Here is a 137091-nt window from a genome sequence, read left to right as displayed (position 1 = left end):
AGAGTCCTAAATAGTAAACAAATATGGCGTACTTCCGACCACAGACAATAGAGTACTATTGTAAGTATAGTAAAGTGACACAAAGAGCAAATGAATGAACAATATTAATAAACCATAGACGAATATAAAATCCATTTTATGTTCAAATATTTAACGCTAACATAAGCTAAAATTATTTCAAAACCTAATAATATATTGAATATTTTTGCTAAGAATTAGTAGAGGTACAGAATTACGAAAAAAAAAAATATTAATCGAGCATCGAGCATAAAAGCAACAAATTTATATTTCGTTTATGTAAAATGGTCGGTAAAAAAGACGTCAAACATAAAATTTACAACAAAATAGGGCCGCCTGTGTGTAGAAAAAAAAGTCGACCCTATTAGTTAATATATATATTTAAATGTATGTTCGGGGATAACTTCGTCGTTTATGAAAAGATTTTGATAATTCTTTTTTGTTGGAAAGGAGATGTGCCTGGTGCGGTACAATGATAAGAAAACCAGGATCTGATGATGGGATCCTAGATAAATCGATGGAGACTCTCGAAAATCCGCATAACTTTTTACTGGGTGTACCGATTTTGATGATTTTTAACTTAATCGAAAGTCGGTGTTTATCATGTGGTCATATTTCATCGAGATCTGATTACAACTTTTGGAGTAATCTTCGATAATGCGTATTTCTTGACTATTTTTTCGTGTACCTACATTGTATTACTTGTCGATGTAACTGAAGTCGATTTTTTTTCGTTTGCCTGCAAACGCAATTATTAATAATGAATTAAAGCAAAATAAAAATTAAAAAATAACGATAAATTAAAAATGATACAAAATACAAAGGAGAATGATACGATTCCATACATTCTTGGGCCAAAATGTAATGAAATGAAAATGGTATCAATTAATGTATTTAGGCTTATTGCTTCCTCGCTGAAAATTATCTATATTTTGGCTATCTGAGAGTGGAGTTATTAGACTTTTTGTAAAAGTGAGGTTATGTTACAATGTCTATAAAAAACGCGATCACTAAGTTCTTGTAGCATTAATATTTGTTATATTTAGTGAAGACTGTTTGAAAACTCACTACGAATATTGATATACACTTGAAACCATAAATAAATATCAGGAATGGACTCAGAATGCATCGGAAAACAGTAAACACGAAACGAGTGACGGACACAGTATTATTGTTAGTCAGTTTTCAAAGCTGTCATTAAAAATATGATTTATTTTAAATCGATATGAAATCGATAATCATTTTGGTTTATCAGATATTAATTGATATTGTCCATAGTAATGTAACTTTATTTAAATGCACTTTATTGTTTACAGCTTTAATTGTGCATCTAAATATCTTGAATTAATTAACTAGTGCAAACCTTTTTTTTTTGAATTCTGAAATCGATTATAGTTGAATCGATACCCAAATAATTTGATGAAAACTATCTTTCTCAATTTTCTCCGCTTCTAGATTCAGAATTGAGCTGATATTTTATATTTTAAAATAAAAAAATATGACCAATTTTTTAAACAATATCTCTACTCATTACATTTTGGCCCAAAAGTCCCATTCTCCTTTACAAGATTGAGAGTAATTGCTTCTCAAAAACTGATAGGTGCTCCAACAAATCGTGTTTTTTTTTTTTGAAAATCATATTTAAATACGAATTACATATTTATAAAATATGAATAATATTTTTTTTACCGACAAAAATAAAAAATTTAAATAAATATAAAAAATCAAAAATAAAATATAATTAAAAAATAATAATGATAAAATATGAATAATATTTTTCGATTTTACCGACATAATAATAAAAAATAAGAACTAACTATTTAAATAAAAAAATAACGAGTGCAATTAGAAAAAAAAAAGAAAAAAATATTGATCAGGGACATGGGGATTTGAACCATGATCGTCTCGGTTTATCCCGACCGGCCGGTTTCCCACCGAGCTATTGCAACTGACAGGTGCGAAATTTACCTTCGTACTCTAACGATATTTTTTCACTCCCTAAAAACAGGAATAAAACGACGTTTTCTAAAAATGAACCCTAGTTAGATGGATTTATCTCCCCCGAAACCTCTTATATACTAAATTTTATGAAAATCGTTCCAGCCGTTTGCGAGATTCAGATTATATATATATATATATATATATATATATATATATATATATATATATATATATATATATGAATAACATTGATATTAAAGTATAAGAGAAGTGATTTGGCGATTCAAATACGTGACTCGTTACAAATCGATTGTGGTAAAAGTTAGAAATACTGTTGCAAGGCAGATATTGTTGGTACAAAATGGGTTACTGAACTTCATTGTATTTTGTTTCAAACGGCTCGTACGCAAAACGAATGGTTTTCTAGATATGGAAACCGATAGATATAAGCTACGTTTTTTGTCTCAGTCTAATTATAAAAATATTAGAAGTCAGAAGAGTCGCATGTCAGAAGTGAAACTTCTTTGGTAAACTGTTTGATCTGTAAAAATTTTGCCCCATATGCGTCTAAAGAGTTTCACTTCAAAATTAGATAGTTTTGACATAAACATAACACAAGTTATATCAAAAACTAATAGTAAGCAAAATCAGGGATAGGTTAATAGTTACCTTAAGGTTTAAAGATATGTCATATAATCTCGTAATACCCAAAGACCAAATTTAAGGATAAAAACATTTAAACGTTGCGGCCCAATAAAGTTCACAGTATCATGAAATGAACAAGTGACCTAAAATTATGACACATAATGTAAACCTATTGTTTAAAGATACCCAAAATGTATATAACTTCTACAACCTTAAATCTTTCATTTTAACAGTGCCAACTTGCCATCTCAAAATTAACAGTCTTGGACTGCAACTACTATAAGCTAATTTTAGTATGTTGGATTTTAATTCATAACAGGTTATTTCTTAGGTTGGGCCTTATGAGGATAATTACATAGTTGTAACATCAATATGTGATTTAGGTTAAAGTTTGTTTCCTAAATCCCCAATTATAATTTAGTCCCTGGTTAGTTACGAAATAACACCTTTTCCTACCATTTCCCTTAAAAACATCATTATAAAAAACTTCCAATAGTGCTCTATAGTGCGTTCAACGAGCCGAGATACCAAATGTAAACAAACCAAATGCGAGGTCATTCAACTATGCAGGGTTTTGTAACTTTTTTTTTACTTACACAAAATTTTTAAATGTAAAATATATTTATATTTTGTAATTACTGAATTAAATATAGTTAATTAAATATAATTATGTATTTGAGATTTGATATATAAATAATCTTAAATAATAATTATCGAAATATAAAAATCACCCGAGCGCTTGAGGACACGGAATGAAATAAAAATAAATAATACAAATGCAAAGGGCCGTTAGCGGTCCGATTGTTTTCAAGGCCAGTTAAAATATCGTTCGACCTTGCAGAGAGACGTGCAGCAGATAGCAAACAAACAAGATAGAAAGAGATAGGCTACATTTTGTTTGTTCCGTCGTCGCTACGAAAAAATGATTTGCTTTGTTTACATTTGGTATCTCTTCTCGTTGAACAGACTTTATAACTAATATTTCTCTTACAAAATTTAAATATACAAGAGTGTTGTACGTTTTTTTACCTATTTATGGAAAATATTTACCATATAATTATTATATAAAACATTAGAAATCCTTCAGTCTTAGCATAAACTTCACAATTTTAAACGGTGGGTTACCACTGTCTTATATTATACGCAGGAATAATTTTCAAAAGTAGTCAAATTTTGCGATACAATTTCCAGATTATTCTACTGAGAATTGGAAGCATTTTAATACCTTTAAACCCAAGTCTAATAAAAGAAAGGGGCCATCCATAACATGTCACGCAAAATTTCACCATTTTGGACCTATCCCTCCTTTCCATTAGATTTTTTTCCCTTCCTAACGAATATTACGTTGTTTGACCATATTTCAAAACTATAGCCTATTAGAAGTGGGTTTACCTTCTAGTTTTATCGAAAAACTGGACTTGACTTTTGAAAGACACTTCCTGACATAATATTTGTATACGTGTCAAATGTAAACAACAGTATGACATTGACTGGACTGATTTAGTTGAAATTTCTTATGTGTATTTCAATGGGTTTATGGATAGTTTGAAAACATTATTCGACTCGGTAGGTGGCGTTACACACATTACATAATTTCTAGCGGTACTTTGTATTGCCTACAAAAAATGTCCAGCTCCTGTTCCTAGGAATACTTCTGCACGACATATACACGGAGAATATACATAGGATTTCCTATGTTCTTTCAAATGGGCGGTTCTGTAGGTGTCGAACATTCTATATATATATAAATTTTTTGAACATTAATTAGGTTTTTCTGAAATATAGTTGTAAATATATTAAAAAAAAAATCCTACTTCTAATTAATACTATTGTTTACATTTTCCACAGCATCAAAATAATAACTTTTAGTTATTTTCATGACAAAATACAATCTTAAATTAAAACTTATCAGCAAAAAGTAGTTTTTTTTTAAATCTATTTACTAATTCATAGTAGAAAAATATATGTTTTACAAAAAAATATCTAGGTGGGTAAAATTAAAACGAAAAAAATAAATGGTTGTTATTATGTCAGTCATTTCTTAATAATATTACTAAAAAGTACAGTAATACCTAATTTCTTAACACGTTTAATGCCACGGGGGACACCAGTTGGGCCTCACTTATTTAGCCGTTGGAACTAGCCTAAAAGTGCTTATTTACAAAATTTTAATGACTCACTAACAGGAGCACAACACTGCTTGTATTATTTAGCTGTGATGTTCTGTAAGGTCGAGGTCAGTCGGGCTGCTCCATATTTTAAGTAGGATATTTCCTGCTGTGCTACTCAGTCCTGCTGTGCTAGTCAGTGTCCTACCTCAGTTAATAGAATAGTGTCATATAATAATTTAAAGGTATTACTGTACTAATAACCTATAGCTTATTCCCGTTAAGAAAATTTTAGCTCACTGCTACTTAGCTTGATCGATACGTAAATAAGAATGTCGTGTCCACATTGACCAGCTGAAATAAGTTAGAAATGCGTTCTAATGTACTAGTCAAGGGGCAATATGTCGATATTATTATTAATAACATAAAAGAAAAGAAAGAAAGAAACAAATTATAATAGAAAAAGGGAAAAGGAAGGAAGAAATTATAATAAAAAAGAGGAAAAAAGAAGTGAGAAATTATAATAAAAAAGGGAAATAAGGAAGGAATAAATTATAATAAGAAAAGGGGAAAAAGGAAGGAAGATATTATAATGAAAAAGGGGGAAAAGGAAGGAAGAAATTATAATAAAAAAGGGGAAAAAGGGAGGGAGAAATTATAATAAAAAAGGGGAAAAAGGAAGGGAGAAATTATAATAAAAAAGGGAAATAAGGAAGGAATAAATTATAATAAGAAAAGGGGAAAAAGGAAGGAAGATATTATAATAAAAAGGGGGAAGAAGGAAGGAAGAAATTATAACAAAAAGGGGGAAAACGAAGGAAGAAATTATAACAAAAAAGGGGAAAAAGGAAGGATGATATTATAATAAAAAAGGGAAAAAAGGAAGAAATAAATTATAATAAAAAAGAGGAAACAGGATGGAAGAAATTATAATAAAAAAGAGGAAAAAAGGAAGGAAGAAATTATAACAAAAAAGGGGGAAAAGGAAGGAAGAAATTATAATAAAAAAGGGGAAAAAAGGAAGAAATAAATTATAATAAGAAAGGGGAAAAAGGAAGGAAGAAATTATAATGAAAAAGGGGGAAAAGGAAGGAAGAAATTATAATGAAAAAGGGGGAAAAGGAAGGAAGAAATTATAATAAAAAAGGGGAAAAAGGGAGGGAGAAATTATAATAAAAAAGGGGAAAAAGGAAGGGAGAAATTATAATAAAAATGGGACTTGACTAAATGACAGCGATGCTTCACAATTTTCTTAACCGGACTATTAAGTAATTATTTTTATAATTTAATTCTAGTTAATCTAAGTCTTCATTATCACAGATAGTCGTTCCCTCTGAATCTGTATCATAATTATTATCATTGTCATTTATCTTAGAATCGAAAATAGTCTTCAAATAGTTCTCCATGTTGGCTGTAATGGCTGCCATCATTTGATTCTCTATAATTTTCACATTTTGCGCATTCATAACACCGTCAGATTCCTCTACAGACGTCTGAGGTTTGTCTGATTTGAGCAGATTTGCCAGAATGGGATTTGCTTTTAACATTTCATTCGTATCTAGTGTTTCAGATTTTGTATGACATCTTTGGTGGAGAAGGAAAACGTCTGGATCTTTGAAGCATTTCAAACAAAGTTCACATTTGAATGTGTGTGTGTCTTTGTTTAGTATTCTAGAAATTTCTTGATATTCCTTTGCTTGGGCATTATCGTTGTTCATTTCTAATTGTATTGCAGATTTTACTTCATCGGATACTGAATTTTCTATAAGTTATATAAAGTAAGGTTTTTTATTATTAAATATTTGATATTGTTATTGTATCTTTACATAAAAAATTAAAACAAATATCAATAACAATATAAAATTTCTCATATCATTAATAAATAAATAATAGCCAACATCTATAGGAGCGCTGGCCACCTTACTCATCACAGAAAGAAAACACAACTTGAGAACAGTGTTATTTTCTCATCTTCTGCAAGGTTAAGACACTTCCCCAGTCAGGCTGCTCCAGATATTGAGCAGGATATATTCTGTGTCTACCTCATCATCATCACTTCAGCCTATCACAGTCCACTGCTGGACATCGGCCTCCACAAGTTCGCCCCAAAAATGGCGTGAACTCATGTGTATTGCCCAAAGTCACCACGCTGGGCTGGCGGGTTGGTGACCGCTGGGCTGGCGGGTTAGAAACCGCAGGGCTGGCTTTATCGCACCAAAGACGCTCCTGTCCGTCTTCGACCTGTGCATTTCAAAGCCAGCAGTTGGATGGTTATCCCACCATCGGTCGGCTTTTTAAGTTCCAGGGTGGTAGTGGAACTTGTTATCCCTTAATCGCCTCTTACGACAGACACGGGAAGAGTGGGTGGCTATATTCTTTACAGCCGTAGGCCACACAGCCTGCCCCTACCTCATTAATTCTAATATTAGTTTGAATTAAATGCACAGAACTTACTAGTATTAAGGGCAGATATACTAGCGGCTTGCATAGCCAGCATTGTCTGAACGTATATTGCTTGAGCCATCTGCTGTTGCATCTGTAAATATATATAGTAGTTTTTGTTCTTAAACAAAACAAATAACCGACTTCAATTTACGTCGACAAGTATAGTACAATACACATTAGGGACAGCTCAAAACTAGTCAGATGTCAAATTTATATGGGATCACACTATAAGCATTAGCTTTTGAATTAAAAATCATCAAAGCCTTAGTACAAAGTTATGGAGACAAAACATTTAAAAAAAAGTTGAAATAAGAACCTCCTCCTTTTTTGAAGTAGTTTAAAATTGTACCCAAAGTATTGATTACTAGAAAATATTACAAGCTTAGTGGCAACTGCTTTGGTGCAATGGTGATCTCTACCGTGCCTCAGAGAGCATGTTAAGCTGTCGGTCCCGGTTGTCATCATATACACCTGATAGCGATCATTACTCATATTGGGGAATATATCCGTCAACTAGCAGTAGAGCAGTGTGATTAAGCTGATCTTTCTCCTAGTTGGAAAAAAGGGACGTGCCCAGCTGTGGGATGTTACAAGCAAAATTAAATCAATATTATCTGTATTCTAAGCTTATATACCCCAGCCTCTGTTATTGTAGATTGTGGAATCCATGATGAGTCAGTTTTCTGGTACGACCGAGGTGACTCCATTGGTAGGTTCTGGGATGGTATAGCATCTTTCCTTAGTGTTCTCCATTGTCCTGAAATTATACATATTTTTGTAAGTATTACAAAATAAACATTAAACTTCACATTTATTTTTTCATAAAGTTAACAAATTTTAGGCTATATTTTACAAACAACAGAATTGCAATAGTCCAATCAATAACTTAAAATTAAAATGGTATTATCAATCCTTATTTTTATTTATTATTTACTTTATTTTTGCTTGACTTGCAGAGTAAGTTGGTAAATGCGTGACGAAAGCGTTACGAAAAGTATGATCAGACGAGGCGAACGGAGCGAAAGTCTTCAACCAGTGTGTTGCCAGTGATGACATATGAATCCGAGACGTGGTCGCTAAATTTGGGCCACATAAGAATGCTTAAAGTCGCTCAGCGGGCGATGGAGAGGGCAATGCTCGGTATTTCCCTACATGACAAAGTCAGAAATGAGGAGATCCGTAGGAAAACCAGGGAAACCGACATTCCTCGAAGGATCTCTTCCTATATTTTGCCTTGTATAAAATATATATCATACGAAAAGGCACCCCTAAGATTATTTATCAAAAAAACTAGCAAAAAACCATAAACATCCTTATTCGAACCTCACTCATAATTTCTCATATATAATAATTCATCATTTTTGCCTTTCGTGCTCCAGACATTTTGAAGAATCTGTGGCTTTGTGATTACCTCTGCAGAAAAGGCAAGAGACATTGTCATTTGAGACAAAGAGGTTGAACACATTTGTAACATCAGGGAATGGAGCGGCATTGGCCCTTATTATGACCAAAGCTTAAATGCCACCCAAGAAGACATATACCTACTAGCACATGTTATATCTCACATTGCTAACTACTCATCATCAAACATCAGCTTATCAAGCTGCTTGTCTATAAATATATATAAAGAGTATCCTCTTTTATCTCTAAATATTTAAATTTAGTATAGTTCGCGTCATGTAAAAAGAACGCTGGCCTTGAAGCTGCGCAGAAGCGATTTATCGGTCTATTTGGTGGTAAGGGGTAGGGGGACGGGAGTGTTTATCACGTGTCGCATGCTTGCCGGTGTGCCATTGGTTGACAGCGGTTGACAGTTCGACGTCGACTCAAATTATTATCGCGCACAAAAGTTTTAAATTACGAAATAGTTTTACATAGAGAAGTGAGAAAAATTATTTATAATATATAATTCGCGTCATGTAAAAAGAACGCTGGTTGTCAAAATGCGCAAAAGGCGATTTACAGTGCTGCCAACTCTTGAAAAAACTTTTTCGTACTGTCCATTTTTTGAAACAATCTTATTTGGTAAACAAACCACTGTTAATCGTAATTCACGTTTTTTCCGCATTTATCACTTACTTTCACAACACATTAGCACACGGACACTTGTAAAGCTCCATTTACTATTTATATAACTAAAAAAAAATATCATTTTAAATACATAAAAACTATTAAGATACGTATATCGAGAGTACAGATAATTAATATTTTTGAATACGACATTTCAATAACAAAAAATTTTATTAATGCTTTTGTTTGAAAAAAAAAATGTAATTTTGTAAAGTGATAATTATTATACTTATTTAGTCCGAAGTATTCGCACCGGTATTTTTATTATTTTTAATGTATCTACCAATAACCATTATAGGAAGCCGCGAGTGAAAGCCTAATTAAAAAATAAAACAATAGTACTTTTGTGCGCGAGTATACGCATGCGCAAACGCACCCCCTCCATTTTCCTTCAGGGTTCTTTTTACATGACGCGAACTATATTTTGAATTGTCATTGCAGATGACATAAAAAAAAATTCTGGTTTTAATCATGCAATCGGCTGGTAGGCCATGAGCAGATGCGGTGTCGGTCTATCATGTGTAGGGTGCAACTCCCATCGAAGTTCAGCCATTTGCGTAGTAGTAGTATGCCATTTTGCGCTCTTTGTAGTACCATCAAATTAGAGACGCTCGCTACTTTAGGTTGATTGCATCCCTTTTCGTTAGAATGTGTTTCTTCCAGGTGAGTCTTCGGTCAAGATGCATGCCTAGATACTTGACAGTGTCATGGTGTGGGAGCTGTGTGCCATTCAGGGTGACCGGTGGACAGTTCTCCTTGCGAAGCGTGAAGGTAACCTGAATGGATTTGGTGGTGCTAGCTGACATTCTTCATTTGGCCAACCATTCTTCTATCTCGTTAAGAGAGTTTTGGAGTATAGATGACGCCTCAGTCGGGCTTTCACTCGACGCCAATAAAGCTGTATCGTCCGCGGTTGCAACAGTAACGTCCGAGCCCTGTGGTAAATCCGACGTGTATATAGTGTACAAAACTGGTCCCAGGACGGAGCTTTGCGGTACGCCTGCCGTTATCTCGTAGAATTTCGATGTGGAATCGTTCTCTCTCACCTGAAATATTCTATCAGAAATGTATGATTTCAGTACTCCAAAGAAAGGGTGGGGCAACAAAGACTTTATTTTGCACAGCAACCCCTTGTGCCAAACTCTATCAAAGGCTTGTTGTATATCCAAGAAGACAGCTGAACAATATTTGCCCCTCTCAAATGAAGATTTTATTTTTTTGCAAACTCTGTGGACCTGTTCTACGGTTGAGTGTTCTTTCCGGAATCCGAACTGATGGTTGGGAACGATACGATTTTGCAACAGAACCTTGCTAAGTCTCTGTAGAAAACATTTTTCAAAGAGCTTTGACATAGTCGGCAACAAACTAATAGGCCTGTAAGAAGCGACTTCGTGTGCAGGTTTGCCAGGTTTGTGTATCATTGTAATCAGGGATACCTTCCAGAGTTCCGGGAAGTGTCCCACTCTCATGATGGCATTAAACAGCATGGTGAGGTAGACTATTCCTTTACGTGGCAGTTCTTCAAGGACCCTCCTATCAATGAGGTCGTAACTCGTGTTGTTCGCTAGACATTTGATTTGCCGGGCTATCTCTCCCGGCGTAACCAACTTTAGATGGCGATTAAGTTGGAAATCCTGGCTGAGAATAGCGTCAATGTCCGACTCGTCTGCATCAGGCATATTATTCGGCTTAAACACTTTGCTTAGATGTTTTGCGAAGGTTTCCGCTTTGCTTTGTGCGGTCCTAGCCCAGCTTCCATCTTCCTTTCATAGAGCAGGCTTGTGGTGTAATGGTCTATTAAAGTTTTTGCAAGCTCTCCATAGCGAATATTTAGTAGCTGTGAGATTTTCTATATGTGTTTGCACAGTCACATCATTGGCCTCCGCTATTAGGACCTTTAACTCTCTGCTTGCTCTATTGAGGGCTCTTTTGTCACTTGTATGTCTGCTTGTATGCCATACACGCTGTAGCCTCCTTTTCTCCTTTATTTTTGCCCTTACTTCTTCAGAGTATACTTTGCACTGAGATGGACGTTCAGTAACTTCCGGCGTACAAACCCAACAACACATAAAAAAATAATAAAGATATAAAAATATGGTGTTTGATGAAAACGCAAAATAATAATAAAATATAATTAATACAGTAAGAATCATAAATAATAAACATAAATTGTCGTTTCTCTTATTTTCAGGTGAGAGTGCCTATAGATTTAAGTGATTTTACTTACAATGTAAATTAAAATTTAACGAAATAAAAGCTCTTATTTTCAGAGCAACGCAATTTGTTTATTTATAAAGAAATACCTTATATATAATAATAATACTTCCCCAGATGGGCTGCTTCAAATTTTGAGCAAGATACGTCCTACTTAGTCCAACCTCAATAGTAAAAACATACGTAATGTTTAAATTAGTAGTAGTCATAAATTAGTAACCAACAACTTTATGACATAGACCATATCCAGTTCAAGTATATTTAGTCAATAAAACACAACAATATCCATTTAATACATGTTTCCTTGTTTATCTAAAATATAAATCAAAAACCTCAGGAAAAAATTATAGATTTCGAAATATCTAAGTGTTAGCTTTCTTATGTAAAAAGAGACAATGATTTATCATAAAAATATGAAATACTAAAACCGATAATTTGATTCCCGCGTAAAAAAAATAATAACACATCCGTCCATAAAAAAAGCTATTTACCTTTATTTCGTTGTCCGCTCGTAATTGTGTAATCTTCTGGCTTGAAATGTAAGCTGCAAACTTTCGAATATTTTGTATACGGTTTGCCTCGTTTGAGTATTTTATTCCAAATATTGGCTAAGTCTTCGTCTCTAGGAAATTGATGAAATGAGACATCTTTAGCTTTACCGGCCATTGAAGTACAACGCGGCACCGTACAGTAATAAGGCATTTTGTTATAACATAACAACCTTTCATGAACGATCTAGCATATCTTTTGCTTGTAAATTATACTTAATTACAGTAGATCATTACGAAAACAAACAAAGCAGTGCATAAACACAAAGCTAGCGACATGATTGAAGTAAAAATGAAAACAAAAATTATTGCTAGTGTTGCTAGCTCTAAAAATGTTACGTCATTGTCTGTTTTTTTTTTCAAATTTCAAAGTAAATTTGTTAATAAGTGCTCCCACACACATACAATTAAGTTGGCCGAACGCCATTACGACTAAATCGCAGAGAATACTAATAGTTATAGTGACATATGGAAGCCCGCACATATTCTCCAACTACGTTGTCCAACTAATTAATTGGATACCGATCGTATCAGAATCGAAATTCACTTCCGATCGACGTACAATTAAAAAGTTGTCCAACTGTTCATTAGCACGATTACCTTATACAAATTACAAGCTCGCTGACTATCTCCAATTTAGTTGGTCAGTCGTACGGCAAAATGGAACACGACTACACGTGCGCGTGATTTCCCTACGCCCGGATCTTCGTCGACGGGTACGACGTCTGTGTCCCGATTAGTTGTTGCAAACGAAAAAGTAGAAGAACTTATAGATGAACCTTAATTTAAAAAAAATTGCATGTTTTAGAAATAAAACAGGACATGGGTTTCAAAAGCCCGTGGATATATATTAATTATATAAAAAAAAAAAAAATATTTCCTCAACGGCTATAGCGAGTCGGAAAGGTGTGTCCTGTTTGATTATTGCTGGCCCAATTAAATACACGAGTTCATTGTAGTATATATTTTTAATAGCACGTAGTTTCGTTCCTGCTGATGTATAATAGCACAGTTATGCATTAGCGTTGCTATTTACTCCTTTTCTAGGCGACTGATTTAATTTTTGGAATACCCTCGTATTGTATTACGTCGCGGTTCACCTTAGGGGGTAGTAGTGTCGCGTCGCGCTGGGTTTGCTGTATATAAGCCTCAGGGTGAGGGTGTGCGGTCTCTTTGTTGGATTCTCTCGTCGACTTAAGATCTGGGTGCAATTTATTGTGGGTGAGTCATTGTAGTTCCATATGGTTTAGGCTTTGCATTTAGTGTAAATTATTTTGTGAATTTTTGAAATTTGTTATAATGTCCTGGCTGTGTAATTTTTGTATTGACTTCTTGTTTACTTATTGCTGTGTAATGGTAGGGTGTGCTTTGTCTCTGGTGGGCCGTTTCCTTTGTCAACCTTTGTTTGGAAAGGCTCACCGTTTTGGTGTGTCCTTCCAGGGTCCTTGGTGTGGCGTTTGCGGCGGCGCTTGTGGATGGAGAGTGACCTCGTGGCGTCCTTCTGAAGGGCCGAGGACCTCACATTCCGAGTTCTCTCACAACCCGAATCACCCACAGCCCGAATTACCCACAACCCGAATTCTCTTCAACCCGGCTTACATTAAACTGCTTCTGGAAGCGGGCCAACCGACGGCGAGACGACTGTTAAGTTAAGTTTTTTTTAGTTAGCCAATTCTCCAGCCACTTTTTCAAGAAGTAGGCAAATTATGTACTTTATTTATTTTATTCTCCCCGGAGTAACTTTAGATTATATTCAAAATAAATTGTTAAACTTGTTATTTTTTTATTTCTCTTCATCCATAATTAATTTAAGATTCTGTAGGATTTTTTTTACTCTCTCTCTTGTAGTCGCGTGTTAGGAATTGTGGGTGACTCTCCAACTCAACAAACAATTCGTTAACACGTAGCATCATCAAAAGACGAAATACTCATTCTGTAGAATAAAAAAAATTTATCTGGATAACATCTGAGTTTAGAATGCAATGTACGATGCTTCCCATATTCTAATCTATTACTTAATATAGGTGCATCCAAAATTTTCTTTTTTGTTTTCGTTTTCTTTTTATTATTAGAGCAATTAGAGCGTTTTTTTTCCGCATTTTCACGCACACGTACCGCGCTAGCAACACTGTCACTGATTAAATCGAATAGTCTGCGGCTAAGTGCTCCCGCACACTTACAATTAAGTTGGCCGAACGCCGTTACGACTAAATCGCAGAGTATACTAATAGTGACATATGGAAGCCCGCACATCTTCTCCAACTAAGTTGGCCAACTAATTAATTGGATACCGATCGAATCGAAATTCACTTCCGATCGACGTACAATTAAAAAGTTGTCCAACTGTTCATTAGCACGGTTACCTTATACAAGCTCGCTGAATATCTCCAACTTATTTGGTCAGTCGCACGGCAAGATGCAGGGCGATTAATCTTAGTACAAAAAACTGGGGACAGCAATAGGTACAATGATACAAAATCACGAAGTATATGTAGTCCCTCTACAAAATAGATTTAGACGTGTTTTTTTAATATTGTCGCATTATAATCGTAAGAAAAATGACAACTATAAATAAGAGATGGCAGTTTTAAAGCATGTGAATTATAAATTCATATACCTAGATGTCGCTAAACACAAATTTTATTGTGTTAAAGTCACACAATACAATTCTCTTTGATACAAATTACAAATGTCTGCTAGTTTCTGACGCTTGCGCCGGTTTTTTGCGATATTTTGTTTATTTTCGTGATCTTTCTGTGTTATGTTATGCGTTTGTTGTTGAGTTGAGCTAATGTTCCTCCGACTAATTCATATTTGTGATCAGAAGTAATTTTGTGTGTGGTTGTGTCTTCAAAATTGAGATAGGACTCCAGTGCACACAGTGCAGGTTTTGCAGGTGTTGCAGGTGCTGCAGGTGTACCAGGTGTTGCAGGTGTTCCAGGTGTGCAGGTGTTGCAGGTGTTGCAGGTGTTGCAGGTGTTCCAGGTTTTCCAGGTGTTCCAGGTGGTGCAGGTGTTGCAGGTGTTCAAGGTGTTCCAGGTGTTGCAGATGTTCCAGGTGGTGCAGGTTTTGCAGGTGTTCCAGGTGTTGCAGGTGTTCCAGGTGTTGCAGGTGTTCCGACCGTTGCAGGTGTTCCAGGGGTTCCAGGTGTTCCTGGGGTTCCAGGTGTTGCAGGTGTTGGGGGTGTTGGGTGTTGCAGGTGTTCCAGGTTTTCCAGGTGTTCCAGGTGGTGCAGGTGTTGCAGGTGGTCAAGGTGTTGCAGGTGTTCCAGGGGTCCCAGGAGTTCCAGGTGTTGCATGTGTTCCAGGCGTTGCAGATGTTCCAGGTGGTGCAGGTTTTGCAGGTGTTCTAGGTGTGCAGGTGTTCCAGGCGTTGCAGGTGTTCCAGGGGTTCCAGGTGTTCCAGGGGTTCCAGGTGTTGCAGGTGTCGGAGGTGTTGGGTGTGTTGGAGGTGTTGGGGGTGTTGGAGGTGATTGGTGTGTTAGGGGTGTTGGCGGTGCTGGAGATGCTGGAGGTGTTGGGGGTATTGGAGGTGCTGGCGGTGTTGGGGGTGTTGGAGGTGCTGGCGGTGTTGGGGGTGTGGGTGGTGTTGGGGTGATGGAGGTGTTGGGGGTGTTGGAGGTGTAGGGGGTGTTGGGGGTGTTGGTGGTGCTGGAGGTGTTGGGGTTGTTGGGGGTGATGTGGGTGTTGGGGGTGTTGGAGGTTCTGGAGGTGTTGGTGGTGTTGGGGGTGTTGGTGGTGTTGGGGGTGTTGTGGGTGTTGGGGGTGTTGGAGGTGTTGGAGGTGTTGGTGGGGGTGTTGGAGGTGTTGGAGGTGTTGGGGGTGTTTGGGGTGTTGGAGGTGTTATTCCTTTTTTTTTATTTCAACATGCATCGGTACTTCACTGCAACTTTAGAAAACTTAATAACTAGTCTTAGAATCTCTAAAAGTCAACGCGAGTCCACTGACCAAGACTATTCTGCAAATTGTTTGTTTTGTTTAGTTTATAGTTATTATTTAGCCATTTTTCTTTTCCTTGAAATTGACATTTTTTGTTTGTAATCACAAAATGTTCACTAGGTACCCCAAACATAACACAGAATTACCGAAACCTTTGCCCTATAAAGTTTTACACTCAATTAGATGTGTATATGAATGAATACCTTTTTTATTTTCAGATAAAGGAATTCTACCCATGGAATGCAAGGAAACTGCAGATCTGCTCTTATTTATGGACAACGTCTTTGACTCCGTCAATGGAAATCATACTAAAAATAAAAATGCTAAGCCACTACTCGGCCCAGCTACGCTAACGTCTGGCCATATAAAGGCATGGACAGAAGCAAAAAAAGTTTTTAACTCATTCGATGCAGTTTGTGACTTCTGCTGGCAGGGTCGAAATTGTTCCGACCATAAAAAATTGGGGCTTTAGTTCTGACTATAAAATACAGATGGCGCTAGTTTTTCAGGCTCCTTTTTATGGAGCAAGATTGGTCTCTATTCCTGTTTATATCATAGTACTCTGTGGCAAGATGGAAGACGACTACACGCGTACGCTTGATTTTCCTACGCGCGGATCTTCGTCGACGGGTACGACGTCTGCGTCCCGATCAGTTGTTGCAAACGAAAAAGTAATAATAATAATAATAATTGTTTATTTGCAAGAACATGGTGTTGAAGTTGTACAGGAATTAACATTTGTATAGTCCAAACATGTTCTACCCTACGGTGTGCAAATATTAAATATTAATGTGGTTATTATACAATATTTTTAACATAAACTGTAGATTATTTATCTTTGAATTATTTATATATTATTAAATTATTTATAGATTATTAATATATGATTTACTTTCTTCCTAAAACTATACAACCAATATTAATATAATTGAGAAAGAAAAAGTATTAAATTATTTATACATTATTAATATATGTTATAATCTCTTCCTAAAGCTATATAGTTAATATAGCATAATTGGAAAAAACAATTATACATTATCAATATGATTGTTATATAATTTGTTCCTAAAACGATATAATTAATACTACCATAATTGATATGTTTCTTAGATGTGACGTTTAATTGACTATCTTTAAGGTCATTAAATTATTATCCTAAATTCCGTGCACTAAAAAGTCATTAACATCGTAATACATTTTCTTCAACAGCAGATCAAATATTTTTTTCTTAAACGTTGCAGTTGTAAGGTCTTTTAAGCTATCGGGCAATGTGTTATAAATTTTTATAGCCATACAGTATACATTTTTTTTATAAAGAGTTAGTTTTTGAAATGGTACATATAACTTTTGTGGATATCTTGTTGTTCGTGATATCATATCTGAATTAGCCTTGAAGAGATACAAATGCTTTTGTTTACGAAAGCAATTTGTATAGTAGAAAAACTTATAGATGAACCTTAATCAAAAAAATAGCATGTTTTAGAAATAAAAAAGGACATGGGTTTGAAAAGCCCGTGGATGTATATTAATTATATTTAAAAAAAAATATTTCTTCAACGGCTATAACAAGTCGGAAAGGTGTGTACTGTTTGATTATTGCTGGCCCAATTAGATATACGAGTTCATCAAAAGACGAAATACTCATTCTGTAGTATGAAAAAAATCTATCTGGATAACATCTGAGTTTAGAATGCAATGTACGATGCTTCCCATATTCTAATCTATTACTTAATATATGCGCACCCAAAATTTTCTTTTTTGTTTTCATCATCTTTTTATTATTAGAGCAATTAGAGCGTTTTTTTCCGCGCTAGCAACACTGTCACTGATTAAATCGAATAGTCTGCGGCTAACCAACCAACAAAATAAAGTTGATCAACTAAGTTGTAAACGTCCTCACACATACGCAATTTAGTTGTTCGGTAGTCGGCCAACTTAATTGTATGTGTGCGGGAGCACTAAGTTATAGTTTAAAAAAAGTAAAAAAACACGCTTTTATAGCTAATCGAACTAAAAAGTAGAAAATAATTTTTAATTACAAAGAGTTTATATTACAATAGTAGAAGATCGAACAATCAATCATAATTACTTTAAAATAAAATTATAATAAATTGATTCAGAGTAAAAAGCGTGGGTGCTTTTTACTATATTGTCATAACTTTTTACGAAGCTTTTTATAACTCTCTGCACATAGATAGTTGCAAGTAGAATAATTGTTAATTAATTTTAGTTAAATTTAATTTTATTCACATACTCGATATATTTTATATATAGTAGTTATGTACAGTAAGTAACTTGTGATTGTACAAGAATATCATTTAAAGCTAAAATTTATTTTACTTATTCCCAGATAAGTAATAAACGCACTTAAATTTTAATAGAAAAACCTTGAATATCAAAGCGAATTTTAATTACTTATTTAACTAATATATATGATCATGGGTGGCTCTAGCCCATGTAAAGCTTATATGCGATTAATATCGTGTCTCCCTCATGCATCATGCGAAACCCGCACGTTTTCGGCTGACCTTTTTTTCACATATATTAGATCGTTCAATAAGTCCCGAGACTAACCTGGAAATGGTGCATATACTAAAAACTCTTTTGATTTTTAAAAAGTACTGGCTATCAATACAAGAATATGTGTCAAATTTTTAAAAATGGAACAATAAAATTATTGATTTTGAAACGTTTAAGTGACGCTACGGTTGTAATTTCGATACAATGGAAAAAAACGAGTTTCGCGTGTTGATAAAACATTGTTTTTTAATGGGAAAAAATACCGTTGAAGCACAGCAATGGCTTATAAAATGTTATGCAGGATCAGCTCCCTCTAAAGCAACCATTTGTCGGTGGTATGCCAACTTCAAACGCGGTCGCATGGACACCAATGATGGGGAACGCTCAGGTCGTCCAAATGAAGCAGTGACTCAACAAAATATTAACCAAGTCCTCAAAATCGTATTGTAAGATCGGAAGGTAAAAGTGCGAGAGATAGCCGAGATAGTGAAGATTTCAGCTGGTAGTGTTTTCACTATTTTACATAAAAATTTGGCCATGAAAAAGCTTTTTTCTAAGTGGGTGCCGCGTTTGCTTACAACTAATCAAAAGGAACAACGTATCAATGATTCAGAGCGATGTTTGGCGCTGATGAATCATAATAAAAAGGATTTTTTACGTCGGTATGTAACAATGGATGAAACCTGGATATACCATTTCACTCCGGAATCCAATCCGGAGCGATTGAAGTAAACGGCCTCACATGAACAAAAAGAAAGTGGTGTTTCACCAGGACAACGCGCCTTGTCACAAGTCCGTGAGAACGATGGCCAAAATTAACGAATTGGGCTTCGAATTGCTTCCTCATCCCCCTTATTCGCCAGACTTGGCCCCCAGCGATTACTGGCTGTTTGCAGACCTCAAAAAAATGCTTCAGGGTAAGAAATTTGACTCAAATAGTGAAGTTATCGCAGCAACGGAGGCTTATTTTGAAGCCAAAGACAAATCGTTCTACACACATGGGATAGAAAAGTTAGAAAAGCGTTGGAGGGACTGTATCGCTCTTGGAGGAGACTATGTTGATGAATAAAAATTAATTTTATAAAAAAGACCTTTTTTTAGTACTTAGTCTCGGGACTTATTGAACCACGTGTTACTTCCTTTCGCCTTTGTATGTTAAACAAGCTTAGTGTAGTTTTTTACCTTTTGCGAAATTTTCAATAACTCATTTCCTCTAATATTTTTCCTGAGCTATGGAAACTTGTGTGTTTCATTAATAATCCTAAGCTTTTCAACCTTTCCTTACACGTACATTCACTTTTACACGTACATTCTATTCTTTTTCCATACGAAACCATACTCGTATTATAACGCTTTCAGGCAGGAAACGAATTGTCTATAAAGCCCTGGATCACTTCACTGCATACGACGTCTTTATAAACTATATAAAACTAAAAGAACCCCTAATGACATGACTGCCAAAAATATCTGTAGCAGCGGTTCCCAAGCTTATTTTGTCTACTGCCCACTTTGAGAATAAATTATTTTATAGTGCCCCCATTTTTTCACTTACTTAAAAACCACTTCAAATGAAATTAATTATTGCGAGCTATATTAGCGGATGCTGTGTGCTTACGGCATCAAAGAATATAGCCACCCCTTCTCTTCCCGTGGGTGTCGTAAGAGGTGAGTAACGGATTTATTTATTCAAGGCTCATCAACGCAAGGTACACAGCAAACTAACTAGCGTACGTACATTTTGTTAAAATGTTCGTGTACCCGCAATTACAGATGGGCACAGCATTAACAATAATGACGCTCGAATAATCAATCAAATAGTAATACATATTTTTACAATTAGTCACATTTAAATATGATTGTACAATAATGTTAGCAAAGTATCAAAACGTCGCATTTGTTAATTATATTGGTACAATAAAATTATTCTAGATTAAAAAGAATTTACAGTTGGGCTAACTTAATAATTTAACAATTTCTTAGGTCTTTAAGACAATGATTAAAAAAAATTAGTAATAATTAAAGTAATAAATAGAAAAGATCAAAAGTGCAACATAGTCAATAAATGAACAACTGTACTTATTTGATTAGTAACAAAGTTCCTTATTACAGTTTCACATAACTAACACAGTTCCACTACTACCTTGGAACTTAAAAAGCCGACCGATGGCGGGATATTCATCAAACTGCTGGCTTTGAAATACACAGGCCGAAGATGGGTCGGTGCAATAAAGTCAGCCCTGCGGTCACCAACCCGCCTGCTCAGCGTGGTGACTATGGGCAAAACACATGAGTTCACGCCATTTTTGGCGTGAACTTGTGGAGACCTATGTCCAGTAGTGGACTGCGAAAGGCTGCTGTGATGATGATGATATAAGCGGAGGTCATAACATTAATTCTAAACGAGACTTTTAGTATAACCTGCAAGAGTTAACTTAAGACCTGAGTACAGTAGGTAGTAGACAGCTGCACTCAAGTCTCGAGTTAACTCTTATGGGCTACACCTGCCAACGAGAATGATTATTGAAACGCAACTTTATAGTATTTAGACAGAGTATCTTAAGGAGGAGCAGCTAAATAAGCTTGAGCGCCTCCAGAATCTCTGCATACGGTTCATATTTGGTCTTCGCAAATATGACCATGTATCCGATTTTCGTAATCAACTCAAGTGGCCTATCCGCTCTCGCAGGAATACTCACATCCTCTCTTTGTTTATTGTGTGCTTTTCTATCCAGATACTCCTCTTTACCTAAAAAATCGCTTCGACTTTCTCTGTGACACTCATGAGCGTTCACTCAGGTCATCTTCAACCTTAATACTCAAAACTCCTTCCCATACTACTTCCTTTTATTGAAACTTCTTCTCTGTTAGAGCTGTACAACTTTGGAACAATCTTCCTCTTTTTATTAGGCAAGCTCAATCTCTATTCTGTTTTAAAAAATATTGTTACGACTACACAAAGAAGCTAGCGCCATCTAGCGGCAACCGTTGAAACCACGCAAAGACAGAGACCGCATGAAACTCTCTACTCAATACTAGATGGCGTTAGAGGAACAACTGTGGAACTATATAGAAGTATAGTCTCGAAAACCGGGTACATGGGCGACTTCAAAAGTGAAAACTAGTGATCAAGAGTGGTACCAGCGAAACATACGACCTTGGCTACGACTTAGGACATCGTTAGTGCTTAGTGTTTGAACCTAGTGCTTTGTGTTGGACCTAGTGCTAGTGAATAAAGTCTTGAAAAGAGTCAGCAGGTTTTTCTCTCCAAATCCTTCGAACCCTTACACGTAACATTATTATATTATCTTTTTTTCAAAATAAAACAAACATAATTTATTCTAATATAAAAACTACAGTGAAGGATGATTTAAATCGCCCCCCAAGCCTCTACACAACGCCACCATTTTTTTCTGGGCCCTTACCCACAAGCCCACAAGGGGGCGTAATGGCCCACTTTGGGAAAGGCTGATTTGTAGGTACTCATTATAATGAAACAACTTTTTTGGATTTTATCACGGTTTATTAAGTTTTTTAAATGCCCGACGTTTCGGATACTTTACAGCAACCATGGTCACGGGAGGAAAACCCGAAAAAGTTTCATTATGATGAGTGAAAATCGCGTAACCATCAAATCAATCAAATTGTCCGTACTTGCTACAGAAACTTCTGCAATAATTAGTTGAGGAAAATAAAGACTGACTTTGAAAATAACGAACTCTAGAAGACTGGCAAAGGTGTGACTAATATATCTAACGAAAAAACTAAAACTTCAAGTCCTTTCTTGAAATTATCTAATGATTGCCGACCCAATGCCCAACCCCAGGAGCTCCGGTCACCTTACTCACAATCAGGAACACTATACTGCTTGAAAACAGTTTTATTTAGCTGTGATCTGTAAGGTCAAGGTACTACTCCAGTTGGGCTGCTTCATATTTTGAGAAGGAAATTCCTGCTTTGCCCTACCTCAGTTAACTGGCGTTCCACTCGTGCAACTTAATGCCAAATGTACCTAATATAAATAATACAGTGTTTTATAGGCATATTAGAATAGAAATAATTTTATGTAGTATAGTATAGTATTTAATATAAAGAAATATAGGGTATAATTTAATGTATTACTATTAATACTATGAAGTTCTGAAAGAAATTATGTTGACTGTTGTTGAAATAATTTCTACATTTCCTTAAAAATAAAATATAATAAATGTAACAAGACACTGTAATTAATATAGTCAAATAAATGAAGACATCAAGAAATTTTAGGTAAGGTAAGCTATGCGTATTTTGTGTTGTTGTTAATAATCTGTGTAATTTGTTTACTCTATTCTCTATGTACACGAGTGGCCATTTTTCTGAAAAAGTGGGAAGTGGGGAAGGGAAAAAAAGGTGAATACAATACATGTCAAATATTTCAAGGCTGCCGTGTGATGATTTCAATTTTTATAAACGTGATTAAGATTGAAACAAATAAACCGTTCTGACATTCCGCTGGACAGTGTGTCCTTTCCGTTTTTTTAATGATAAGTTCTCACGAGTGCAGATCGACCGCCAAAGATCATAACAAAGGTTGGTCAGTCGGATACTAAGATGGGTTATTATTGTACTGTGCCACAATGTACATCGCTTGCCGGCAAGACGAAGAACGTGAAGTTCCATCGTTTTCCCCGTGATGTGCTAATGGCAGACAAGTGGAATTTGATATTGAAACGCGGCAAACCTTACACGAAGTACTCGAAAGTTTGCAGTCTCCACTTCACTCAGGCCGACTACAACGTCACAACAATGGGTAAGAATAAAGGTATAAAGGTTTTTCCATGTCAGGTTACCGTAGTGTAGCGTTTATCATCAGTTTTCACTCTCGCATGAGTCATTGTAGTGACTGGTAGCGTGATTCTCTGCGTCAGGGAAAACAGTCGCCGGAAACATTCCGAGACCGGAATATGCTCGTAATCTCGTAAAAACATCTCGAATGCCCTTTATCTCGAACGTTTGACATTCATAAGTCCTATTTTTTATACTATAATGTGAATTTTTGTTAAAATAACCTTGTTTTTGTGCTAATGTATCATCACAGTTTAGCAAGTTTTCATATGTATATATATTGAGTTTATTTTTAAACGAAGCTTCTCTGTATGTTAATTAAATTTTAGTTATCTATGTAATTATTTATTAAGAACTTTTGTGTATATAACAGAAAAAAAATATGAATGTTATTGACTTATTATATATACGGGAAAAAATAGTGATATTAACATGAACCAGTGGATATAAGGAAGGCCACTATGTATAGCATTCATATACGTGTGTTAAACATTATACGATTCAATAAAATTATATAATAATAAGTGAAAATATTGTGCAATATAGATAAAGCAATTAAATAAAAAGCAATTGTTTTTACTTGTTAAATGTATGTTTCTAATTAATAAACTAAAAAAAAAACTTTCTACATATCCTTAGGACTAGTATTTTTACTGTCATTTATAAAACAAAAGAAAAAAAAAATGAAAATTATATTCAATTAATTTTTAATTATAATAAATATTAAAAAAATGTCCATCATTATTATTTTTTCCAGTGCTTTTTGTGATAATAAACAACAAATATGTAATACAATATTAGTCTCTACTATTAATTATAATATAATAGTAAATAATACAAGATTCCTGACAGTCAAAAATAACGATCTAAAAGTATGATATTTTTAAAAAATTCTTTGTGTTTGCCTTAACAAGTATATATTAAAAACGAAAAATGTAATAAAAATCTAAAATTATCTATGCTCACAAACAAAAAAAAAACTGACTTCAAGTAATGTAAGTCGATGAAAAAATTGTCAAGTAAATATGCAAAATTAGAGATAATTTAAAAAGTACTTGTTAGATCTCAATTAACATAAATGGCACCACATGACACACACCACTTTTTGATTAAAAAAAAACATCGAAATTGGATCACCCAGTCAAAAGTTCTGAGGTTCTGAACATACATAAAAAAATTGTCAAATTATTTAATATTGACTGAAATTATTTCTTTTATAGAAAAGCCCTAATCTTGGTAGTTAAAATTCCTAAAAATTATTAAACCTTAAGACGACTAATTAAAGAATAAAGGCTTTAAAACATTGTGCTGTACATAAACATGAGTAATTAGTTGTTCATAATTATGTAGGATACTTAACATAATATAAAAATACTCTTTATTGTACACCAAAACAGAAATAATACGTATCAGATTGATTTTAACAAAGTATCATGAGGTACAAAAGGTAGTCTTATCGCTGAAAACAGATCTCTTCCAGGCAACCTAGGGGTAGAGGAGATAGTATTGCGTCGGTGTGGGTGTACAAATTGTAATATAACATTTAAAGTAAGACATAAACAACTTGACATAATTCTTTGTCAATGTTATAGAATGGAAAAGACTTGCTTTTGTTTACTAACAGTTTAATTTCTTTCTACTCACTTTCTTTAGGAACCTTCTATAAATAATAGACCTAGGCAATTTATATATTAGCTCTGCTTGAATTTTTTTTTTGAATTCTCAGAATGGAATTCTCTTTATCAAAATTACCAAAATTCATATAATATGTGTGTATTACAGACAAACAGATGGAAATCAATATTTATATAAACACACAATCCACGCCAAACGGAAATTGAACCTGCAATGGCCTGTTTTTAGGCACCTAGACACGCTTGCTAGTCACGCTAGACAGGCTAGACAGGATAGACAGGCTAGAAAGGCTAGTTAGGCTAGTCAGGCTAGACAGGCTAGACGCGTTAGACAGGCTAGCCATGCTAGACAGGCTAGACACGCTAGACAGGCTAGACACGCTAGACAGGCTAGATAGGCTAGACAGACTAGACGGGTTAGACGGGCTAGACATGCTAGACGGGCTAGACAGGTTAGACACGCTAGTCGGGCTAGACATGCTAGACAGGTTAGACATGCTAGACGGGCTAGACACGCTAGACAGGCTAGTCACGCTAGACAGGCTAGTCACGCTAGACAGGCTAGTCACGCTAGACAGGCTAGTCACGCTAGACGGGCTAGACGGGCTAGACGGGCTAGACAGGCTATACAGGCTAGACAGGCTAGACAGGCTCTTAGTTAAACTTCTTGTCATATTTAGACAAATGAGGTATCATTAGAAGTGGCTTAATTGTCCGCTTGTAGCTAGCTATATAGTGTTACAATATATTGAATGTCACGCCCTCTATAGGACATAAATTGATGTAATTACTTTTTTTGTAGTAGTCGGGTTTGAGTTTTATACTTATTTCTTCTTCATATTAAATGAAGAAGTACTAGTAAAAAGTATTTTCGACATTACAAAAGAGATAACACTTAAATATTATATTAATGAATGTGTTTTAAAAGCTCAAGTTATTATGATCTTTCATGGCACAATTAATTACAATTTTTTTTTTAAATATATAAAAAAACCTAACATCATAACTACCATCACACCAGACTGGTCGTCACTTTGCCAGAGCATGTTGTTGGTTCTGCTTGTCGATAGTAGGGAATATATCCGCCATCCCGCAGTAGACCAGTATGATAGATTAAACTCCAAACCATCCCCTATATCGACACCAGCAATTTATACTAAGCTAACTCATAAAGATAAACTTTACAATAGAGGCTTACAAAAGGGAAAAACGTGATACCTTTTATATTAATTAAGAAACTTATTTGAAATTTGATATCTTTAATAGTTAATTTATTCATTGCAATTTCACAATTTTTATTATTACAAAAAAAAAACACATTTATTCAAGCTGCATTAAGAAAACTAACTTATCGAAAATTCGAGTTGGCGTAGTATAAATTGTTGGTGTCGATATGTAGAAAGAGGCCTATGCACTGCAGTGGAATGTTATAGGTTGAACTATATTGTATGTGTGTAGTGTATGTGTAATTGCTTTCTTTTGGTAGTATAGATAGATTTCACTGGGAAATTATTGTGTCCAAAATTTGGGTACAGGAACGTACCTCAACCTTTCAGATGTTCAAAGCAAAAAATATTGCTCTCAAGTTGTATTGGGATCCTGTGGTGAGTAAGGAAAAATAAGTATTATTTAGCTGTGGTCTTCAAAAATTAAACTAACAAAAAAAATAATTTTTATAAATAATAAAATCGTACATATTAAAAATAGCATGGTGTCATCTCCTGTCAAAATTTTCATTGTAATATGAAACTTTGAATAGTTACGGGTCTCTGTAAAGAACTCACTATAGACGGCGCTACGGTTCGCTTAAACCGAAAATAAAAATTATCATATCAAAAATTTCGCTCTAGCGGGTACATCGTTCCATAGCTTAATTGGCTAGAGCGCCGACACGGTCAGTCGGAGACACGGGTTCGAATTCCGCTGGAGCGGTCAATTTTTGATATGATATTCAAAAATGTTTAGAATTCCTAATGTGTGGGTAACACAAAAATAAAATCGTACATATTAAAAAAAAATAATGTTAAGGATAAACGTTATGGAAGTCATGCATTGATGGTGACATTTTTATTAGTAGCGTTTTGTTGAGTCATAGTCCTAATTGTCTGCTGTAGTGTAATCTATATAAATTGAAAAGTATGTATAGCTAAATGTGTTGCTAAGAAAATTAATTTATATATATATATATATAATATAATAAATTAAGCATAGCTCAAAAAAATCTTGATCAATTTGGTTACATTTTTATAAGTTTCACTGGCCATGCTCCGCGGTTTCACCCGCGTTAATTTGAGATAAAAGTAGTAGTAGTAGTACCTCTACTACTACTACTAAAATGCCAAAAGGACTATCTAACACAAACATTTTTTCAATTCAATACGTATGTAGTACCAGTACGTAGTTCTTGAGCTTTATAATATATTCAAATTTAATAACCAAAATAACTATATGATGATAATTAATGTCATATCTTTATATATCTTTTTCTCTGTTAAATATGCATCATTATAGTTTATGGAAGAAAGCTCTGCACAAAATAAATTTCTGAATGCACGCAAATATTTTGACATCCAATTAATATATATGTCAATTCTTTTTAATATATCACCAGATATATTGTTAGGTGACAAAGTAAGAAAATTGATAAAAAAATAAGAAAACTTCAAAAATGTAACTTAAAAAAATATAGAAAAAATAGTCAGTTATAGACTGCCGATAGAAGTGAAAACTGAGACCTTTAAGTATTAAAATTTGTATGTCGCCGACGCGAACGCACGAAATTTCACCAATCCAAAAAGCGTCTAACGCGCTCAGTACACGGCCGCTGCGCGTGCGCAAGCTATGAGCATATCAGTGACACGAACCCTTAAAATTTGTGCCTATTAAAAAGTGTGGGAACTTTTTGGTATTTTCCCCTACCAAAAAGTGCCCAACGCGGCTAAAAAGTTTTCACAAAAAAAAACCGTGTATGATTATTTCAAATTAATATTTTTCATATTGTCATTAATTAAATGAATTTGTTACTTAATTAAATTTAAATATATAATTTAAAGCTTATATTTTTATTTGTACCAAAATTACACAAATCTTTAACCCCAAACTTATTAGAAAGAAGATAAGATACGATAAATCCAAAGTCAAACAGCTCTGATAATTATGGATAAAGTTAAAATATTGGGTAATTTCCCTATTAAACAAAACAATACAGTTATACCCTAAAAAGTCATTTTACATATAAAAAATATAAATTTGCTAAACCTACCCCAAATGAACACGAAATTATGAGTTACATAAAAACAAAATATAATTAAAAGTTGCTATTGAATGTTTTATTTTTTATTACCTCAAAACAAAATAAACAAAACTTCGTAAACATTTATTCAATAAGTGATTTTAAGGACATAATAATTTGCAGAAATGTAGGACAGTTAAAAAGGCTATGGGTCATATGGTCATATCCTCAAGACCACATACATAAGAAACTCATTTTTGCATAAAGAGTGTGAAACATGGAAGATGCTCTCAAATATACTTTACGTCAACCTATATAAGCCTGTATAGACCAAAGGATGACTTGGAGTTAAAGAAGGTTGTGCACATAGAAGTATAATACCTTAGGATGCTTGGTTGGAATGAAGAATCATCGGAGTTCAGAATAGTGAAATATTTGATATAGCGTACAGATCTTGAGTTCACGTTTTATAATGTTTGAACATTATAAAAAGTCAGCTGAGCCCGATTGAATATTGGTTCAAATTCAAATGTTTATTTGTAATCCAATTGTACACATAGGGTATTTATTAGAGCCTGTTTGACCGATCGAGTTTAAAGTTTCGCTGGTTTATTTAATTCGTCAGCAGTTAGCTGGAAATATCTTGTTCAAAACCTGGAGGAACCAGACTGCGGAAATACATCGACCTTACAGAGGACCACCGTCAATTAAAACTGCCCTAAATTATGTTATGTTGGGTTAGTAAGATGGCTAAAGCTTTTGAAGCTTGTGAAGCTGTGTTGATTTAGGAAATATCAGAACGATATAAAATTATAGAACGTTAACTGAGGTAGGGCACAGCAGGAATTTCCTGCTCAAAATCTGGAGCAGCCCGACTGGGGTAGTACCTCGACCTTACAGAAGATCATAGCTAAATAATACTCTTTTCAAGCAGTATTGTGTTCCTGTTGGTGAGTAAGGTGACCAGAGCTCCTGGGGGGATTGGGTTGGCAACGCGCTTGCGATACCTCTGGTGTTGCTGGCGTCTATAAGCTACGGTAATTGCTTACCATCAGGTGAGCCGTACGCTTGTTTGCCGACCTAGTGATATAAAGTACTATGGTGAGCGAGCAGTGTGACGGATGAATTCCGAGCTTTCTCTTATATAGGAGTAAGATTGACGAGTTGTGGGATATTTATAGCTCATTTGAGTTAGTTTAAATATAAATAGCAAAATAGTCTAAAAATTATTTAGGAAGAGTATAGAAAGAAATATCTTGTTCAAAATCTAGAGCAGAACGACAGGACATACCTCAACCTTACAGATCAATTTAATCAAAAGGCAAATCTCTCAAGTGTTTCTAGGGTCAAGAAGATCACAGCTGCTGAGTATGCGTTGTTTTGATAGCAGAAGTAGAGTTGCAAAAGCGCCTACTCTGCACATGGTATTGCATGAGACTATAGCTTACGTTAATCGCTTACCATCAGGTGGATTGCAAGTTTTTTTTAAATACAATGATAGGCTTGCGTTTGACCACTGTTTCACCTGATGATAAGTGAAAAAGCGGTCTAAGATGGAGCACGCTTACCTAGAAGTAATCTATTCACTCGCGACTTAAAAATCTCTAGATTATAGTTTTCCGGAAACACGACGCTGGTAGAGAGTTCCATTCTTTGGCCGTACTGATCAAGAATGTACTAGCGAATCGCTTAGTGCGTATAAGGGGAATGTCAACCATATAAGGGTAGCGTAATGCAGAATGTTTGGTTGTACGATGATGGAAGAGGGAGCGGGGAATCAGGTCATGGAGTTCCTGCGCACACTCCAAAGTGTATCCGATAAAAATCTGACAGGCCGGCCACCCTACGCCGATGATGCAAGCTTTGCAGCATTGCGGCGACCAGTGCATCATCACCGATGAGCCTCCTGGCTCGTCTCTCAATTGACTCAAGAAGCTTCAGCTGGTACTTGGCTGAGCCATCCCAAAGATGAGAGCAGCATGCAGCACTCCATGCATGATTGAACTTGTGCTCGATATAAATTTAGAAGCTGTTCCAGAGTGAAGTACTGTCTCACCTTCGAGAGGACGCCCAGTTTTTTTGCAGGTGTTTAAGCCTTTGCCTCTATGTATGAGCCAAAATTGTTTGCTAGTACAATTATTTAATAGTACCATAACAAAGCTATTCAAAACGTGTACAAGGATGATGGAAAATTAAGGATACTAGGAGACTATAACATACTACTAGCGATGATACTAGCGATAGGATTTATAAAGAATGATTTGTAGAAATTTGCATTTTGAAATACTCTGAAATTTTTTCTAAAACCTCATGCCACATATCACCAAAGAAGAGTAGGTCAAGAAGTTGCTAGAAACATCATGAGTTTTTTTATATATGACTAGTTCGTGTAAGAAAGCGCGTTACAGTTGTAACCTACCCCGACCATTCCCAGGAGCTTTCTACCTTACCACAGTCTTTTTTTTTAAACCTCACGTGGTTCATGGACGACACCTAAAGGCAATGAAATAAGTCATTTTTAACTGACTTTAAAAAAAGAGGTTTTCAATTCAGCTTTATGTTTGTAACGTCATAAATTTTTATTGGCTGTATTAACATTAAGAATTATTTTTTTAAAAGTAAAACTTCTTTACGCACGCCTGACGCTTGGGGAGTAAGTTGGTGAATGCGTGATGGGAGCGTCAGTGATATACTCATAAGTTAGATGGAGATATAGAAGTTTTACTTCAGTCGTGTTGTCGAAGGCACACTCGTTTTTTTTTTTTTTTTTTTTTTTTTTTTTTCCAATCGAAATACCTGCTTTTCGCGTAGCCGCGATAAGCGAGATCTGACGAGTGATTTTTCAAGTTATCCCCAAAAATGTGTATTGCACTACTTGCCGATGTAATTTCTGATCGAATTCTTATAAATTAACTTAATCTTTTAGACTTTGAGCTATGCATGATTCACGTTTGACGTCGATTCTTTATTTTGATAAATTTGATTAATCGAAGAATGACCGGCTAAAAATTGTATTTTAACGTAAATATATAAATATATATATATTTTAGTGTATGTTCGGGGATAACTTCGTCGTATATCGTCGTCGTCGTATAACGTCGTTTATGAACCGATCCTAAGTGGATCTGATGACGGGCTCCCAGGGAAATTCCGCCCTCGAAAATCCGCATAACTTTTTACTGTGTGTACAGTGTGTACCGATTTTGATGATTTTTAATTTAATCGAAAGGCGATGTTTATCATGTGGTCACATTTAAATTTCATCGAGACCTGATTACAACTTTTGGAGTAATCATTGATAGCGCGTATTTAGTTGACTATTTTTTCGTCTACCTACGTTGTATTACTTGTCGATGTAATTGAAGTGGTTTTTTTCGTTTGCCAGCAAACACAATTATTGTTACTTATTTTATACAAGAGTTAATTTTGTTTTCAAAATAAAAGTAAATGAAGTAAAATCTTTTTATAGAGACGGAACTTTAAGTTTCATGTTGTATTTGATCAATTTATATAGCTTACTCTTCTGTCAATAAACCTTATTATACCAAATTAACCTTATCCAAAACGCTCCATTACGTCCAATATTGAAAAAAATGTTACGCAAATAAAAAGTTGTCATCATCTTCGCGGGGTACGATTATACACCAATATCTTTTTACAATAGAAACAAAAAATAAAATAAAATATAACGTACGTTTTTTCGTGGTATGTATTATTATACCCCGATAACTTAGAATATAAAAAAAGTATACCTATGGAGTCAAAATTTACCCCACAATTGTATTTAGTCATGATTTACTAAAGCCGTAAAAGTTACATCGTTTAGTTGGATTTTTCTAGAATTTAAAACGTGAACATTGAACACATATGACTGTGAGTAATGAATATGTGGTTAGGAGACTTAGGAGTAATCAATAAATTATTTAAAAAATAATAATTACCATGTGATTTACAGCAAAACCCACTAAATACAAACCACACACCATTGTTAACGAGTTATGATAATTTATAAAATGCTAAGTAATTGTTTTTCTTCTGGACATGGTTTCGATGCTGTGAGTCACAATGTGACGTATTATGGCCTAGTGCGGCGTGTTGATACTATGAAATAATTATTTAAATTCCATTTCAATAAGGAAAAAAATATACTTTTTTATAATGATATTTTATTGTCAAAAATGCTTATTTTTAAATATGTAAAATCATATAAAAGAATATATTGAGATATAAAAAAAATATGTAAATATTGAATAAATAACAAAATTAAACAAATTTAAGTACATAAAAAACGATCATTAAAAAACAATAAATCAATTTTTGTTGAGTGGCTAAAGACGTATGTGGTCGGGCGTTATCGTGATGAAAGACAAGTGTCATCAGCGGTTGATAGTAGAAATCCCAATCGGTGGTTTTGCCCGGCGGTAAAAAAGCTCATAATGATCCATCCCTAACTCTCAACATGACCTTATTGCGTGTCAACCAGGATTTTGCGATAATCTGTGCAGGTTGACCGATCTTTGACTACGATCTCTTTGGTACATTACTATCTTAGGTGATCCACTTATCACCAGTGATCAATCTCTTCAGAAATGGTTCGATATTATTACGTCTTAACTTAAGACATAATCGCAAATGAGTACACGGTCCATTAGGTTTCTTTCAGCGAGTTCATGTGGCACCCATATGTTGAGCTTATTTTTTGGATAGTCAGCTTTTTTTCAAATGTGTCCATACTGTTTCATGGTAAATTCTCAGATCTTCAGCTATATCGTAATTACTCAAATGTCGATCTAGCTCCACTTTTTCAGAAATTTTGTCACATCCGTAACTGGGCGACCAGAGCGAAATGCATTCTTGATATCAAAACTTCCTGACTGCAAACGCTTAATCCAATATTGTGCTATTAGGACCATAGATGTCACAATTTGTTTTCGTAGTTTGAGTTGCATTTTCACCTTTTTAAAGTAAAACTTTAAAATGTACCGAATTTTTTCGTTGAGTGCACCCATTTTGGCGGTCATACAAATGAAAAGTGGCGGGAAACTGTTTTTACTTTTTAATTTTATTTTTAATACGTCACCTTTTTACAGTATCAACACCAGTCAGTTACAAAACCAAAATGATTTTAATGCATCTTTTTACTAGAACATACGAAATGACTTTTTTCCCCACCTATATTATATTTATATATATTGAAATATTGTAAAAAATAGATATGCACCAAATGATAATCGATTAATTAAAAATTAGTATTTTTCCATAATTTTTCAAGTTAACCATGGCTTATGGCTCTTTTAGGCCGTCTGAGGAAGTAGCCTTGGTTTGAAATTCCACACAAACAAAAATACACTTGTATAAGCAATAAAATTGCAAGACGTATAAAAAAGGCATGGGGCACTACGAGCACGTAGACTTAGTAACAATATTAAAAAAATATGATTCGTATTCGTAAAATGTTCTTGTAAACGTTCCCCATTTCCAGGACAATGGAAGACGTTATCAAAAGACGCAGTACCGTCACAGAATCTGCCGAAATTGAACCCCGATGGCACAGTAATGGTGATTAGGAAGAGTCGCACGGTCAAATACAAGGAGAGCAAGAAAGATGATATCATCGGGTAAGTTATCTGTAGTGTTCTTCTGTTCTGCTTCATCATTTACTAATATACGCGTTCAACGCCGGGTAATATGATGCTGTGCTCGCCGAGATAACAGACGTCAAATTTAAATAAAAAATAAATTTATTCAAATAGGCTTCATAAACACTTTCGTATCGTCCGTTTAAAACTTAAAATGTTAATTATCGTTGAAACTAAAACACCACCGATTCGGAATGTAGATTCTGGTCAGAAGAATAGGCAAGAAAGCCCGCATTTATTCATAAAAAAAAAAAAAAAAACGTTGACGTCCACAGATATACAGACTTATACAAACTGGATTCACAAATATCTTTTTTTTTGCGTGAGGTAAATCCTCACGGATACTCCTCCTGTGCGAGGCACCGGAGAGGTTATGTTAGACTTTAACTGACCAAAAACCACCACGTGTCGTAGTCATGTTCAGCAGTCATCCGCCTGGGTGGGGCTAGATGGGGTCGCGCTAGGATTCACAAATATCGTTCCCTAACAATTACTAACTACTATTCATTACAAATTATCCTACTTAAAATAAAATTGTAATAGATTCGATTCTACAAGTTGAAGATATTTTGGAAAAAAACTTTGGAGAGTAGTCTGAAGCCAAAATTGTAACATTTTTTGTGTACCTGTTCTCAGGTAGTGTTTTGTTCCTCTAGTAAGTAAGGTAGCTAGAGCTGCTGGTAATTTGGCAGGTTGACAGTAGTGGTAGTGCGCTAGTGTTTCAGGCGTGTTTAGGCTACATTAACCGTTTAGGCCGAGAGTTGTTGAGCTTTTATAAGAGGTGGGGAACATCTTGCGTAAATGTTGTAGTAGTCCGACTGGGGAAGTACCTCGACCTTACAGAAGATCACAGCTATATAACACTGCTCACAAGCACGCCGCGTTGGCGCAACGGTCACAGCCATGGATTGTACCCGTTGTGCTGGCAGTTGCGGGTTCGATCCCCGCACATGACAAACATTTGTATTGGCCATACAGGTGTTTGCCGTGGTCTGGGTGTTTGTGCAGTCCTTGTGGGTCTCCCCACCGTGCCTCGGAGAGCACGTTAAGCCGTCGGTCCCGGTTGTTATCATGTACACCTGATAGCGATCGTTACTCATAGTAGGGAATATATCCACCAACCCGCATTGGAGCAGCGTGGTGGATTAAGCTCTGATCCTTCTCCTACACGGGGAAAGAGGCCTATGCCCAACAGTGGGATATTACAGGCTGAAGCGACAAGCAGTGTTGTGTTCCTGTGTGAGTAAGGTGGAGAGCGTCTGGGTAGGGTCGGCAACGCGCTTTTAATGCTTCTAGTGTTGCAGGTGTCTAAGCTACGGTAACCGCTTACCATCAGGTGGACCGTGCTCTTTGCCCCCTAGTTGCACAAAAAATTAGAAGTAAAGACCTGGAGATCCAGAAAAGCACATAGGCATTTTTTGTCCCAATATTTAAAAACTGAGGTACAGCTAGTGAAAAATTCTTGTTGTAATGATTCTTGGAAATATGCTAATGTTATATATATTATTGCGTCATTGGATATCCCCTCATTATTGATATTTGATATGATAAAATTATTAAAATGTAAATTTTTGTCAAGTTGATGCTTTTATGTAATATAAAGTATAAATAAACTGATGAATTCTGTAAATTAATCTCCTGGACAAAAATCACTGTCTCTCTGTAGAAGGTTTGGAGTTTCAACCGCTACGTTACTTCCCAGCGTACTGACGAATAAAACCAGAGTACCCATTTTTATATTTGGCAAACGCAGTGTGTGTCCTCCGGCCTACTGGTCCGACGATCTACGTAAGATTGAATGTCTGGCGCGAACTTTGGGAGGCCCATGTCCAGCAGTGGACTGCAATAGGCTGAACTGGCTGACTGACCCGTTTTTATAAGGTGTTTATGATAGCAAGTGAGACTGAAGGTTCTATGTGTTATCCGAGCTGTGAAGCAGTATTTTTCCACCATTTATTTTTTGATGGACCATATACCTATACCAGGAAAAAATTCAAGTATGTTACGAATCGGACCCGCGTTCGTCGTAATGGATCTTTTGGGACCCACCACAAGGGAATTTTTTTAAAAATAAATTTTGGTTTTGTAATAAGGTTTTAATGTTAATTTTTTTTATTAAAACAATAATTATGTGAAAATTTGTTATTTTTTTTCGTTAAAAATTTTAAAGTAACGTAAAGTATTTTTCTTTCAGTGACAAAGTTGACAAATGGTCAAGTATCAGTCAAACAACATTACCGCTGACAACGGACGTCTTAACAACAGAACAACAAGACAACAATGTGAGTAGACCGCTTAATAATTGTGTTTGCTCGCAAATGAAAAAAAAAAACATTTACATCGAAAATTTATAAAAAAATGAGATGACTAATACAAAGTATTAGGGATAACTTAAAAACTACTTGTCAGGTGACGATCAAGTTTAAATGGGACTACACGACAACCAACAGCTTTCGAATAAGAAAAGAATCATCAAAATCGGTACACCCAGTAAAAAGTTTTCAGTTAAAATATACAAAAACATACAGTCGAATTTAGAAACTCTTTTTTTTCGGCTAAAACTAAACTGATAAAAAGTGGACTTAAACCTGAGGTTTTTTAAAGGAATTATAGTAATAAAGAAATAGGTGTGAAGCGACCGTTCTGCTTCGGAGCTTGTGGGGTTGATTTCTACCCCGAGTCTGTGCATTATATTATATTATTACGTATATTCTTCTGAAAAGTAGCCAACGCGAATATAAAATACTTTATAATGTATTCTATGTCGTTCTCTCCTATACGTATTATGTGTTTGTCTATCGTGACTCATTTTCGTTTCATCGAGTTTCAAATCACAACTATTCTAAGGAGGTTTCATTATTAAAAATGTAGCTATATCAATCAGCTTGTCATCATGTCATCTAATTATATCTGGTTTTGCTTACTCATTGGCCTTAGTCCATCTATTGCAGACGATTTAGACAGTGTCAGACAGACAGTGTGTCGCCCAGGACACTCTTCAGGAAAACGCAGAGTTGCCTAAGCTCTGCGCTACCCTTTCGACCTCACTGGTTAGGCCCACAGGAACGACGAATCGATATATGTGGAGCCAGTTCGGCTGCATGAGTCTTTCGCATTTTAGAGCTATGCCACGAATGCTTGACGGAGACCCCATTCCGGGTTTCAAATGAACTTTTCCCTTCTCTAGGACCCCGATGATTTTGAGCCAGTTTTATCCCTCGGTCGCCTTTTACGACCCTCACGGGAAGAAAGGGGGTGGTGCCGTTCTACTCGGCCGACACCACACGGCATTTTTTGCTTACTAGCGATAGGGTTTTAACACAATTTGTATAGAGCTTACGTCACGTTTCACGTTTACGTTCTATCTCTGGTAAGCAAATCCAAAGATAGAGTATTGAAACTGGCTGTAAGTTGCTTTTAAGAACAGACGATCGTGTAAGGTATATTAACAATTTTTCTGGTGTTGCAAGAGTCTATAGGCTACGGTGACCGCTTACCATCAAGTAGGCCGTACGCTTGATTACCACCTTTGTAAATTTGTAATATAACAAAATTACTTTCTGACAAATATATATAGTATTAATAATCGGCGGTAAATAATGAACTTTTAAAACCAAAATATAGAGTTTGACCTTTAAATATATATAAATATTTTTTAGGGTTTTTCCTGGTTACTATTCGGTTGAGTAAAAGTTGTGTCGGAATTTGTGACTAAGTGTTTTGTTGAGGATAAATTTATAATTTATTTCATCATATCGTCATATTTGATTTTAATATATATATTTGTTTATTTTCTATGTCCCCAAAATGAAATTAATACGTTTATTTCTAATTCTACTAGTCGTCCAGTGGTCGAAATTCGAACATAATAAATTTAAGTTATAAGTTTGAATATTATTAAGGTTCTGTTGTCAAAGACTATCTATAACAATAAACAAAAGAGTATAAATGTGTGTTCCTGCCATATATATGGTAGTGTGTGTAATGTGTTTTTGAATGATTTAATTTATTTTTATGCATAACTAGCTGACCCGGCGAATTTCGTATCGCCTAACAGTCGATTCTTTAATTTTACTATTTTTTTTTTTTTAGAATTTTTCTCTCCGTAAGAACCATCCTCGTACTTCAAGGAATATTTTAAAAAAAGAATTAGCGAAATCGGTCCAACCGTTCTCGAGTTTTACGCTTAGCAACATATTTAGCGACTCATTTTTATATTATGGATTAAAAATAGCATTCTTCACTCATTCTCTACATAAACTACAAGTGTGCGAAATTCTATACTCATAATAAAAGGGTAACAAAGTTTTTGCTTCACGTAAGGTATAACAGGTATAGTTTCAATTTAAATCGACAAGTTTTACAACGTGGGTAGTCGCAAAAATGAGTTAAATACCCATTATTAGGTATAACTCAAAAAGTACCCTCCAGATCTTGTGATGAACATATATTCATATTTTCATTTTATTATTTACAAGTTTTCCGGACACTTCGTTCTATCAATAGTTAATAGTAAAATTAATTATTTATTTCAATTTTTTTTACTATTAAAATTAAAATCTTCCGTGGGCCTTAAGGAACATACAAAAAAATAAATTAGCCGGATTGGTCGAGACATTCTCGAGTTATGCACTTAGCGACATTATTTTTTTTATATATACGAGTAGATTCATTAATTTGTGTATATTCATATTCATCAAAATTCTATCCTTGCTGAGGAATCAGCAGACATTTAAGCCCGGTTACTATATTCATAATTTTGTTTGCTCGCTAACGAAATACGACCGAATTCAATTACACCGACAAGTAATATAAATTACGTAGATTGATCGATTGATTGGTTTAAAACAGCCAATTAAATTATTAAAGAAAACTCAAAATGTACTCGTCAGATCTCGATTGTGATTAAAAGGAAACACTTGTCATGCGCCAGCTATCGAATAAAAAAAGAAATATCAAAATCGGTACACCTAGTAAAAAGTTATGACGTAACAACCTAATAAATAATCGAATCGAGAACCTTCTCTATTTTTAACCGACTTCAAAAAAAGGAGGAGGTTACTCAATTCGACCGTATATATTTTTTTTTTTTTTTTATGTATGTTCGGAGATAACTTCTTCGTTTATGAACCGATTTTGATAATTCTTTTTTTGTTGGAAAGGAGATATCCATAGTTTGGTACCATGATAAGGAAACCAGGATCTGATGATGGGATCCCAGAGAAATCGAGGGAAACTTTCAAAAATCGTAAGGGTGACTAGTAAATTTAATCATGTTTTCATTAAGTACTATAAACCACTACTATTAAATAAAGGTCTGGAGTCGATCTGATGATGGAGAAGAAAGATAGTCGAGGGAACTCTTCAACAATTTATAGCAATTACCTGCTTTTTGAACTTAATTCGTTTCTATTGATGAGAACTTTGCACCTGTATGAGTTATAAGTGCTATTACAGTCTGATGATGGAGACAAAAGATAGTCGAGGGAACTCTTTAACGATTTATAGCAATTACCAGCTGTTTGAACTTAATTCGTTTCTATTGATGAGAACTTTGCATATGTATGAGTTATAAGTGCTATTTCAGTCTGATGATGGAGACGAAAGATAGTCGAGGGAACTCTTCAACGACTTATAGCAATTACCTGCTGTTTGAACTTAATTCGTTTCTATTGATGAGAACTTTGCACCTATATGAGTTACAAGTGCCATTAAGTCTGATGATGGAGACGAAAGATAGTCGAGGGAACTTTTCAACGATTTATAGCAATTACCTGCTGTGTGATCATCTGTGTCGCAGGACCAGGTTTGATGATGGAGCCCATAAACACTCGAGGGAATTTCTCAACAATTTTCAGCAGTTATACCTTTTGTTGTTTGACGACCGCTTTGATATAACGGTGCATGTGCCGTGTCGGCGGCGCTTAAACACCGACGGTCGCGGGTTCTATTCCCGCTCGGAGTGGATATTTATGTTTATACAAATATTTATTTTCGGTCTAGTTGTTAATCCTTGTGGTTCTCCCAACCTAGCCTCAGAGAACACGCTAGGCCGTCAGTCCCGGTTGTTATTATGTACACCTGATAGCGAACTTTACTCATAGTATGTCGACGCGTTAGCGCAGCGGTCACAGCACCGGCTGTTGCGCTGGCATTTGTGGGTTCAATCTCCGCGCACGACAGACATTTGTATTGGCCATATAGATGTTTGTCATTGTCTGGGTGTTTGTGCTTGTGTATTGTATATGTTTCCGGACCCCCGACACAAGAGAAAAAGCATCCTTGTTAGGTCTACCCATCACTAAAAATTGTAAAATAAAATAATTTTTAACAAAAAAAAAAAACCGACTTCAAACAGGAAACTAAAAAGTGAAAAATAAATTTACTTAGTACAAAGTAATTCGTATTTTGATTTAGTTAATCAGAAATGATTAAATAAATATTTTATAATTTTGAAGTTGGTGCCAAGTAAATACTACAACAACCTGGCTACAATAACAAATACAAACAACACACACACAACAAACAAGTACAAAAAATACTATTAGATATGTCAAAACAATAACAGAATAATAACAGTATTCAACCTAATAGTCAATGAAACAAATTATGAAAGAAAACTGAATACAACTTACGAGTAGATACCAGAGTAGTTGTTTTACTTGGCACCGACTTCAAAATTATAAAATATTTATTTAATCATTTCTGATTAACTAAATCAAAATACGAATTACTTTGTACTAAGTAAATTTATTTTTCACTTTTTAGTTTCCTGTTTGAAGTCGGTTTTTTTTTTTTGTTAAAAATTATTTTATTGAAGTTAACAAACTTAACAAACAGCGAAGCCGTCTAATCAAGAAATTGATTTGAAAAAAAATAACCCTATATAAAGAAAACTGACGCCGCGTTGGCGCAACGGTTACAGCCATGGATTGTACCTGTTGCGCTGGCGGTTGCTGGTTCGATCCCCGCACATGACAAACCTTAGTATTAGCCATACAGGTGTTTGCCGTGGTCTGGGTGTTTTTGCAGTCCTTGTGGGTCTCCCCACCGTGCCTCGGAGAGCACGTTAAGCCGTCGGTCCCGGTTGTTATCGTCTACACCTGATAGCGATCGTTACTCATAGTAGGGAATATATCCGCCAACCCGCATTGGAGCAGCGTGGTGGATTAAGCTCTGATCCTTTCATGTAGGAACATGGGGGAAGAGGCCTATGCCCAGAAGTGGGATATTACAGGCTAAAGCGAAAGGAAACTGACGACATTTTATGGGCTATACAGCGTGCCGTTATCTGGGCGCTTGTTCTTGTGTGTGGTGTGTTTCCAGACCCCGACACAGGAGTTAATCCTAGTGGGGGGTCGTTGAGTTTGAGGCGTTTATTATTGTTGTCATGTTAAGTACACATTGCAGCAAGCTTGTAACGTCTGTCGGTTTAGCTGTAAACTTAATGTATGTAATTTTCCAGTTAGCGTACCGTCTACAAGCGTTGAACTCGATCGCAAACAACATAACCCCACAGAACATACAACAGGATCAAATGACCCAAATCAAACCAAAAAAACAAGACGCAATAATGCAAACAGACCCAATACTGTCAGAGGAAGATGATAATCCGCAAACTTACAGCGATACAGAGAAATCGATAAATCCAGAAATTGACTACAATCAGTTTAAAGATTCGTATAATTCCGATTTAAATAAATATGACGTGCCAAAGGACTTCTCAAAGTTATCCGACGATTATATCCCACAAACAAACGAGGAATACAACAAGGAGGCGGAGAAATACGCCCTGGAAAGGAAATCCCATCCCAATTACGACAAAATGGAATACCAGAAGCCGATTCTGGAAAACGGTTTTCAAAAAATACAGGAAGTATATGGATATGAAAAGGATTACCAGGCTAGACAGGATTTAGTCTACCAGAATACGTATCAAGATAGTGTTGAGATACTAAGGAACCAACAGCATAATTTGCAGATATTACAAGAACAGCACAGGATTAATGAGAATCAGAATTTCTTTAACGAAAATCACATAAAGCAGGAAATTGATTTCAATAATGAAGAAGAGAAATTTTTGTATGATCGGAATAAAGAACAGATTGGTATGTACTTTTTTTTAATTTATATACCTACAAAATATTACGTAATATTACAAAGAAATTTATTGTTTCTGATTGAGTCGAAAATGACTGAGCACTGAAGACGCTGCTGCCCGTCTTCGGCTTGTGTATTTCAAAGCCAGCAGTTGGATGGTTATCCCGCCATTGATTGATTTTATAAGTTTAACTAGGCAGAGGAAATGTTATCCCTTAGACGCCTCTTACGATACCCACGGGAAGAGAGGGGATGGCTATATTTTTTACTGTCGTAAAAATAATAATTTTTCCTATTGTTGTGCCGGTCAATGTTCTATTAGCGAAGAGTTTCGACCAACATATCGCTTGACTGTCTTGAAGGTTCGGATTCAAAAGGCAGTGTTGCTTGAAACGGCTCGCATCCTGGACCTAAATACCGGCGGCCTGGGCCTCAACCTGCCATCGGAGGGCTACTATTTTTATATTTTTAAATATTTTTATTCGCCTTTTTTTTTATAAATATATTTAAAAATGTAGGAATAAGGATATATGTTGAATAAAATTAATAATATTTCAAAAACGATTGGTCGATAGATCAGATGCCAGATTTGGTTGGCAACGATTATGGCTTAGATTTCCATTTATCTTTCCAAATAGATTAAGCTAAAATTGGAAGATTTTCAAACGAGGAAAAAGATTTGCCATCTAAGGAGATTTTACATTATTATTTTTATTAAAAAAAAAAAAAAAAAAAAAACGAGTGTGCTTTAGACCACACGACTGAAGTAAAACATCTTTAGCCATAGGCCTGCACTGTGTCTTATATATACCAAACTTAACTGGCTATGAGAGAGAGAGAGAGAGAGAGAAAGAAAATGTGTCTCGTACCTCTTTCTCTTGCTCCGTTTGCCTTGTGAAATGTTGCACAAACATCGTCAAGCGACCTCCCATCTCTGTAACGTTTTACAAGACCCCTCTCCTCGCAAATTGCGGTACGCAATACTTGAACGCCTAAAGCTGATAGCAATTGTTACTCATAGTAGGGAAATTATCAGTCTACCTCACTTAAATAGCCTGATGTATTCAAGTCCCATTTTTTCTTCTCGGAAAACTAAGATAGGAGAGAGGAGACATCCAGTTTTTATCTCGGACACTTTTGATAATACACTTTAAGATAATAATATTATGTCTAATATTTTTTCCAGATCAAAACGCAATGTACGATAGTCAGAGGAGGGCAATAGAACAGCAGAGGATCTTAGAACAAATACAGCAACAAGTTAAACAGGAACCGGACACTTCGAGTGGTAAGAATTTTTTTATTTATTTATTTTGTAAAACAAAAATATAATTGTCAATACATACTGAGCAGCTAATAATTGAAGCTATATACATATATATGTATATATATATATATATATTAGCTGACCCCGCAAACGTTGTTTTGCCGTCATCATCATTTCATAATCATTTCAGCCTATCACAGTCCACTGCCTGACATAGGCCTCCACAAGTTCGCGCCAAAAATGACGTGAACTTATGTGTTTTGTCCGTAGTCACCACGCTTGGCAGGCGGATTGGTGACCGCAGGGCTGGCTTTATCGCACCGAAGACGCTGCTGCCCGTCTTCGGCCTGTGTATTTCAAAGCCAGCAGTTGGATGGTTATCTCGCCATCGATCGGCTTTTTAAGTTTCAAGGTGGTGGTGGAACTGTCCTTGTCCTGGTGATTCCTTAGTCACCTCTTAAGACACCCACGGGAAGAGAGGGGGTGGCTATATTCTTTACTACCGTAGCCACACAGTGATTGTTTTGCTGTATATGTTATAAACCCCCGGTTCTTAGAGCTACCCGGTATGCACACAAAATTTCATAAAAATCGGTCCAGCCCGTTCTTTTCGGAGGAGTATGGTAATATACATTGTGACGCGATATATATGTATATATATAAATTTGCTCTGCGGTTTGCGGTTTTGATTCCCACCTGAGTCTGGGTGTAATATTTGTATCTATTATTTTAATCGTCGGTTGTTAGCTATAACACAAGCATTAACCCTTAATTAGGCGCATTAAGAAAATCACACAATTAGTCGCATGGGGTCTTGAGTGACCCCAAAAACAAGGTTGAAAAAGGAGTGTATGAAATAAATAAAAGAAAGATTGGATTATATAAAATATTAGTGTTCTTTATTATCTTTAACTTTCAAAAACACAAATATAGCTCTGACTTACAATTTAAGCAAAAAATGACAAACTTCTAACTACTCCTAAAACTACATAATTTTTGGCTTAGCCGATTCGCTTATTTAAAAAAAAGTAATCAGTCTCATTAGCCGATTATTTTTATCTGCAATCGACGCAGTATACTCTAAAGTGTTGGTGAGAAACAAAATTACAACACTTATGACATTTGGTTGGTACTTTTTTGTCGTTCTTCCTAGGACTCAATAAGCAACGTCTGCGCTTAGATATTGACTGATGCGCCGTCTTTTTTATATTATGTGCTTCACGGAGCCATTTTTTTGTTGACGCAGGGACAGAAAGCTGCTAATACGATGCTTTTAGTGACTTTCTACAAGTGCTGCTGCCAATTAAAAAAAATCTGTCTTGTTTGTGTAATATTCTTATTAGCATTCGATTTGAGTATAACAAATGCGTTGATGCCAGATAACTTCAGAAGATGACAAAATATAGCCAGTTTTCTACTTCTCTTTCAAAATTATAACTAGTGCAAAGTTGTTCATTGCAATCGACATCACTTTTGCCACCGATGATTCAGATGATATAACTTGACTATCTGCGAACTCTTCAATTTTACTATCAGAATCATGGGAACTATTCACAGCGTTGCCGTTTACTAATTTGTCTTCCGAAGCAGAACTAGCAACATCTTGCTCATCGTTGGAAACCTCCAGCTATTCCAATAACTGCTTATCATTAGTCACTTCAAAAATCAATAAACTGAAAATAAAAGAAAAAGTCTGTGCAAATAAACACAAAAATAGGTAAATTAAATAGCTGGTATATAAATACATATATACTAATATAAAAAATTACTAATTTACGAATATAAACGAAGTAAAAACATAAAAATAAAAAATTACCTCCGCAAAAAAAAATCACGTAAGTGGTCGCATGGGGTCAGCGCTCTAGAGAAAAGCGACCAGTGCATATGCGTAGATGTTCTGGAAGCGACTGATTTGCGTACCCTGAGGGAAGTTAGGAAGCTAGAGTAAGCGTGGGCGCGCTCAAATCTCTCAAAGATATATATTTTTCAATTTGAAATGGCAGTGACCCCATGCGCCTAATTAAGGGTTAAGTTACTTACCGTAAGAACAGATGATCATGTGTGTATGTTATATGATAAAAATACTGTATTTTCCAGGTTGTGAGAATGTCATGCAACCCCAGAGCAGTCCATATTACCAGGCTAATAATGTTACAGGTAATATTTTATATCCAACTTGCGGACCTGGTACACGTAGTGCTGCCCGGAATATCAGCAACAAAATTTTATTGTTGGCTTACCGACAGTAGCGCCACCTACCGGGTCCGATTGTGTTTTCAAACTATCCGTGAATCCATTGAAATGTACACACGAAATTTTAACCAAATCGGCCCAGCCGTTTAGAAGCTAGGTGGTTATAAAATTGGCGTCCTTCCGTTGAGGGCCATATAGAGATACTGGAGGCATACTATGGCCGAAATTATACGTAAAAGAAATGAAGCAGTAGAAAGTCAAGCTCATTACTACATTGATGTGTGCTGTCGCGTTGTGCGGTGTGCACTGCGCACGTCGGTTGAGTGACGTTTCATTGTAAATGGTTATATTTCAAAACATAATCTATCGTCCTGCCTTTGGCGGCTGTAAATTTAAAAGAAAGCGCAACCATTAATCCGACGTACGACTACTGTTGTTGCACGACCTGTGTATAAGACCGTGGGTGACTGTCATTGACACGACTAACATACACACGACGGCGACGGTAACTTTATAAATAACACTTATTTATTTAATAATTAATTTTATTATTTTTATGAAAACATAAGTTGCATATTTAAGTTACAATATTGATTCTGATATCGCAGTTATATGGAAGGACGAAAGCTTAATAACACGTATATATTAAGAGGCTCCCCTTTCTCCTTGAGCCTTAGTCCTTGAGCGTTTAGTCTTTGCCACACCCCACCCACCTTCGGTGTACTTCACCTGATCGGTGTTACGTAAAGGTTATTAAACTCGGTCATCTACCGGCTCTAGCTTGTACTACTAGGATATGCGATTAATCCGTTTCTAAGTCCAAGAGCTTGCGTACAAGTTGTGATATCCATAATTATTATTTAATTCTTCTTCTTGTCGTGTCGATCATTTAGGCTCTAAAATTATATTAATTATTAGCTAAGTTTTACTAAATCCATATAAATGTGAATGACTAGCCCGTTGCTGCATTTGGTTGTAATCCTTTCTACTCATAAGGCCTGTTTAACTAGCTGAGAATTTATTTATCTATTTGTAATGCAGCAACCAGTGCAGAGGGCAGTGCGAGGCCGGGTCCCGAGCTACTGATCGCCAAGCAAAATGCTTTAGCCGCACACACGCAGCTCTGTGAGTACACACACAGGAACCACTCGCTCATGCACACGCACACACGCACACATGCACACAAGCACACACACATAAACGCACACACATAAACGCATACATACACTCACACTTAGTAACAAAGTCAGTAATGTAGTAAAAATTATAATATATATTTCAGGGCAAAATACAATGAAGCGGCCATTTTTCTACAGTGAGAGCCCGCATTATAATTCTTCCCAGCTTCTGCACAGATATGAGGTAAAAATAAATACTTTAAATTAATTTGAAGAGGAAACATCCTGTACAAATCTCAAGCAGTCTCCCTGGGGAAGTACGTCGACCTTACAGAAGATCACAACTAAATAATACTGCTCTCAAGCAGTGTCGTGGTTCCTGTGTGAGTAAGGTGGAGGTCTCCCGGGCAGGGTTAGGGTCGTTTCTTTATTTTTCTTTCCGTGAGAACTTAACTTCTACAAAGTATTAGGAATAACTTAAAAAAAAAAAATACCAAAAATACAAAGTTGGCGTTTCTCGAGTTTTAAGCTTAGAAATTGCGCTCTTTTTTACCGAGCTTAATAGCTAAAATCGAAATCTGAGAAAATTCAGTTCAAATTTTTGAATTTTGACACCAACAATTTATACTACGCCAACTCGAATTTTCGATAAGTTGGTTTTCTTAATGCAACTTGAATAAACGTTTTTTTTATTTGTATTAATAAAAATTGTGAAATTGCAGTGAATAAATTAACTATTAAAGATATCAAATTTCAAATAAGTTTCTTAATTAATATAAAAGGTATTACGTTTTTCCCTTCTATAAGCCTCTGTTGTAAAGTACATTTTTATGAGTTAGCTTTGTATAAATTGCCGGTGTCGATTTGTGTGAACTAAATATAATATGTAGACAGAGATATGAGAGAAAGAAATGTAATTTACATCAATATTTTACCCAGCAGTGGGACCTTAAAGGCTGATTTATTAACAAATAAGTTTTATATTATATAATTAATATATTTTTTTCAGGATTTAAGCAGAATCCTACAGTGATGAGAGACATTCCAAAGTTGAAGAGAATATTATAATAATTAAATATAAAATATTATTATAAACAAATGAAAATAATTATTTTCTAAGCGACGATAATCTCTCGTTTCTTTTAAGAGAAAGTGTTTATTTTATATTTTTTTAATATATTATATATATTATGTATTTTGTAAATAAATATATAGTTATTGTGTTATATAAAAAAATAATTTTACCATTTGACGTTTATTTTGGCGGCAATTTTGACATTGTTTTTTTTTAAAGTATAAAGGCGAATGGTGTAATGTATTCAGCTTTGATAGCACATTTAAAACCTTTTTTAAACCAGTATTTTTTATAAGTATATTTTATGCCATTAAGGAGGTTCGTGCTTTGGTTAAAATTATCAGGGGGGTAAATGACTACTTGTTATCATTTTGACGTATGAAAATTGGTGTTTAAGCTTTTGATAACACAAAATTGTTATTATTTTTTTAAATCAAATTTAAGAGCGATTATGTCGTCCTGGTTAGGAGACTTAGATTAATTATTACATATACATAACTTCAGTTCTCTTATCCACTAACTTATACAAACATTCGGGCCAAGTCTGACTGCAGGGTCAGTCAGAATACTATTTACATCTTCCTAACCCATTAATAAAAGAACATCTGTCTCTGATGTCCTTGTTCCGGGCACATTCCAACAATATGTGGTAGAAGTCATCAACAAAATTACAGACGGAGCAATTCGGAGATGTAATTTTCCGCATTAGAAATGAGAATTTATCGCATGGAATGTGTCCGGAAGGAAGCCTCAGTGTCACAGTTTCTGTTCTACTCAAACATGATTTTTCAATACACGGGGGTCGTGCAGGATGTGGTTGGATCGTGCGATACCATATACATTTCTCCTTAGCTTTATCTTTGGTTAAAATATTCTTTAAATAGGTACATATAGGTGAAAAAAAATATATTTCTTTTTTGGGTAAGTGGGGATGGCAGCTTATGTGTAAAGGGCGTCACACACGGCGAAGATACTATAATATTTTATCTTAACATACAATATCGCTCGGTATACATTTTGTATGAACTATCACACATGGTTAAGATAATATATATTTTCATATTACAGTATCTTTACCATATCGAGCGATATGGAAATATTATATTATGATACGAGATATGTATTAACATGGTAAAATATTATCTTAATATGCGAAATGTTCTAACATGGTATCTTAAGACACAAAATATATCGCAATATCCTTACACAGAGTGTGCCCAGAATGCGGGGTGCGGGGTGTGTTTGTGTCGCTTTTTCGTATTTTGTTTCTTGATATCGTCATTAATCAAATTATGAATAGTAATAAAAATCTCCTTTGATTTCTTAAAACATATTTGAAACATTTTTGACGATAGTTCTTCGTAGAGTTTGTACTCACCGCGGTCTTTCTTATACTTAATATGATTTTCTACCCAAATCGTTCGGCACTTAGAACGTGCGGCAGAAATTTTTAAGTCATATTCGAAATCAGAATTATCATTCGATGAGCTATCTAATAAATTGAATAGTACGGCCGTATTATATTATTAGATCACCATGTATATATATGCAGTGAAGAAAGGTACGTGTCGACTCCTCCCCTAGTGACGAAAGAATGATTCGAGCGAATATATTATCGTAACTTAACCGTGTGTGATACATTAAGATAGTATAATATTTTATATCTAGGTATCTTAAGATAAAATATTATAGTATCTTCACCGTGTGTGACGCCCTTAAGACTTGATCGTTGTTTTGAGGTAAATTAAATCAGTTAAAAATTTATTAATCTCACAGTTTCAATTACCGCTCGAAATAGATATTTCTATTTGTACGAATATTTGTTTCTGGTTGTCTGTCCTAGTGGGTCTCCCCACCGTGACTCGGAGAGCATGTCTGTTGGTCTCGGTTGTTATCATAAACACCCGAAAGCGATCGTTGCTCATAGTAGGGATTTTATCCGCCAACCCGCAGTGGAGCACCGTGATGGATTAAGCCCCGACACTTCCTTCATGGAGAAAGCGGCCTATTGCCAAGTTGGATGTTACAGGCTTATTTTGACTGGAACAACTTGACTTTAACAAGGCGTCGAACCCCTTAAATATAAAATTATGGCAGCTGATTACCGTTTCAGTGATATTTTATATGTAATAGTACAAAACAATATAAATAAATATAATAATAATTATTTATGTGTTTAAATGTGCTGTGAGATTTTTTTCTTTTTTTTAAAGTACAGATTAATAATAATGTTTGTATTTATCTTATTTTTTTAATGATAAAAAAAAATTGTTGCCATTTTTTATTCCAGATTTTATATGTATATTAAAAAAAATCAGAATGTTTTTTATTCAATAAGTTTATGTATAGTTTTGTTTTATTTTATTTTTTTGCATAATTTTAATTATATTTATAAAAATATTAAAATATGGTTACCATTTATTTCAATATCGCATTTTTGAATCAAAATCGACACGGCGACTTTACTCGGGGAAATTATTTTTTTTTATACATTGCTGTGTCGATTTCGATGAAGCTAATATTATCGTGTAAACGTTTAGGAAAGTGATATTGTATCGAATTTACGTGGCAATTATTAATATGAAGTGTAGTGTAAGTTTTAACTGTCATTTTTTTACGTCACAATCGGTTAATATTCATTTTTATGTATCTAGATGTAGACCTTGCCAAAGTTTTTATTATTTTTGTATGTGCACGAGATGGACTTGTATTAATGTTAACTTTGTGATTGTTACTTTTAACTAAAAATCTCTTTAGTATATGAGTTATAAAAGAAATATATATAATTATACATATGGATTACAAGCGAGAGGTATTCAATTAAATCACATATACTACATACAGTTTCTAAGCATTTCACTAAGGTAGGGTACAGGAGCCTATGGCAGTCCACTGCTGGACATAGGCCTCCCCAAGTTCGCGCCAGATATCCCGGTCTTCCGCAATCCTCATCCAGCCTACACCGGCAATCTTACGTAGATCGTCGGTCCAACGGGCCGGAGGACGTCCCACACTGCGTTTGCCAACAGGAGGATATATCCTGCTCAAAATCTGAAGCAGCCCGACTGGGGCAGTACCTCGACCTTACAGAAGATCACAGCCAAATAGTTCTACTTTCAAACAGTGTCGTGTCCCTGTGGTGTGTAAGCTGACCAGAACTCCTGGGGAGGGTCGGTCCTGGGAGGTTTAATCGTACTTATTGTATACAGAAAAAGATACTGGCTGGTGTGCATCGTTGCTGCGTTTTATTAGTAGTTAATAGCAATTTTTCCACCTCTTTCAGCCTTTTATTTTGCAACGGAAGGTAGCCTCTGTCAACTCCCAAGGCCTACTTCATCTCTGTACGAAATTTCATTAAAATCTGTCGAGTGGTTCAGTCGTAAAATATATTTACGCTAGGGCCAAAAGGGCCATGGCCCGGGGCGGCATTCTGCGAGGGGCAACGCAAGCCAAGCATTGTTTACTGGGATTGTGAAAAAATAATCGATTTCAAGCAAAGGCCCTAAGACAAAAAAAAAAATGTCAGCCGCAACGTTTAAAAATAAATCGATCGATAATTTTATTCATGTTATTATGGGGCGGCAAATCTTAAAATACGCTACAGTGTATATGTTGGTTTAATTTTAACGCCTCTCGCTTATAACTATTTCGTGTAAATTTTTTTTTTATTATTCATGTCAAAATCTGTTTTTTTTTTCTTTTTTTTGTTATTTAAAAGGTCAATTTTTTTTGTTTTGTTAAATTGGTTTTAAAAGTCTGTATTTTCGTGGGCATTATATATATATAGAGAGATAGAGATAGCTATGTATTTGTTATTACGTAAATATAAGGTCTTCGACTCCTATGGGTCCTTCAAATGGGGAGGGGGGATTCTGTAGGTGTAATAGTTCACGTTTCGCGCGAAAAATAAATCCTAGCCCATTTTTAAATTTGACTTTGTCTTAATACTATTTTTTCAATACTATTTTTCTGAGTTCTAAAAAACGTCGATTAAGTGAATTAAAAGAAAAAAGAACCGCATGGAAACGAATTATTTTTGTCATCAGTCAGTCAGTTCAGCCTATTGCTGTCCACTGCTGGACATAGGCCAGACCATAGATATGTTTTTATTGTAAATTATCGCTGTCTTAACGGAATGTATCATGCGGGATGAGTCTATCGAAACTATTTACACAAAATCTCACCACTGAAATAATAAGGAGTCGAACAACTTATGTTTATGTTTTAGTCATCCGTGCATGTAAACTATGTTACAGTTTTTTTTTAATATATATTAATTTATATAGTTTTGATTTATTTTGGTGCTATAATATACTTTGAAGAATTTTCTTTGCATTTTTTCCTTTTCAATAAACGAGTAAATTTTTTATATGGAAATTGTTTCGTGACGCCCATTTAGAGAAAACGCTAGTTCGTCGAAGGAAAAACATTTTTTTTTCTTAGTTTTAAAACTATATTTAGATAGTTTTTAAGATTTTTGAAAAGCGGGATGGTGGATATGTAACGGAGCGCGCGAAAAAAAATTCGATTAAAAAATCTTTATTTCGAATTTTTTTTTCAATTTTATTATAGTTTTTTCGATATCAAAATTATAATGAGAAAAATATGATATTTTTTATCTGTGCGCTCTTTTAGACCAAAGCTGTGAATATTGTAAAAAAAGATTAGGAGATATGCTTAGCGGTACTATAGTTGACACTTTGAAAAAAAAACAATGTGATACGTTCTCACCAAGCATTATAAAAATATGTATTAAAAATATTATTTTTTTTAATTAAAAAAATAAAAACCCTAAGTGGAACTATAATATCGAATATGCAGATTTTTGTGAATATCCCAAAAAAAAAGAAAAAAAAAATTTATCTAAAAAACTTTATTTTTAGTACTTAAACATTTCTTTTGTACTATAACCCGGATTTTTTTGGGATTTTTACAAAAAATTAAAAATGAAATCAACAAATTTTTAGATTTTAAGGAAGAGAGTTAATTGCTAGGTACATTTTCTTTATATATTTTTTACAGCAGTGGCCATTTCAAATAAAATAAGTGGAAAATCGTATTTTGGTTTTATTGTATTTCCTGTTTTAATTTTTTTTGTGAAATATGCGTTTTTTTTTTTAATTTCTTGTATACAAAACCCTGCCCTGACAATAAACATCAAACACAAAAAAAAATTTACGATTCGGTGCAGTCGTTCGAAAGCTATGGTACATACATTTCGATAATTTATTTTTATTTAAAATTTAAAATTAAATTGAAAAGCCATAAATGAGAACACCTTCAACGTAATTGAAGTGATATAAATGCGCTAGATTACCAAAAATTCGTCGAATCTCGATCAAATTTTAGCGGGACCACATGACAAGCATCAGTTTTAGATTAAAAAAAAAAAAAAAAAAAAAAAATAAAACGTCCTATATACTTGTGATATTCCCCGCCCTATAAATATTCACAATATTTGTTAATGTTGGTGTTTAGTCCTTACTGTATAGTTCTTTGCAAATATTTTGAAACAAAAATAAGTTATTAATAAATCGTGTTTCCGTCTTAGTGTAAATAGTTTATTATAATTTAGATAGTAACAGCTGTAGCTTTAGTTTATCATTGAATGCTTGTGTTGTTTTACCCGAGTAGAAATTTTTTCGTGTTCCCTTAGAAGGACCGGATCGGGCATGCTTGATCTGGACCGGATAAGGTATGTAATGCAGAAGATATGTCTGGACCTGATCAGGATGAGATGAGATTTCCTGATAGGGTCCAGATCAGAAAATATCATCTCATCCTGATCAGCCGGTTCGTTTCGGTCCTTTTAAAAAACACGAATGTATATCTAAGATTTTATTTTTGTGTTACCCACATTAGGAATTCTAAACATTTTTTGAATATCATATCAAAAATTGACCGCTCCACGGCGCCACGGTTCGCTTAAACCGAATATAAAAATCATCATATCGAAAATTTCGCTCGAGCGGGTACATCGTTCCATAGCTTAATTGGCTAGAGCGCCGACACGGTCAGTCGGAGACGCGGGTTCGAACCCCGCTGGAGCGGTCAATTTTTGATATGATATTCAAAAAATGTTACGAATGTATATTCTTGAAAAAATTGCTTAATAAAAAAAAGCGAATTGATATTATAAATATGTTACTTAACATTATTTATTTCCGTTTATTTTTGCTAATGTATTATTTATATGTTTTTACTTTAAATATCAATTATTTTTATTTATTTTTATATTATTAATTAACTATTGCTGTTAATTAAATTTTATTTATTAACTTCTAATAATTAACTACTAATTAACTACTTCTTACTACTTACGAGTACGATTGCTCCACTGTGTAGAAATGGACTCCCTGCTAGACTGTTCTGATAACTGTATATATACTAAGTGCACTTAAAAACGTTGGTAGCGCGATTCAGGCTCAGTTCGCGTAATTTCTTTCAGGCTATCCTTATCTGGACCGCACCGGGTCCTGATCCAGTATGCCTTACCATACTAGATTATATTTTACATCACGCTGTCCTTATCTGGACCGGACCGGGTCCTGATCCAGTATGCCTTACCATATTTGATTATATTTTACATCAGGCTATCCTTGTCTGGACCAGACCTAGTCCTGATAAAGCTTGCCGGATCTGGCATGCCTCATTCTATCCTGATCCGGTCCAGATACATAATCTGATCGAGCCTGACCTTTTTTCTAGTCGGGTAGGTTAAAGTGTAACAACGGTAGTTCAAAATTAAATTGAGACGGTTATCTCAACCGCATCGACCAATTTCCTTCGTGTAGTGGTAGTAGTAGTTACATTAGTATAAATAACTCCATCAAAGTTTTGTACTAACTAGTGGTCGCCCTGAGGTCGAAATTCGGCCATAATTAAAAATTTAAATTAAAGAAAACCGAAAAATAATAAAAGTAAAGAACATTTTTTATAAAGTTTGAATAAATACTGGCAATCAACAAAAATATGCGAATGCAAAAGTATAATATGCGTTTGTGTCTAATACATGGTAGTGTGTGTAATGTTTTTATTTATTTATTTAATTTTTATGCATAATTTTACAAAAATTATTAGCATTCTGCACCTACTATCATCATATATCATATATAAACTATCATCATCATCACTTCAGCCTATCGCAGTCCACTGCTGGAAATAGACCTCCCCAAGTTCGCGCCAGACATCCCGGTCTTCCGCAATCCTCATCCAGCCTACACCGGCAATCTTACGTAGATCGTCGGTCCAACGGGTCGGAGGACGTCCCACACTGCGTTTGCCAAGACGCGGTCTCCACTCTAGGACCCGTCTAGTCCAACGCACTGCCACTTCAACTTGCTAATTCTGTGTGCTATGTCGGTTACTTTCGTTCGCTTGCTTAGAAAACTTAGAACTTTTAGTATTGAAATATGAAATTTCATAATGTTTGAATTGAAATTATCAACATGAAACATGTCAGTGACGCGAACACACCAACACTGGTACACCAACAACGCGCACAGTACACGGCTGTGTGCCCGTGCGTCAGTCATGAGCATGTCGGATACGCAAACCCACTACTGTTTGTTTATATTTTGGTGTACAATAAAGAATATATTATTATTATTATTAACCCATAAGATTTTCCCCTACCAAAACGTGCCCGTCGCGGCTGAAGAAGTTTTCACTTCAAAAATAGGGTAGGCTCCCCCCTGGAATGTTTCTGTACCTTTGACCTGTAGGGCTTGTAGGTGACATAAAGGAAAAACAAATTAATTTATTAAATTCAAAATCAATATTCAAGACTTCAATGACCTTTTACTTTATAAACATAATAGAATTTAAATTTTGTAAAATTATTTATTTAAACGTACGACAATACTGGTTAATTTGCATTTGTTTAAATAATATTTTACTAAGCTGATGCGATAAACGTCGTGCTTTGCGAACGGTCAAACGCGTGACGCGTAATGGTACATTTTTATTTGAGATTTGCTGAATTATTTTTTTTGAGTAAAAACCTACAAAGTATTTATTTATTGTTTGTTAATATTTTTTGCATATTAATATATAATAGAAACAATTAATAAAATGCATCAGATGCAATCGGTGGCCTTATCGCTAACACAGCGATCTCTACAAGGCAGCCATTGGGCAGAAGACTAGCACAAAAATGTATGGGAAGCATGGTTGTATCCAGATTTTTTTTAAAGGTGGGATTAAACACATAAATGTAAAAACTCGATACACATCAGCCTGTAATATCCCACTGCTAAAGGTGTGCAACCAAGCGAAGCTACCACCGATTCGGAATATAAATTCTGTGAGAAGTATCGACAAGAATTGACCGCTCCAGCGGGATTCGAACCCGCGTCTTCGAGTGACCGTGTCGGCGCTCTAGCCAATTAAGCTATGGAACGATGTACCCGCCAGAGCGAAATTCTTGATATTCCCACACATTAGGGATTCTAAACATTTTTTGAATATCATATCAAAAATTGGGTATACACAAAAATAAAATCGTACATATTAAGAATAGCATGGTGTCGTCTCCTGTCAAAAGATTTTCATTGTAATATGAAACTTTGAATAGTTACGGGTTTCTGTAAAAGAACTCACTATAGACGGCGCCACGGTTCGCTTAAACCGAAAATAAAAATCATCATATCAAGAATTTCGCTCTGGCGGGTACATCGTTCCATAGCTTAATTGGCTAGAGCGCCGACACGGTCAGTCGGAGACGCGGGTTCGAATCCCGCTGGAGCGGTCAATTTTTGATATGATATTCAAAAAATGTTAAGAATCCCTAATGTGTGGGTAAACACAAAAATAAAATCGTACATATTAAGAATAGCATGGTGTCGTCTCCTGTCAAAAGATTTTCATTGTAATATGAAACTTTGAATAGTTACGGGTCTCTGTAAAAGAACTCACTATAGATGGCGCCACGGTTCGCTTAAACCGAAAATAAAAATCATCATATCAAGAACTTCGCTCTGGCGGGTACATCGTTCCATAGCTTAATTGGCTAGAGCGCCGACACGGTCAGTCGGAGACGCGGGTTCGAATCCCGCTGGAGCGGTCAATTTTTGAAATGATATTCAAAAAATGTTAAGAATCCCTAATGTGTGGGTAAACACAAAAATAAAATCGTACATATCGACAAGAAACTCCGCAGTTACTCTTGAATAGAAAAATACTTTGTTTTGTTATAAATTTAGTCATATCTTGCATGAAATACGCTTCAGCCTATAATACCCCACTGCTGGGCATTGGCCTCTTTCCCCACGTAGGAGAAGGATAATAGCTTAATCCACCACGCTGCTCCAATGTAGGTTGGTGGATATATTCCCTACTATCAGTAGCGATCGCTATTAGGTGTACATGTTAACACCGGGACCAACGGCCTAACGTGCTCTCCGAGGCACGGTGTGAAGATCCACAAGGCCTGCACAAACATCCAGACCACGGAAAATAGCTTTATGGCAATACAATTTCATGTGCGGGGATTGAACCCGTAACCGTCAGCGCAACAGCCACAAACCAGTGTTGTGACCGTTGCGCCAACACGTCGTCGTCATGAAATACAGCACCACTAAATTCACACATCTTTAGCATTACCTGGAATCAAATAATATGCTATAACTATTATTTTTAAAATAAACATTAAGTAAAGTTATTTTCTGGCAATTGTAAAATCGTTTGTGAATTTCGTTATTCATGCGAACATCATACTATAACTTACGAATGAGACGTTTACTTTATGTAGTCTAACTAAGAGCTACAACTTTTTTGGAGTCATATTTAACCAAATCATTTAGTAAAAGTTTCTAAAAAGAAGGAAACTAGCTTTTACCCTTTTGCTGGCTGTGAAATACACAGGCCAAAGACGGGCAGCAGCGTCTTCGGTACGACAAAGCTAGCCCCGCGGTCACTAACCCGCCTGCCCAGCGTGATGACTATGGGCAAAACAGTTCGCGCGTTTTTGGGCGCAAAATTGTGGAGGCCTATGTCCAGTAGTGGACTGCGACAGGGTGAAGTGAAGCTTTTACCCGCGGCTTCTCTCGCATTCTATTTCCTTAAATAAAAAGTATCCTATGTTACTATTAATATCTCCAAGAATATGTATACAAAGTAAAATGATGTTCGGTTAATAGTTTTCGCGTGAAAGCGTAACAAACAAACTTACATTAACATTTATAATATTAGTAGGGATTTATAATGTCATCAAATCATTAAGAATTATAACAAAATGCATGTTTCCTTATTACAAAAATGAGAGAAATTGGTAAACATTTATTCTACACTAGCTATGCCCGTGACTTCGTCCGCGAGGAATTTTACAAAATAGTTATTGTTGATTTCGCAGTTATATATATAAATAAATAAAAAAACTTAAATAAAAGTAGTCTAAGTTACTCCCTATTACATCAGCTATCTGCCAGTGAAGTGATATAGGCTGATCGACTCCTATCTGAATTCCTTCTAATGGGGGGTCGTGTAGGTGTAATATATCAAATTCCACGTGAAAAACATTACTTTGTCTTAATATACGAGTTACTCTGGAAACGTACTTCTGCACAACCATCCAATACTATTTTTCTTAGCTCTAAAAACGTTGATAAAGTGAAATATTAATGCTAACTGCCGCGAACAACTGAACAACCGCATATGGAAATGATTTTTTTTATCTCGCAAAATATTTTTATTGTAAACTAGCTGCAGCCCGCGACGTCGTCTGCGTGAACGCTATACAGCACCAAAAATACCTACGATTATACCTTTTAAAATAACATTCATTTACCCGTTTCTTCTTTACGTTTCATATCTACAGAAAAATCTCATAGATGGCGCTGCTTTAAAATTGTCGTATCTACTTCTATTCATTTAATTATGTTTATCGGCTTAGTTACTTATATTGCGTGATTTTTATAGTGTGAAGCTAGCTTAAATAGCATGGTTATTAACAAACAACAACAACATTCAAATATGCGTCGTTAGATTACACGTTGTTACAGAATGCGTTGAGGAAATAAAGGTTCACTGCTCGTTCCCGGTAGGTGATGATAATATGTAGCCTATATGTTGACCCGACTTTTTAATAATATTCGTGCCAAATTTGGAGTTAATCCATGCGGTAATTTATGTTTATCCCGGATATACATGCAGACAAACAGGCAAACAGACAAAAATTCTAAAAACTATGTTTTTGGCTCAAGTATTATTTTAAAAAAATATTCAATGTACAGTTTTGACTCTCCTACCATTTTATTATATGTATAGATACTAATAATATAAAATAATAGCTGTGCTTGCGCGCTCATGTCGTAAAGGTATCATGCGGAATGAGTTTATCAAAGTACCTGTTACTGGAAATGTATGAAATCTAGGAATTGTATAGAAATCCTAGGAAATTTATATAATGCCGAAGCTATTTAGGAAATGTATAAAATATTGTTTCAAAAACTATTTTAATACATAAATGTGCACAATTCCTAGGAATTGTATATAATTCCAATATCGTATTGGGAAATGTATAAAAATAATGCTTTCAATGATAAAACACGTTGTTAAAATGAGAATAATAATTTTTATTAAATAATAATAATAATAATAATCATTTATTTCAGAAAAAATCCATAATCAAAATTAAATTAAATTAAATTAGGTGTTAGTAACAAATACACTTCAAATAAACTAAAACAAAAAAGAGTTAGTAATAATTATATTATATAAATTAAATTAAATTAAAATTTGTGGTTTCCGGTGAGACTCCCGTACTAAAAATAGTAGTCCGCAGCGGGAGCATGGAGCTGTATCCAGCGATGAATCAATGGGGAGTCCATCGGTCGGCCAACACACTCAGGACGGTGTTCGATGTTCCGCGCACTCGCTTCCACAGTGAGGCGCACTGCTTTCTAATGATCGCGTAGAAGCAATTAGTATGCGCCTCGGCGAACATAGACGACGCACTACAGAAGCGTGGCAGGCCGAACAACATCCTGAACGCGTTATTATATTGGACGCGCAGTGCGCTGTATGCTCGCTGCGTGAAGTCGACCCACAGACCGCAAGAGTAGAAAGATTGACAGTAAACTTTGAAAAGCGTCAGTTTCACTTGTTTGCTACAGCGTGCAAATCTGTGAATCAACATGTTACAGCGAACAGACAGCGCCCTACGCTCTCTTTCAATGTCAACCGTATCTGACAAGTTCTCAGTGACCCAGTGACCCAGATATTTGAATCGGTCAACTCTTTTCAGCTGGGATCCCCCTAGTGTAACACAAGCAACTCTCCTACTCCTCGTATCCTTAACCCGAAAAACCATGAACTCACTTTTAAGCGCGTTATATTTGAGCCCATGAGCCACAGCGTATTCCTCACATAATTTAAGCAACTTAGTCAGGGCACCGATCGACGGGCTCAGCAACACCATATCATCTGCGTAGCTTATGTTATTTATGCACGTCCCGCCTACATGGCACCCTACGTAAGTGCTGCTGAGCCCCTCGATCAGTTTGTTCATATAAAAGTTGAAAATCTTTGGTGAGGTCAACCCCCCTTGCCTCCCTCCACATTCTAGCCCATACTCATCCGACCTCGAGCCAGCCCATTTAACGCAATTCTTTTGGTTGTCATACCAATATTTAAATATTGATATGACATCCGAAGGTAGACTGGTTTCACATCTTAGCTTATCCCACAATAAATTATATGATACTAAATCGAATGCCTTCGACAAGTCCAAAAAACAAGCATAGACTGGAGTTTTTCTAGCCGTGTAGTACTGCACGGTCTGCTTGAGACAGAAAATGGCACTCTCTGTGGACAGACCTGGCTTAAAACCGAACTGTAAGTCATGGATGTTAATGTTTTCGGACAGTTTTCTGTCAAGCAAACCGTCAAGCACTTTGACTATAACCGTAGCCAATGATATAGGCCTATAATTGGACATCTGCCTCCGACATCCCCAGTTCTATTTTTTATAATAGGCACAACAACAGTAAACATCAATTCTTTCGGTAAGTAAGAATGGCTTAAACATAAATTAAATAACATAGTAAGCACTCGAGGCAAGTGCACCCCCGCGTACTTCAGATGCTCGATGCTAAGATCGTCGTGACCGGGAGACTTACCTCCGATCATTCCTTTGATAACCGAGGCGACCTCGAACTCAGTAAATTTGATAGTAAGGTCCCCGTCGCGACACCCAGCATCGAACTCCTGTGACTCCAGAGAGAGGGGACACTCCACCTTAAAGTGCTCACGGAAGGCATTCGCTACATCGGTAGGATTAAACTTACCATCTACACTCACGGGGAGGCTCGACTTTGGATTAAGTTTATTTGTATTTTTCCAAAATTTGTTAAAATTTTTGTCAGCATGATTTTGTGCAATTATATCCAATTTTATTTGTTTCTCGTTATTTTGACAATATTTTAACTTCGTTTTAAATAGCTTTCTCGATTCACGCATCTTATCACAAATAAAACCTTAGTATGGTTTACCATATAGTAACCAAGACTGATACCAAAATCGAGCCTCCCTGTGAGCACCAACGTGCATATTCCAGCCCGTTATACACCTGTGCCTCTTAACTCTTTTATCTTTATAGCTACATTTTGCTGAGTTTCTCAGAATACATATAATTTCATCATACATAGATGCTATTTTAATTTTATGGTCGACATTGGAACACTTTTTATCGGTACATGCACAAAGATCCGCTGGATATTAAAGCACTCAGTCATATCGTATAATATAATAATATAATATGAAGACATATTATCATATATATATATTTACATATATATATATATATATATATATATATATATATATATATATATCTATATATATATATATATATATATATATATATATATATATATATATATATATATATCTATAATATATATAAAAGCGAAAGGTCACTCACTCATCACGAAATCTCCGAAACTATAACACCTACAAACTTGAAATTTGGTAGGTAGGCTCCATAAAGGACGTAGACATCCGTTAAGAACGGATTTTACGAAACTCGACCCTTAAGGGGGTAAAACGGGGGTTGGAAGTTTGTATGAAAGTCCTATGTTTTTGAAGTAAGAGACCTCAAATTTAAAATGTATGCTCTATAGATGGTGAGAAAGTGTCCAAATAATGTATCTTTAGAAATCAACCCCTTTTAGGGGTTGGAACGGGGGATGGTACGTTGACTCACTGATCACGAAATCTCCGAAACTATAACACCTACAAACTTGAAATTTGGCAGGAAAGCTCCTTATAGGGCGTAAACATCCGCTAAGAACGAATTTTACAAAAATCGACCCCTAAGGGGGTAAAACGGGGGTTGGAAGTTTGTATGAAAGTCCTATGTTTTTGAAGTAAGAGACCTGAAATTTAAAATGTATGCTCTATAGATGATGAAAAGGTGTCCAAATAATGTATCTTTAGAAATCAACCCCTTTTTGGGGTTAAAACGGGGGATGGTAGGTTGACTCACTGATCACGAAATCTCTGAAACTATAACACCTACAAACTTGAAATTTGGCAGAAAGGCTTCTTATAGGGCGTAGACATCTGTTAAGAACGAATTTTACGAAACTCGACCCCTAAGGGGGTAAAACGGGGGGTTGGAAGTTTGTATGAAAGTCCTATGTTTTAGAAGTAAAATACTTGAAATTTAAAATGTATGCTCTATAGATGATGAAAAGGTGTCCAAATAATGTATCTTTAGAAATCAACCCCTTTTTGGGGTTAAAACGGGGGATGGTAGGTTGACTCACTGATCACGAAATCTCCGAAACTATAACACCTATAAACTTGAAATTTGGCAGGTAGGCTCCTTATAGGACGTAGACATCCGCTAAGAACGGATTTTACGAAACTCGACCCCTAAGGGGGTAAAACGGGGGTTTGGAAGTTTGTATGAAAGTCCTATGTTTTAGGAGTAAAAGAAATTTAAAGTGTATGCTCTATAGATAGCGAGAAGGTGTCCAAATAATGTATCATAATCTATATATATACAAGAGAAAGGTCACTGACTCACTCATCACGAGAACTTAATAACCGCTGGATGGTCCATCCATCCAGGATGGACAAAGATGAGGCAGGGACGTAGATTATAGTTAGTTGACGTCCGCTAAGAACGTAGTTTGCGATATTCCACCACTAAGAGGGTTTAATTAGGGTTGATAGTTTGTATGAAACATATACAGCCTGAAAATAAAACTAAAAATGTGGTGTATAGAGAGGTTTTATAAAAATAACTATTAAATTATACTAAATTGTGCCTTTTAAAAAGTTACTCAGTTTGATAAGCATTTCAAGTGACTGAAATAAAAAAATAATTTGCGTTAAACATCTTAATAGTAATGCATATCTTCATAACCACGCGGACGTAGTCGCAGGCGACAGTTAGTGTATTATAAAACAAAGTCCCCAAAAGTATATGTGAAAGATTCCTTCAAAATCTACTGAACGGATTTTCATGCGATTTCACCAATGGAGAGAGGGCTTCAAGAGGAAGGTTTACGGAACGGCTAAGCCGATTTCGATAATAGTTTCACTGGAAGTTTGCCGGGAAAACTTTGTGACACACTGATTTCTACGCGGGCGAAGCCGCGGGCACAGCTAGTATATATATATATATATATATATATATATATATATATATATATATAAATGTTTGTCTCTTTGTCCGATAGAATCGTAAACTTTGCATTTAATTATGTCATGATCTTCAGCAAAGTGTTGTGTATGAGCCTACAAAGGATTCTGAGTTGGTACGACCACAAAAAAAAGCGTAGCAACGCGCGCAGGGTACAGCTAGTAACCATTAAAAATACTAATTGAATGTAGTAGACTGTAGACGACGTCCAAGGTTTTTTTTGTATTGCGTTTAGTTTTATTTTCAGTGATTTTCGTAAATAGTTAATTGTTAAGTGACGTAACGCATTAATTAATTATTAGTTTCAGCCTGTAATATCCCACTACTGGGCATAGGCCTCTTTCCCCATGTAGGAGAAGGATCAGGGCTTAATCCACCACGCTGCTCCAATGCGGGTTGGCGGATATATTCCCTACTATGGTAGGCTATCAGGTGTACATGATAACAACCGGGACCGACGGCTTAACGTGCTCTCCGAGGCACGGTGGGGAGACCCACAAGGACTGTACAAACACCCAGACCACGGCAAACACCTGTATGGCCAATACAAATGTTTGTCATGTACGGGGATCGAACCCGCAACCGCCAGCGCAACAGATACAATCCATGGCTGTAACCGTTGCGCCAACGCGGCGTCCTTATATAAATATTAATTATCTTCAATTTATTATCCTTAAAATAATATTATTTAACGTTTTTTTTATGAGACAAATGACGACCGCTCCGGTGTAGTGGTGCGTACCTAAACAGCGAATCGCGGTGTCGATATTTGTAATCTTACAGGAATTAGCTTCCGATCTGGATGTTTGTCCTTAGGTCTTCACACCGTGCCTCAAAGAGGTAAAGTTGTCGTGTTGACTCATAGTAGGGATTAAGTCCGCCAACTCGCAGTGGAGAAGAATGTGGTAATTCTCTTAAATGGAGAAAGGGGCCTATGCCCAGCAGCTGGATGTTAAAGGCTGAATCAATTGAATCCATCATTAGAATAGTGGTCCAATTAGTGATAAGATCACTAATTGTAATATTAGGCTTTTTACAAATAAAAGTTTCAAGGAGGAGTTAGGAAGAGGACAACTGAAGACAGAGAGACTCTTTAACTGTTACTAGTATAGTGATCAGCATGGATATTGAGCTCTGACCTTCAACATTACTTGAATATATATGCTATGCGCAAAGCGATCTATCTTTTAACTGAGGTTGGGCACAGCAGGAAATTTTTTGCACAAAATATGGAGCTGTCCGACTGGGGTTATAAATACCTCGATCTTGAACACAATGAACAATCATATAAAATGATAGTTTCCAAATTCAAATGTAATATTTTGTTTATTTTTAATCGTAAATATATTTATGGCCAGACTATGCATAATTTTTTTTTGATATTTTTAATATGTATCACATGTAATTAAGAATGCCACAGAAAATGTAGAAATTACTTATTTTATAAAATTAGACAGTAACGCACGTTTTTATTTCCAATATTATACATCTAATATATAAAATTCTCGTGTGGCGGTGTTTGTAGTTAAACTCCTCCGAAACGGCTTGACTGATTCTCATGAAATTTTGTGTGCATATTGGGTAGGTCTGAGAATCGAACAACATCTATTTTTCATACCCCTTCCTACCCCTTTCTATAAGAGGGGGGAGGGGATTAAGGGGGCTAATAACATATATATGGCAAAACAACGTTTGTGGGGTCAGCTAGTTTATATATATTTGGTTTTGTACAGTTAATTATTATATTACTATGTAAGCATAATTATGATAAATAATTTTAAAATAACATATCTTTTATGTACTATAGTAGTAACGAATATAAACACCCGTTTCTTCCCTTTCTTCCCGTGGGTGTCGTAAGAGGCGACTAAGGGATAACACAGTTCCACTATCACCTTGGAACTCAAAAAACCCTGACCGATGTCGAGATAACCATCCAACTGCTGGCTTTCAAATATACAGGCCGAAGACGGGCAGCAGTGTCTTCGGTGCGACAAAGCCAGCCCTGCGGTCACCAATCCGCCTGCCCAGCGTGATGTTTATGGGCAAAACACGTGAGTTCGCGAAAAATTTATTATTTCTAAACACACACAAAACATTAAAATATATATTTTTTTATACAACTCGATCGGCAAACAAGCGCACGGCTCACCTAATGGTAGGTGATAATCGTAGCTTGTAGACGTCTGCAACATCAAAAGCATCGCAAGCGTGTTGCCGACCCTACCCCCAATTCCCCCCAGGAGCTCTGGTCATCTTACTCACCAACATAGGGACACAACACTGCTTGAAAACAATATTATTTACCTGTGATCTTCTGTAAGGTCTGTAATACTGTTACGATTAAAAATAAACAAAATACTACATTTGAATTTGGAAACTATCATTTTTAAATGATTGTTCGTTGTATTCATCTTCTGTAAGATCGAAGACCCAAGTCGGGTTGCTCCTTATTTTGAGCAGAAAATTTCCTCCTGTGCCCTACCTCAGCGAAATAGCAAAATAACAAAAGGCTAAAAAAATATTAATATAAAATTGAAATATACAAAGTGCAATGGCTTAGTAGCTACAACCCTAATTTTAATTTATTTAACTCAACGCAACCCCAGACGCATCAAAATCATTTGCGATCGCTTATTTGTACGATGGCTCAGTATTAGAAATACGTCGCGTACTGACGGACGCGTAGCACTTCAAATAGTGTGTTCAATTTATTAAAAGAGTGAACGCGTAATAACAATGTAAGTAATAATGATTAATTATTTAATAATAAATTTAATATAAAGCAATATATATCCAAATCTATATAATAATAAATTATTATTAAATTATTATTGTTATTATTACTAAAAATGTAATCAAAATAATGTTCGTTTTTAAAAATAAAATAAATTTGGATAATTTAGTTTAAAATATTTAATTTAATAATATTATAAAAAAAAAATCTTGTGTGCTTAAAAATGCAAGCACTGTAACGAATTATACCTTTTTTTTTAGTTTAAAAAAAAAGATATATATAAATAAAAACGAATCACCGTAATGTACGTACGTACGTGCATAATTTCCAAACGACTGCTTTGAAACGGATTTTTTTTGTGTCGTTACTCTCACAACAAGATTTGTATTGATAAAAATTAAAAAATAATTGTGTTTGCTCGCAAACGAAAAAAAAACCGACTTCAATTACATCAACAAGTAATACAACGTAGATCGACGAAAAAATAGTCAAGTAACTACGCGTTATCAAAGATTACTCAAAAAGTAGTTATCAGATCTCGATGAAATTTAATTGTGACCACATGATAAACATCGGCTTTCGATTAAATTAAAAATCATTAAAATCGGTACACCTAATAAAAAGTTATTACGGATTTTCAAGAAGTTCCCTCGATTTCTCTGGGATCCCACCATCAGATCCTGGTTTCCTTATCATGGTACTAAACTTGGGATAGATAGAATAGAATTATCAAAATCGGTACATCCAGTAGAAAGTTATGCGGTATAATACAACGTAGGTCGACGAAAAAAGCGTCAAGTAAAAACGCATTATTAGATAAAGCTCGAAAAGTAGTTGTTAGATCTCAAATAAATTTAAATGGGACCAATTGGCACACACCACCTTTCGATTAAAAGAAAATTTGTCGAAATCGCTCCACCCAGTCAAAAGTTCTGATGTAACATACATAAAAAAAAAAAATACAGTCGAATTGAGAACCTCCTCCTTTTTTGGAAGTCGGTTAAAAAAAAATATCACCGAAAAAAATAGCAATGCGGCACGATTAGGCTGTATGGATTATAGTCCTTTGCTTTTCCCTATTGGGGATAAATATTAAAACAACAACAGCATGGCGGCACGAAGTTCACCTAATCGTTAATTTAAAAAATGTAATTCTAATTACAATCGAAAAATATGTGTATTAACAATATTTCTAGCTTTGCGTAATACAAAAATTATTTTGTTATAAAAAATTAAGTACAATATAAATTTATTTATGTAATATTTTGTAATCCTATAAACCTCATTTTTAATTAATGTTTTAAATTATTTATTGCATTATTAATTATAGTTAGTTATATCATCGGTTGCGGATAGCGCTATTTGATGGATGACGATATCCAACAGATAAAAGATAAAGATATATTATTCATTCACACCATCGAATTGTACTATTATTTATGAGATATTTCTACTAGATATTGTGAGTATAAAAATATAGTTTATTAATTCAGGAGAAACAGGTACTAATAACCTATTTTAATTCCTGCAATAAAAGTCTATTCGCAACTTATTTGTAGGATAAAAGCTATCCCATAACCAACGCAACCAGCCCAGTATCTAACGGGAACTTTAAAGAGAACTTGTGTGGATCTTTTGATTGTACATTTAAAATTATATCTTTATGGGGGTATGCATTAATTACGTTAGCTGTTTTTCGATCAGTTTAGACCCGTCCCTCCTTAGGTCAGATTTCCCGGGACCCATCTCCCCTTACGTGAGATTGAAGCTGAATATAATAGAGATTGACTGGAAATAATAAACTGTTCAAGTATTCTATATTAATTTATTTAAATTAAATAAAATTTAAAGCAAAAACGAAATGATTGTAATAGCCATTAGACTTATTTCAGCAAGCAAAATGAACACTCAATTTTTTTTTAATATTGGTATTATATTTTTTGAAGTTGATTTTCGATTATCCCCTCGGTTTAAATGAGATTTCGTGAGATTTCATTGGACCCCTTCCCCCCATTCTGAGCTCACGTAATTATTGGATGTTCCCTTATACCACCATATTTGTCTTGAATATCGTTTTTTTTTTTAAATGTAATTTTTCTTGTTTACAAACTTTTTCCTAACATGAACGAACATAAAAAAAATAATCATCTAATTTGTTGTAGTTGTTAAGAATTTCGATGAATCATTTTTATTTTAATAGGTATAATAATAGATGTTATAAATAAATAAATAAATAATAAATAAAAAAGGGGGGTGGGGTAAAAAGTACAAATGTCAGAAGTCAAACTTCCTTGGTAAACAAATTTTTAAGGCTTTTTTATATTTATACAAATCTAAAGCTTTAGATTTGCGTTCCAGCGCCATCGGCAAAAACGTTGCCGTTTCATCCGTAAAAATTTTACCCTCATACGCCTAAAGAAGTTGCATTACAGTAAACAAACGCTCCACACTCAACGTATACAAGGGTTATTTTCTGTGTCTAGGGTCCGGAAACACACAATACACAAGCACAAACGTCCAGACCACGATAAACATTTATATGGTCAATACAAATGTATGTCGTGAGCGGGGATCAACCCGCGAGCGCCAGCGTAACAGCCAGTGCTGTGACCGCTGCGCTAACGTGTCGTCGAATGTATTCTTGGTCGTTACATACTCCTGGTTCTGGCTCTTTGTTTTATCCAAGATACAAATAAAGTCAATAATAATGCAATAAAATATTTACAAGGCGATTTTATCGCGTACTGTGATTTTATTTTTATATAATTAGGTCGGCAAACAAGCGCACGGCTCACCTGATGGTAGGCGATTACCGTAGCTTATAGACACCTGCAACGTCAGAAGCATCGCAAGCGCGTTGCCGACCCAATCCCCAATTCCCCCCAGGAGCTCTGGCCTTCTTACTCACCAACAGAGGGACACAACACTGCTTGAAAACAATATTATTTACCTGTGATCTTCTGTAAGGTCTGTAATACTGTAACGATTAAAAATAAACAAAATACTACATTTGAATTTGGAAACTATCATTTTTAAATGATTGTTCGTTGTATTCATCTTCTGTAAGATCGCGGACCCAAGTCGGCTTGCTCCATATTTTGAGCAGGAAATTTCCTTGTGTGGCCCACCTCAGCAAAATAGCAATATTAATAAAAGGCTAAAAAAAATAGGAGCTCTGGTCATCTTACTCACCAACAGGATAATATTTATTGAAAATAGAATTATAACACTACTATAAATAGAATTTATAAATCAAATCAAAATTCATAAATAAAAAAATATAAATAACTGCAATTTGTTTTGATGTTTGTACGTTCAGAGTTCAATAACATGACGAAAAAGGCATAAAAAATATAAAATTACAATCTGCGTCATACATAAAATTACACTACCCATCACTCGCGGTTCTGCCCGCCTACCATCTGTTTCAGTAGTACTGGGATATGATCTACCTATGTGTTATGGTTGATCTACCTAACCTACGTTCCGAGTTTCATTGCAAATGGGTTGTTACATTTTGCGTAAGAGTGACAAACATTCAGACAGCCTTCCGTATTTATAATATTAGTAACTTTTTGATTCTCGATTATGTTTATGTGGAATATCACCAAAGCACTGTTTTGAATATAAATAATAATATAATATAATGTTAACTTTTGATTCCCGACGTTTCGGATACTTTACAGCAACCATGGTCACGGGAGGACCATGGTTGCTGTAAAGTATCCGAAACGTCGGGAATCAAAAGTTAACAATAAACCGCGATAAAATCCGAAAAAAAAAAAAAAAAAAAAAAAAAAAAAAAAAAAAAAAAAAAAAAAAAAAAAAAAAAAAAGTGTTTTATTAAATGAGTAAAATTCGCGTAAACATTAGAAAACAATAATATAATGTATTAAAAAAAAACATCCGTTTTTAACCGACTTCCAAAAAAGGAGGAGATTCTCAATTCGATTGTATTTTTTCTTTCTTTTTCGTATGCTACCTCAAAACTCTGATTGGGTGGACCGATTTCGATAATTTTTATTTTAATCGCAAGGTAGTGCGTGTTATTAGGTCCCGTTTAAATTTAATTGAGATTTGACTAGTACTTTTCGAGTTATATCTAATAATAAGTTTTGTGTAATTTTTTTGTCGACCTATGTTATATTACACCGTATAACTTTTTACGGGGTGTCCCAATTTAGATGATTTTTATTTTAATCAAAAATTGACGCTTATTTTGTGGTACGATTTAAATTTGATCGACATCTCATGACTATTTTTTGAGTAATCTTTGATAACGCGTACTCACTTGACTATTTTTTCGTGTACCTACGTTGTATTACTTGTCGATGATGTTTGCGAGTAGACACAATTATATTTATATAGATAAGAAATTTAATATCTTTGGATTATAATTTATTTTAAAAATCACTTTAATCACGTATTGATGGACGTAACATTTAGTCAGACATTAGTGATGTGAAATATAATTGGAGAAGCACGAACAATAATTTTACATCGACTTTTTTGTCCTCACTAATGATGACCTATAACTTAAAATTATATATCATTAATATATGGGTAGATACAAGCAAGAGATAAACATTGGAAACCGTGTGCAATTTGATCCAACTTGAAAGATAGGCTATATTTTATTTCGATATATGTAATTATTATATTCAAGAAACAAATAATAAATAAATGAACAAATAGATATATAGACAGACGCACCCGAGTAGAAATTTTTTCGTCTTCCTTAGAAGGACCGGACCAGGCATGCCTGATCAGGATTAGATAATGCATGTAATGCAGAAGATATGTCTGGACCTGACCAGGATAAGATGAGATTTCCTGATCGAGTCCAGATCAGGAAATCTCACCTCATCCTGATCAGCCGGTTCGGTCCGGTCCTTTTAAAAAACACGTTTGGATATTCTTGAAAAAATTGTTTTATAAAAAAAAAGCGAATTTATATTATAAATATGTTACTTAACATTATTTATATACGTCTATTTTTGCCAATGTATTATTTATTTATGTTTTTACTTTAAATATCAATATTTTTTTTAATTTTTATATTAACTTCTAATAATTACCTACTAAGTAATTAACTACTTCTTACTACTTCCGACTGCTCCACTGTGTCGAAATGGACTCCCTGTTAGAATGTCCTGATAACTGTATATATACTAAGTGCGCTTAAAAACATTGATAGCGCGATTCAAGCTCAGTTCGCGTAATTTCTTTCAGGCTATCCTGATCTGGACTGGACCGGGTCCTGATCCAGTATGCCTTACATACTTGATAATATTTTACATCAGGCTATCCTTGCCTGGACCAGACCTGGTCCTGATAGAGCTTGCCGGATCTGGTATGCCTTATTCTATCCTGATCCGGTCCAGATACATGATCTGGTTGAGCCTGAGCTTTTTTCTAGTCGCCACTCGCCACGCATACCCCTACACCAGAGCGTGCACTATATATATTAATATAATATACGATAATAATATATTAATAAACAAATGTATTAATCGTAATTATATTGTATAAAACCTTCGCGGTATTACTCGCGTTAATTTGAGGAAAAATGTACTAAAATATCATATAGTCTATAACATTCCTTGGCAAATTAACTATCCAATACAAAAATAAGTTATAACGAACCAGTAGTGCCTGATATTAATGCGTTCAAAAAAACAAATAAACAAATTATTTGTCTGTAAAATAACGGTATATATATACAGTTTATATATTCTTTTTTTTATTATAATAACGGTTTTTATTTTTTTTTAGTTTATTAATAATTCAATAGACATAATTAATGGTTGACTATTTAATAATATTATTAAAAATATAGTAAACAACGTCAAGTATGGTACAACCTTGATTTTTGCTCTTTCCGGTTTTTTTTGTACGTGATTATATTTGCTTAGCAAATGATTGAATAAAACCTCATACGTGAAATATATGAAATATTTAAAATAAAATAAAATTATAATGTTCGTTAGTTACGTGCTTCTAATAAATTTACTGTTACGCGATTTTTAATATTTTAAGAGTTATAATTTTTTTTCGAATATTTGAGGAATTTCGATGTGACCATCCTAAAAAAAAGCAAAAGACTTTTTAGTTTAATTTTTTTTTGTAACTAAATTTGTATGAGTTGTATTTTTTTCGAAAATAACCAGCGCCGTAGCTTTGATGAAAGATATGAAAATGTTGGTCTAAAAACAAAAATTTACGTTTCGTAAATTATGACTTCAATTTTCAACTTTAAATTAAAAATGTAAACAGGTGACCTTATATGATTTCTTAGTTAGTCTAAAAAATGCATCAGACTTGCAGCTCATAAAAATAGACGAAGAGTGGGTACTTAATGGGGGAAATTTGATATGTACGATTTTTATTTTTGTGTTACCCACAATTAGGAATTCTAAACATTTTTGAATATCATATCAAAAATTGACCGCTCCAGCGGGATTCGAACCCGCGTCTTCGACATACCGTGTCGACGCTCTAGCCAATTAAGCTATGGAACGATATACTCGCCAGAGCGAAACTTTTGATATGATGATTTTTACTTTCGGTTTAAGCGAACCGTGGCGCCGTCTATAGTGAGTTCTTTACAGAGACTCGTAACTATTCAAAGTTTCATATTACAATGAAAATCTTTGACAGGAGACGACACCATGCTATTTTTAATATGTACGATTTTTATTTTTGTGTTACCCACAATTAGGAATTCTAAACATTTTTGAATATCATATCAAAAATTGACCGCTCCAGCGGGATTCGAACCCGCGTCTTCGACATACCGTGTCGACGCTCTAGCCAATTAAGCTATGGAACGATATACTCGCCAGAGCGAAACTTTTGATATGATGATTTTTACTTTCGGTTTAAGCGAACCGTGGCGCCGTCTATAGTGAGTTCTTTACAGAGACTCGTAACTATTCAAAGTTTCATATTACAATGAAAATCTTTGACAGGAGACGACACCATGCTATTTTTAATATGTACGATTTTTATTTTTGTGTTACCCACAATTAGGAATTCTAAACATTTTTGAATATCATATCAAAAATTGACCGCTCCAGCGGGATTCGAACCCGCGTCTTCGACATACCGTGTCGACGCTCTAGCCAATTAAGCTATGGAACGATATACTCGCCAGAGCGAAACTTTTGATATGATGATTTTTACTTTCGGTTTAAGCGAACCGTGGCGCCGTCTATAGTGAGTTCTTTACAGAGACTCGTAACTATTCAAAGTTTCATATTACAATGAAAATCTTTGACAGGAGACGACACCATGCTATTTTTAATATGTACGATTTTTATTTTTGTGTTACCCACAATTAGGAATTCTAAACATTTTTGAATATCATATCAAAAATTGACCGCTCCAGCGGGATTCGAACCCGCGTCTTCGACATACCGTGTCGACGCTCTAGCCAATTAAGCTATGGAACGATATACTCGCCAGAGCGAAACTTTTGATATGATGATTTTTACTTTCGGTTTAAGCGAACCGTGGCGCCGTCTATAGTGAGTTCTTTACAGAGACTCGTAACTATTCAAAGTTTCATATTACAATGAAAATCTTTGACAGGAGACGACACCATGCTATTTTTAATATGTACGATTTTTATTTTTGTGTTACCCACAATTAGGAATTCTAAACATTTTTGAATATCATATCAAAAATTGACCGCTCCAGCGGGATTCGAACCCGCGTCTTCGACATACCGTGTCGACGCTCTAGCCAATTAAGCTATGGAACGATATACTCGCCAGAGCGAAACTTTTGATATGATGATTTTTACTTTCGGTTTAAGCGAACCGTGGCGCCGTCTATAGTGAGTTCTTTACAGAGACTCGTAACTATTCAAAGTTTCATATTACAATGAAAATCTTTGACAGGAGACGACACCATGCTATTTTTAATATGTACGATTTTTATTTTTGTGTTACCCACAATTAGGAATTCTAAACATTTTTGAATATCATATCAAAAATTGACCGCTCCAGCGGGATTCGAACCCGCGTCTTCGACATACCGTGTCGACGCTCTAGCCAATTAAGCTATGGAACGATATACTCGCCAGAGCGAAACTTTTGATATGATGATTTTTACTTTCGGTTTAAGCGAACCGTGGCGCCGTCTATAGTGAGTTCTTTATAGAGACTCGTAACTATTCAAAGTTTCATATTACAATGAAAATCTTTGACAGGAGACGACACCATGCTATTTTTAATATGTACGATTTTTATTTTTGTGTTACCCACAATTAGGAATTCTAAACATTTTTGAATATCATATCAAAAATTGACCGCTCCAGCGGGATTCGAACCCGCGTCTTCGACATACCAAATAAAAATCGTACATATTAAAAATAGCATGGTGTCGTCTCCTGTCAAAGATTTTCATTGTAATATGAAACTTTGAATAGTTACGAGTCTCTGTAAAGAACTCACTATAGACGGCGCCACGGTTCGCTTAAACCGAAAGTAAAAATCATCATATCAAAAGTTTCGCTCTGGCGAGTATATCGTTCCATAGCTTAATTGGCTAGAGCGTCGACACGGTATGTCGAAGACGCGGGTTCGAATCCCGCTGGAGCGGTCAATTTTTGATATGATATTCAAAAATGTTTAGAATTCCTAATTGTGGGTAACACAAAAATAAAAATCGTACATATTAAAAATAGCATGGTGTCGTCTCCTGTCAAAGATTTTCATTGTAATATGAAACTTTGAATAGTTACGAGTCTCTGTAAAGAACTCACTATAGACGGCGCCACGGTTCGCTTAAACCGAAAGTAAAAATCATCATATCAAAAGTTTCGCTCTGGCGAGTATATCGTTCCATAGCTTAATTGGCTAGAGCGTCGACACGGTATGTCGAAGACGCGGGTTCGAATCCCGCTGGAGCGGTCAATTTTTGATATGATATTCAAAAATGTTTAGAATTCCTAATTGTGGGTAACACAAAAATAAAAATCGTACATATTAAAAATAGCATGGTGTCGTCTCCTGTCAAAGATTTTCATTGTAATATGAAACTTTGAATAGTTACGAGTCTCTGTAAAGAACTCACTATAGACGGCGCCACGGTTCGCTTAAACCGAAAGTAAAAATCATCATATCAAAAGTTTCGCTCTGGCGAGTATATCGTTCCATAGCTTAATTGGCTAGAGCGTCGACACGGTATGTCGAAGACGCGGGTTCGAATCCCGCTGGAGCGGTCAATTTTTGATATGATATTCAAAAATGTTTAGAATTCCTAATTGTGGGTAACACAAAAATAAAAATCGTACATATTAAAAATAGCATGGTGTCGTCTCCTGTCAAAGATTTTCATTGTAATATGAAACTTTGAATAGTTACGAGTCTCTGTAAAGAACTCACTATAGACGGCGCCACGGTTCGCTTAAACCGAAAGTAAAAATCATCATATCAAAAGTTTCGCTCTGGCGAGTATATCGTTCCATAGCTTAATTGGCTAGAGCGTCGACACGGTATGTCGAAGACGCGGGGGAAATTTGACTAAAATCGGTCTTCAAAGACAGTAACCTGGAAAATTATTAAAATAAACCAACTGATTAAAAATCTTTTTTATCATTCCTGAGGCTAATTAATCATTATTGAATGCTGGAAACCTATTATCTTGGTTGCATAAGGAAAGTTTTAAGTAAGAAGTAGAGCATAATGTAAAAATCATTTAATATTTTTAAAATTTAAAATAATTATCCAAATTATCTATTTCTAAATATAATGTAAATTTAAGTGTTGCCAGTACGATTTATGTGTCGGGGGTCAGAAAACAAAGAACACAAACGCCTAGATCACGTCAAACATCTCTCTCTCTCTCTCTTTCTCCGTTTATATCAACTGTTGACAAGTTGACTCAATGGTTGACAGTATGATAAATCTATTATATGTATAGGGGGTCGGACAAGAAAGAACATAAATACAAACGCCCAGACCACGGTGAACAACTGTATACCAATAACTTTTGTAATCGTTGGAGATCTAATTCAATTCTAAATTAAAATAACAAAAATCCGGTTTTTATATTCCAGAAACGATTCGTTTAAAATAGAAATCTATTTTAAGGAGTAATTTTACATTATGTGTAATCTAATATTTAAAATTCTCGTGTCGCGGTGTTTGTAGTTAAACTACTCCGAAACGGCTTGACCGATTCTCATAAAATTTTGTGTGCATAGTGAGTAGGTCTGAGAATCGAACAAAATCTATTTTTCATCCCCCTAAATGTTAAGGGTAGTCCACCCCTAATTTTCTTTTTAATTTTTAGATAAATTATTTATTTTTTATTTTTTATGATACAACATTAAAAAATACAGACAACCGTAAATTTTCAACCCTCTACGATCAACCCCTATTTTTAAATAGCGTTTAGCGGCAAGACAACGTTTGCCGAGTCAGCTAGTAATCCTATAATATGACGACATCACTATAATAACGATAATTTTAATAAATATTGATTGCAAAGTACCAACAGAGCTGGTTGAGTTGTTGAAAAGAGAAAACCATATAAAAATCCATCGAATTATGTCAGCTAACGAACAAGAGTTTTTGAATAAAACTAGTTAGCTTAACAAGAATATAAAGTCATGTAAAAAGTACAACGCACTCGTTTGTTGGTAAATTACCGTTTGCGCCTGGCTTACAATAATAAATTCGTAATTACGTAGGTACATACGTCAAGCAAAATAATAATTTATTTATACCTACTGCATTTTCAAGAAACCAACTAACTTTAACTGAGGTAGGGCACAGCAGGAATTTCCTGCTGAAAATATGGAGCAGCCCGACTGGGGTAGCTGGGGCCTCGACCTTACAGAAGATCACAGCAAAATAATACTGTTTTCAAGCAGTATTGTGTTCCTGTTGGTGAGTAAGGTGACCAGAGCTCCTGGGGTGATTGGTTATAGGGTTGGCAACGCGCTTGCGATGCTTCTGGTGTTATAGGCGTCTATAAGCTACGGTAATCGCTTACCATCAGGTGAGCCGTACGCTTGTTTGCCGACCTAGTGACATAAAAAAAAGACCAGCCTTAGGGCATGTTTCGCCGGTTGCCATTAACAGATATTTAACCATTTAACAGATAAAGATATCCAACGGACAAAAGTTTGTCATATTATTCTTATTCTTGACAGTTGGCGCAACGGTCACAGTAATGGTTTATGGTTGTTGTTCGATTTCTGCACATCACAAACGTTTGTATTGGCCATAAAGATGTTTGCCGTGGTCTGGGTGCAGTCCTTTGTGTCTCTCCACCGTGCCTCGGAGAGCACGTTAAGTCGGTTGTTATGAAGTACACCCGCTAGTGATCGTTATTCATAGTAGGAAATATATTCGCCAACCCGCATTGGAATTAAGCTCTTGGTGAATTAAGCTCTGATCGTTTTCTTACACGGGGAAAGAGACCTATGCTCAGCAGTGGGATATTACAAGCTGAAGCGAGTTATATTATTCTTATTCACAATCAAATTCCACTATATTTACGGTATGTTTTTTTTCGCAATCGTCAACAAAAAATTGTTAAGATGTAGCAGGCCCCAATTACTTTTTTTACCTCCTACTGTTAAATGTCTATTCGTAACTAACGTGCAGGATAAACGTTATCCACAACCGTTAAACTTACCTTAGTATCTGTAAGAAAGGTTCATATTATACGTGCGAAATTATAGTAATTTAATAATAATACTTCGTCCCGCCATCGTCCCGCAAAAATTTCCCTTGAATACCTATATAGATTTTTGTAAAGTTTTCTTCATATATAACTGACTTACTTCCTGACAAAGAATTATCCAATTTGATTCTTAATATACACTAGTAATTTTTCATGTACTTACAACAACATTAAATACAGCCTATTTGACGTGTTTCGTAACATCGATGAGAGCCTGATGAGGCTTAGTCATCAATTTCATTGTCTCTTAAGAAATAAGTGCAATGATTTCTGGTATGTTCTCATTGTTTTAGTTATTAAAGTAATTAATAAACAATTATTATTGTGTGCAACTTCCTTTTGTTGTCCTACGGGTTTTTAATAAAAAAAAATATATATTACTATATAGTTGATTCCGCGTTAGAGCCGCCATTATTTTTATGAAATAAATCTTTTTTACGTACGTTTGACTTAGGTAGTAAGCTGGTGAATGCGTGACGAGAGCGTTACGAAAAGTGTGATCGGTTGAGGCTGACGGAAGTTGAGAGGGGGATATAAGTTAGTGAAGATAGAAAGAGAGTACCTACGTTTCGTAAGTTGTATTTCAGTCGTGTGGTTTAAATGAATTTTACCTTGAATGTTACCTTTCTCGTATATACTGGTATATACCAGTACTAGCTCACCCCGCAAACGTGGTTTTGCCATATATGCTGTTAACCCCTTTAACCCCCCCCCTATAACTTAGGGGTATAAAAATAGATGTTGTTCGATTCTCAGATCTACCCAATATGCACACAAAATTTCATGAGAATTGGTCAAGCCGTTTTGGAGGAGTTTAACTACAAACACCGCGTCACGAGAATTTTATATATTAGATAAAAATGCAATATATAAAAACGACTGTGCAAAATCGGATAATTCCTTTTTTGTCAGGTTTAAGTCAAAGAAAATTAAATACAATCGATATATACACGAAAATGAAAAAAATGCGGTACAAATTTTAACGTATCAGCTTGTTAATCATATTAATGACTGCAATACAAAGAATTGATTAATATTTAAAAATATACTTGTTTTTCGTTAGCTTACGAAACGTAAACAACTAAAATTGTTTATAAAAAAGTTACTCGGAAATAATACATTATTTAAGCATGTATTTTGAATCAAAAAAACATTGATCTTATAATATGAAAATGAATCGCAAAATGTGTTGTAAGCGCATAACTCAACAACGCCTAGACTAATTTTACCAATTCTTTTTTTTTAAATGTTTATTGAGGTCCATGGTTTTTACGGCGAGAAAAATTCGAATAATTTCCGGGAAAACCCTAAAAACATACCTTATCTTTTCCCCACACAAACGTTTTCTAACTAAAATATAGGCTCAATTTGAACTTTATTGCGATTCAATAAAGGTCATGTTAAGTAATATGTTAGAGCGCATTTTACGTACGTTACTAATGGTTAAATTGATCTTAATTGTAGACCGCATTTTAATTTAATTTTACATACAGTAAAAATGGTATTAACTAGCTATTTCACATTACTTATTATATTCTTGCGGGGGCGTTAACAATGGAAAATTCCCGTTTTTAAACCATAGCTCCTATCGACTTTTTATCAAATTTTGTACGCATCTATAATTTGGTCCAACTTGGGAGATAGGGTAGTTTTTATCTCAATCGGACCTGGTAGGTGGCGCTGCTATCGGTATGTAACTTCGAAACTACTGAACCAATTTTTATCAAGTTTTGTAAGCATCTGTAATTTTGTCTGACTTGGAAGATATGGTAGTTTTTAATTAAATTGGACCCGGTAGGTGGCGCTGCTATTGGTATGTACCTCCGAAACTACTTAACCAATTTTTATCAAATTTTGTAAGCCATCTGTAATTTTGTCTGACTTGGAAAATATGGTAGTTTATAACTAAATTGGACCCGGTAGGTGGCGCTGCTATCAGTATGTAGCTCCAAAATTACTGAATCAATTTTTATCAAATTTTGTACGCGTCTATAATTTGGTCCAACTTGGGAGATAGGGTTATTTTTATCTCAATCGGACCCGGTAGGTAGCGCTGCTATCGGTATGTAACTCCAAAACTACTGAACCAATTTTTATCAAGTTTTGTAAGCATGTCTAATTTTGTCTGACTTGGGAGATAGGGTTATTTTTATCTCAATCGGACCTGGTAGGTGGCGCTGCTATCGGTATGTAACTCCAAAACTACTGAACCAATTTTTATCAAGTTTTGTAAGCATGTCTAATTTTGTCTGACTTGGAAGATATGGTAGTTTTTATCTCAATTGGACCCTGCTGCTGTAAGCTATCAAATTTGGTAGCTGTTTTCCGGGCAGGACGTCTGCCGGGTCCACTAGTCTTATATACAAAAATTCTCGTGTCACAATGTTAGTTATACCATACTCTTCCGAAACGATTGGACCGATTTTATGATTTTTTTGCATATCGGGTAGGTCGCAGAATCGGCCAACATCTATTTTTCATATTCCTAAGTTATAAGGGGGGGATTAAGGGGGTTAATAACATGTATGGCAAAGCAACGTTTCGTGGGTCAGCTAGTATATATATATATATATAAATTGTAACCGATCTATGTCTGTACATGAGGGATTTAAAAAAATATGAATTATGAACACAGCTTTAAAAAAAAAAATGAAGTAAAATTTCTTGGCGCACGCTTGAGTTGGGGAGTAAGTTGGTAAATTCGTGACGAGAGCGTTACGAAAAGTGTGATCGGGTGAGGCGAACGGAGCATGAGAGTGATGCGATCACACATTTTCTTTATCTCTTTCTCTCATAGCCAGTTACGTTTCGTTTATCTAAGACACAGGTGCAGGCCTATTGTGCAGAAGTTTTACTTCAGTCGTGTGGGTCTAAAGCACACTCGCTTTTTTTTAAAATTCAAATCTTGTCCTGGCATTAAAGAATATAAAAAAAATCCAATTTAACGCTGTCCGGAAGTTATACCCGTTCATATATTGACAATTAATTTATATTCGTAAAGATTTACAAAATATTTTAAATTAATTTAGTATTGTTTGCTTCAACACACACTTTGAATGAACCGTTCTTGACCGTTAACCCTCTTAACAATTCTAAGCGTGCATTTAATATACTAATTCATTTGCATGTATGTTGGTAAAACTTGATTTGAATACACATTTACTATGTACATAAGTTTTACATAACGAACTACGTAAATGTATTAATGACCTTTATATACTTTGATATGTACATTTTAATTGTATTTAAAATCAGATCCTCTCTATAACTTCACTTGTGCGCACATCAAAATACTTATGATAATATTTAATTGTCGAGGAGTTATGATTAACTGGTGGAGCCGCTTGTGGTATTTAAAATTGAGTTATAATAATAATAATAATAATAATAATAATAATAATAACCCCCCCAAGGGACCACCTTGCCGTGGTGGGGGGGCTTAAGGAAGGCTTGAACAAATTGTCATTAACATCTTGACCATACCCTACCTCGTTGAAGTAGCAGGCACAAATACCTTACAAAGACACCAACACCTAGACACACCTTTCCAACCAACGGTCCCGACAACCCGTTCAATATGGAGACACGATCAATGAAAAAACGTAAAGGGCCGCTTCCCGGGGGCAATCGCCGGGGCACACCTGGAGCTGGCGCTGGGTGTTTCAGCATGCGAACCGCCAGCGGTGAGGAGCTGAACAGGCGGGCTCCCACCGGGTCAACCGAAAATACTACAGCCGATGCTGACAGACTGACTGACAGGACAACTTCAACAGAACCCTATAGTCCAAGTACCATCTCATATACACCATCAATTCCCTCCTCACCCCTTTCAAACAGAGATTCACCCACACCGACCTTGGATGTTGCGCGGGAGGCAAGTGCCTTTTTACCCACGTCCACCAAAGCCGGTAAACCGAGAGTGCGCATGAAATGGAGTAAAGAAGTAAACCTATTTATCATGCGCACCTACTACTACATCACTAGATTAGAGACCGACCTAACCACCTATAGAAAACAATTGCACGAACTTTTTTTACGAAAATATCCGGAATTAAACGTCACAGAACAAAGAATCGCAGATCAAAGAAGAGCAATAGTAAAAAACAACCTTTTAAATCAGGAAACTTTAAATACAATTAAAGAAGAAATAAAGTCACAACTAGAAACAGAAAATGAAAATCAAATCTATATTAATAGTAATGTATCAACAAACAATGATATTCAATGTTCCTCTACTCACCCAAAACCCAACACAAGGCACACTTCGCCATCAAACATATTCACATATAATACTCAGTCAACATGCACATTTTCTAATAACACTCAGACATCACACATGTCAACACAGACTGAATTTGTTACTATAATGATGGATAACGACATTGATACGGTATTAGACCATAACCTAGGAACGAACACTCAAATAGAAGAAATCTGTGACAAATTCAGGACAGCACTAACACAATATTCAGGAATGGATCCACGAGTCCGACCAAAATTACCTAAACTTAGATACAGTTCTCACCTATTTCAGCTAGTCAATATGTTTAATCAAGATATTCTGTTCCAATTTATTTCCGACGACACAAAACTAACCGACATACATACAATAGTGTATTGCGTAGCCTTAGTTATCTCCGAAGAACTTAACTATAAGGTCACAGAAAATATTAGAAGCACAAGGCCCAAAGACTGTAATAAACCACCATGGCAAATAAGATTAGAAAAGGACATAGAAAAACTCAGAGCAGACTGTGGGCGAGTCACACAGTACATAAATAACAATAGATCCCGTAAAATCATTAAGCATGTCAAAAGAATATTTGAAACAAGAAACACACACACTAAACACGAAAATAGGAATACAAAACCGGAAGAGTTCTTAGACACTCTAAAACAAAAGTTAGCACTAAAAGTTCATAGACTTAAAAGATACAAAAAGGCACAGCAAAGGAAAAACGATAACACAATGTTTAGCACAAATGAAAAAACTTTCTACAGAAACTTATACAAACCAAAAATAGACACAGATACAGTAAACAGTCCTATTATGCCCACACAAATACAACTGGAAACTTTTTGGTCAGGCATCTGGGAACAACAAGTACATCACAATGATAAAGCCGATTGGATAACCGAAGAAGAAAATAAATGGAATTCAATTGAAGAAATGGAATTCACAGAAATAACTGAGACAGAAATAAATAACATTACAGCTAGATTACATAACTGGAAATCACCAGGAGTAGATAAAATTCATAACTTTTGGTTCAAAAAATTATTTTCTTTACATAAGATCATTGCTAAAAATTTTACAGATATCATTATTGGTAAACAAAAAATTCCAGATTTCATTGCCACTGGAATAACCTATATGCTGCCTAAATCACAGATTTCTCCACAACCTTCACAATACCGACCTATTACATGCCTACCAACTATATACAAAATCTTAACATCAGCAATAACAACAAAAATCAATAAACATGTTGAACAATATAATATAATAGCGGAAGAACAAAAAGGATGCAGGCGAGGTCACATGGGATGCAAGGAACAGCTAATAATTGATTCTACTATTCACAAACATGCGACTTCAAAAAATAGAAACCTACATTGCACATATATAGATTATAAAAAAGCTTTTGACAGTATCCCACATTCTTGGCTAATTAAAATATTACAAATATACAAAATAAACCCGAAAATAATAAACTTTTTACGTGATATTATGTCCAGATGGAAAACCACACTTTACCTGACCGCGAATCGAACTAACATCACAACTAGAGAAATAATCATTAGAAAGGGGATCTATCAAGGCGATTCCTTGAGTCCTCTGTGGTTTTGCCTAGCCTTAAACCCCCTGTCATATTTGCTGCGTGGTTGTCGGGCCGGATATTGCCTCAAATACGATAAACAAGATACAATAGTCTCTCATCTCATATATATGGATGATATTAAGCTATATGGAAAAACAGAAATGGAAATGCAAAAATTAATAGATACTACAGCACAATTTAGCAAAGATATTAATATGGAATTTGGTTTGGATAAATGTAGAACACTTCACATTAAACGAGGCAAGATACGGCCAGGCCATTATGTAGTTAATGATACCAATATAATTACAGCCATGGAACCCACCGATTTGTATAAATACTTAGGATATAAACAACTTAAAGGATTAGATCACACAGAAATCAAAAACACTTTAACAATAGAATTTAAAAAACGAGTTAATGCTCTTTGTAAAACTAAACTAACAGGCAAACATCTCATTAAGTCTATAAATACATACGCTATCCCAATTCTTACATACTCATTTGGTATAATAAAATGGACAAAAACAGACATAGAACAAATAGAGCGCACGATACGCACCACACTCACTAAACACAATAATCTACATCCAAAATCTGCAATAGAAAGACTTACTATCAAAAGAGAATATGGAGGAAGGGGCCTTATTGATTTGAATCATCTCTGTCAAAAACAAGTCGGCAATTTAAAAGCTTTTTTTCTCTTAAAATCACAGACTAGCGAAATACATAAAGCCATAGTTCAAAATGATTTTAACTATACTCCACTAAACTTACACGAAGACATAAGCTCTCTAAATACCGAAAGTAACGATCTTCAAACACAAAAACTAGATAGCTGGAAACGAAAAGTATTACACGGCCGCCATCCTCACGATCTAGAACAACCCCACATAAACACGGCAGCCTCAAACAAATGGCTTAAAATAGGAAACCTATTTCCAGAGACCGAAGGATTTATAATAGCGATACAGGATCAAATAGTCAACACTAAAAACTACAGAAAATTCATAATCAAAGACTCCTCAATACCAAACGATAAATGTCGCAAATGCCACGTTCAACCAGAGACCATCCAACACATTACCGGGGCATGTACAACACTTACACAAACAGATTACACACATAGACATAACCAAGTAGTCAACATAATTCACCAAAAGTTAGCACTAAAACACAAACTCATACAGAACACAAACACACCTTATTACAAATATAAACCACAAACAGTCTTAGAAAACGACACACATAAGCTCTATTTTGATCGCGCAATACTTACAGACAGAACCATCCACTACAATAGACCGGATATAACGCTCCAAGATAAATTAAATAAAAAAACCTATCTGATAGATATTGCTGTTCCCAACACTCATAACCTACAAAAAACAATTTCTGAAAAAATCAACAAATATACTGAACTAAAGGAGGAAGTAGCTAGAATTTGGAACCAAAATAAAGTATACATAATCCCAATAGTTCTTTCCACGACAGGTGTTATCCCAAACCATCTGTTACATAGTCTTAAACTACTAGAATTAAACGAAACTCTTTATATCACCTTACAAAAAGCCGCCATTTTAAATACATGCCGAATCGTAAGAAAGTTCTTGCAAATTGACGAACACGAAATCCCACACAACACATAATTTTAACACACCACACGCTACATTTACTTGGTTTTGACCCGTAAATGCAGAAAAACCAGTCAAAGGCTGAGAAAAAAAAATACCGAAAACAATAATAATAATAATAATAATAATAATAATAATAGCGGAAGAACAAAAAGGATGCAGGCGAGGCCACATGGGATGTAAGGAACAGCTAATAATTGATTCTACTATTCACAAACATGCGACTTCAAAAAATAGAAACCTACATTGCACATATATAGATTATAAAAAAGCTTTTGACAGTATCCCACATTCTTGGCTAATTAAAATATTACAAATATACAAAATAAACCCGAAAATAATAAACTTTTTACGTGATATTATGTCCAGATGGAAAACCACACTATACCTGACCGCGAATCGAACTAACATCACAACTAGAGAAATAATCATTAGAAAGGGGATCTATCAAGGCGATTCCTTGAGTCCTCTGTGGTTTTGCCTAGCCTTAAACCCCCTGTCATATTTGCTGCGTGGTTGTCGGGCCGGATATTGCCTCAAATACGATAAACAAGATACAATAGTCTCTCATCTTCTCATATATATGGATGATATTAAGCTATATGGAAAAACAGAAATGGAAATGCAAAAATTAATAGATACTACAGCACAATTTAGCAAAGATATTAATATGGAATTTGGTTTGGATAAATGTAGAACACTTCACATTAAACGAGGCAAGATACGGCCAGGCCATTATGTAGTTAATGATAAAGATATAATTACAGCCATGGAACCCACCGATTTGTATAAATACTTAGGATATAAACAACTTAAAGGATTAAATCACACAGAAATCAAAAACACTTTAACAATAGAATTTAAAAAACGAGTTAATGCTCTTTGTAAAACTAAACTAACAGGCAAACATCTCATTAAGTCTATAAATACATACGCTATCCCAATTCTTACATACTCATTTGGTATAATAAAATGGACAAAAACAGACATAGAACAAATAGAGCGCACGATACGCACCACACTCACTAAACACAATAATCTACATCCAAAATCTGCAATAGAAAGACTTACTATCAAAAGAGAATATGGAGGAAGGGGCCTTATTGATTTGAATCATCTCTGTCAAAAACAAGTCGGCAATTTAAAAGCTTTTTTTTCTCTTAAAATCACAGACTAGCGAAATACATAAAGCCGTAGTTCAAAATGATTTTAACTATACTCCACTAAACTTACACGAAGACATAAGCTCTCTAAATACCGAAAGTAACGATCTTCAAACACAAAAAATAGATAGCTGGAAACGAAAAGTATTACACGGCCGCCATCCTCACGATCTAGAACAACCCCACATAAACACGGCAGCCTCAAACAAATGGCTTAAAATAGGAAACCTATTTCCAGAGACCGAAGGATTTATAATAGCGATACAGGATCAAATAGTCAACACTAAAAACTACAGAAAATTCATAATCAAAGACTCCTCAATACCAAACGATAAATGCCGCAAATGCCACGTTCAACCAGAGACCATCCAACACATTACCGGGGCATGTACAACACTTACACAAACAGATTACACACATAGACATAACCAAGTAGTCAACATAATTCACCAAAAGTTAGCACTAAAACACAAACTCATACAGAACACAAACACACCTTATTACAAATATAAGCCACAAACAGTCTTAGAAAACGACACACATAAGCTCTATTTTGATCGCGCAATACTTACAGACAAAACCATCCACTACAATAGACCGGATATAACGCTCCAAGATAAATTAAATAAAATAACCTATCTGATAGATATTGCTGTTCCCAACACTCATAACCTACAAAAAACAATTTCTGAAAAAATCAACAAATATACTGAACTAAAGGAGGAAGTAGCTAGAATTTGGAACCAAAATAAAGTATACATAATCCCAATAGCTCTTTTCACGACAGGTGTTATCCCAAACCATCTGTTACATAGTCTTAAACTACTAGAATTAAACGAAACTCTTTATATCACCTTACAAAAAGCCGCCATTTTAAATACATGCCGAATCGTAAGAAAGTTCTTGCAAATTGACGAACACGAAATCCCACACAACACATAATTTTAACACACCACACGCTGCATTTACTTGGTTTTGACCCGTAAATGCAGAAAAACCAGCCAAAGGCTGAGAAAAAAAAAATACCGAAAATAATAATAATAATAATAATAATAATAAATGCCGTGTGGTTCCCGGCAGAGTAGAATAGGACCACCCCTTCCTACGCCTAGGGTGTCGTAAAAGGCGACTAAGGGCAACAAAAGCTGCATAACACCCGCGCAGCCTCCTTGGAGAGCGTGAGTGCCTCTCCAAGTGAGTATATTAGCACTCAAAAAAATACTATGATGGAGGATGATTTACAAAGGCGCATAGGGCCGCTGCCTTGGGGACGCCAGGGCGCGTCTGGAGCTGGCGCTGGACGTGGCAGCATGCGGGCCGCCAGCCAACCCCGCCGACCGGCACCACCACCTGACCGGTCGGGTTATCCACCATCCCCGCCAGTTGGCTTGGCGACGACAGAGTCCCAAGGGACTCAGCATTCGTTGCCCGCCGCTGGTGGAGTACGTCGCATGAAATGGACACCGAAAATGAACGAGAGTGTCATGCGTGCGTACTATAGGGCTGTAGGACGTGAAACCGGGCGGACTGGCTACCGGGCAGTAATGCACCGCGAGTTCCTACTGCTTGAGCCTACGCTAACTGTTACGGAACAGAACCTGGCAGATCGAGCTCGGTACATCCAACGAAAGGGCATATTTGACGCCGCCGAGCTCGAACGATTTCGACGTGAGGCTGCTCCTGAAGTCGAACCCGTGTTCACGGTGCGCAACGAAGTGTCAACGCAACAAGAAGGCGTTCGTAGCGAAGCGCCTGTGAAGGTGATCACTGAGGGAGCAGTCGCCCAAAAAGTAGAACAGATGAGAGGGATCTTGCAAGAGGCGATTTCCGAGACTCGAGGCGCTCCTCTGGAAATGAGACCGCGACTCTCTCGCCTCCCCCTCAATGCCGCGACGCGGAATGCCATTGAGGCAGCCAACAGACTGTTGCCGCCCTATTTGGAAGGCAGCCTCAGCTTGGAGGATACGGGTTCTATTCTCTTCGGCGCCGCTCTAGCGGTGCACCGCCTTGTCGGAGCCAAGACCCAGGAGTCTGGACGCGCTACTCATAAGAATAGCGACGTACCAGCCTGGAAGAGGAGAATAGAACGCCGTATCAACCTGGCCAGGGCCCTCATTGGTAGGCTGCTAGCTTTCAGGTCGGGCAACACAAGGCCAAGGATTGTGCGCTCTGTTAGAATGGCCTTCAACGGGCTAGGCATCAGCCTCGATCAGCCTGACATAGCCGATAAACTAACGGAGCGCATCGACGGCCTGAAGCAGAGAATCGCGGCATGGGGAAAGCGCATTCGCAGGTACTCTGAGAGAGTTGAGCGCTTTCGACAAAATCGCCTCTTCGTGAGTGATCAGAAAAGGTTCTATAGAAAGCTGGAGAACCCGATATCGAGCTTTGCTTCCCTAAAACCGAGTACGGTTGACCTCGTCGCCTTCTGGCGCAACATATGGTCAGGGGAGGTGGAGCACGAGGAGGGCCCTTGGATTGCGGCGGTTCAGGACGCATGTGCTAAAATCGAACCGATGAACCCAATCGCCATCTCTACGGAGGACGTCAGTGGTGCGGTCCGGCGGGCTCCGAACTGGAAAAGTCCGGGGGCCGACGGTCTGCATCACTACTGGCTGAAAGGGCTCTCGGTCTGCCATGCGACCTTGGCTCGACAATACCAAGAGGCAATAGATCGGAAGACACTCCCGAACCTTTTCACTACCGGGATCACTCACTTAGCTCCTAAGTCCACCAACACCGCAGATCCCACCAACTACCGCCCCATAACGTGTCTGACCTCCATCTACAAGACACTGACGTCCGTTCTGAGCTGTAAGATCTCACGACATATTGGTGAGTTTAATATCTTGTCTGCAGCTCAGAACGGATGTCGTGGAGGTGGTCGCGGTACAAAGGAGCTCCTTCTCATCGACTCTGTGGCGGGCCAGCTTGTCAGACGCAACCGTCGGAACTTTTCGGCCGCCTGGATCGACTACAAAAAGGCTTTCGACTCGGTACCTCATTCATGGCTCCTGAGGGTCCTCGAGCTGTACAAGGTTGACCAGGCAGTTCGAGACTTCCTCGGAGTATGTATGGGGCAATGGAGCACGGTCCTATGTCTCCAGGGCGAGCGACTGACGGGTGCGGATGACCCAATCAGGATACGGAGGGGTATTTTCCAGGGTGATTGCCTGAGTCCACTATGGTTCTGCTTGTCCTTGAACCCTCTAAGCACCCTGCTGGAGCGTTCGGGGACAGGCTTTCAGTTTCGGAGAGGAGGTACTAAAGTCTCCCACCTTCTCTACATGGACGACCTCAAATTGCTGGCACCTAACGCTGCACGCCTGCAGGAACTGCTGAAAATCACTACGGAGTTCAGCAGTTCCATCAGGATGCAGCTTGGAGTAGATAAGTGTGCGGTCGTGCATGTGGACAGGGGTCAGGTGACTCAATCGTCGCAGCTTAGTCTCGAATTAACATCATTCAAGACCCTTTCCGAAGCTGAATCTTACCGGTATCTGGGTATGTCACAATGCATAGGGGTGAAGGAAGTGGACATGAAACAGGCAGTTTGTGAAATCTTTTTTGGACGGCTGACAAAAGTTCTTCGGAGCTACTTGTCTGGAGCCAACAAGGTCCGAGCCTATAACGCTTGGGTCATGCCCACTCTCTTGTACACCTTTGGCATACTCAGATGGACTCAGACCGAACTTGACGCCCTGGACAGAAGAGTCCGCACAACTATGACGCACCATCGCATGCACCACCCTAAGTCGTCGGTCATGAGACTGTACATCCCGCGGAAGTGTGGTGGTCGAGGCATGTTAAGCGCTAAGACTATGCATAACCGCGAGGTGTGCAGCCTCAGGGCCTACTTTGAAACGAGACGGGACAGCGCTTTGCATGGTGACGTTTCAATGTGTGACAAAGGACTAACTCCCCTAGCCTTGGCCAAAGAGAACTGGCAGAAACCGGTCGTACTGAGCACCTCTGACCGGGAGACCGTATGGATGGAGAAGGAACTGCATGGACGGTTCTACAAGGCGCTTCACGCACCACACGTGGACAGTAAGGCCTCCGTGCAGTGGCTGCGATTCGGCGACCTCTTTGGGGAAACCGAAGGTTTTGTCTGTGCAATACAAGATCAGGTGGTCAAGACGAACAACTACCGAAAGCACGTCCTGAAGGATGGCACTCCCGACTTCTGTCGAGCCTGTCGTCATCCCGGTGAGTCACTCAGGCATGTGCTTTCGGGTTGTTCTGTGCTTGCTAATACTGAGTACTTGCACAGACACAACCAAGTGGCCAAGATTCTCCACCAAGAGCTTGCTCTTATGTACGGTCTCCTGGAACAGAGGATGCCGTATTACCAATACTCACCGGTGCCAGTACTCGAACGCGACGGAGTCCGGCTCTACTGGGACCTGCCTATCGCCACAGACAGGACGATACTGGCGAACAAGCCTGATATCGTGGTGATGGACAGGGCACGTTCGAGGGTATTTTTAGTGGACATCACCGTCCCGCATGACGAGAACCTCGTGAAAGCCGAGACTGAGAAAGAAAGTAAATATCTGGATCTGGCGCACGAGATTGTCGACATGTGGGGTGTGGGGTCTGCTGAAATAATCCCTATCGTAATATCTGCCAACGGTTTGATCCCGGTTAGCCTCGCTCACCATCTGAGGCAACTGGGGATCCGGGACGGTTCGCTCGCAGCCAGGATGCAGAAGGCGGTGTTACTTGACTCGGCTAGGATTGTCCGCTGGTTTCTCAGCCTACAGCCCTAACCCCCGGCCGTTTGATCTCCCTGCCGGGGCGTATTCCTCCACCCGCTTATATTTATATATGTAAGTATAAGTAAATTTACTATATTATTTATATAAGTAGTTATTATAATATATGTATCTATTATGTATTGGGCGGGCGGAGTGACATTCAGTATAATAATAATAATAATAATAATAGTTGTACACTATTAAAGGATACAAAAACAAAATTAGTACAATTAGAGGAAGATATCATAACTGATGTTGGCTGATGATGACTGATGTTGGTCCCGGTTGTTATCACGTACACCTGATAGCGATCGTTACTCATAGTAGGGAATATATCCGCCAACTCGCAATGGAGCAGCGTGGTGGATTAAGCTCTGATCCTTCTCCTACATGGGGAAAGAGGCCTATGACCAACAGTGGGATATTACAGGCTGAAGCGATCTTAACTGATGTAGGGCAAGAAATATTCTGCTCAAAATCTGGACTGGCCCGACTGGGGAAGTACCTCGATCTTATAGAAGACCACAGTTAAAATATTACACTACTTTCAAGCAATATTCTGTTCCTGTGGTGAGTAAGATGGCTCGTAGAGGGGGGGGGGGGAGGGTGTCAGGGTCGACAACGCGCTCGCTATGTCTCATGTGTTGCAGGCGTCTATTGGCTACTTGGCTTGGTTTATTTAAAAATGTTTTTAAGTTGTTACTTTTATGTATGAACATAAATCCAGTAACGGACTGTCGTGTACATACGTATAAAAGTTACTAAACAGATTTAAAAACCTTACTTGGAGTTTTTAGTCATATTATTATGTGTAAATATTTATTAATTATGTGTAAATATTTATTTATTTATTTATTTATATTAATGACGTATATAACGACTTGTGGCGTCATAATTCGATGTCGACAAACGACCTTTTTAGTGTCACATAATTAATATTGTTTATCGCGATCAAGGTAAAGCACGGAAGTCAAAGAACATTATAAAACTAGTCTTTGATTGGTAAAAATATCCTTAATTACCAGCTATTACGTCATAGCTATGTATTATCTTTAATTGACAGTGATATTCTTTGTAATTACTCTAAATATATATCATTGGTTTTAAGTTTTGTGATGGGGGACCAATTGACAAAACGTATATTGCCACGGACCACCAACTGTTTGGTAGTATTTAGTTGTAAGTACTCCCAAACGGTACTTCTTTTTTAACATTTGTTCTCACGTGTCTTAAGTTGGCTGGAAGAGATCTCTTCTAGACATAAGTCCACCAAGGCTTAACTCATACAAATACTATACAAATACTCTTTATTGTACGAAAGTAAGAAAATATAGACATGTACAAAAGGCGGTCTTATCGCTAAAAGAGCGATCTCTTCCAGACAACCTTTAGCATGAAAAGGACATGACAAAAGAATTAGACGGCATGAAGGTGTTCATACATAATATATACATATAATCATACCCGTAAATATAATAATTTACTGTGTGGCTACGGTACTAAAGAATATAGCCACCCCCTCTCTTCCCGTGGGTGTCGTAAGAGGCGACTAAGGGATAAAATAGTTCCACTGCCACCTTGGAACTTAAAAAGCCGTGTGGTGGCGGGATAACTGTCCAACTGCTGGCTTTGAAATACACAGGCCGAAGACGGGCAGCAGCGTCTTCGGTGCGACAAAGTCAGTACCTATTACGGTCACCAACCCGCCTGCCCAGCGTGGTGACTATGGGCAAAACACATGAGTTCAAGTTATTTTTGGCGTAAACTTGTGGAGGCCTATGTCCAGCAGTGGACTGTATAGCCTGTTATGATGAAATTTAGACGGTAAGTTTCCTTTTTATGTCTGCGTTGTCTGAAAGAAAAGATTAATTAGCCATAAGTCCGCCCATTGTAGTTCACTATCTGTAACCATCTTTATGCTTTGTTTGTAATATATTTTTGGTGTACAATAAAGTATAATATAAATAAATAAAAATAATATTGCAAATGAATAACTGTACTTTAAGTGCAATAAATAGTGCTTATTATAATGATTAAGCGTCTCATAAGATTCTGTCTTATTGTTCTATCAACAATAATAATTCTAAGGTCGTTTCGGCCATTATTGTAAGGAAGACCACACACGTGGATATGAAATACTTTTAGGTATCTATTCGTATACAGTGGCGTATTGTAAGATTCAGCGCCCCGGGCCATTTTAATTTGCCGCCCCATAAATTAATAGAAATAGGTAAAAGGCCGAGGATTATGGATGTGTTAGTTATTTTCGGTAAAATTTTTCAGCTGGCTTATTTAGTTATCCACTGTTGTAAAAATGGATTAACTATTCACATCCCCAGTAGCGTTCCTTCTAGAATGCCGCCCCGGACCGACGCTCTTTTGCCCACGGGTAAATACACCCATGCTCATATATTTATTTATTTGAGATCACTCTAGAGTAGTGATGCGTGTGCGTGCGCGGCACCTAAGTGGTAGTCAATTAACCATATAAGGCTCGAAAGAGGGGACAGGTCCGGAATAAAAATCACGAAATATCACAAGGAGGGGGGGGGGGGCTGTAATAAGAGATGATGATTTTGTTGAATGCGCGATTTCTAAACCAAGAAACAACTAATAAACATCCTTCAACCAACAACTTTGACGTCTCATTTTCCAAAATTTAATCAGATTGAACGATAGTAAAAAAAAAAATGCACGTGGTTTTTGGGTATGGGGGGAGGCGTTGTCTAAAACATTACGTAGTTAAATGATGATCTCCAAGCGCCGGCAGTTTCGGGTATGACCCGCTCGCGATGGATGGGTACTTTGTACAAAGATTTTTGTTTCCGGTTTGGATATCCTTATGGGTCTACCCTCGGAGAGCACGTTAAGCTGTCGGTACCGATTATTATCATAGCCACCTGATAGCGATTGTTACTCACCAAGGAATATCCGCTACCCGCAGTGGAGCAGCGCGGTAGATTAGGCTCTGGACCTTGTGCAGTGAGATGTTACAAGCTGCCCGACTAGAAAAAAAGGTCAGGTTCAACCAGATCATGTATCTGCACCGGATCAGGATAGAATGAGGCATGCCAGATCCGGCAAGCTCTATCAGGACCAGGTCTGGTCCAGACAAAGATAGCCTGATGTAAAATATAATCAAGTATGGTAAGGCATACTGGATCAGGACCCGGTCTGGTCCAGATCAGGATAGTCTGATGTAAAATATAATCAAGTATGGTAAGGCATACTGGATCAGGACCCGATCCGATCCAGATCAGGACAGCCTGATGTAAAATATAATCAAGTATGGTAAGGCATACTGGCTCAGGACCCGGTTCCGTCCAGATCAGGATAGCCTGAAAGAAATTACGCGAACTGAGCCTGAATCGGGCTATTAATGTTTTTAAGCGCACTTAGTATATATACAGTTATCAGGACAGTTTAGCACGGAGTCCATTTCTACACAGTGTAATCGTAATTGTAATTCGCAGTCGTAAGTAATAGGAAATAGTTAATTAGTAGTTAATTATTAGAAGTTAATAAATAAAATTTAATTAATAATAATAATTAATTAATAACACAAAAATAAATAAAAATAATTAATATTTAAAGTAAAAACATAAATAAATAATACATCGGAAAAAATAAACGGAAATAAACACCATAATAATTATGTTAAGTAACATATTTATAATATCAATTCGCTTTTTTTTTTGTTAAACAATTTTTTCGAGAATATACATTTGTGTTTTTTAAAAGGACCGGACCGAACCGGCTGATCAGGATGAGATGAAATTTCCTGATCTGGATCCGATCAGGAAATGTCATCTCATCCTGATCAGGTCCAGACCAATCATCTGCGTTACATGCCTTAACTAGTCCTGATCAGGCATGCCTGGTCCGGTCCTTCTAAGGAAAACGAAAGAATTTCTACTCGTGTGCGTCTGTCTATATATCTATTTGTTCATTTATTTATTTACATTTTTTTAGGCATTCACAGCATGAACCTTAGACAACCAAATATTTACATTAAATGCATATAAAATATTAATAATAATATGTTGTGTACTTAACGACTTCCATTAAGATGATCCTATGTCGAGGAAATATGTTTTTGTGTTGTGTGTTCAGAATTATAGACTCTACTATTTGACCTAATATTTATGTATTTAAGTTATATACATTTTCCATTCAAGTCTTCACATAATAATGGTACGAATAATAATATTATGGAAATTTCGTTACATCTATACAGTTACATAACAAATATAATAGAAAGACTTCTGTGATATACGCAATACTTCAGTGGCGGATATCACGACTATTCACGACCTTGATGGGCAAGGGTCGTAGGTTCATGGTTGTGCATTGTATTATAACAAAAATATTATTTGTTATATCAGATTATTAGATTCGTTTTAAATTTTTTTTTAATACAGTGATAGGCTTGCGTTTGACCACTATTTCACCTGATGATAAGTGAAAATGCGGTCTAAGATGGAGCACGCTTACCTAGTAGTAACCTGTTTACTCGCGACTTAAAGATGGCCAGGTTATAGTTTTCTGGAAACACAGACGCTGATAGAGAGTTCCATTCTTTGGCCATGATAAACAAAAATAAATAAAATTATTTATTTTTGTTTATTTTTGCATAATTTATTATTTACGTATAAACATTATCGTACACACCTGACAGCGACCATTAATCATAGTAGGGAATATAGCCGCCAACCCGCAGTGCAGCAGAGTTGTGGATATAGCTACGAATCTTCTCCTAAATGGGGGCAGAGACCTATGCCCAGCAGTGGGATGTTACAATATAGTGGTATAAATAAATAATAATAAAATGTAGTCGTCACCGGCTACTACTGGTTAGTAAATATATTTATCTACACTAATGTTGTAACATTCTACTTATGTTTCCAATACTTGACTTATAATTACTACTGTTATAGCGCAGACAACAAAACACTCAATTTAAGCAATTTCACATGATGGTATAATATCCACATCGATATCGTAAAATCTCATTATAAAATCGCGCGCATGCGCGCAGCTGCGCTCTCATTGGTTAGATTTTAATGGCGGCAAAATCACTGTGACAATACAATTTAATAAATTAAAAGTTAAAATGGATAGCGACGATGATATTTGTACGCCTCCGGATATTCTAGAATTGGCAACAAAATTAACTCACAATCTTTTGGCAGAAAAATCTAGAAAATTATATGAAAAAGAATATACTTAATAACTTATTCCGACTCCGTCTACGAGCTCTACTGCTTGCCCCGCGACCGCTACAGCTGCTGGATCAATAATTAACATTAACTTTCAAAATTGTACCATCCAAAATTTGAACAATTATTATAAATAAACTATTGTCAGCTTTTACTCTTGTTGTTTGATTAATTGCATTAGTGAAGATAAAGTAGTGTATGCAACTGCATATAACACGGGTATTAAAACACTCGTTACTATTATGAAACTCGCTGCGCTCGTTTCATAAACTCACACTCGTGTTTTAATACCCTTCATTTTATGACAGTTGCATAAACTACTATTTTATTACACTTTAGAAATTTCATTACAACTATATTTGTTCTATTAATTATTTTTATTAATATTTTAAAACGTATGAGCGTGTAATGCTTTGATGTAAAAAAATATAAGCTAGTTTTAGCAATGTGTGCCAATGTCGATAAATTTATTCCACTGTTTGTTATTGATTATTGAAGTGAACTTGAGTATCTTAATACGTGAAACAAAAAATTTGCACCCGTTTTTTACCCGCTTGCGCGGACGGAGGAGTACGAAATTTCGCACATGTTTTATAGATTACGAGTATATAGAGAAGGAGTGCAGAATGTTAATATGTTTTTAAAATTATGCTTAAAATATAGATTAAATAAATAAATAAAATATTACACACAATACCCTATATTTGAGACACACACGCTTATATAGGTACTCTTTTGTTTATTGTTACAGAAGTATAGTCTTTGACAACAGAACCTTAATAATGTTCGAAGTTATAATTTAAATGAATTATGTTCGAATTTCGAACACTGGGTGACCACTAGTTTAAATTAATATGTTTAATAAAAACACAAGGGACTGTCTACGTTTTTTTTTTTACAGTATTTAGGTAACCGATTCCAAATAATGTTTAAGACTTAAAAAATAGACATTATTTCACTTCGACAAATATAGTACAACAAACATTGTTAGGTATAATTCTAAAAGTAATCGTCAGATCATGCTTAAATTGAAATCGCACCATCATCAGCTTTGGAATGAAGAATCATTAAATATAATTTTGATAATGGAGATGATTTTTCCTATCCGAAATTCCCACGGGATCGGTAACTACGGGTGAAATCGCAAGACGTGGCTAGTTACTTCTAAATATGACTTATGTACTAAGGTCATTTGTGTACGTATTTGACGCCAATCATCATATTAAGGTCAAGCCTATGACCTTATGGTGTCTAATCATTTCCTTATAAAACAGGTATACAATAAGAACATTTTTTTTTTAATTTCTTTAAATCTTTAAACGTAACTGTTACAAGGTTTGTAAAAATAATGTGTTTTGAAGAACAAGGTCGTATGAAGATGGTTTTAATATTTCTATGCAAAAATTTAATTTTTGTAATGTAGCCTATATAAACTTAAGAATGATTGGATCGATTTTAAAAGTTCTTTATAATAAATACAGACATTTTAAATTTCAAGTCTTTAACTTCAAAAACATAGGACTTTCATACAAACTTCCAATCCCCGTTTTACCCCCTTAGGGATCGAGTTTCGTAAAATTCGTTCTAAGCGGATGTCTGCGAGGTGAGATTTATTATATCATTGTTTGAGATAGCTTGTAAATCTTATTACACTACTAACCAGACGTCCATATGTAACCGCTTACCATACGGTTGAAATCAAAATTAAAATTAATTAAAAGTGTAAAAATTAAAAGTAACAAATTACAAAGCAAACAGACAGATAGACAAAGTCTTGAATAAATATGTGCATATTACGAAATTATTGTAGCGCTGATGGAAAAAAAAAAACAGGAAAATGTTTCGATAATGACAATAACAACAATTCTTTAGATACATAACTTTTTATATTCATAAAATTCACGAATAAGGCCGAAGTCTTTGCACCTTGATCTACGTTATATACGAGCATGAAATATGAATAAAAATTTTTTAATCACATCTCCACCATTAATTACTTAAACTTTTTGTCGTTTTTATGAATACACTTTGTACGGAAAACCCAGGGTTAGTGTTGTATGACCGTGTAACTCAGTTTAACGATTGATGTATTTTGTTATGTACCTATTTCTTTACATTTCTATCTTATTAAATTGAGAACCGATTTTTTTGTTCGGCTATACTGCGAAAACTACTGAACCGATCGAAATAATACTTATACCAAAAGGTGCAGCGTTTCGAAGAAGGTTTTAATATATAATATGTATATATTACTATTATTATTACAATATATATTACTTATACTGTAAAAAAAGATGGACGTACAGAAGTCGCTACTTACATATATATGAGCCACGTTTTTATTTGCACTCAAATCAGTGTAAACTATGGGTTTTGCCTGTAATAAAGACTTTATTTATATAAGGTGAGGTATAGTTAGGTAGCGAGAAAAGCCTGGGTAGGGTTTTAGTATTGTAGGCATACATAGACCACGTTAAGCGCTAATAGATCAAAAGCCCGCGAGGGGTAGATTTTCGTCATTTCATAAATTCTAAAATCATCGCTGCGCATGCTCCAAACACCGATAGAAGCAATGGCCAAATATGTACTTAAACTCATAGTGACTTTGGCAGATGCTAGGTAGTAAATGTAGATACGTTCATTGCTGTTAAAGATATTTAGTTACTAATTATTCATTTGTAGTTCTACGCTAAAAAACGTTTGTGATGTGATAATCACCGGATGTACGCACGAAAAAGTGTCACGTTCCACCTGAGCCTGAGCGTGAAAGCGAGAGCGAGGATCAAGCGACAGAGAGGCACGATCGGCCCAAGGGTTGGCTTGTGACATTTCTCTCTCGCGTGACGTCAGTGCTAGCAATCCGCAATAATTCAGTGATAATAACTTAATTCCATTCATAAAAGAATGCAGTTTTTCATCAATATTTCTTTATGACGTTAGCACGACGATTATTATGACTTTGGCCGTAAACCGAATTTAAAGACAACCAATTTCTTTGTTTGTTTTCACTTTATTATCATACTAGTGAAAATTATTAATTCAAATCAATTGTTACAGAAGAAAAAAAATGAATTTTTCATTAGAAGAAACACCGCTGGCTAAAACCACTTTGACAAAGGACAATATAGCGAAGTGGGTGGAGGGTCAACGGAAGGGTGAGCCCATCAGGATAGACGTGTACGGGAAACCTTCAGACAAACAGCTGAGAGAATTGGAGAACGTAAGAAAACTAAGCAAGGAACTTCAGGAAAATTTACATGTATGTATAATTTTAATTTTGTTTATTAAAATTATAGCTGTATTATAATTAGGCTAGCAAGGGGTTATGTTTTTCGGCTCGTATCTTGTAATCAAATAAAATCAAAATAACTCTATTCAAAATGGCTTCAAAAGCACATTCAAATTGAATTAACAAGTAAAAAAAAATTAGTGATTGTTATTTGACTAGCCCGTTGGCGCAGTTTGTAGTGACTTTGCTTTCTGCTACGAGGGTTGTGGGTTCGATTCCCACCCCGAGTCTGGGTGTAATATAAATATTTATTTATATATTTATGTATGTAGTAAAAAGCGGATATTTTAATATTACAAACAGACACTCCAATTTTATTTATTTGTTTATAGATTTGAATTTTATTGTTTTAATTACTCATAATTTGACTCATTTAATGGAACATTTTTAATAATTTAATAGGAGGAAACAGAGCACACACTCTTTTCTGATACGTCTTAAGGTCGACTGGTAGATAAGGCTGTATTGGCTTTATGTCCGCGTTTTGCACACTTGTATACAATTTTTAATATAGTAAAACAAATATATGCAAAATATAAAAAAACCGACTACGCAAAAAATAACTTACTATTCAGGGACGGTGTATTTCATGCAAGATATTACTAATGTCGTACTAAAACACCATTTATGTATTAATTAGCAGAGCTTATTAAAGAGCAGCGGAATTTCTTGCCGATTCTTCTCTGCAGAATATACATTCCGAACGGGTGGTAACTTTACTTTTAAAAATTAATAAAAATTAATAAATAAATAAATATCTACACACTACACACACGGTCGTCTGTTCCTAAAGTAAGCAACTTAATGCTTATGTTATAGGTAACTGTCGGCTGGTATACTTATTTTTTATATATGGAGATAATACATATATAAATACAAATATTACACCGAGACTTAGGCGGGAATCGAACCCACTACACGCGGAGCAGAAAGCAGGGCAACTACAAACTACGCCAACGGACGATTCAAGTTTATATCTTAGGAAATGTAGGAACATACGCTCAAATATTCACGCAAAAATTGTTGTACGAAGAACGCAGGGTCAACTAGTCAATCAACGTGGGTCATCTAGTCTACGTCATATAAGTTATCTAAGACGGGCCACAGCAGGAAATATCCTGCTCAAAATCTGGAGCAGCCCTGCTGGGGAAATACCTCGACCTTACAGAAGATCACAGCTAAATACTCGTAAAAACTGCTTTCAAGTGTTGTGATTCTGTGTGAATAAGGTAAAGCTCTTGAGTCGGATTGGGAGTAGGGTCGGTTACGCGCTTGCTTCTGGCGTTGCAGGCGTCTATAGGCTACGGTAATCGCTTACCATTTACCAGGCGCATGCTTGCTTACCGACCTAGTATAAGGTCAAGATCATGTATAAAAAAGGCTATTAATAGCGGTACAACCTTTTTTATAATACAATTTAATGACCAACTTTTAGAATAACGTTGTAATATTTTCGATATTTTAGTTCCTTAAATTAAATTAGTTTGACATTTAAATAATTATGATTTATGAATTACTAGCGACCCGCCCCGGCTTCGCACGAGTGCAATGCTGATACTAAATATACTACAGAATGTCTTTATGGTTGTCTCTGCATTTTAAATCTGTCATATCATCGAATATATTCATTTAAATTACATGTTGTAAGGCGTAATATGTATCTATATTAAATGTACATATATATGTAATGTTTGCTGTGTAGTTACGGCAGTAAAGAATATAGCCACCCCTTCTCTGACCTTGGGTGTGGTAAGAGGCGACTAAGGGATAACGCAGTTCCACTACCACCTTGGAACTTAAAAATCCGCCTGATGGCGGGATAACCATCCAACTGCTTGCTTTACAACACACAGGCCGAAGACGGGCAGCAGCGTCTTCGGTGCGACAAAGCCAGCCCTGCGGTCACCAACCTGCCTGCCTAGCGTGGTGACTATGGGCAACACACATGAGTTCACGCCATTTTTGGCGCGAACTTGTGGAGGCCTATGTCCAGCAGTGGACTGCGATAGGCTGAAGTGAAAAGTACAATGTATTTAAGGTACTTAATTGGAGAAGGATTAATGCCTTAAATTGCTTCGTAAATAAGCCATAATTTTTCGTAAAAAGTAAAGGTTAGAAACAGGTAATTGTGGATTATCCCTAAGAGACAGACATATACCATTGCGGACTTTTTTGTAGACCTCTTACGGTATACAATACTGTAGTACATTATTTTGATCTATCTCATAGGGTTCAGCCAGCGTTTGCAATGTAAACGCAAAAATGTGTTTATTTACGACATCACATTAGAAACCTTTAAAACTATCAGTGTTCTTCTACTACATTATGCATGTATTATACATATAAACCTTCCACTGGAAACACTCTATTTATTAAAGAAAACTGCATCAAAATCCGTTGCGTAGTTTAAAAGATCTAAGCATACAGACAGCGGGAAGCGACTTTGTTTTATACTAGGTAGTGATGAGCAGTTTTAGTTTTTTGTTGTGCCGAAATCTAAAAAATACTGTTAGCTAACGAGTCGTAAGTTAACAAAAACTTGGGGTTTATTCCATCTTAAAAAGATATACAAGTACAAATATAAAAGTGTGTGTGTGTACTTATGTATGTACGCACGTAAGAAGTTATAATTCATCGGTTAGCTAACTTCACGTTGCTAACTTTTTCTTCGTTGACTAGCTAACTTCAGGGTTATTTGTGCCGGCGTGCGCGCGCATTGTAAATATAATAATAATAATAAACCACTTTATTGCAACTAAAGATAGTATACATAGCAAACCTTAATTCTAGATACATATAGTGCAGTGGGCGATCTTATCACTAAATAGCCCTCTCTTCCAGATTACCCAACGCAAGAGCAAGAGTAATAAAGTTTAATCAAAATACATATAGAAATTTCTACAAACATACATACATATATTTAAATTATATATAATTGTCTATCTATAATGTTATTAAAATTTGCAAACATTTATGTAACTATGACGCAAATTTTTCATACTTTCAAATTTGATTAATATCACAGATTAAATGTTAAAGTTTTTTTTTTTAATACAAGGTCGGAAACGAATCAATTGACGTCTACTTTTTGCAAATGCTTAGAAGATTATTTTTTGCAAGGTTAATGCCCTTGTTTATGTTTTTTAAAGATTTTTTTTATGAATGTTACGTAATACCTTTTTACTCGGTATACCGATTTTAATAATTCTTTTTATGAAAACTGGTGTTTTTCAATCAAAAATCATATATACATTTTTTTTTTTCAAAAATTTTAAGTTGGTTGTGAATGCACATTTTTCGTACATTATTAGGGACTTAGACCTACAGCATTATTACCATATAACTATTGTATATATATTTTTAAAGTTACCCAAATATATAATATATGTTATAATAACAAATAAAAATTAAAAGTTAAAACAATAAACGTCTATAAGCATAAAAATAATTTTTTAGCAGTTGTATTGTAATGTTAGCAGTTTAAACCAATGTTACAAGTTATAGGTATTTGGTATGTTAATAATTTAATTAGGCAAGCGCGTCATGTGGGGAATCGCATGCAGCGGGCTTTTTTTTATTAAGACTTAATTTATTAACCGCGAAAAGGAAAAATTATAAAAACTTAACTGTTTTATAAATTTATATAAAGTGGTCGGTAGTGCTTTATAATGAGTTTTTTTTTAGTAAAAAAAGTATGCATCTTAAGTAGAGTATCAAAACTGTCGAAAACAAACAAAATTATCACTGTGAAATGATACGCTGTCATTATAATACCATTATGATGCAATTACGACACGATCGATTTAGTAGAATTATAAACATAATCAAACAACACAAGTCTTTAGTCCGTTAGCATTGTGATATTATCTATATGTACAAATCTATACAAACAAATTTATTTATTTTATAGGCAATCCGACAGCGTTATGTTACAATAGTATGTTACAATATAATGTACAAATATGGCCAAAATAGGATCACACTGATATATAAAGATATTAATCATTATAAAATACATAACTAGACACTATATTTAAAAAATAACAGAACGTAATAAAAAGTAAACGGCTATGTTCCGTCCCCTCCACTGCAGTTAGAGGTGAGTGTGAGACATGAAAAGGTGAATGCGTGTTCGTGTAGGTGTGCATGTAAGACGAAGGTGTATTAGTGTGGGTTTGTGTATAAATCTGTAGGTGCTGGTTTTGAATATTTTTGATGACACTACGAAAAATGCATCATCATGCAATAAAATTGGAGTGTCTGTTTGTAATATTAAAATAACCGCTTTTTACTAAATTCATATGTATGTATGTATACACCTATACACGGTACATATACCAAAATGAAATTTTTGTCTGTCTGTCAGTCTGTTTGTTCCGGCTAATCTCCGAAACGGCTGGACCGATTTTGATGAGACTTTCACTGGCATATAGCTGATGTAATAAGGAGTAACGTACGAGTAGGCTAGATTTTGATTTTATTTTATAACCCTGTTAACTAAACAACAACTATTTTTTTTTAATTCCATGCGGACGAAGTCGCGGGCACAGCTAGTAACCTATATTTTTGGCCCTATTATAACGCTGCCTTTAAACCTGTTCAAATTAACACCGAAGCCATTAGCCTGTTAAACAGTGTAAACATTTTAAAATGATAATGATAGTGACCTTTATGACACTATTATGACGGCATTAGGACACGATCAAATTAGTAATACTAATTGATATTCATTAAGCCTGTCAGAATCAACACTGTAATATAAAGTTATTAATCTTTTAAATAGAGAAATTCATGTAATAAGAGATTTTCAGTTATTGTGGAATTTTGGTGTCACGCTATGTTACAATAGTCCTGTTCAATTTATGGTTTTATTTTATTTTATCTTTTATTTTTATATTTATATAAATAGGTCGGAAAACAAGCGTACGGCTCATCTGATGGTAAGCTATTACCGTAGCTTATAGGCGTCTGTAATCTGAGCATCGCAAGCGCGTTGCCGACTCCCCTATTCCCCCCAGGAGCTCTGGTCACCTTACTCACCAACAGGAACACAACACTGATTGAAAGCAGTAATATTTAGCTGTGATCTTCTAAGTAAAGTAAGATTTGAGATCATTCATAGATAAACGAGTTAATATAAATTTGTCAGTATCTTCTTTTAACCCAACGCAGTCTTAGTGGACGTAAGTTTTACTTAAAAAGCATAGTCTCATGTCTGCTACTCTATCCTCATTGCAAACGTAACAATACTAAGACTTTAGGTTCTTTCAGAATGTCATTTAACCTTTTGTATAGAAACCTTAGAAGTTACTGCGTCACTCTTGTTCATATTAGCAGAATATTGTTTTCTTTTTTGGGAAGAAACTTTAGATGATCCTGGCTATTGAGCCATTTTTCTCAGTAAGGTAGTCTAGTCCCAGTCGGGCTGCTCTATGTTTTGAGAAAATTTCCTGCTGTGACCTACCTCAGTTAAATCTTAAAAATCTTAAATACTTTAAAGATGTTTTTATATCGAAGATTCGATGTCTTCTTATTAATAATCATTTACGTATCATAACATACACACACGGTCATCTGTTCCTATGGTAAGCAACTTAATGCTTGTATTACAGGTAACAGCCGACTGTTATAACTATGTTTTTTTTTGATAAATATACATAGAAATAATACATATATAAATATATAAATACAAATATTACACCCAGACTCAGGCGGGAATCGAACCCGCAACCCGTGGCTTAGAAAGCAGCGAAGCACTACAAACTGCGCCAACGGGCTAGCCAAAATACATATTTTGAGTTCTTGTCATAAATTGTCCATATTACTAAGCAAGTATTAATGAAACATTTTGTAAAATTTTCCAGGACTTAGAAACCTCAGTACGCATACCAGAAGTGGAAAACCAAGCGATGAATCCAACAGCACCGATCCTGGACTTCTCAGAAGACCACGAATTCGTATCAGCCAACCAGCTAGATGATTACTACTCCCAGGAAGACCAGAACGACGCAAAGGAGGCTGAAAAGCAAAAACTTACCAAGGGTAAAGCGGATAAAACGGATATCCAGAAATTTTATAAGGATCAGTGTGTTTTTGTGACTGGTGGTACCGGGTTTTTGGGTAAAGGTGAGTGTGTTTGGTGCTTTGGTTTAGGTGTAATTTTTTATTACAAATTTTTTACATCAAAAGGTACAAATTATTTAATAAATGTTTTACATGCAACTGTATCTAGTATACAGGATTACCTGTGTCGGGGGTTGGGAAAAAAACACAACAAAAAAAAAATACTATAAATAAACTTTTCTTACTCAGCACCCCCAGTAAGGGGCGTCCATAAATTACGTGAGGTGTTTTTTAAATTTTCTGTCCCTCCCTCCCACCTGGTGAGATGTCGTGAGATTTTATTCAACCCTCTCCCCCAACTGCCAATCTCACATGAGATTTTTCAAAATGTGGGATTCTTACGTAAACGCGTTGGATTTTTATTGTAAAAGATTAAAGATTATTTACGACTAATTATGACTCATAAAAAATTTTTTACTCATAGCTCATTACATTGCTCCTTGTATCAATGCCGTACTGTGCAATGTAAACAAAGCACTATTTTCATAATTCCGACTTCCCTGTTCTAAATTTAATTTCTTGTATACATTTTTTTTTTGTTTCTACCTGCCAACAGTAACTTTTTTACTGTGTTAATCACGTGAATAGTTGTCTTACTCATTGTCGACGACCGGGTGTACGAAAAAATTGTTTTGTCTTTTATATATATTTACTGGGACAACAATGCACAAACCAAAAAATAACGAAATATTTTAAAGGCGTTCAAATAGTAACTATATTTAAAAAAAACCTTCGCCAAGGAAAATGATTTATAAGCAATAAAAAAGTGTGTTTTAAATATTTTTTCATATTACAAACCATATTTAAACATTTAATACACAAAAACAGTACTCGAGGCGTCGCTGCAGTCGGGTAAAATTATTGTCTTCACGTGTGCTTGCATGGTTTTTGTGTGATTTTTTTCTGTGCTTTTGGAGTTTCTTTTTGAGGTAAGTTTTCCGCATTTTTTTATTTGTGTGATTTTGAGCTTGATTTTTTATCTCTTATTTTTTTAAAGCACGTCTTTGTAAGTATAGGTTTAGGCTAAAGTGGAGAAGGTTTTGCAATGCTAATATAAATATTATATTGAAATAAACTTTATGAAATCACATATTTCGATTAAAATTATTTAATATATAAAGCATATTATTCTGTAATTGATTAACTACGAGATAATAATATACGAGTACATAGATATATTATCTAAGTTTTCATACTGAGTATTAAATGAGATTTATAAAAGATCGACTATTAATGAAAACAAAATAGTAGCATTCGATTTGCTTATATTTTTCTCTTTACAGAAACTAGAACCGTGACAGCTCTGTATTAAGTATATTTAATAATTGTGTTTGCTAGCAAATGAAAAAAAAGCCACTTCAATTAAAAATCGATAAGTAATACAACATAGGATAGACAAAAAAATAGTCAAGTAAATACGTATTATTAGACATAGCTCGTATTGTACTTGTCAGATTTCAATTAAATTTAAATGGGACCACATGACACGCACTACCTTTCGATTAAGGAAAATCATCGAAATTGATCCACCCACTAAAAAGTTCTAAAGTAATATTCAGAACCTCGTCCTTTTCTCAAAAAAAAAAAAATAGCAAAATCGTCGGTTAAAAAAATAGCAACAAAAATTATTTTGATTGATTTTATATTATTATCTAAAAAAGATCTTAAAACGAATATTTTTTTTCCGATTCATTTTATTTATATAGAAAGAGAACAAAGAAAATCAGAGAAAAGTTAGTGTTGTTATTGTCGAGTGAATTGTTCACATAGACGCAATAATTAATGTTTTATTCACATGAATTAGCATGGAACGTCTAAGAATACCATAGATAGACGTCATCTTGAATTGTCAATGGAAAATACTTATAATAGTGATTCACAGTAGTAACATAGTATAAAATAAATTCGTTTTGATCGTTTGTTTGTATATGTATATCTAAACGAATGTAGCCAGTGGATTTTTTGCCATATTTACCATTTGATAGATTATTTTTCAAGGAATCTTTATAATACAATAAAATCTATTCAATTTTTTAGATAAAAAAAATTATACTTTGCAATCATACCCAATCATAAATTAACGTGGCATATACAGGCCAATCCTTATTGTGTAAAATTCAACCCCCCAGGTCTATCTGATGAGGTCTATCTGATGGACAAAATATATACAATACAGTAGTATTAGCATTGGCGTATTTACCCTAGGGTCAAAATGGCCATGGTTCGGGGCGGCATCCCGCCAGGGACGGCGCAAGCCGAGCATACGTACTGGGGATGTGAAAAATTAATCGATTTTTACAACTATGGATAGCTAAAAAAAAAAATTTGCCGAAACGTATGTCGGATTTTTTCCTTTAACTCGATTAATTTATGGAATGTCAGTAATAAATTTAAGCAAAATTTTATTGACCCGGGGCGCTGAGTCATAAAGTATGTCACTGAATATTAGTGTGTACAGCATTGATCTATAAAAAACCTTTAAAACCTTCTTGGGTTTTTTATATATCGATGGTGTACAGTGAACATTGACGTACGACCGCTCGCTGTCTACAAAAACGCCTACAAAATGTTAACTGCCAACATTGCTTACAAAGAAATTCTACAACTTAAAATTTCCCACCTCTCTTTTTATAAATTATACATCTCAAGTCCTGACGGGTTGCTAGTATTTTATGATCTAAAGTATATTTTTAGATGTGAAAATTATTTAAAAGTGGCATAAGTGTGAGATATTTTTAAAAAAGTAAATAACAAATTACATACTCTGAATGAATTCAGGGAAAACACTCAACATTTTTTCTTTCAAAGAACTTGACAAATGACTATTCATTAAAACCTTATAAAATATAAAAATAATTTAAAATATGTTTTAGTTTTGGAAATTTTCAGAAGAGTAGATATGAATTGCAGACTCTAAATGAATTCGAAAAAAAGTAATCATTTATTCATTTGAAAGAAATTAACAAATGCATAAAGTTATAAATTAAAATCTTATATTAACGATTTTAATACAACTATAATAAATAATCATATACAGAATAATAGCTTTTCTACTATCTCATTTTACTTAAAATAGTTTTTGAAGTTTCAAAATATTTGTGAATCGATTATAATTCAATTTGAAATTAAATCAGAACAAAAAATATCGAAATTAAATTGAAACAGTGATGAGATTTTCGACAAGTGATTTTTTAGTGACGTGACACTGTTTGTGAGTACTGTAACGTCACTGACGTGTCAGTGAGATTGACATGACGCTTTTTGGGTGTTTGTGTATTTTTTGTGTGTTTTTGTTTGTTTTTTTTTATTAATTAATAAAGGGAATGTTTTTATTGCATGAGATAATTTTATATACTTTTTTACGTATTATCTGGGTATTGTATTTATTAAAATAATACAATAGGTACAGTAAACGTCTATCACTATTTGTTAAAACGTTTAGTCTCTTAAGCCTTTTTTTCTTTGACACTAAAAAGGGCAAACGGTTAGTCACATTACTTCTATGACTCTTTTAATATATTTTTTAAATTTATTAAAAGAGTCGTAGAAGTAATGTGAATTTTATTTAATAAATTACTAATTTTAAAATTAACTAGATAATATATGATTTTTATCAATAAAATCAATACTAAACCCGACAGACGTTGTCTTACCTTACAAACGGTCAAATTCGTAAAGTTTAACTACCTAATCGTAGTTTTCTAAAATAGAACCTTCAATAAAGTATTAAAATATTCAAAAAAGGATACGGATTATATTTATAAAGTTTTTTTTATCCAATGATCGTGACCAAGCGAAATATTTCTTAAAATGGCGTCCTTCCATATATATATTCCATATATATATATCTATAATAATATATATAAAAGCGAAAGGTCACTCACTCATCACGAAATCTCCGAAACTATAACACCCACAAACTTGAAATTTGGCAGGTAGGCTCCTTATAGGACGTAGATATCCGCTAAGAACGGATTTTACGAAACTCGACCCCTAAGGGGGTAAAACGGGGGTTGGAAGTTTGTATGAAAGTCCTATGTTTTTGAAGTAAGAGACCTGAAATTTAAAATGTATGCTCTATAGATGGTGAGAAAGTGTCCAAATAATGTATCTTTAGAAATCAACCCCTTTTTGGGGTTGAAACGGGAGATGGTACGTTAACTCACTGATCACGAAATCTCCGAAACTATAACACCTACAAACTTGAAATTTGGCAGGAAAGCTCTTTATAGGGCGTAAACATTCGCTAAGAACGAATTTTACGAAAATCGACCCCTAAGGGGGTAAAACGGGGGTTGGAAGTTTGTATGAAAGTCGTATGTTTTTGAAGTAAGAGACCTGAAATTTAAAATGTATGCTCTATAGATGGTGAGAAAGTGTCCAAATAATGTATCTTTAGAAATCAACCCCTTTTTGGGGTTGAAACGGGGGATGGTACGTTGACTCACTGATCACGAAATCTCCGAAACTATAACACCTACAAACTTGAAATTTGGCAGGAAAGCTCCTTATAGGACGTAAACATCCGCTAAGAACGAATTTTACGAAAATCGACTCCTAAGGGGGTAAAACGGGGGTTGGAAGTTTGTATGAAAGTCCTATGTTTTTGAAGTAAGAGACCTGAAATTTAAAATGTACGCTCTATAGATGATGAAAAGGCGTCCAAATAATGTATCTTTAGAAATCAACCCCTTTTTGGGGTTGAAACGGGGGATGGTACGTTGACTCACTGATCACGAAATCTCTGAAACTATAACACCTACAAACTTGAAATTCGGCAGGAAGGCTCCTTATAGGGCGTAGAGATCCGCTAAGAACGGATTTTATGAAACTCGACCCCTAAGGGGGTAAAACGGGGGGTTGGAAGTTTGTATGAAAGTCCTATGTTTTAGGAGTAAAAGAAATTTAAAATGTATGCTCTATAGATAGCGAGAAGGTGTCCAAATAATGCATCGTAATCTATATATATAAAAGAGAAAGGTCACTGACTCACTCATCACGAGAACTTAATAATCGCTGGATGGTCCATCCATCCAGGATGGACAAAGATGAGGCAGGGAGGTAGATTATAGTTAGTTGACGTCCGCTAAGAACGGATTTTGCGATATTCCACCGCTAAGAGGGTTTAATTAGGGTTGATAGTTTGTATGAAACATATACAGCCTGAAAATAAAACTAAAAATGTGGTGTATAGAGAGGTTTTATAAAAATAACTATTAAATTATACTAAATTGTGCCTTTTAAAAAGTTACTCAGTTTGATAAGCATTTCAAGTGACTGAAATAAAAAAATTATTTGCGTTAAACATCTTAATAGTAATGCATATCTTCATAACCACGCGGACGTAGTCGCAGGCGACAGTTAGTGTATTATAAAACAAAGTCCCCAAAAGTATATGTGATGGATTCCTTCAAAATCTACTGAACGGATTTTCATGCGATTTCACCAATGGAGAGAGGGCTTGGAGAGAAAGGTTTACGGAACGGCTAAGCCGATTTCGATAATAGTTTCACTGGAAGTTTGCCGGGAAAACTTTGTGACGCACTGATTTCTACGCGGGCGAAGCCGCGGGCACAGCTAGTAATATATATAAATGCGAAAGGTCATCACGAAATCTCCAAAACTATATCACCTGAAAACTTGAAATTTGGCAGGTAGTCTCCTTATAAGACGTAGGCATCCGCTAAGAACGGATTTTATGAAAAACGACCCCTAAGGGGGTAAAACGGGGGTTGGAAGTTTGTATGAAAGTCCTATGTTTTTGAAGTTAGAGACTTGAAATTTCAAATGTAAGCTCTATAGATGGTGAAAAGGTGTCCAAATAATTTATCTTTAGAAATCAACCCCTTTTTGGGGTTAAAACGGGGGATAGTAGGTTGGCTCACTGATCACGAAATCTCCGAAACTATAACAGTTACAAACTTGAAATTTGGCAGAAAGGCTCCTTATAGGGCGTAGACATCCGCTAAGAACGAATTTTACAAAATGCGACCCTTAAAGGGATAAAACGGGGGTTGGAAGTTTGTGTGAAAGTCCCATGTTTTTGAAGTAAGAGACTTGAAATTTAAAATGTATACCTTATAGATCATGAGAAGGTGTCCAAATAATGAATCTTTAGAAATCAACTCCCTTTTGGGGTTAAAACGGGGGATGGTAGGTTTACTCACTCATCACGATATCTCTGAAACTATAACACCTAAAAGCTTGAAATTTGGCACATAGGCTTCTTATAGGTCGTAAACATCCGCTGAGAACGGATTTTACGAAATCCTACCCCTAAGGGGATAAAACGGGGGTTGGAAGTTTGTATGAAAGTCCTATGTTTTTGAAGTTAGAGACTTGAAATTTAAAATGTATGCTCTATAGATAGTGAAAAGGTGTACGAATAGTGTATCTTTAGAAATCCATTTCTCTTTGGGGTTAAAACGGGGGATGGTAGGGTGAGTCACTCATCACAAAATCTCCGAAACTATAATACCTAAAAACTTGAAATTTGACAGATAGGCTCCTTATAAGTCGTAGACATCCGTTAAGAACGGATTTTACGAAATTCGACCTCTAAAGGGATAAAACGGGGGTTGGAAGTTTGTATGAAAGTCCTATGTTTTTGAAGTTAGAGACTTGAAATTCAAAATGTATGCTCTATAGATAGTGAAAAGGTGTCCAGATAATGTATCTTTAGAAATCCATTTTTTTTGGGGTTAAAACGGGGGATGGTAGATTGACTCCCTCATCACGAAATCTCTGAAACTATTACAGCTACAAACTTGAAATTTGGCAGGTAGGTTCCTTATAGGGCGTAAACTTCCACTAAGAGCTGATTTTTATGAAACTCGACCCTTAAAGGGATAAAACGAGGGTTGGAAGTTTGTATGAAAGTCGTATGTTTTTGAAGTAAGAGACTTGAAATTTAAAGTGTATGCTCTATAGATGGCGAGAAAGTGTCCAAATAACGTATCTTTAGAAATCAACTCCCTTTTGGAGTTAAAACGGGGGGATGGTAGGTTGAATCACTCATCACGGAATCTACGAAGCTATTACACTTACAAGCTTGAAATTTGGCAGATAGGCTCCTTATAGAGCGTAAACATCCGCTAAGAACGGATATTATGAAACTCGACCCCTAAGGGGATAAAACGGGTGTTGGAAGTTTGTATGAAAGTCCTATGTTTTTGAAGTAAGAGACTTGAAATTTAAAATGTATGCTCTATAGATGATGAGAAGGTGTTCAAATAATGTATCTTTAGAAATCAACTCCTTTTTGGAGTTAAAACGGGGGATGGTAGGTTGACTCACTCATCACGAAACCTCCGAAACTATAATAGCTACAAACTTGAAATTTGGCAGGTAGGTTACTTATAGGGCATAGACATTTGCTAAGAATGGATTTTACGAAACTCGAACCCTGAGGGAATAAAACGGGGGTTGGAAGTTTGTATGAAAGTCCTATGTTTTTGAAGTAAGAGACTTGAAATTGAAATGTATGCTCTATAGATGGTGAGGAGGTATCCAAATAATGCATCGTAACCTATGTATATAAAAGAGAAAGTTCACGGACTCACTCATCACGAGAACTTAACCGCTGGATGGTCCATCCATCCAGGATGGACAAAGATGAAATTTGGCAGGGAGGTAGATTATAGTTAGTAGACATCCGCTAAGAACGGATTTTGTGATATCCCACCGCTAAGGGAGTTTAATTGGGGTTGATAGTTTGTATGAAACATACACAGCAGCTATAAGTTCACCTGGTAGGTTATTTATACTGCAGCCTGAAAATAAAACAAAATTTGTAGTGTATAGAGATGTTTTATAAAAATAACTATTAAATTATACTAAATTGTGCCTTTTAAAAAGTTACTCAGTGTGATAAGGATTTTAACTGACTGAAATAATAAAAAAATTGCGTTAAACATCTTAATAGTAATGCATGTCTTCATTACCACGCGGACGTAGTCGCGGGCCTTTAATGTATTATAAAAACAAAAGCCCCAAAACTGTATGTGATCGATTCCCTCAAAATCTACTGAATGGATTTACATGCGGTTTCACCAATGGAGAGAGGGCTTCAAGAGGAAGGTTTACGGAATGGCTAAGCCGATTTTGATGAGAGTTTCACTGGAAGTTTGTCAGGACAACTTTGTGACACACTGATTTCAACGCGAGCGAAGCCGCGGGCACAGCTAGTATATATATATATATATATATATATATATATATATGTCTTTAAAGTTTAAATAGACGCTATTTATACATTGATTTAATAAATATATGTAAGAAAAAAATCACATATAAAAGAATTGTCATTATTAATATAATAATATTAATTCATTTTTTTAACGTCTTTTTTTTCACAGTGGTTACCAATTTGTTTCTAACATTAAAAATAATAGGTCTTTCATAAATCACTATTACCGATAATACCGCTTTGCATTTTTGTAAGTTAGAATATAGTCATTTTCCTTAACTTTATATTTTACATGGACGTTTACAATAAAGTATAAAATAAGTAATAAAATTGTTTTTGCCAGTTTGTTAAGAAAGGTAGGCTGTATAAAAATAAAGAAAGAGTAAAAAGAGAAGTGAAACCGCGTGGTTCAGTTGTATAATATAATGTTTAATATCCACAGATGGAAGGATTAGCCTGAAGGCGAGCCGAGTCGTAGAGAAGGTCGTGCTCTGAATGTTATTAAGATTATTGCTAATTTTCTAATGTACCTTGTTTATTTATTGTTCAACTTTCAAGGTGTTTGTTTAGACATAAAAATAAATTTTATTAAAATTTTGTTGTTTTTTCTTTTGTCATTTCTCATTGACTTTTTTGTTCATTGTATTTCGCTATCAACGCAACTCAATGTACTGAATACTTAAAAAAAGGATTTATTCGCACTAATAATAAAACGAAATACTATCCATCTCTATCATGCTCATATGGACGCCCGCGCTAGATAGAGATGGGTATCTTGTGATGAGTATGAGGCATTTTATTTTTTATATCAGCGCAGATATTGAGCGCTCGGCTAGCACTGATCGCTCTGACCTTCTACAGGGTCGCGATCAGAAAATATTTTTATTACAAGACAAAAACTTTATTGCGCTGACCTCAGTACCAGTGAGTACAAACATATTAAACTTGAATAACCCGTGGCGCAGTTTGTAGTGACCCTGCTTTCTGCTCCGGGGGTTGTGGGTTCGATTCCCACCCCGAGTCTGGGGGCTGTTATCTATAACACAGGCATTAAGTTCTTTACCGTAGGAACAGACTACCGTGTGTGTATTATGTAGATATTTATTATATTATTATTATTATAACACTGAGGTAGGGCACAGCAAGAAATTTCCTGCCCAAAATATGATGCAACCCGACTGGGGTAGTACCCCGACCTTACAGAAGATCACGGCTAAATAATACTGTTTTCAAGCAGTATTGTGTTCCTGTTGGTGAGTAAGGTGACCAGAGCTCCAGGTGGGAATTTTGGGTGGGGTCACCAACGCGCTTGCGATGATTCTGGTGTTGCGTGCGTCTATAGGCCGTAGTAGGTAGTCGCTTACTATGAGGTGAGCCATACGCTCGTTTGCCAATCTAGTTATATAAAATAAAAAATTTCTCTACTCTTCCGAGACCTGGTGTGTGTATCGTCGTCATATACGCACTCTCGATCGATTCCACCTAAAATGCCTGCGCACCATCATGAAGATCAGATGGTCCGATCGGGTACGTAATACCGAAGTTCTAAGACGGGCCAATGTTGGTGGCATTGAGGCATATTTGATGCGTCGCCAACTTCGGTGGTGCGGTCATGTATCACGGATGACGGAGGAGAGAGTGGCGAAGCGCATCTTTTACTCTGAGCTGGAGGAAGGCCAGCGAAAGCATGGTGGACAACTCCTCAGATACAAAGATGTTCTGAAACGTCACATGAAAAGATGCAATATAGAGCCCTCTCGATGGGAGAGTTTGGCAGCACAGCGACCGGAATGGCGCGAGATCGTGAGGGAGCGTACTGGTGAATTTGAGGAGCAGCGACTAGCTGACCTCGACGCCAAGCGCGATGAGATCAGGGACCGTCCACTCGCCGCCATTCACTTTAACTATGAGAGCGGTAAGCTCACTTGCCCACTTTGTGCAAGGGAGTTTACTGCAAAAATCAACTATATAAGCCATTTCCGTGCGCACCAGCGCCTAGCCTTCTAAGGGGTCGAAGTGGTCGCCATGGCCGAAATTCGGTCGGATACATACACATATATAAAATAAAAACTAATTAAATTAAAGGTATAATATTTTACAAAGGCGACCTCATTGCTGTTACAAACTCTACCAGACAAACCGTTATAAAAATTACTAAATTACTTTACAAGGGTACTGTTTGTGGAATCAGTCTTTTTTTTAAATTGAATATATAGACAAGTGCTTGACTGCGATCTCACCTGATGGCGGGTGAAGATGCAGCCTAAGATAGTGCGCGCTTGCCTAGAAGATACCTATTCACTCTTGATTTAAAGATAACCAAGTTATAATTATTTGGAAAAACGGAAGCCGGAAGGGCATTCCAAAATTTTGCGGTGTGTATTAAAAAAGAGGAAGCAAAACGCTTAGTGCGAGGTCGTGGGATTTCAACCACGTAGCGGTACGGACTCATGCGATACCTTGCGGTTCGGTGGTAGAATGGTGACGATGGAACCAGCCTCAGTACCAGTGAGCAAAAACACTAAAGGTTAAATGTTGTACAAAGGCGACCTTATTGCTGTTGCAACCTTTACCAGACAACCTTTTTATGAAAGTTATTAAATTACTTTACACATATATTGTATGTTGAAGTATATATCCTTAAGCATTGATTGACATAGAGTAACAGCCGTTTTTAATAAGCTATCTGTCTCTGGTTTTGTTTACCTACTAGCGATAAGATTTGACATAATTTGTATGAAGCTTACGTCAAAATTCCATCTCTAGTAAGCAAATTCAGAGATAGTATTAAAATTGGGCGTACACAACAGGAAATACCTTGCTGTAAGCTTGTGTTTGTAGGAATTGTGTAACAATTCTTTCTTCAGGACGTATTCCATTACTTTAAAAGTAATATAAGCAGTTGGTATAAATAAATCATTTATAGTATTAAATACACTTTTAATGTGTCTGCTAAAAAAGAATGTTACGTATGGATTGTGGATGAATATAATAATATCTTCTATCATTGTAAAATATATAAAGAAATGTGCACATATAGTACACAGATATTAAACTATTTACCGTAATATATACAAGAAAGTGTGTGTGACAGTTCTGATACGTGAGTGGAGTTTACTCCATAGATTATACACTTGTTTACTCCTTACGAACGATTAGAGCAGGGGTGTCAAACTTAATTTTGCAGAGGGCCATATATTAAATTGAGAATGTGAACGCGGGCCAGATTCAAATAAAAAAAAATGTAGTGTGCACATTTTAAAACTTTCGTAGTGGAATCGATTGAAGTCTTCTTCTTCTTTGGCAGTCATGTTTTTCTTTCTGTGACACATTGACAAACGTCAACATGATTGACGGTCGGTAAATTTTTTACTTATTTAGTGAGAATTATTCGCACGAGTACAGCTAGTTTAAATTAATAGTCGTGTTCAAGTATTTAATCTTCAAAGAAAACAAAGTTACAAGCATAACGCATAAGTCATAGGTTTAAAAAAAATTAAAAAATTCTTGATTCCGGCCAGGATCGAACTGGCGGCCTTCTGCGTGTAAAGCAGATGTGATAACCACTACACCACGGAACCATATACATAATTATTCAAAATAATTCATATGTATATGTTGCTGATAAATGATTAATCTATAATATAAAAATGAGTCGCAGAATGTGTTGCTAAGCGCAAAACTCGAGAACGGTTGGACCGATTTCGCTAATTCTTTTTTTAAAATATTCCTTGAATTACGAGGATGATTCTTACGGAGAGAAAAATTCAAAAAAAAAAAATTAAATTTCCTGAAATAGTCTAAAAACAACACTTTTCTATACTCTCATACAAAAGATTTGTGATAATACTTAAAAGTCAATTTGAACTTTAATATCATACGATAAAGTTTGTGTTAGGCGGTACGAAGTTCGCCGGGTCAGCTAGTCTAAAATAAATATAAATCTTCTATTTATACTAATAAATAGCGAGCCGTTTTTTTGTTGTTCGGCTATACTGCGAAAACTACTGAACCGATCGGAATAATACTTATACCATAAGATGCAGCGTGTTTCGAAGAAGGTTTTAATGTATAATATGTTAGTGCTTATTTATAGTGTAAAAAATATGGACGGACAGAGGTCAATAGTATATAATAATTCTTTTGTACGTGTTTTTGTCCCATAATATTAAAACATAAACTGATGCTTGTTATTTATATCGGAACAGTAAATGAGCGGAAATGATCCTGAAAACAAAAAATTCATCTCTATAAGACATGAAAAATGCTTGTCCTGGTATTTTTTTTATATTACAATGGCGGCAAACAAGGTTACAATCTTTTTGATGATAAGCGGATACCATATATTATGGCCATCTGCGACACATGCAGCGTTACAAGCAAATTGCCACGACCTACGACCCTCTCTCTGGCTATCTTAGTCGGCGCTGAAAGACAACACTACACAAATTGACAGTAGTATCATTTAGCTGTGACCGTCTGTAAGGTTGAAGTAGTTCCTCATCAGGCTGCTCCAAATTTTTAAAAGGATATTTTCTGCTTTATATGAGCCGTTGTATAACAAGGGCTTATTTATCATCATTAATAAATATAAAACAAATGTAACAGATCGCTGTCTGTACATGGAAGATATATGAGAAAGAATATTATTGGGACCTTTATCATTGCAAATAGCACACAAAATAATGATTATTATAATTTTTGTCTCTTTGTCTGTACGTTTGTGCACGCTAATATCAGAAACGGCTTATCAGATTTAGATGTCGTTTTCACTAATATATTACGGTACGCTTCATTTGACATTTAGTGTTTGTTTGTGTCAATCGGTGCATACATAACAAAGTTATGTCAATTTAAGGCATCACGTTGAACATGTAAAAGTCAATTACAGCTAGGTTTAAATAAATATCTAAATATAAATATCTTATGACACGCACAGACGCTTGTCTGTTCCTAAGGAAAGCTTAAAGCTTATATTATAGGTAACAGCTGGCTGTTATCTATATATATAAAAAATTAAAAATAATTAGCTATATCACTATAACTTCAGCCTATCGCAGTCCACTGCTGGACATAGGACTCTAAAAATGGCGTGAACTCATGTGTGCTGCCTATAGTCACCACGCTGGGCAGGCAGGTTGGTGACAGCAGGACTGGCTTTGTTGCACCGAAGACGCTGCTGCCCGTCTTTGGCCTGTGTATTTTAAAGCCAGTAGTTGGATGGTTATCCCGCCACCGGTCGGCTTTTTAAGTACCAAGGTGGTAGCAATTGTAAACAGATATTTTTTCGTTTGTTTCAGTATTAATTGAGAAGTTGCTGCGTTCCTGTGGCGATCTTGACACAATATACGTTCTAGTTCGGCCGAAGAAAGGCAAGGATCCGATGACGAGGATACACGACATGCTTGATGACTTTGTGAGTCGCTATAACTATAGATGAATAATTTATTTATTTACAAACATAACAGCATTATAAACATTTTTTTATTTTGCTCAAATTATGTAGTTTACATTATCAAGAAGCCCAGCGACCCGTGCTAGCTTAAAAGCTGTGTTACAGGTCACAGTGTCTTCCCCAAAAATTAGTTTATTGTTACATAATCAGACTTTGCGTTCAGATAGCGAAAATACAAAAATAATACTAGTCTGTATACAAAGATAACAACACAATAATAAAACAAGGATTATAAATACAAAATTTGGAAAAAAATAAAATAAAAAACGTTGACAATTATTAAAGTTTGGAAATATTTACCATCAAAACAAATTTGTTTTTAAAAGATTTTTTTCTTCTTTCTTCTATTGACTTTATTATTGATTGATTGATTCATTTTATTATTATTGATATATATGTATTTGTGTATGTATGTGTATGTATATATATATGTATATGTATATATCTGAATGTATGTATATGTAAGTACATGTATTTGCTGTACATGTACGTTTGTGACTATAATATGTTCATATGTATGTTACATAACATTTTTGCGCCCCATCCCACACTCCTTATTTAGTCCTCTGCCCAAAGGTTGCCTGGAAGAGATCGCTGTATTAGCGATAAGGCCGCCTGTTGCAACTGATGCAGATTCTATTTTTATATATTAGTGTGCGAAAGTGCAAATAAATAAATAAAATTGACGAATATTTTGTGAAGTATATAAGCGAAGTGAAAGCAAGTACTCGCATGTTGTTTTGTGTGTGTATGTGTGTGAGTGTGTGTACTTTTGTGTTGTTTTTCACAGTAATGATTAGTTTTACTTTTGCAATTTTCTCAAAAAATTGTTAAAAATTTTTGTTTTACATATTTTACTATTATCAGAAAAAACTTTCAAACTTTTTTTAATTTTGTTATAGATAAAAGGTCCTAAGTAACAAAAAATTACATTACAATAAGTCATTCTATATAATATTAAGATAGTATGCATGTCAATTACAGGTATGTATACACACATATGGTGGGAAAATGTACAAAAATATTTATAGATTATAATTTTTAAATTTTAAGTTTTATTTTTATCAACTATTTTGGTTATATTAAATAAAAATAAACATGTCAAAGTAATTTAATTCGGAAAAGTGTTACACCTTTACACAAAAAAAAGGCCGGCAATGCACCTGCAACTCCTCTTATGTTGCAGATGTCCATGGTCGACGGGGCCGTTTAACATCAGATGGCTTCTACTCGTTTGCCCCCATTCTTGTTATAAAAAAAAACCCTTAAAATAAACTCGGTTAAGGTTTTAGGAGTATATAGCAGTGTAATCATTAACAAAAACAAAAAATAAAATCAATACAGCGAGCAATATGCGGATATTCTTGGTGATTCTTCTCTACAGAATCTACAGTCCCAATTATTCTTCACTATCATACTCGTGTATATTAATACGCTAAAGTTAAGATGTTTGCCTCCCTTTTTAGAAAAAAAACCTCACAATTACTCCACATAAATTATATATCATTTTATATATAATTACGTGCTCTACCGGCCCCCATTACTAAAAAAAAATATTATTGCTTTTGTTTTTGTAAATAAATTAATCAATAATTTTATATATATCATTGCTTTAATTTTGAAACAACATCAACATGATTGATAAATTATTAAATTCGAATATTCGAATATTTCGAATTATTCTAACGGGTCATCATTACAGCCTATACAGTCCACTGCTGGACATAGGCCTCCACAAGTTTACGCCAAAAATAGCGTGAACTCATGTGTTTTGCCCATAGTCACCACGCTGGGTAGGCGGGTTGGTGACCGCAGTACTGGCTTTGTCGCACCGAAGACGCTGCTGCCCGTCTTCGGCCTGTGTATTTCAAAGCCAGCAGTTGGATGGTTATCCTGCCATCGGTCGGCTTCTTAAATTCCAAGGTGGTTGTGGAACCTTGTTATCCCTTAGTCGCCTCTTACGACACCCACGGGAAGAGAGGGGGTGGCTAAATTCTTTAGTGCCGTAGCCACACAGCACTTCTATTCTAACGGTTATTGCTAGTTAAGTAATATAATTCAAAAGTGCTTTTCTAGCGTAATCGAATAACTTTTAATTTTGCAGGTCTTTCAAAGGGCTCACGAGGAAAACCCAAAGGGTATACACAAAGTTGTGCCAATAGTTGGAGATATGGAACTGCCTGGACTAGGGCTAAGTGACGGAGATCGAAAACTTCTTAAGTCGAGGGTAAGGATTTTATTAATCGTATTAGATTAGATTATAATTCATATGCTTGATTCAGCCAGTAACATCTCACTGCTTGGCTTAGGCCTCTTCCTCCATGTAGACGCCTCTGCTGGCCCACTCTAGCGCAGACTTACGGCGGCAAGGAGGAGACGGTATGCCTCCTCCCCCCTCGTAATAGTGGGGTCGCAGGCCGATAGTCGGGGAACTTCGGCCGGCCGGACGACACGACCCCACACGTCTGAGGGGTGGCCTTGTTGTGAGTGAGGCCACCCCATCATTGTGCCGGGGTTTGGATCCTTTGCCCGGGCCTACCGCCGGGGCGAGGTGGCGAATACTAGCGCGATCCCATCTCGCCCCACCCAGGCGGACGACTGGTCACACGTGGTGGTTTTTTAGTTAGTAGGAGTCTGACATAACCCTCTGGCGCCCCTGCGCTGGAGGGTATCCATGATAGATTTTCCCCACATAAAAAAAAAAAAATCCTCCTCCATGTAGGACTAGGGAGCTTAATGCACCACGCTGCTCAACTGCGGATTGGCGGATATATTCCTTACTAAGAGTAACGATCGCCATCAGGTGTATATGATAACAGCTAAAACCAATAGCTTAACGTGCTCGCCGAGGCACGCATGCGCACGACTACATTGGAGCGGTGTCATAATTCATATGATATTAATTTTTGACGCTTATACGCTTCAGCCTGTAATATCCCACTACTGGGCATAGGCCTCTTTTCCCATGTAGAAGAAGGATCAGAGCTTAATCCACCACGCTGCTCCAATGCGGGTTGGCGGATACATTCCCTACTATGAGTAACGATCGCTATCAGGTGTACATGATAACAACCGGGACCGACGGCTTAACGTGCTCTCCGAGGCACCCCGGGGAGACCCACAAGGACTACACAAACACCCAGACAACGGTAAACACCTGTATGGCCAATACAAATGTTTGTCATGTGCGGGGATCGAACCCGCAACCGCCAGCGCAACAGGTACAATCCATGGCTGTAACCCTTGCCCCAACGCGGCGTCTTTAATTTTTTATTTTATTAGTATTCTGGAAGTTATAAAAGCCATCTTTTCCTAATAAAGGCAACTTAATGTCTGTGTTTTTGTAACAGCCGTCTGGAATAGATAAATATTACTATGATAAGCTAGCTGAATGGCGAATTTCGTACTGAACAAGTTTTTCTTGGACCTATAATTTTTTTTTAAATGTTCTTTTATACAAATCTTGTCCTAACAACAATATACACCCACGTAAATCAAAAAGAATCTTCAATTTGTTGTACTTAGAAGTTACGCGTAAGTATATTTCAGCGATTTTTTCATATAATTTCAGGTAACGATAATAATCAACTCAGCGGCGACTGTCAAATTTGACGAAAAGCTCTCAATTGCAACAGGTATCAACGTGAGAGGCACGGTGGAGATTATCAAGCTAGCTAAAGAGTGTAGAAACCTCATCGCCATAACACACGTATCAACAGCTTTTGCGAATACACATTTAAAATGTATTGAAGAGAAGTAAGTCTTAATTTGAATCGAATTCAAGATAATTGGGTTAAAAAAAAACAAACATAATTGTGTTTGCTCGCAAATGAAAAAAAAGCCGACTTCAATTACATTGACCAGTTAATGTATGTTGAGGAAATAATAGTCTAGTAAATACGCATTATTAGAAATACCATCGGTCACCAACCCGCATGCCCAGCGACTATGGGTAAAACACACGAGTTCACGTGTCAGTCCATTTTTGGCGTGAACTTGTGGAGGCCTATATCCAGCAGTGGACGGTTGTAGGCTGAAATGATAGTAAAATTTCGAAATAAATATTATATTTTTTATTTACATCGACAAGTAATACAATATGGGTCGACGAAAAAATAGTCGATCAAGTCAGATCTAAATAAAATTTAAATGATACCATGCGACAAGCACAAACTTTCGATTAAATAATTGTGTTTGCTCGCAAACGAAAAAAAACCGACTTCAATTACATCGACAAGTAATACAACGTAGATCGACGAAAAAATAGTCAAGCAACTACGCGTTATCAAAGATTACTCAAAAAGTAGTTATCAGATCTCGATAAAATTTAAATGTGATCACATGATGAACATCAACTTTTCATTAAATTAAAAATTATCAAAATCGGTATCCCCAGTAAAAAGTTATTGCGGATTTTCGAGAGTTTCCCTCGATTTCTCTGGGATCCCATCATCAGATCCTGGTTTCCTTATCATGGTACCAAACTAAGGATATCCCCATTCCAACAAAAAAATAATTATTAAAATCGGTACATCCAGTAGAAAGTTATGCGGTATAATACAACGTAGGTCGACGAAAAAAGCGTCAAGTAAAAACGCATTATTAGATATAACTCGAAAAGTAGTTGTTAGATCTCAAATAAATTTAAATGGGACCAATTGGCACACACCACCTTTCGATTAAAAGAAAATTTGTCGAAATCGGTCTACCCGGTCAAAAGTTCTGATGTAACATACATAAAAAAAAAAAAAAATACAGTCGAATTGAGAACCTCCTCCTTTTTTGGAAGTCGGTTAAAAAAGAACAGATCATCAAGTAATCGATCTTAAGGAGTTAACTCGAGTCGCGTATTGGAGCTGACACGCGAAATTTATTTGTAAGCTTATGTTCCTTTCTTCCAGAATCTACGATCCACCGATAAGTGTAGAAGCGTTGAATGCTGTCTCTCAATTAGATGATAGCATTATTGAATCAATTCTTCCAGCGTAAGTAAATTCGTAAGCAATTCTATTTTATAAGCATTTTTGACTTTCATTTTTCGCACGAATCTACTTGTTGACTCGGTAAACTTCAAATCCGCCAATTCCGCTATATGTTTTATATCAATATGTTGGTATATAATATATATTTTTTTCTAATTCGATTTTTAAAAACGTTTTCTAGGCTTTTAGGCAAACGACCCAATACCTACTGTTTCACGAAAGCGGTGGCCGAGGAAGCAGTCAGGGTGTATGGCGAAGGGATGCCCATATGTATAGTTCGACCTTCTATAAGTAAGTCACCTTATACTAGAAACTACTTTAATAACAATAAAAAAAACTATGATTAAAAACACGCCACACATATCATTAACGATAGAAAAACAAAATTGAACGATGAAACAAAAAAGTTCATATGCAAGAAAAAAAATAAAAAAGCGAAATAATGACCAAAAAAAAACATAAGATTCCTATATTATATAAAATCCACATGCTAAATAAAAAAAAAACAAATATTATAGTAATACGACAAAACAAAAAATAATATTAAACGTTAAAAGAAGAAAATCTCATTAAAATATTATATATGCATAATACTACTCTCAAGGTGAGCTGTGTTCCTGTGGTAAGTTAATCAGAGCTCCTGGGGAGGATTTTTTTTTTTTTTTTGGGGAGGATTGGAAATAGAGTTAGCAACACGCTTGCGATGCTTCTGGTGCTGCAGGCGTTTATAAGCTACGGTTATTACTTACCATTTGATCAGCCGTACGACTGTTTGCTATCTTGCTCGTTTAAAAAAAAATAAAAAAATGCAGCCAACAGTACTATTCTCGAAGATTTTCAGTGGTACCAACTTACTTGATATACCTACGCAAATAATGCAGGATAATTTACAACAAAAATTTAGTACACAAAAGACATATACATAATTTTAAATACATTATATTTAATCACTTGATACACATCAACATTGTTCTTTACAGTTATTTCAACGTATGAAGAGCCAGTCAGAGGATGGACGGACAGCATGTATGGACCTACTGGGTTGGTTGTCGGCATTGGCACTGGAGTAAGTTCTCTGGATTATTTTTGTAAAACTTCTTTTTCGCTCGCTTGAATTAGGGAGTAAGCTGGTGAATGCATGACGAGAGCGTTACGAAACATGTGATCGGGCGAGGCGAACGGAATTTGAGAGGGAGCTATAGTTAGATGGTGCTAAAGAAATTTTACTTCAGTCGTGTGGTCCAAAGCATACACGATCTTTTCTCTCTTTCTTTCTTTTTTTAAGTGCTTTTAAAGCGTTCTTGAACAAACTATTTTTTTCATATTCATATTTAAATTGAAATGTTCATTTGCAATCCAAGTATACGTAGCTACTTGATAACGTAAATGAATTTACAATTAAGATACCCGTTTTGTGGTACTGCAAAATTCACATTGGACATTGACAGTTAAGTATCTCGTATAATTATTTTGACCTCAATATCAAAAAACTACTCTCATTTTCAATCGAAAATTTTCACATCCAAGTATCAGCTTTTTAAAAAAAGTCGGTCGGCTTTTTGTTTGTTCGAATAGCTACTTTCTGATGGTGTAATATATGTATATATATATATATATATATATATATATATATATATATATATAACATCTAGTATATATATATATATATATATATATATATATATATATATACTAGATGACCTGGCAAACGTTGTATTGCCGCTAAACGGGCAATGTAATGTAAATGTAAATAGGGGTAAGTAATAGTAGAAGGGTAACAACTTGGGTATGTATTTTTAATGTCAAAACATAATCAAATAAAAAATAGCTGTACTTTTAGGCATTCCAGGATTATTCATTCTTTTTGGGGCATTATGTAATATTTTATACAATTCTGTATTTAAAAAAATGTTAAATAAATTATTACTACAGGTTCTGAGAACGATGTACATGGATCTTAACAAGGTGGCGGATATGGTACCCGTCGACCTCACTGTCAACGCCATCATCGCATCAACCTACCACACAGCTAATGACTTTAAAGAAAAGTAAGTTTCTTTAACTTTTTCTTGATTTCTTTAAACAACCGCTCCGGTGTAGTGGTACGTGTGGCTGCCTAAACACTAGTGGGTTTGATTAGATATTCGTATTTATACACACATTTGTTTCTGAATGTCTGGCATTGTGTCTTACCACCGTGCTTCGGAGAGCACGTTAAGCTGTCGGTCCCGGTTATTCTCATAAACACCTGACAGCGATCGTTACTCATGGTGGGGACTACGTCCGGCAACCTGCAGTGGATCAGCGTGGTGGATTAAGCTCCTATTCTTTTCCTAAATGGTAGAAAGATGTTCATGCCCAGCAGTGGGATGTCACAGGCTGAGGTAGTAAAAAATGATGTTACTCAGACTTTACATTTTTAAAATAATACAAATCAAATACAAAGGTCTAGTCGGTCATGATTAGACCTATTTTATTATTGCCTATGATATTTTTTTTCAAACAAATTCAAAAATTTGAAGTTAATTTTCTCAGGTTTCGATATTATACTAACTGATATATTAACTGATGATATTAACTGAGGAAGGTAGGTGTACTGTGTGGCTACGGTACTAAAGAATATAGCCACCCCCTCTCTTCCCGTGGGTGTCGTAAGAGGCGACTAAGGGATAACACAGTTCCATTATCACCTTGGAACTTAAAAAGCCGACCGGTGGCGGGATAACCATCCAACTGCTGGCTTTGAAATAAACAGGCCGAAGACGGGCAGCAGCGTCTTCAGTGCGACAAAGCCAGTACTGCGGTCACTAACCCGCCTGCCCAGCGTGGTGACTATGGGCAAAACATATGAGTTCACGTTATTTTTGGAGTGAACTTGTGGAGGCCTATGTTCAGCAGTGGACTGTATAGGCTGTAATGATGATTAACTGAGGTAGGGCACAGCAGGAATTTCCTGCTCAAAATACGGAGCTGCCCGACTGGGGTAGTACCTCGACCTTACAGAAGATCATAGCTAAATAATACTGTTTTCAAGCAGTATTATGTTCCTGTTGGTGAGTAAGGTGACCAGAGCTCCTGGGGGGATCGGGGATTCGGTCTGTAACGCGTTTGCGATGCTTCTGGTGTTGCAGACGTCTATAAGCTACGGTAATCGCTTACCATCAGGTGAGCCGTACGCTTGTTTGCCAACCTAGTGATATAAAAAAAAAACTACTGCCAAATGCAGGTAAGAACCTGATCACGGAGGTACGAAAACCATGTTATTTTTAAAATCTTTAAAATAACAAACTTATTCCTATCAAGTTTTATTAAATATGATCTGTGTCCGCAACTTCGTCCAGGTGTCATCATCATCACAGCATCATAGCAGCCTTTCGCAGTCCACTACTGGACATAGGCCTCCACAAATTCACGCCAAAAATGGCGTGAACTCATGAGCTCATTGCCCATAGTCACCACGCTGGGCAGGCGGGTTGGTGGTCGTCCACGTGTAATGTAACATAAAATTATTGTTCCATATATCAATCCAGCCGTTTCAGAAATTAGCCGGAACAAACAGACAGACAGACAAAAATTATAAAAAAAAGTTATTTTGGGTATATGTACCGTGTATACATCTATATGCATTTAGTAAAAAGCGGTTACTGTGTGGCTACGGTACTAAAGAATATAGCCACCCCCTCTCTTCCCGTGGGTGTCGTAAAAGGCAAGTAATATATATATATATATATATATATATATATATATATATATACTAGACGACTAAACTTGTGGAGGCCTATGTCCAGCAGTGGACTGTATAGGCTGTAATGATGAAAAAGCGGTTATTTTAATATTACAAACACACACCCCAATTTTATTTGTATAGATTTGAAAAATCAATAGATAAGTTGTAAATAATTTTCTCTTACAGTCAAACATCTCACATCCCAATCTACAATTTCGTGTCTGGAAGTCAGAATCCCATAACTTGGAGTAAATTCATCGAATTCAACAGACATTATGGAGTACAGACTCCAACAATTAAAGCCGTATGGTGAGTAGATTTTAAACTTATTTAGGAATGTATGCTTTTTGCAGAATAATAATTTATTTATTTATTTTGAAAAACTCTCTCTTTCTATCTTCACTAACTTATACCTCCTTCTTAACTTCCGTTAGCCTCGTCAGATCACACTTTTCGTAACGATATCGTTACATCAGTTTACGCCCCAAGTCAAGCGTGCGTGAAGTAGTTTTAGGTAATTCAAAAAACATTTAAAGTGCCTTCGAATCTATAATATAACATATTAAGTAAACACCGCTTAAAACTAATCTAAAAGAAATGAAATTTCATTTGTTTATTTACCATTTCGTATGGTATTAATTTTTTTCTTAGACTAATAAGCCTTTTTTGTGCCTATTTAGACATTCGATCGGAGAGAGTAAACTCCAGTTGTGCATCGAAGCTGACACACACTTTTTTTTCTAATTACAGGTACTACGGTTTGAACCCGACAAATTCGTACCAACTCTTTAGATTTTACGACTTTTTCCTACATTACCTGCCGGCTCTTCTCATCGATCTCTTCTGCGCTCTGACTGGAAGAAGAAGAATGTGAGTAGAAATAAACGTTATAACAAGACGTATTATAGCCTAATGACATATAGAAAAAATGGATGAAAATAAACAAAATTGATATTATACTGATATGATTTAACAATTATGAGGTATACCAACCTTAAAAATTGTACTGTGCGAATTTTACGCTTGTTTGTCAAAGCAATATAAAATTAAGAAATGGACAAATATCTTCCAGGATGTTACAATTTTACAAGAAAGTGACCAAACTGGCCAAAATCCTCTTCTACTTCTCGACCCAAGACTGGCGGTTCGAAGACATTGGTGTCCAAAGAATGTGGTCTCGAACATCTGAGGGTGATCGGGCCGTGTTTCCCTTCAACTTGAGAGATATGTCTTGGGATTACATGGCGGAAACTTTCTTGTTGGGTAAGCGTATCGACATTTGAATGTTGTTTGGTAAACTATTAACTGAGGAAAACCTGTAGATGTAGAGAATTGAAAGGTTTTATTGATAAAAGTATATCGAGATTTTGATTGTTTTATTCTGTTACGTCCCACGGCTGGGCATGGCGTCTTTCTCCACGTAGGAGAATAATCGGAGTCTGATCCACCACGCTGCTCCATTGCGGGATGGCGGATATATTCCCTACTATATCAAAAATCGACCGTTCCAGCGGGGGATCGCTGTCGCTTAGACCGAATATAAAATCGTCATATCAAAAATTTCGATCTAGCGGATATATCGTTCCATAGCTTAATTGGCTAGAGCGCCGACACGGTCAGTCGAAGATGCAGGTTCGATCCCCGCTGGAACGGTCGATTTCTGATATGATATTAAAAAATGTTTAGAATTTCCTTATGTCTAGGTAACACAAAAATAAAAAATCGTACAAATTCAATATGTGCACTTATTTATATTTATGAATAACTGTAATATTTATTTCTAGGTCTAAGGGTGTACTTGGTGAAAGATGATCTCTCAACGTTACCGGAAGCGAGAAGAAAATGGAACAGGTCATTATTATTTTTCATACGCTTTTTTGTGACTTAATCAAAGATTAAAAATAACTTATCTATAGCTCCAGATGCGACGATGTAACTTTTTAGCCTTTTTAATTTTTATTTCTACTTTTTTCATCTATTTGTTTTAAATAGTCAAAAAAAAAAAAAAGAAATTATTATGCGTTTATCGAACAAATAAAAAAACCGATTTTTGGTTTTTTCAATTATAAACATACGTTTCCTTGGCTTTTTTCTTACAAATAAATTATTTTGGACGGTGCTAATGGCTTTAATATCAAATTGTACAATAACCTTATTACTTAACGCAGTTGATTAGCGATAATCGCACGATAATCGCAATATTTCAATCTTAATCAATCTTGCTTTATGATTTTGAACATTACAGTTGTTAAGGTTTTTGCAAATATAGTCAAAATTATTTTGGAAGCAACAGTTGATATAATTTAACTCACCGATTTCTCACCAAATGTATCACCGAGAATAGTGATTTGACAACAATAAAATTGTCTAATTATCGAAGTTATACTTCTTTGGCGCGGTAGGAAAAATAATGAGAGTAAATTCTTAAGATGCGCGCGCACCGTCACAAAGAATCGACACCTTGAAGTTAGCTAGTCAATGAAAACGAAGTTAGCAACGTGAAGTTAGCTAGCCAATGAAGTATAACTTCTTACGTGCGTACATAAGTACACACACACTTTTTCTTTTATTATTGTAAGTGCCTAATGTAAATTTTATTTATACAAAATATTATACATATTTACAATTCACAACTAAATATTTACAGATAGTTTTGGTATAAATCATGTCCGCGTGGAATTGTGCCAAGAATGCTGGCAGCATTTCCCCGTTGAAAATAATAATGTAATAAATGTAAATAATTATCAATCTCCAATTTACAAAGATTAATTTTGATTTTTGAAGTTAATACAGATTTCCAAGTATAACGTCATAGAAAATCATTTACACACGCTCAATTCTAGTGACAATTTTTATTTTTTTCAGGCTGTACTGTCTGCATCAGCTCATCAAAATAGCGACGTACTCCTTAGTGTTGTACTTAATCTACTTTCTAGTCACAAGGATATTTTCTTTTATAATGGGTTGATTATTATACTAAATAGATTAACGTTAGCGTGATATATGGGTAAATATCTGCAAATATTACAGATATATCTGGATAATTTTATATTTTACTAGTAAATATTGTGTCGCCATATTTTTTTTTGTGTAAAAATCGTTTTTTTTTTTTCATAACAATCTTGGTATGTCATTAATGGAAACAAAAAAAAATGAGAGGCGGTTTTCTTTAGTAAATAAAGTGATTCCAGAGGAATGTTTATATGTATAATACATGCGTAATATAGTAGAGGAACACTGATAGTTTTTACAACCGTGCGAAGCCGAGGCGGGTCGCTAGTTTATATTAAAAAACATTACATCTACGAGAAAAAAAATCGTTTTCCTATGAGGTTCTTTACTTGTACAGCATTTGACGATGGTTAGAATAACGCCGTCTTCGACATATATATCGACGTCTTATACATATACTTATAGATAAATATATATTATACCAAATTTTTCTTCAATTAGAATTCAACTCACAAGTCGCACACCCCTAGAGCTGAAAACTCTCTGTCTTCTGTAAGAAAAGTGGTGTCTACCATCTAATATACCTATATACTTTTCTAATGTTTACGCGAATTTTACTTATTATATTGAAACAATTTTTTTTTTCATTTTTTAAATGCTCGACGTTTCGGATACTTTACAGCAAACATGGTCACCGGAGAACTTTACTAATAAAGCGTGATAAAATACGAAAAAGTTTCATTATAATAATCTATATAATTATAACTTAAAGAGATTATTGTAAGCGGTTAGGTATTGAACGGAATTTTGTATATTTTTATTACTCGATCATTTTAAGCTTTTTTACGCGTCCAATTGTAAACTAATTTCATTATTATGTAAATAATTTGAATGTTCTGGTCGGCGATGAATTTATTTTTCCTATTGATAAATATTTCTTGTCCATTTTAATTTAATTTATATAAATATGTAAAAAAAAAACGTAGTAGTTCGTAACATATCTGGCTATAAATATATATGGCATTTATGGCTATAATAAGTATGTAAATTTACATTATATTTTGTGAAAAATTTAGTTTTGAAATGTCGACAATTGAGATTTTGTTAATTGAGAATTATGTAATATTGTAAAAAGTATTGATAAAGAGATTGAAATAAAATTATTCTATTATACAATATTTTCTTTTATTAACCGACTCCAAAGCTGAGAGGAGGTTCTAAATTCGATTGTGTTTTTCATGTGTGGTATCTCATAGCTTTTACAGGGTGTACCGATTTTGATGATTCTTTTTTTATTCGAAAGCTGAATCTTTTTATGTCGTTCAATTTAAAATCGAATTTTTGAGCATACTCCGCAAGTCAAGCTTGCATAAAGAAGTTTTACTTCAAAATTAAAATGTTCTATTAAATTAATTAAATTTTAATCGATTTTCAAACGAGCACACACAAAACAGCACACAAACACACAGCTTACAAAAGAGCACAACTAAATAACACTGGTTTCAAGTAGAGTTGTGATCCCTTAGTGAGTGCGGTAGCCAGAGCTACTGGGGAGGGTTGGGTAGAATTGGTAACGTGCTTGTGTATTGCAACGACCGCTCTTGTGTAATAGTGTGTGTGCCGTGTCCGCGGCGCCTAAACGCCGACGTAAGCGGGTTTGATTCCCGTTCGAAGTGGATATTTGTGTTTATACTAATATTTATTTCTGGTCTGGTAGTAAAGTAACCCATGTGGGTCTCCCCACCGTGCCTCGGAACGCACGTTAAGGTATCGGTCCCGGTTGTTATCATGTACACCCACATTGGAGCAGCGTCGTGGATTAAGCTCTAATCCTTCTCGTACATGGGAAACCGTTTATGCTTAATGCCTCGAAGTGTACTCAAAGTCTGGATACGATCAAAAACGTAAGAGTGAGAGTGACATCCGAAAAGGTTTATTGAGGTTCAGCTCAAAATCTGGAGCAGCTCATCTGGGGAAAAACTTAACCTTACAGAAGATAACAGCTAAATCATACAGTGCTGAGTTGTGTTGTGTTCCTTTTATGAGTAAGGTAGAGAACTCCAGGATCAGGGGTAGTGTTGGCATTGTATCATATATTTTGTGTTAGGGATTGTGGGTGACTCTCTAACCCAACAAACAATTTCTTAACACGTAGCAGCATGGCGCTTGCATTGCTTCTGGTATTGTATAGCTACGGTAACTGCTTACTATCAGGTAGGCTACTACGCTTGCTTACCGACCTTAAAAGATAACTAGCCCACTAGTTTCTAATATATTGATTTTATTGTAAAAAGCTAAGAAGTTGTTGACTACATATATTCCGTTTTGCATGCATTTTCCCTATCAGATATATAAAATTTTCGTGTCATAATGTTATTTACCATACTCCTTCGTTTTTTATGAAATTTTATGAGCATATCGGGTAAGTCTGAGAATCAGGCAACATCTATATTTCATACCCCTAAGTTATAAAAAGGGGGTTGTTTAAGGGGGCTAATAACGTATGTGGCTAAAAAACGTTTACGGGGTCAGCTAGTATATTTATAAGTGGATCAATTTAATTCAGGAAATTTTAAATTTTATTAAACGTTTATATTTGCATTGGTAATGATTTTAGTGTCATCAGCAGCACTCAAAAAGTTGTTAAATAAATTAAAAGTTATACTCTATTTTATTATTTAAATAATTAAATACTTATTTGGATATACTGACGTGCGTTGTCTTGCCAAGCGAACTGTTAAACGCTTGAAGTTAATAATCATAACGTTTTCTGAAATTCTCCTAGTGTCTGCAATTCCCCAATTTTTATTTATGCAAATTCCTTATTACTATCTATGCAATTGTTACGAAACACTCTAGGGCAGGATTTTCTGACCGGAGTTTTCTCCGAAACATCCTTACGACTCGAATCGTTAGCCGGAGCTTGTTGCGAAACTTTCCCACCTGGGCGTCGCGCCGTGTGAAAAAGACCCAACACGAAGAATGCAACACAACCCGATGCCCCACCAGAACGATGCTTCTTCAATTTTAAGTCACTCTTGTTTCTCACATCGAACAATTCTCATGTCTCATTAATTATAACTTTGTAATGATACATTTAAATTTAATTAAACTTTGCTTTTTTTTTTGCAACCTTCGGCTGTCGCTTTTATAATTCAATTTCCTTATTATTTTTCCTTTTCAAAATATTTTGTAACAAAGTATTACAAATTTTAGGGAAAATGTTATTCCAAATTGGTCCAGACGAAATGGGATGGCGCTGTATATAGCTGTTAGTAGGCTCAGTTTGTGCCCCACAAAGGTACCCGTCCTCTTAAAAATCAATTTAATAATCGTATTAGTTTTTCCTATACAAATTAGGAAACGTTTTGGACGAAGGTGTAAGTAAAATATAACAATTTGATTGCCGTCTCAAGGTGGTAGCGGACGGCATTTATGTTATATGATTTATGCCCTTATGTTGAAGAGGTCCACATCGAATGTGGAAAGGGGAGCCACTGTAGAATCATCAGAAACTTTTCCGTTTGAAGTTATATAATATGTTTATAGAGTGTGTAGAAGAAAAACGGGGGATAAGAAAGGTTCGAGAGGCAAATCCGGCAGTCCCGTTGGCAATGAGTACACCATGCACAAGACAGTTTCGAAGACAGAGAGTAGTGAGTCGCTGGCAGGAGGGATGGAAGGGCCTCCGAACCGACTCGTTAGCTAACGCTCCACATCAGTCTCCCACTCCGGGCACGGTGATTAGCTAATGAGCTTTTTTCGGTGGCGGCGGGACAGCCTCCTAACCATACCCACCTGGGATGGCCCACCGGGCGGCCAGAGGCGAGACTATTCATCGGGTCACCCTAGACCCTTTAACAGCGCCACATGCTCCACCACGCAAAATGCCGTGCCATTGGTATAGAACCAAAGACTGACACACGCATAGGGAAAGGATAGGATATAGGGGAACTGGCTTACATGCCATCGAACCGGAACACATCCGAAGATATTTGGCGGTTCGGCTTTGACATGATAATAGTCGCTGAACCGGGTGGGGGACTCATATCCACCCGCTGCTACCTAAAAAACACTTTAGTTCACTTTCTAATTTTCTCTTATCTTTCTTTGTATAAAAAACTAAATAAATTACATTCAGAACCTCCTCCTTATTTGCAAGTCGTTAAAAAAAAAAACAAGTATAAATAAAAAAAAACTCGAATCATTGCCACTATTATTATGAAAATACACGTAATAGCTGTAATAAATAATGTATTAGACTCTCAATGACGCAAGTAACGTCATGCATTAATTCGTCGCAGCGATAATGCCGACACTCGGAAAGTTCTCGTAAAATAACTGACCAGTAAATGGGTAATTCTATGATTTCATACAAATCGCATGTCCATGAATTTTGAAAATTCATGGACATGCGATTCTATGAAAACCTCCTACAATCCTAGGAGCCCACAAATATTTTTTTATATATCAACGGGCTCTTTAACTATTTCTGCCACGTGGAATTAAAATAATCATGACGGGTTACTGACTGAAATTTATATTTTAGTTGCTTAAATTTCATTACCTTCAGTGTCTTTTTTGAGTTAGAAAACAAATTATTTTTAATTATAAGGTAATGAATTTTTCATTTATTTCTATGTGATATTATATTTATCCCTTCATATGTTTTAAGGTTCTATACGATAAAAAGAGGTCCTTAAAATCTTGTACGATCTAGACGTGAATAAAACCTGATTCCCCCCTCCTCCTTCCATCATCTACATCCACAGTTTTCATTAGTATATATATTTTCATTAGTCGATATCTATTTATCTAATGCGTATAATTTTGTATAAATCACATAAATAGTTTATATTCTTGGTAAAAATTCTTGTGAGTGTTGAAAAAAAGCTTTTCAAAATTTTCTTACAAATCTGTCCGAATTGCACTAAATCATAGAATTACCCAAATATCTTAGTAAAGCTATCGGTACGGAAATTAAACGAACGGGGACAATAAGTCTCGCTTTGCGTCGTGCCGGAGTCACAAACAGGGAATAGTATTGTTCAGTACAAAAATAACATATGTAATTGTTGAAATTGTATGCTCGCAAACAAAAAAAAAAAAAAACTGACGTCAATTACATCGTCAAGTAATATAACGGAAGTAGGAAGACGAAAAAAATTACCAAACACGCTAGTCGCAACTAAGATCTTTGTTTCCTTATCATGACACCACCCTAGGGATCTGTTCGAATTTCGTTTTTCCAATACATGTTCTAATCGATTTTATTTTCGATTTTTTACTCAGTTTTATAATCGAGTTTCAATTCGACTATTCGATTCTATTCGGTTATACTCTTTTCTACTCGAATCTACTCTACTCTACTCGATTCTATTAGATTCCATTCGATTCTATTAAATTCTACTAAATCCTACTAGAATTTACTCGAATCTACTCTACTCTTCTCTATCTAGTCTGGCCATAAATACTGTTACATAAAAACTTTTTTTTTCAACTTTTTAATTATTTTGAAATTGAAACACGTATATTATTTTAAAAAGTTATTTCGATTTTGCGCCATTTCACATATTTTTCGTGTTCATTATCAAATTACAATATGGAACGGGGTGTTAAAGAAAATAGGATTGCAGTGATCGCCTTGCACAAAGTGGGTATGGAGCCGTCGATCATGATCCAGACACTTCAAAAGCTTGGTATCAACCGTATGTTCGTATATCGTACTATCAACAGATACAGCAACACTTCGTCTGTCGAAGACCAGAAAAGATCGGGGCGGCCGCGTGTTGTTAGAACTACAAAGGCGGTTAATGCTGTTAAAGCCAAAATTCGTCGAAACCCCATTAGGAAGCAAAAAATCTTATCGCGAGGAATGAAGATTCCCGCTAGGACTCTGTCGCGTATTATAAAACAAGACCTGAAGCTCGGTGCTTATCGCCGATATACAGGACATGCCCTAAGTCAATCTTTATAATTAAAGAGAGTGGATCGACCAAAACGCCTTCTGTCGCGTTACGCAGGTGAAAGGCATAGAAATATCCTCTTTACCGATCAAAAAATTTTCACGATTGAAGAACACTACAATAAGCAAAATGATAAAGTGTACGCTCACAGTTCTAAAGAAACTGCTCAAGTTGTCGGAAAGGTACAACGTGG

At 35.6% G+C, this 137091-nt stretch overlaps 3 protein-coding genes, 1 long non-coding RNA gene, 1 other non-coding gene and 1 pseudogene across 5 annotated transcripts; 4 read left to right on the top strand and 2 right to left on the bottom strand.

Annotated features, from left to right (window-relative positions):
- Positions 1-5894: 5894 nt before the first annotated feature.
- On the bottom strand, positions 5895-12288 carry LOC123668129. Its single transcript, XM_045601921.1, has 4 exons — positions 11933-12288; positions 7808-7914; positions 7167-7266; positions 5895-6474 (listed from the first exon to the last, which is right to left on the bottom strand). Exons 1-4 carry the CDS (start codon positions 12141-12143, stop codon positions 6008-6010), a joined length of 885 nt encoding a protein of 294 aa, XP_045457877.1. The 5' UTR covers positions 12144-12288; the 3' UTR covers positions 5895-6007.
- Positions 12289-13121: 833 nt separating this feature from the next.
- LOC123668042 lies at positions 13122-13469 on the top strand. The gene is made up of 2 exons (XR_006745517.1): positions 13122-13210; positions 13430-13469. It is a non-coding gene; the product is annotated as an uncharacterized LOC123668042 (long non-coding RNA).
- Positions 13470-22767: 9298 nt separating this feature from the next.
- Positions 22768-47655, top strand: LOC123668315. The gene is made up of 9 exons (XM_045602074.1): positions 22768-23245; positions 33617-33752; positions 35968-36055; positions 41239-41881; positions 43060-43161; positions 45238-45297; positions 46375-46458; positions 46616-46695; positions 47461-47655. The coding sequence occupies exons 1-9, from the start codon at positions 23035-23037 to the stop codon at positions 47482-47484; spliced, it is 1428 nt and encodes a 475-aa protein (XP_045458030.1). The 5' UTR covers positions 22768-23034; the 3' UTR covers positions 47485-47655.
- Positions 47656-65818: 18163 nt separating this feature from the next.
- LOC123668313 (fatty acyl-CoA reductase wat-like) lies at positions 65819-131065 on the top strand. The gene is made up of 15 exons (XM_045602073.1): positions 65819-65919; positions 99277-99475; positions 105370-105631; positions 119117-119232; positions 121376-121498; positions 122843-123027; positions 124173-124256; positions 124435-124544; positions 125234-125319; positions 126186-126301; positions 128167-128289; positions 128731-128850; positions 129053-129243; positions 129765-129831; positions 130846-131065. The coding sequence occupies exons 2-15, from the start codon at positions 99284-99286 to the stop codon at positions 130946-130948; spliced, it is 1878 nt and encodes a 625-aa protein (XP_045458029.1). The 5' UTR covers positions 65819-65919; positions 99277-99283; the 3' UTR covers positions 130949-131065.
- LOC123668128 lies at positions 81196-83551 on the top strand (annotated as a pseudogene).
- Positions 117325-117397, bottom strand: Trnav-uac. The gene has a single exon. It is a non-coding gene; the product is annotated as a tRNA-Val (tRNA).
- Positions 131066-137091: the final 6026 nt, after the last annotated feature.

The sequence above is a fragment of the Melitaea cinxia genome, chromosome 30 (genome assembly GCF_905220565.1).
Source record: "Melitaea cinxia chromosome 30, ilMelCinx1.1, whole genome shotgun sequence".
In the NCBI taxonomy this organism is placed as follows: domain Eukaryota; kingdom Metazoa; phylum Arthropoda; class Insecta; order Lepidoptera; family Nymphalidae; genus Melitaea; species Melitaea cinxia.
This window is presented reverse-complemented; position numbering and strand designations above follow the sequence as displayed.

Bases quoted from the DNA above. Each gene is read 5' to 3' on its own strand.
- LOC123668129 (XM_045601921.1), bottom strand. From the start codon at position 12,143: ATGCCTTATTACTGTACGGTGCCGCGTTGTACTTCAATGGCCGGTAAA. The intron at 7,915-11,932 runs GTAAATAGCTTT...GTATAATTTCAG, and splicing joins GAGCGGACAACGAAATAAAG to GACAATGGAGAACACTAAGG. The intron at 6,475-7,166 runs GTAAGTTCTGTG...TATAACTTATAG, and splicing joins TATATCTGCCCTTAATACTA to AAAATTCAGTATCCGATGAA.
- LOC123668313 (XM_045602073.1), top strand. From the start codon at position 99,284: ATGAATTTTTCATTAGAAGAAACACCGCTGGCTAAAACCACTTTGACA. The intron at 99,476-105,369 runs GTATGTATAATT...AAAATTTTCCAG, and splicing joins AACTTCAGGAAAATTTACAT to GACTTAGAAACCTCAGTACG. The intron at 125,320-126,185 runs GTAAGTTCTCTG...TTATTACTACAG, and splicing joins TTGTCGGCATTGGCACTGGA to GTTCTGAGAACGATGTACAT.
- LOC123668315 (XM_045602074.1), top strand. From the start codon at position 23,035: ATGGGTTATTATTGTACTGTGCCACAATGTACATCGCTTGCCGGCAAG. The intron at 41,882-43,059 runs GTATGTACTTTT...TATTTTTTCCAG, and splicing joins TCGGAATAAAGAACAGATTG to ATCAAAACGCAATGTACGAT. The intron at 43,162-45,237 runs GTAAGAATTTTT...TGTATTTTCCAG, and splicing joins GGAACCGGACACTTCGAGTG to GTTGTGAGAATGTCATGCAA.